The 141,127-nt window shown below is 41.5% G+C and overlaps 1 protein-coding gene and 1 pseudogene across 1 annotated transcript; one reads left to right on the forward strand and one right to left on the reverse strand.

The window, feature by feature from the left end:
- The first annotated feature begins 36,912 nt into the window (after positions 1-36,912).
- Positions 36,913-37,604, forward strand: LOC139417597 (olfactomedin-like protein 3B; annotated as a pseudogene).
- Positions 37,605-42,822: 5,218 nt separating this feature from the next.
- Positions 42,823-119,481, reverse strand: LOC139417360 (synaptotagmin-6-like). Its single transcript, XM_071166630.1, has 7 exons — positions 119,325-119,481; positions 52,771-53,224; positions 50,690-51,248; positions 48,413-48,533; positions 45,593-45,764; positions 44,589-44,739; positions 42,823-44,314 (listed from the first exon to the last, which is right to left on the reverse strand). Exons 1-7 carry the CDS (start codon positions 119,479-119,481, stop codon positions 44,243-44,245), a joined length of 1,686 nt encoding a protein of 561 aa, XP_071022731.1. The 3' UTR covers positions 42,823-44,242.
- Positions 119,482-141,127: the final 21,646 nt, after the last annotated feature.

A 141,127-nucleotide genomic window follows, 5' to 3' on the forward strand; every position in this document is an offset into this window, starting at 1 on the left:
TATAGGTACAATGCAATTACTAGATGTTAAACAGGATTTAGCTAGTTAAAATAAAGTGTATCTCGAAGGGGTACTGACTTGTAATTAATGTGTACTTATATAGTACGTTAGCCATCCTGACAACCTGGCCCTTATTTTAAAGCTTCCGGAAGCACCATTCAAGTGAGAAAATAAACACATTATTATACCACAGAGTACATTGTAATATCTGTATAAGTGCAATGTAATTACTAGGTGTTACACAGGATTTAGCTATTTAAAATTAAGTGTATCTTGAGGTGCACTTGTAATTATTGTGTACGTACAAAGTACGTTACCAATTCTGACAACTAATCGTCAGCTTCTGAAAGCACCATGCAAGTGAGAAAATAAACACAGTAACACACCGCAGAGTATATATCTTTAAAATCTCCATAAGTATATGGTTGTCGCTAGTTGTTACACACAACTTCTATATTGTAACGACCCTGAGTTTATAAGCGTGGAAATCGACTCTGCCGCTTTAGCATGCTTTTGCGGCACAGTCGATAGCGCGTCGGACCTCGGGCTAGAAGGTTGAGGTTTCGAGACCTGCTCCCTGCTGTTTCATTACAATATAAAAAGAGTTTACATTTCTTAAAAATAATACGGATTTTTATTGTTAGATTCATAATTTAATAATTAGATTAAACAAAGATATAGGCCTTCTCAATAATATAAAAATAATGATTATGGTGGTGACTCAAATCTGCAGCCTATAGTACGGTGAGTAGCCTAGATAGCTAGCTAAATTAGAAAAATGGGATTGTCTTTTTCTTCCCTTTTTATCATTATAAGTAACAATGGAAACCGACAACTCTGTCTTTGGCTATGTACTCATCTGTTTTTTTCTTGCAAGCATTTTCCCATTCTGGAGTCTGAGATCTTGTGGGAATCTGTGGTAGAGAAGCATAGACTACATTACCCCTAGTCATCATCATCAGGATTTCTATTGTTTAGAAAGCTAGGCCTAGCTAGCTGCTTACCCAGCTAGCAATGAGGAATCGGCCCAGAAGCGGCCCTCTTCCGGGGGGCCGAACTGTTTGAATCGGGCCGGAATCGGGTGTCGGACTCAGCCCGGAATCAAAATGAATGACTGCCCAGAATCAGCCCAAGTACATCGGGCTGTTTCTGTCCCCCGGAATTCAGCCGACTTTGCCGGCATTTTACCAGAATCCCCCCAGAAGCGGCCCGATGCAAATTAAAATAAATGTATACAAAATTACCAGATGTAGTCATTTTAAATATTACTATTTTATACATACAAATTATACCCATCTGCAAAAAAATATTTTGTGTCAGAGGAAACACCATACAGCTGGCCCGCCACAGCGCGATGGGACAAGGACATCCCGGCCTGCCAAACCCTCCCCTAACTCAGACGACTGTGGGCCAATTGTGCGTCACCTCACGCGTCTCCCGGTCACACACACACACACACAAAAAATGCGTCTCCCGGTCGCGGCCGGCACGGGTCTCGAACCAGCATCCGTAAGCAGTGTCTTAGACCGCTGCACCACTCGGGAGGCTCCAATTCAAAATACTACACAGGACTCTCAATTAAATAATTTCATTTAAATGTTAATTATGTTTTTTGATCACAGAAACAATGAGAAAATATGGAAAAATAAATAATGAAATGATAATTATGTAAAGCAGCCATGTAATCATCTGCCAGAGGAGCCATAATCGGCCCAAGCCCAAGTAATAGAATTGGGTAAAATAACTCGCACTGGAATCCTCCCGGGCTCAATCCCCGCATCCTAGCCATAAGTGATACTGCCGAAGGCGGCCCAGATTTGGGCCCCATTTCGTCGGCCGAGTCTGACTCGGCCCATATCCACTGTGCTAGTTGGGTAGCTAGTTGTTGTGTTATCCAGCTAGCAATAATAGTGCTTGTGTTGACACAAATAGCTAGCTATCTAGCTAGCGAGCGAGCTAGCTAATGTTTACATGCTGGGTGTGTCTCACGTAATTAGCCTGAGAACAAGGTTAATGGAAGACAAGACCATCAAGCCCAGTTAACGTTAACTGGGTAGTTAGCTAGCAAGTAGTGACCATAGCATATTTGCCAGCTTTAGGTAGCTAGCTAATCCCAAAAAACTCAACAGATTGCATGTAAAGTCTATTCTGTAGATGGTAACTAGCTAGCAAGCCTAGTTGGTAGGCCAAACAAAAACGCCAGCTAATGGTTGCTAGCTAGCTAACTACAGCTAGCTCACAGAGTTTCTAAACCCAGAGGAGCAACATTGTGAGACTTGTGAAACAGACCAAACAGACCAGGCTGGGGTTTGAGAAGTCAATGAGAGAAGTGATTTTTTTCCCCCGTTAGTTGTTAATTTTCTCGAAATCGTAAGGCACAACCTAGATTCGAGTCAATGCCTTAAGAAGTTGAAGGTGTTATTATTCCAACCTCGTGAAAGTGACAAACTGACATGTTTTAATATTTTTCGAATACAAATTTACATCAAAGGAGTGCCTTTTATTTGATGGCCTGCACATGCGCAGTTCGGCACCAGACGACTGTTTTTATTTTTATATATATTTTTTTAACCTTTATTTAACTAGGCAAGTCAGTTAAGAACAAAATCTTATTTTCAATGACGGCCTAGGAACAGTGGGTTAACTGCTTGTTCAGGGGCAGACCGACAGATTTGTACCTTGTCAGCTCGGGGGTTTGAACTTGCAACCTTCCGGTTACTAGTCCAACGCTCTAACCACTAGGCTTGTTAGACACAATCCAGCTAGCAATGTGTTTCTATGCATGTCAGTGTCAACACATGATAATTCCTGGGATAAATAAATAATTTCACCAACGCATCCCATCCAAAAGTGAGAATGTTCCTCAACAGTGAAACCCTTGCAAGGTTACATGATGGAATAAGAGTTTGCCTTATGACCATTTTAAGTGCATTTATGAACCATTACTCAACCAAGCTTAATAGGCTTACAATTTAGCAAGCACAAATTACTATCTCACAATTTTAACCATATTGTTTATTTATATGTTGATTTTTTAATTATTATTGATGGTTAAAGTAATCGACCCATTGTCAAATGGATCGTTCAATTATTTAACAATAAAAAAAGAAAAAATGTATGTGCACTGTTTGTGAACCTGCTTTTGGCATTGTGCCTGTGCTTCAGATTCCAGATCTTTATTGCAGAGTTGTGTAAATGAGGTGGTCGGTTTTCAATTGGCAAACACTTATGTGGTTTGTGCAGGCTGAAATATTGTGTGTTGGGCTGCTATCAGAAACTTTAATATTCGTAACAAGCATGGCAACAAGCATTCGTTGTTACACCGCTGTAATTACAGACTGCAATTACATGCTGTTATTAAAAGTGTTACCGCTTGCCCCTATTATGAAACTACCCAGAATAAATCTGAGGGTCAACAGACACAGTTGGCTTTGATAAGATACTGACATTGTTTTTGATTCCCAGCCATGCCAGTGGCTGTGACATACAGTACAGTAGAAACAGAGAGAGAGAGAAAGGGGGAGAGAGAGCGCTAGAGAGAGGGAGTAGGAGAGAGAGAAAGAGAGAAGTATGGCTCACAGAATGGCATGGCTCACAGCTGTGTGCTCCTGTCTCGGGACAACTGACTCTGACGGCATTTCCTTGGATATTCTCACATACTATGTCTTTATTTCCAGTGGTCAAGCTGCTGCTGCTGGATCCGTGTGCAGCGCTGGGCTCACATTGTGGATAAATGGTGCTTTGTCAGTGTTTTTCCCCTCTGTTCTGAGCAGCTGTCCACAGCCTCTTAGTCTTATTGGCCTCAACGGCTCAGCACGCCAAGCACATGTGATGGGGCACAGTAGCAGTAACACCACAACGAAGGTGAATGTTTAGACTGGTTATCTTTATACCACTTAGAATAATATACACCAAATAGACACAACAGCATGTTTCATATGTGCATAGGCTACATAACAGGCAGAGAGTAGCAGGCATGGTGCTTTCTGGTTAGTTTCACAATCTTTCATAACAATTTCATACAATTTCACAATCCTTGGATACCATGATATGAGTCCATAATCATGTAGAGATCTGGGATGACGTTCTCAGCGAATGTTTATAACCGTGGCACGGTCATGTCTTAGATTCCCCGATTCCAATGCTGACAAGACTAGAGTCGGTATGACTTCAGGATGTTGTAAAGACCTGCCTGGTCCCTATGAGCATAACTGGCTCAGACAATAATTATAAACCAGTGTTAATGAGTGGTAGGAAGAGAGAAGACAGAGGAGAGAGAAGAAGCTAAATTATGCATACAAGAAAAAGTAAAAGATTAGAGTAAGGACAGGGCTGGGAGGGAGAGAAAGAGAGAGACAGAGACACAGAGAGAAAGGGAGAGTAAGTGAAAGAGAAAGAGAGAGAAACATAGAGAGATTGTGTGTGTGTGTGTGAGAGAGAGAGAGAGAGAGAAAGAGACCAGGGATCAGAGAAGGAGCCGCCTTGCCTCTCAGTGACTGATTAAATGCACGAGTGCCCCTGAGATTGGAGCCAGAGAAAAGAAGCCCAGAGCTAGCGTGTTACTAATAAGGCCTTGACTATTACCTGGACTGACAGACACAGAATGGGAAGAGAGGGGCTGGCTCCAGAGCGCTCAGTCAGCCAGTAAGCTCCCAAACTGCGTGGCTAACGCAGGTCAAGTGATTTGGCGCCTTGGGTGTATTAAAGCTATTTACAAGAGCCCAAAGGATTTACGGCTGCTCGTCACAATTGCCTGCTATTTTATACAACCTGGCACTAGGTGGTCGTGTTTTCTGACCCACTCAATCAATGCGCAAGGCTAATAAAGAATGTCACAAAAGTCACAAAATATTTTGGCATAAAGGTTTCTAACATCTTCTGAATGAAGGTTACAGTCGAGGCTTCTAACATCTTCTGAATGAAGGTTACAGTCGAGGCTTCTAACATCTTCTGAATGAAGGTTACAGTCGAGGCTTCTAACATCTTCTGAATGAAGGTTACAGTTGAGGCTTCTAACATCTTCTGAAGGAAGGTTACAGTCGAGGCTTCTAACATCTTCTGAATGAAGGTTACAGTCGAGGCTTCTAACATCTTCTGAATGAAGGTTACAGTCGAGGCTTCTAACATCTTCTGAATGAAGGTTACAGTCGAGACTCCAAACATCTTCTGAATGAAGGTTACAGTCGAGCCTTCTAACATCTTCTGAATGAAGGTTACAGTCGAGGCTTCTAACATCTTCTGAATGAAGGTTACAGTCGAGGCTTCTAACATCTTCTGAATGAAGGTTACAGCCGAGGCTTCTAACATCTTCTGAATGAAGGTTACAGTCGAGGCTTCTAACATCTTCTGAATGAAGGTTACAGTCGAGGCTTCTAACATCTTCTGAATGAAGGTTACAGTCGAGGCTTCTAACATCTTCTGAATGAAGGTTACAGTCGAGACTCCAAACATCTTCTGAATGAAGGTTACAGTCAAGGCTCTAAACACCTTCTGAAGACATAGGTCTACGGAATCACACAAAGCACCTCTTCATCTGAATTATTAATCTCTTTATTGTCCTTCAGATTAGAACAACGATTGTTGAACAGCCAAAAGACCAGATCATTTTTACACAGAAACAAAATTAACAGCTGTTTTCATAGTTGCTACACACCATTAGGGCTCCCAAGTGGCACAGCGGTCTAAGACAATGCAACCCCCTTGGGTTGTGCCGTGGCGGAGGTCTTTGTGGGCTATACTCAGCCTTGTCTCAGGATGGTAAGTTGGTGGTTGAAGATATCCCTCTAGTGGTGTGGGGGCTGTGCTTTGGCAAAGTGGGTGGGGTTATATCCTTCCTGTTTGGCCCTGTCCGGGGGTGTCCTCGGAATGGGCCACAGTGTCTCCTGACCCCTCCTGTCTCAGCCTCCAGTATTTATGCTGCAGTAGTAGTTTATGTGTCGGGGGGCTAGGGTCAGTTTGTTATATCTGGAGTACTTCTCCTGTCCTATTCGGTGTCCTGTGTGAATCTAGGTGTGCGTTCTCTAATTCTCTCTTTCTCTCTTTCTCTCTCTCGGAGGACCTGAGCCCTAGGACCATGCCCCAGGACTACCTGACATGATGACTCCTTGCTGTCCCCAGTCCACCTGGCTGTGCTGCTGCTCCAGTTTCAACTGTTCTGCCTTAATATTATTTGACCATGCTGGTCATTTATGAACATTTGAACATCTTGGCCATGTTCTGTTATAATCTCCACCCGGCACAGCCAGAAGAGGACTGGCCATCCCACATATGCTCTCTCTAATTCTCTCTTTCTTTCTCTCTCTCGGAGGACTCACCCTAGGACCATGCCCCAGGAATACCTGACATGATGACTCCTTGCTGTCCCCAGTCCACCTGACTGTGCTGCTGCTCCAGTTTCAACTGTTCTGCCTTATTATTATTCGACCATGCTGGTCATTTATGAACATTTGAACATCTTGACCATGTTTTGTTATAATCTCCACCCGGCACAGCCAGAAGAGGACTGGCCACCCCACATAGCCTGGTTCCTCTCTAGGTTTCTTCCTAGGTTTTGGCCTTTCTAGGGAGTTTTTCCTAGCCACCGTGCTTCTACACCTGCATTGCTTGCTGTTTGGGGTTTTAGGCTGGGTTTCTGTACAGCACTTTGAGATATCAGCTGATGTACGAAGGGCTATATAAATACATTTGATTTTATTTGATTTGATTTGATCTCAGTGCAAGATGTGTCACTACAGACCCTGGTTTGATTTCATGCTGTATCACAACCAGCTGTGATTGGGAGTACCATAGGGCGGAGCACAATTGATCCGTGTTTGGCCAGGGTAGGCCGCCATTGTAAATAAGAATTTGTTCTTAACTGACTTGCCTAGTTAAATATAAAAATCAGTCAAACCTTTACTGCCATCTAGTGGAGAGCAGCAGAAGGTGCATGGATGGATATACTTCTTATTCATGCATGAAAAAATGGTTATGGTTAGGGTTGAGCCAGAGTGTGGTGTGGACATGAAGTTAGGGTTAGAACAAGTGTTATGGCTAAGGTTAGGGTTCAGCCAGAGTGTGGTGTGAACATGAAGTTAGGGTTCAGCTGAGGTGTGGACAGGAAGTTAGGGTTAGGGTTGAGCCGGTGTGTGGACATGAAGTTAGGGTTTAGGGTCAGTCATGTCCCCTTAGTAGCACCCATTCATGCAGGGAAGGAGAAAACACCCCAGATCAGAATATACTGAAGCACTCAGTATACAAACCACATCTCAGCTGGTGATACATCTCCAGCATTCACCACACATCTGCACACAGCCAGGGGGTAATGTAATATGCCAAAATAGACAAATGAATGATTAAAGTATGTTTGCCACGTCAAACCATAAATTATGCAATTATGCTGATAAAATATCAAAATAGACCCCAGACACACACACATATACAAACATAGACACTATGAAACTACGCCTGAAAATTACATCAGTGAGGGATAAAAATGATATTAGAATCTAATCATTCACGTCAATCACATGCTACACTTGAACAGAGACACACACACGTCCAGGGGAATAAACACAGTGGAGACATCCAAAATGGCACCCAGTTCCCTTGTCATGTCTACCCCCGCTCCCTGTCTCTGGTGCTCATTGCTAGCAGTTTACTTATTATTACGCACACCTGCCACCATCGTTACGCGCACCTGCGCCTCATGAGACTCACCTGGACTCCATCACTTCTATGATAACCTCATCTATATCTGTCACTCCCTTTGTTTTGTATTGTTCAATGTTTTTTTAAATTATTAAATTCACCCCCTGTACTTGCTCCCTGACTCCCAGCGTCTGTGTTATATCCCTATATAGGGCACCCCTTTTGACCAGAGCTCTATGGGCCCTATAGTGAATAGGGTGCCATTTCAGCCACAACCAGTGTATAAGCTAGCCAGACACTGGCCAGTCTGCATGCCAGACAGATGGGTGCAGATCACACATCCATATAAGGGGTTTACACACAGGCAACTGCCTAGGCTGGCACTTTGTTGCCATGGCGACACTAAACCGTCTGGTCTAACTCTCTGTGGGCATAAAAATAGGAATGTTGTGGCAAGGTTCACTTCAGGAGCAGACAATCAGAGGCTAGTCTCATTAGACCAGCGCTGTTCAATTCCGGTCCTGCAGGGCCGAAAAACTAGTTATTTTTTCTACCTGGTAGATAATTGCACTCTCCTGGTGTCCAATGTCTGAATTAGTCCATTATTAGAAGGAGAGGAAGAAAACCAGAAGTGTTTTGGCCCTCCATGACCGACATTGATAAGCCCTGCGTTAGACAGTGTGTGGGTTTGTGAATTATTATGGTGCTGAAGAGTGCAGCCAGTTGTGGCTCCTCAAATAACACTGGGCTACCCTTTTAAGGGCTTACCTTTGACTGAGTTTCACAGTTCACATCAGGTGTGGGAAAGTTAGCTAATAGAGGCTGACAATTCTCTTGGCGAGACCTCATTATTTTTTGCTTTTGGAGTCTGGACAGGCGCTTAAAACATGTCTATGGCAGATATACTGTATAACACCCTAACAGACTGCTTTGCAGCGTATACATTTGACACTTTAGCCATTTAAAAAATATATACATTACCGTTCAAAAGTTTGGGGTCATTTAGAAATGTCCTTGTTTTTGAAAGAAAAGCACATTTTTTTTGTTTATTAAAAAAACATCAAATTGATCAGAAACACAGTGTTGACATTGTTAATGCTGTAAATGACTATTGTAGCTGGAAATGGCAGATTTTTTTATGGAATATCTACATAGGCGTACAGAGGCCCATTACCAGCAACCATCACTCCTGTGTTCCAATGGCACGTTGTGTTAGCTAATCCAAGTTTATCATTTTAAAAGGCTAATTGATTATTAGAAAACCATTTTGCAATTATGTTAACACAGCTGAAAACTAATTCTGATTAAAGAAGCAATAAAACTGGCCTTCTTTAGATTAGTTCAGTATCTGGAGCATCAGCATTTGTGGGTTCGATTACAGACTCAAAATGGCCAGAAACAAAGAACTTTCTTCTGAAACTCGTCAGTCTATTCTTGTTCTGAGAAATGAATGCTATTCCATGAGAGAAATTGCCAAGTAACTGAAGATCTCGTACAACGCCGTGTACTACTCCCTTCACAGAACAGCGCAAACTGGCTCTAACAAGAATAGAAAGAGGATTGGGAGGACTCGGTGCACAACTGAGCAAGAGGACAAGTACATTTGAGTGTCTAGTTTGAGAAACAGACGGCTCACAAGTCCTCAACTGGCAGCTTCATTAAATAGTACCTGCACACCATAGTACACCAGTCTCAAGGTCAACAGTGAAGAGGCGACTCCGGGATGCTAGCCTTCTAGGCAGAGTTGGGCAAAACACAGACACTGGACAGAGGAAGATTGGAAAAAAGTGTTATGGACAGACAAATCTAAATTTGAGGTGTTCGGATCACAAAGAAGAACATTCGTGGGAGAAAAAAAAATGAAAATATGCTGGAGGAGTGCTAGACGCCATCTGTTAAGCATTGCGGAGGTGGTCTGTGTAATATTCATATGTGTAAACATACTGAATTGTAATTTTACCACCGTATCATACTGCGCTATGATTGGTTAAGACCACCCAGGTGGTGAGGTCATGGTCAGTTGATCATGGTATGAGACAAGTGAACATGCCAGTTATAGCTAGCTAATAAAGAGCAACGTTGGATTGGGTGCGCGCTGTGTTAAGAAGCAGTGCGGCTTGGTTGGGTTGTGTATCGGAGGACGCATGACTTTCAACCTTCGTCTCTCCCGTACGGGCTACGGGAGTTGTAGCGATGAGACAAGATAGTAGCTACTAAACACTTGGATACCATGAAATTGGGGAGAAAACGGGGTAAAAAAAAAAAAATCCTGTCGTACTGCATTTTATTATTTTGTACAAATCAAATCAAAGTTTATTGGTCACATACACATGGTTAGCAGATGTTAATGCGAGTGTAGCGAAATGCTTGTGCTTCTAGTTCCAACAGTGCAGTAATATCTAACAAGTAATCTAACAATTTCCCAACAACTACCTAATACACACAAATCTAAAGGGGTGAATGAGAATATGTACATATAAATATATGGATGTGCGATGGCGATGGCCGATCGCAATAGGTGCAATAGATGGTTTCAAATACAGTAGATGCATGTGATATATGAGTAATGTAAGATATGTAGACATGATTAAATTGGCATTATTTAAAGTGGCATTGTTTAAAGTGAGTAGTGATCAACTTATTAAAACTTTTTAGGGATAGGGGGCATTATTTGGATGTTTGGATGACTGAGGATGACTGAGGTGCCCAAAGTACCTGTTACTCAGGCCCAGAAGCTAGGATATGCATATAATTGGTAGATTTGGATAGAACACACTCTAAAATAATGTTTGTGAGTATAACAGAACTGATATGGCAGGCAAAATCCTGAGGAAAATCCATCCAGGAAGTGGGATATTTTTGATGTGGGTACTTTTCAATTGAATGCCTATACAGTATGTAATGGGCTAGGACCCAGATTGCAGTTCCTATGGCTTCCACTAGATGTCAACTGTCTTTAGACACTGTTTCAGGCCTGTTTTCTGAAAAATGAGGAAGAATGAGGCCATTTAGTCATTGGACTGTCGAATGAAGCAGAACTGGTTTGCGCACATGACCGATTGCGTACCCTTCGTTGTTTTTCCTTTCTATTGAATACGCTATTGTCAGGTTGAAATATTATTGATTATTTAGACAATAGACAACCTGAGGATTAATTATAAACATTGTTTGACATGTTTCGGCGAACTTTACCGGTACTATTAGGATGTATTCGTCTGGATGTTGTGACCGCCTTTGAGCCAGTGGATTACTGAACAAAACGTGTGACATCGGGTGCTGTAGGTGTCATGGAGGGCAGGTTTGCCTCTGGTGATGCTTTGTGCAGACCGCACCACCCTCTGGAGAGCATTGCGGTTGAGGGCAGTGCAGTTGCCGTACCAGGCTGTAATACAGTCCGACTGGATGCTCTTGAAAGTTTGTGAGGGTTTTGGGTGACAAGCCAAATTTCTTCAGTCTTCTGAGGTTGAACATAACATATGCTTCAAAACGATCATAGTCTGTCTTTTTTTCATTTCACCACCATTTTGGACTATTTTGTTTATGTCCATTACATGAAATCCAAATAAAAATCAATTTAAATTATAGGTTGTAATGAAACAAAATAGGAAAAATGCCAAGGGGGTGAATACTTTTGCAAGGCACTGTATCCCTGGGTTTCCTGTCTTTCTGTGTCTCAGCTCCTGCTTTAACTCCCATTTCTCATCCTCCTGGTTTTGACCCTTGCCTGTCCTGACTCTGAGCCCGCCTGACTGACCACTCTGCCTGCACCTGACCACGAGCCGGCCTATCATCTTGTACAGTTTGGACTCTGACCTGGTTTATGAACTATCACCTGTACCCGACCTGCCTTTTGCCTACCCCTTTTGCTAAAATAAATATCAGAGCTCAACCATCTGCCTCCTGTGTCTGCATTTGGGTCTCGCCTTTTGCCCTTATAAAATGTGGAAAATGGAATCACTTTGCAAAAGTGTGCATATCTTACCGTGGAAAAACAGTACACGCAGTGATTGAAGATGAAATGTCAGTCAAATGCTGAGTCAAATGCTGAGGAACTGTTTATTGATTCAGTGACACAGAAAAATCTAATATCAGAGACAGAGCACGCTTTTGCTGACATTGAGATAGGAACACAAGGCACAGAGCTAAAGTTCAAACTAGACACTGGTGCACAAGTAAACATTATTCCTTTGAATCAGTACTGCAGCTTGACATCTGAGTGTGAGCTACAGCCCACCACGAGCAGTCTGCTAACCATGTGTATGTGACCAACATTTTTTTTATTTGATTTGACTGACTGGTTATGGTGGTGAACAGCTCCCAGTAAAAGGCACATGCACTTTCAAATGCAAATACAAGGAAAGTGACATGGTGTTGGAATTTTACATTGTTGACACTCGAGCACCTGCATTGCTAGGTCTTAAAGCATGGACCTCATCGACCTAGTTTTATCAGAGACAGCACCAGGAGAGAAAGAAAATTGAATGGAGGAGTTTGCTGATGTTTTTACAGGAATAGGACTATTCCCAGGAGAATGTACCATTCTCCTTGACCCAGACGCAACCCCTGTGGTCTACTCACCGAGAAAGAGTCCCCTTGCTCTCTGCTGCACCCGTCTGAAGAAAGAGTTGTTGAGCATGGAGCAATCTGACATAGTCACCAAGGTTACAGAAGTGACAGGTTGGATATACGCGTTAGTGGTGGTGGAGAAAGCACGCACAGGCAAGTTCAGAGTATTAAACAGCCCCCATTACCCTTTACTGACGCTAGATGGCATCACACACAAGCTAGCAGGAGCACGCTACTTCAGTGTCATGGACACCAGATCAGACTACTGGGCTGTCAAGCTCATCTAAGCTCACAACTTTCAACACTCCGTTTGGACGCTACAGGTACCGTCGCCTGTCTTTTGGGATTATCTCAGCCCAAGATGAGTTTCAGCGAAACTCCTCGAAGGAGTTGTGGCAATTGTGGACGACATCCTTGTCTATGGTTGAACCAAAGAGGAACACGACAGAAACCTCCTCGCGATGCTGCAAAGGTCCCGCGAGAGAGGAGTCCGGCTCAACCCCGAGAAGAGCACAGTCGGCGCTACAGAGGTCAGCTACTTTGGACATCTTCTCACAGCGAATGGAATCAAGCCAGATCCATAGAAGATCTCAGCCATAAAAGAAATGGAGCCACCAAAGAACTGTGCAGAGCTGGAAACAGTGCTTGGCATGGTCAACTTCTTAGCCAAGTTCACACCCAGCCTCTTCAATGCTAATGCACCCCTGCATCAGCTGCTAAAGCAGTCCAGTGAGTTTCTCTGGGACAAGCAACATGACATTGCTTTCCAGAGAGTGAATGACTTGATCACGAGAGAACCAGGACCAATCCTTGCCTACTACGACCCCAACCAAGAACTCAGACTCCAAGTGGATGCGTCGAAGTATGGACTAGGTGCAGTGCTACTGCAAGAAGTAGTTAATGCCAGCAGCATACCACCTTGCATACCACTGCTGGCTTGCTTCTGAAGCTAAGCAGGGTTGGTTCTGGATGGGAGACCAGATGCTGCTGGAAGTGGTGTTGGAGGGACAGTAGGAGACACTCTTTCCTCTGGTCTAAAAAATATCCCAATGCCCCAGGACACTGCCCTGAGTAGGGTGCTGTCTTTTGGATGGGACATTAAATGGGTGTCTCTGAGGTCATTAAAGATCCCATGGCACTTATCGTAGGGGTGTTAACCCTGGTGTCCTGGCTAAATTCCCAATCTGTCCCTCAAAACCATCACGGTCACCTAATAATCCTCAGTTTACAATTGGCTCATTCATCCCCCTCTCCCCTGTAACTATTCCCCAAGTTGTTGCTGTAAATGAGAATGTGTTCTCAGTCAAATTACCTGGTAAAATAACAAATAAAAAGGAAGAAGAAGGAAAGCCCATTGGCTATGCTTCCAAATCTCTCACAGAGAGTGAAATCAACTACGCTCAAATCAAAAAGGAGCTCTACGCCATTCTGTTCGGATGTAAGCTTTACATATATAGTACGTACGTAGACGACAAGTCATTGTGGAATCCGACCACAAGCCCCTCGAGTCAATCACAAGGAAACCGCTAGCTGCAGCCCCGCCAAGGCTACAGAGAATGATCCTTCAACTACAAAAATACAGCTTCACAATCACTCACTGTCCAGGCAAAGACATCCCTGTCGCAGACACACTCTCCAGGAAGTTTCTTACTTACAAGGACAGCATCCTCAGTGAAGGCATGGACATGCAAGTGCACATGGTGTACATCAACTTACCAGTTAGTGACACAACTGAAGGAGATCTGAGCAGAAACAGAAAAGGACTCACAACTCACACAGCTGAGGAAAGTAATACTGGATAGATGGCCTGAGGAGAGGAGAAAATGCCCTCAGAGCATCTCAGAGTTCTGGAACCATCGTGATGAACTATCACAGATACACATAATTATTTTCAAAGGAGAGAAAATCTATCATTCCTACCAGTCTCAGAAAATAGATTTTGACAAAGATCCATGCTGGACACATGGGCATGGAAAAGTGGAACAGTGCAAACAGAGAGCACGGGACATTTTGTTTTGGCCCAGAATGTGCAAACAAATAGAGGACATTGTTGGTAAATGCTACACCTGTCTTGAACAATGCCCCTCAAACACCAAAGAGCCAATGTTACCTCACTGTATCCCAGACCGACCCTGCCAGATCGTGGCAACTGATCTATTCACCTGAAACAACGAGTACTACAGATGAACTGTTCCCCTGAAAGAGAACGTGATGGACTAAACACACACACAGTACAACATACACCATACTTACCTGCAACACCACAAGAACTGTTGACTGACACAGAAGCATGCTCAGAATCATATCACACAAGGTCAGGAAGAGATGTCAAGCCCAGAGCTGTGAAATGTCAAAGGGTGTAGGCAGATCGCTGCCCTAAAAGAGTTCCAGACTGCAAACTTGTTATTGAAAAGTTGACTTGAAATGCTTTAGTATTGTATTTGTTTGAAATGTTAAGATGCCATTGCTACAGTTGGTGAGAATCCTTTGTTCTAAAAGTAACAGTATGCTGAATCATTGTTTCAGAGTCTGTTATGTTGATTCAGTTGGTGCAGTTTGCAGTATAAATGGTTACTTACCTTGAGTTCAAACTACAGAGCATGCATTCAAAATAAACGCTTCGAATATGTAAAACATTTTTAGTTTGTTTTAAAAGAAGGGGATGTAATGTTCATATGTGTAAACATACTGAATTGTAATTGGATGCTTTTTACCGCCGCATCATACTGGGCTATGATTGGTTAAGACCATCCAGGTGGTGAGGTCATGGTCAGTTGATCATGGTATGAGACACGTGAACATGCCAGTTATAGCTAGCTAATAAAGAGCTACGCTAAGAAATATCCTGTCGTACTTTATTTTATTATTTTGTACAAAGTGTGCAAAACTAGACAGTCTGGGGGTGCTTTGGTGGTGGTAAAGTGGGAGATTTGTACATGGTCGAAGGGATCTTGAAGAAGGAAGGCTATCACTCCATTTTGCAACGCCATGTGATACCCTGTGGACGCCGTTTAATTGGAGCCAATATCATCCTACAACAGTACATTGACCCAAAGCACAGTTCCAAACTATGCAATAATTATTTAGGGAATAAGCAGTCAGCTGGTATTCTGTCTATAATGGAGTGGTCAGCACAGTCACCGGATCGCAACCCTATTGAGCTGTTATGGGAGAAACTTGACTTATGGTATGTAAGAAGTTCCCATCAAGCCAATCCAACTTGTGGGAGGTGCTTCAGGAAGCATGGGATGAAATCTCTTCAGATTACCTCAACAAATTGACAACTAGAATGCCAAAGGTCTGCAAGGCTGTAATTGCCCGCAAATGGAGGATTCTTTGACAAAAGCTTAGTTTGAAGGTTTTCATGGAAAACAAGGACATTTCTAAGTGACCCCAAACTTTTGAACGGTAGTGGATATATATTTAACTTTATTTAACCAGGCAAGTCAGTTAATAACAAATTCCTATTTACACTGAAGGCCTACCAAAATGCAAAAGGTCTCCTATTGTCACTAACGTCGTCAGGGAAATGACCTGATCAAGATGCAGCATGGTGAGCGTACATTTGACTTGATTATAAATGTCGCCAACAAAACAAGAAATAACAAAAACGAACGTGCAGCTTTGTAGGGCTATACAGGCCACTAACAAAGACAACTACCCACAACTAAGGTGGCAAAACAGGCTGCCTAAGTATGATTCCCAATCAGAGACAACGATAGAAAGCGGCCTCTGATTGAGAACCACACTCGGCCAAACACACAGAAATACAAAACATAGAAGGCCCACCCCACATCACACCCTGACCTAACCAAATAGGTTATGCTCTCTAAGGTGACACCTATGGGGACGGGGCCTGGGATTACAAATAAAAATATAGGACAAAACACACATCACGACAAGAGACACCACAACACTTCATAAAGAAAGACCTAAGACAACAACATAGCATGACAGCAACACATGAAAACACAGAATAGTAGCAACACAACATGGCAGAAGCACAACATGGTAGCAGCGCAAAACATGGTACAAACATTATTAGGCACAGACAACAGCACAAAGGCAAGAAGGTAGATACAACAATACATCATGAGAAGCAGCCACAACTGTCACAATTGTAAGAGTGTCCATGATTGAGTCTTTGAATGAAAAGATGGAGATAAAACTGCCCAGTTTGAGTGTTTTTGCAGCTCGCTCCCGTCGCTAGGTGCAGCGAACTGAAAAGAGGAGCGACCCAGGAATGTGTGTGCTTTGGGGACCTTTAACAGAATGTGACTGGCAGAACAGGTGTTGCATGTGGAGGATGAGGGCTGCAGTAGGTATCTCAGATAGTGGGGAGTGAGGCCTAAGAGGGTTTTATAAATAAGCATCAACCAGTGGGTCTTGCGACAGGTATACAGAGATGACCAGTTTACAGAGGAGTATAGAGTGCAGTGGAGCATTGGTGGCACATCTGATGGCCGAATGGTAAAGCACATCTAGCCGCTCGAGAGCACCCTTACCTGCCGATCTATAAATTACGTCTCCATAATCTAGCATGGGTAGGATGGTCATCTGAATCAGGGTTAGTTTGGCAGCTGGGGTAAAATAGGAGTGATTGCGATAGAGGAAACAAAGTCTAGATTTAACCTTAGCCTGCAGCTTTGGTATGTACTGAGAGAAGGACAGTGTACCATCTAGCCATACTCCCAAATACTTGTATGAGGTGACTACCTCAAGCTCTAAACCCTCAGAGGTAGTAATCACACCGGTGGGGAGAGGGGCATTTAGCAGATGCTCTTATCCAGAGCGACTTATGGTTAGTGCATTCATCATAAATATTTGCACCTACAACTGTTAACATTTATTTCTACACAATCTGTGATAAAAAAAGACAGAAAAATAATAATAGTAATAAATAAGGCTGCTGGATCAAGGAAACATAACATTATGACTATAACTACTGTTCCCTGAAGGAGGGAAACGAGGTACAACATACTATGGGGAGTTGCACTCTTGTGACTTATGTTATAGGATCTACAATCACGCCCGACAAGGCCAATGAAATCCTCACCTTGCTGGAAGCACCACCTTCCACAGGTGATACATTTAATACCACTCTTCACCGAGCCCAGGAACGGGCGGCACAAGCCCAAACAGGTGTTGTACCTCGTTTCCCTCCTTCAGGGAACAGTAGTTACAGTCATAACGTTACATTATCTTTCAGTCAGTCAACTTCGGTACAACATACTATGGGGAAATATAATCACACCCCAAGCCGACCCCAATGGATATTAACTAGAGCCGATGTCCGCTCCCCCGTGGAAATCTAATTATCATAATACAAATTCCCCATAAAAATCTGCCAGTTTAAGCTAGAGATATCCGTTTTTTTGCGCTGGATGCGTCTCAATCTACCGCATCAGCCGATGTTGCAGTTCCGTAACTGCGGTGAAAGGTGACAGAGCTAGACTGGTGTTTGTCAGACCATGAGACATCGCAAAAATTGGTCTTCTCACAAAATCGGCTGTAGTGTCCGAACGGTTTGGCCTAAAAACTATGACCCCTCTATGGAAAGATGAGACTCTCACTAACACGAGGATGTTCTCTGTTTTGCTCTATGACCCTTAAAAGCGTCTTGGGACTCGTCTGAAGTCGGTCCAGCCAATCTGCCAACTTCTGTCTATAGCATCCGAATACTTGGCCTTATCAATAACCTTTCTAGGGCAGGCGTTCCACTAGCGGAACATTCTGCTGAAAAGGCAGTGCGCGAAATTCAAAAATATTTTTTTTCAATATACAACTTTCACACATTAACAAGTCCAATACAGTAAATGAAAGATAAACTTCTTGTTAATCTACCCATCATGTCAGATTTCAAAAAGGCTTTACAGCGAAAGCACAACATATGATTATGTTAGGTCAGAGCTAAGTCAAAAAAATACACAGTCATTTTTCCAGCCAAAGATAGGAGTCACATAAAGCAGAAATATAGATCAAATGAATCACTAACCCTTGATGATCTTCGTCAGATGACACTCATAGGACATCATGTTACACACTACATGTATGTTTTGTTCGATAATGTGCATATTTATATCCAAAAATCTCAGTTTACATTGGCGCGTTACACGCAGTAATGTTTTGATTCCAAAACATCCGGTGATTTTGCAGAAATACTCATAATAAACATTAATAAAAGATACAAGTGTTATTCACAGAATTAAAGATAAACTTCTCTTTAATGCAACCGCTGTGTCAGATTTTTAAAAAACTTTACAGAAAAAACATAATCTGAGTACGGCGCTCAGAGCCCAATCCAGCCAAAGAAATATCCGCCATGTTGGAGTCAACAGAAGTTAGAAATAACATTGTAAATATTCACTTACCTTTGATGATCTTCATCAGAATGCACTCCCAGGAATCCCAGTTTGACAATACATTTATTTAACTAGGCAAGTCAGTTTTAAGAACAAATTTGCAATTTCAATGACGGCCTAGGAACAGTGGGTCAACTGCCTGTTCAGGGGCAGAACGACAGATTTGTACCTTGTCAGCTCGGGGGTTTGAACTTGCAACTTTCCAGATAATAGTCCAACGCTCTAACCACTAGGCTAGCCTGCCGCCCCATGACTGATTTGTTCCATAAAGTTCCATAAAGTCCATCATTTATGTCCAAATAGCCACTTGTTGTTAGCGTGTTCAGCCCAGTAATCGATCTTCATGAGGCGCGAGCACTACGTCCAGACAAAAACTCGAAAAGTTTTTTAACCTGTTGGATCTCTAGGGGCGCTATTTCATTTTTGGATAAAAAACGTTCCCGTTTTAAGCGCGATATTTTGTCGCGAAAAGATGCTCGACTATGCATATTCTTGACAGTTTTTTAAAGAAAACACTCTGAAGTTTCAGAATCTGCAAAGATATTGTCTGTAAGTGCCCCAGAACTCATTCTACAGGCGAAACCAAGATGATACGTCAACCAGGAAATGAGCAGAATCTCTGAAGCTCTGTTTTCCATTGTCTCCTTATATGGCTGTGATTGCGCAAGGAATGAGCCTACACTTTCTGTCGTTTTCCCAAGGTGTTTACAGCATTGTGACGTATTTGTAGGCATATCATTGGAAGATTGACCATAAGAGACTACATTTTCCAAGTGTCCGCCTGGTGTCCTGCGTGGAATTCGGTGCGCAAACGCCAGCTGCTTGTACTTTTCCATTTGATTGAGGGGAGAAACCATGCTTCCACAAACAATATATCATTGAAGAGATATGTGAAAAACACCTTGAGGATTGATTCTAAACAACGTTTGCCATGTTTTCAGTCGATATTATGGAGTTAATTTGGAAAAAAGTTCGCGTTTTGAGGACTGAATTTTCGTTTTTTTTTTGGTAGCCAAATGTGATGTGCAAAACGGAGCTATTTCTAATACACAAAGAATCTTTTTGGGAAAAACTGAGCATCTGCTATCTAACTGAGAGTCTCCTCATTGAAAACATCCGAAGTTCTTCAAAGGTAAATGATTTTATTTGAAGGCTTTTATGTTTTTGTTGAAATCTTGCGTGCTGGATGCTAACGCTAATGCTAACGCTAAATGCTATGCTAGCTAGCCACTTTTACACAAATGATTGTTTTCCTATGGTTGAGAAGCATATTTTGAAAATCTGAGATGACAGTGTTGTTTACAAAAGGCTAAGCTTGAGAGATGGCATATTTATTTCATTTCATTTGCGATTTTCATGAATAGTTAACGTTGCGTTATGGTAATGAGCTTAGGTCTGTAAATAGAATCCCGGATCCGGGTTTGGTCGACGCAACAGGTTAAGTTGTAGGTAATTGTGGATGACTTAAGTATAACATCTCTCATAACAAATCATGATAACATTGGATAGATAGATGCATGTGCACACACAACAGGGTCATAGGAAGGATAGCATCACAAATGAATATATAAATACCATTATACATCAGTAGCATCAGTAACCTCAAAGATGTAGTCAATACACATTTAATGTAAATTAATCCCATAAAGAATGTTTTCTAGTGTAGCCTATGAAACATTTTGTGTTGCAATGTTATTTGTTATTGTTCTGACCTATTCATAGATGCTATTGACTCACTCATGATATATTTATTAATCGATAATAACATGTCAGGATTCTAAAAATATTGCTAGACAATATTTACCTTTGACAAATGGCAAGACGTTCAGCTGGGCAAATAGCTCGCCGAAATGTTGTGTCTTCCCTTGCAGTGCAAGCTCCTATCCTGAACAGCAGGTCATAGAACTGGGCTTTATCAAGCCGGAAATAGCCCTGGACCATCACATCATCAAACCGCAGTTCCTGTGCCAGATGATGGTACTCTCCATACCGACTGCGGGACATCAAGAGGGGTAAACCCACATGGAGCGCCGTCGCCACAGGTTCCAACGTTGATAGATCGCCGCAATAGCTAAGAGTTTCCTCAGTTTGCAAATCATGATGGAAATACAGATATGAGGATGAAATCACTATTTATAGTGAAATATTCTCCCTCCAAAAATCTAAATATTAGCGGGAAGACATTTCATTCGGTGTCAAGGTGACAATAATGTTGTCTTTTAAAAAATGTGCCTATTATATTCAAATAAAAATTAAATAAATGTTCTGATTTTAAACAGTGTTTTAATTAACCATTTTAAAAAGCTTCAATGACTATTTATCCGTTAATAAATTCATGAAATGGAGAATGGATTACACTATTTACCCATTTCATAACCAGACCTTCACACAAACTTGCTGTGCTGAATTCTTGACGCACAATCGAACGAGCCGCTACATGCTGCCACGGCCCATGTACACTGCCAGCACGCCCACAAGCAAGTCTCAATTGGCGGCCTAAGCGGTGTTGACGAGCTGAAGGTACCAAGCTGTCTGTTTAAAATACTATCACACAGCTCGGACACCCATGCATACCCCACTAGATATGCCACCAGAGGTCTCTTCACAGTCCTCAAGTCCAGAACAGACTACATAGAGCCATGACTACATAGAACTCTATTCCACATCAGCTAACTGATGCCAACTGTAGAATCAGATTTAAAAAGCAGGAAAAAATACACCTTATCGAACAGCGGGGACTGTGAAGTAACACAGACATAGGCACAGACACATGCATACACACACATGATAGCATACGCACTATACACACACCTACACATGGATTCTGCATTGAAGATATGTGGTAGTGGAGTATGAGCCTGAGGGCACACACTTAGTGTGTTGTGAATTCTGTAATGAATGTACAGTCATTGTCACGCCCTGACCTTAGAGCTTTTTATGTCTCTATTTTGGTTTGGTCAGGGTGTGATTTGGGTGGGCATTCTATGTTCCTTTTTCTATGTTTTTGTATTTCTTTGTTTTGCCCGGGTATGGTTCTCAATCAGGGACAACTGTCTATCGTTGTCTCTGATTGGGAACCATACTTAGGTAGCTTTTTCCCACAGGGTTTTTGTGGGTAGTTCATTTCTGTTTAGTGTTTTGCACCTTTCAGGTATGTTTTGGTGATTCCCTTTGTTATTTTGTTATTAGTGTTCAGTTTTAATAAAGTAAGCATGAACACTTACCACGCTGCGCTTTGGTCCGATGATTCATCATCTTCCGACGACGAATACCGTTACAGTCGTGGCCAAAAGTTTTGAGAATGACACAAATATAAATGTTCACAAAGTTTGCTGCTTCAGTGTCTTCAGATATTTTTGTCAGATGTTACTATGGAATACTGAAGTATAATTATAAGCATTTCATAAGTGTCAAAGGCTTTTATTGACAATTACATGAAGTTGATGCAAAGAGTCAATATTTGCAGTGTTGAACCTTCTTTTTCAAGACCTCTGCAATCTTCCCTGGCATGCTGTCAATTAACTTCTGGGCCACATCCTTTCCGATGACAGCCCATTCTTGCATAATCAAGGCTTGGAGTTTGTCAGAATTTGTGGGGTTTTGTTTGTCCACCTGCCTCTTGAGGATTGACCACAAATTGTTAATGGGATTAAGGTCTGGGGAGTTTCCTGGCCATGGACCCAAAATATTGATGTTTTGTTCCCCGAGGCACTTAGTTATCACTGTTGCCTTATGGCAAGGTGCTCCATCATGCTGGAAAAGGCATTGTTCGTCACCAAACTGTTCCTGGATGGTTGGGAGAAGTTGCTCTCGGAGGATGTGTTGGTACCATTCTTTATTCGTGGCTGTGAGCCCACTCCCTTGGCTAAGAAGCAACCCCACACATGAATGGTCTCAGGATGCTTTACTGTTGGTATGACACAGGACTGATGGTGGCACTCACCTTGTCTTCTCCGGACAAGCTTTTTTCCGGATGCCCCAAACAATCAGAAAGGGGATTCATCAGAGAAAATGACTTTACCCAGTCCTCAGCAGTCCAATCCCTGTACCTTTTGCAGAATATCAGTCTGTCCCTGATGTTTTTTCTGGAGAGAAGTGGCTTCTTTGCTGCCCTTCTTCACACCAGGCCATCCTCCAAAAGTCTTCGCCTCAATGTGCGTGCAAATGCACTCACACCTGCCTGCTGCCATTCCTGAACAAGCTCTGTACTGGTGGTCTCCCGATCCCACAGCTGAATCAACGTTAGGAGACGGTCCTGGCGCTTGCTGGACTTTCTTGGGTGCCCTGCAGCCTTCTTCACAACAATTGAAACGCTCTCCTTGAAGTTCTTGATGATCGGATAAATGGTTGATTTAGGTGCAATCTTACTGGCAGCAATATCCTTGCCTGTGTAACCCTTTTTGTGCAAAGCAATGATGACGGCAGGTAACCATGTTTGACAGAGGAAGAACAATAATTCCAAGCACCACCCTCCTTTTGAAGCTTCCAGTCTGTAATTCGAACTCAATCAGCATGACAGAGTGATCTCCAGCCTTGTCCTCGTCAACACTCACACCTGTGTTAACAAGAGAATCACTGACATGGTGTCAGCTGGTCCTTTTGTGGCAGGGCTGAAATGCAGTGGAAATGTTTTTTGGGGATTCAGTTCATTTGCATGGCAAAGAGGGACTTTGCAATTAATTGCAATTCATCAGATCACTCTTCATAACATTCTGGAGTATGTGCAAATTGCCATCATACAAACTGAGGCAGCAGACTTTGTGAAAATTTATATTTGTGTCATTCTCAAAACTTTTGGCCATGACTGTTTTGTAATGTTTTTAAAATGGTGTAACTTCCTCAATTTTACCAGACCAATGCAAAACTGCTCCAGCTCCTTTAAGTTGGATGGGTTCCGCTGGTGTACAGCAATCTTTAAGTCATAACACAGATTCTCAATTGGATTGAGGTCTGGGCTTTGACTAGGCTATTTAAGACATCCAAGACATTTAAATGTTTCCCCTTAAACCACTCGAGTGTTGCTTCATCAGTATGCTTAGGGTCATTGTCCTGCTGGAAGATGAACCTTCATCCCAGTCTCAAATCTCTGGAAGACTTAAACAAGTTTCCCTCAAGAATTTCCCTGTATTTAGCGCCATCCATCATTCCTTCAATTCTGACCGGTTTCCCAGTCCCTGCCGATGAAAAACATGGCGTTCTCAGGGAGATGGAAGGTGTTGGGGTTGCGCCAGACATAGCGCTTTCCTTGATGGCCAAAAAGTTCAATTTTAGTCTCATCTGACCAGAATACCTTATTCCATATCTTTGGGGAGTCTCCCACATGCCTTTTGATGAACATCAAATGTATTTGTTTATTTTTTTCTTTAAGCAATGGCTTTTTTTCTGGCCCCTCTTTCGTAAAGCCCAGCTCTGTGGAGTGTACGGTGTAAAGTGGTCCTATGGACAGATACTCCAATCTCTGCTGTGGAGCTTTGCAGGTCCTTCAGAGTTATCTTTGGTCTCTTTGTTGCTTCTCTGATTAATGCCCTCCTTGCCTGGTCTGTGAGTTTTGGTGGGTGGCCCTCTCTTGGCAGGTTTGTTGTGGTGCCATATTCTTTCCATTTTTTAATAATGGATTTAATGGTTCTCCGTGGGATGTTCAAAGATTATGATATTTTTTTATAACCCAACACTGATCTGTACTTCTCCACAACTTTGTCCCTGACCTGTTTGGAGAGCTCCTTGGTCTTCATGGTGTCGCTTGCTTGGTGGTGCCCCTTGCTTAGTGGTGTTGCAGACTGTGGGGCCTTTCAGAACAGGTGTATATATACTGAGATCATGTGACAGATCATTTGACACTTAGATTGCACAAAGGTGGACTTTATTTAAGTAATTATGTGACTTCTGAAGGTAATTGGTTGCACCATATCTTATTTAGGGGCTTCATAGCAAAGGGGTGAATACATATTCACACACTACTTTTCCATTTTATTTTTTATTTTTTAACACGTTTTTTTTTCTTAATTTCACTTCACCAATTTGGACTATTTGTGTATGTCCATTACATGAAATCCAAATAAAACTCAATTTAAATTACAGGTTGTAGTGCACCAAAATAGGAAAAACGCCAAGGGGGATGAATACTTTTGCAAGGCACTGTATACGTGGCCTGTTAAAATCTAGGTCTTAGCTCAGTGGTGTTCGAAGCATACAGTACCTGGGATCTGTGAAGGGATTGAAGACAGAATTCCAGAGATATATGTTTATATATCACATTATACCATGCAGGGGCACTCAAAGTTGTTTCCATGTTTCCAGAAGGGGTCACTCCTGCTAGAGCCAATTACTATTATATCACAAAGTTTGTTCATGTTACACATGCATCTCTTTATCCCTCCATCCCTCCATATTTTTGCCCTTCCTTCTCTGTCTTTCCATCCCTCCATCCCTGCTTCATTGAGGCCTGAAATACCCTTACCACGCCATACATATCTATTTGATTAAATACAGCATTGTTTGCAGTAGACTTATCTTTAGACTCCCTGCTGTTTTTTAAGGAACTATAGAGATGAGCACATTATAAACAAGGGTTTGGAAAATTACTATTGAATATGATGAGGATGATAAAAATATCTTGGATATATGAAGATCCTTAAACACACACACTCCAACACACAGCTATACACAAACACTCACACTCTGTCTGAAATCAACCACAAGGAGACTAAAATGGTGGATGTGGACCAGAGGAGGAGGTGAATGAGAGGGTGATGGAGAGGGTAAAGGAGAGCAAGAAAGGGGGAGAGGAGGAGGATGGGTACTTGGGTGAGTAGAGAGAGGAGCAGTGGGAGGCAGTTGGGGGAGCTCTGACGTCTTGCACAGGATGATTGCCTTTGATCTAGAGCCTTTATTTTCCTGCCTGACAGAGACTTGGCTGAGAGAGACCTGTTGGCTTATGGAGTTGGTTTTTCAGTATTTTTAGACTCCCTGCTGTTTTTTAAGGAACTATAGAGATAAGCACGTTATAAACAAGGGTTTGGAAAATTGCTGTTGAATATGATGATAAAATACCTTGGATTTATAAAGATCCTTATATGAAGCACTTGTCTTTGCAAGTTTTTGAAATGTATTAGATTCGCTGCTAGTACTGTTCTAACCAAACAACTGTGATGATGTACACCACAGTTAAGTACTGCTTCATGACATTTGACCTGAGTGAAATTGATAGAGTTTAGCTGGATTTTCATTTACAAATAATGTTTAGAGAGAAGTTGCAGAAGTGATTGAGATTGTGAGCTAAAACATAGACAAGACAAATTACTATGAACTCTGAGAAGTCACCCAAAACTACATGACAGGGATTTGGTTGTACTCCAGCTGCAAATCCATAAACAACAGTTTATATCTTGGTCAAAAGTAATGCACGGGTGCACACACACATGCACGCACATACATACAAACACACGCACGCACGCACGCATGGCACACACACACACACACACACACACACACACACACACACACACACACACACACACACACACACACACACACACACACACACACACACACACACACATTGTCTCTCAGAGTACAGTACAACACAGTACATTCACTTTGTGTGGACAGAAAGGGGCTCCTCCCTGTAGGTTTGTGATTCCAGCAACATGAGCGAGCCTGAGAGTTTGAAACCTCAGAATCTGGCCCTTTTATTTCTTTCTGTCCTTCACCTCAAAAGGAAACCCAACCTGATCAAGGAAGGAGGGATACCGGATCTGGCAGAAGGAAGTATTTTTGCCACCTGGACTAACGGACGGGACACCCAGGTTATCCCTTGGATCTATCCACCATGACAACGGTTGTCTCCTTCCTCCTCTCCTTAGCCCTAGTCCTCACCAACGGTCAGAATTTCTACCGGGCACATGGATTATCTGGAAAACAGATTCCTTGCTATTGAGGTAAGAGACACACTTCTAACCAACCACTTTATACTGTACAACTACCCCTGAAGTACTGTAGAAAAAGTTATGGGCTAGAAACAAGAATCCGGTTTCTCTTTTGAAGGTCAGGGAGAAAAAATCTTGCTGAAACTACAGCAGAATACTGTAAAATCAAGAAATAAAATATTTGGTTGTGGTTTTGGCTCTGGTATTCTGAGAAACCTAAATACAGTGTAAGTCTGAAGTTTACATACACCTTAGCCAAATACATTTAAACTCAGTTTTTCACAATTCCTGACATTTAATCCTAGTAAAAATTCCCTGTTTTAGGTCAGTTAGGATCACCACTTTATTTTAAGAATGTGAAATGTCAGAATAATAGTAGAGAATTTTTTTTTATTTCAGCTTTTATTTCTTTCATCACATTCCCAGTGGGTCAGAAGTTTACATACACTCAATTAGTATTTGGTAGCATTGCCTTTAAATTGTTTAACTTGGGTCAAACGTTTCTGGTAGCCTTCCACAAGCTTCCCACATTAAGTTGGGTGAATTTTGGCACATTCCTCCTCACAGAGCTGGAGTAACTGAGTCAGGTTTGTAGGCCTCCTTGCTCGCACACACTTTTTCTGTTCTGCCCACAAGTTTTCTACAGGATTGAGGTCAGGGCTTTGTGATGGCGACTCCCAATACCTTGACTTTGTTGTCCTTAAGCCATTTTGACACAACTTCGAAAGTATGCTTGGGGTCATTGTCCATTTGGAAGACCCATTTGCGACCAATCTTTAACTTCCTGACTGATGTCTTGCGATGTTGCTTCAATATATCCACATATTTTTCCTATCTCATGATGCCATCTATTTTGTGAAGTGCACCAGTCCCTCCTGCAGCAAAGCACCCCCACAACATGATGCTGCCACCCCCGTGCTTCACGGTTGGGATGGTATTCTTCGGCTTGCAAGCCTCCCCCTTTTTCCTCCAAACATAATGATGGTCATTATGGCCAAACAGTTCTATTATTGTTTCATCAGACCAGAGGACATTTCTCCAAAGAGTACGATCGTGCAAACCGTAGTCTTGCTTTTTTATGTCGGTTTTGGAGCAGTGTCTTCTTCCTTGCTGAGCGGCCTTTCAGGTTATGTCGATATAGGACTAATTTTTCTGTGGATATAGATACTTTTGTACCTGTTTCCTCCAGCATCTTCACCTTTGGTGTTGTTCTGGGAATGATTTGCACTTTTTGCACCAAAGTACGTTCTTCTCTAGGAGACAGAACGCGTCTCCTTCCTGAGTGGTATGATGGCTGCGTGGTCCCATCATGTTTATACTTGCGTACTATTGTTTGTACAGATGAACGTGGTGTTCACCTTCAGGTGTTTGGAAATTGCTTCCAAGGATGAACTAGACTTGTGGAGGTCTACAATTTATTTTCTTAGGTCTTGGCTGTTTTCTTTTGATTTTCCCATGATGTCAAGCGAAGAGGCACTGAGTTTGAAGGTAGGCCTTGAAATACATTCACATGTACACCGCCAATTGACTCAAAATATGTCAGTTAGCCTATCAGAAGCTTCTGTTTAAAGGCACAGTCAACTTACTGTATGTAAACTTCTGACCCACTGGAATTGTGATCCAGTGAATTATAAGTGAAATAATCTGTCTGTGAACAATTGTTGGAAAAATTACTTGTGTCATGCACAAAGTAGATGTCCTAACCGACTTTCCAAAACTATTGTTTGTTAACAAGAAATTTGTAGAGTGGTTGAAAAATTAGTTTTAGTTACTCCAACATCAGTGATTGTAAACTTCCGACTTCAACTGTATATATATATACAGTGGAGCAAAAAAGTATTTAGTCAGCCACCAATTGTGCAAGTTCTCCCACTTAAAAAGATGAGAGAGGCCTGTAATTTTCATCATAGGTACACTTCCACAATGACAGACAAAATGAGAGAAAAAATCCACAAAATCACATTGTAGGATTTTTAATGAATTTATTTGCAAATTATGGTGGAAAATTAGTGTTTGGTCACCTACAAACAAGCAAGATTTCTGGCTCTCACAGACCTGTAACTTCTTCTTTAAGAGGCTCCTCTGTCCTCCACTCGTTACCTGTATTAATGGCACCTGTTTGAACTTGTTATCAGTATAAAAGACACCTGTTCATAACCTCAAAAAGTCACACTCCAAACTCCACTATGGCCAAGACCAAAGAGCTGTCAAAGGACACCAGAAACAAAATTGTAGACCTGCACCAGGCTGGGAAGACTGAATCTGCAATAGGTAAGCAGCTTGGTTTGAAAAAATCTACTGTGGGAGCAATTATTAGGAAATGGAAGACATACAAGACCACTGATAATCTCCCTCGATCTGGAACTCCATGCAAGATCTCACCCCGTGGGGTCAAAATGATCACAAGAACGGTGAGCAAAAATCCCAGAACCACACGGGGGGACCTAGTGAATGACCTGCAGAGAGCTGGGACCAAAGTAACAAAGGCTACCATCAGTAACACACTACGCCGCCAGGGACTCAAATCCTGCAGTGCCAGATGTGTCCCCCTGCTTAAGCCAGTACATGTCCAGGCCCGTCTGAAGTTTGCTAGAGAGCATTTGGATGATCCAGAAGAAGATTGGGAGAATGTCATATGGTCATATGAAACCAAAATATAACTTTTTGGTAAAAACTCAACTCGTCGTGTTTGGAGGACAAAGAATGCTGAGTTACATCCAAAGAACACCATACCTACTGTGAAGCATGGGGGTGGAAACATCATGCTTTGGGGCTGTTTTTCTGCAAAGGGACCAGGATGACTGATCCGTGTAAAGGAAAGAATGAATGGGGCCATGTATCGTGAGATTTTGAGTGAAAACCTCCAAGGGCATTGAAGATGAAACGTGGCTGGGTCTTTCAGCATGACACTGATCCCAAACACACCGCCCGGGCAACGAAGGAGTGGCTTCGTAAGAAGCATTTCAAGGTCCTGGAGTGGCCTAGCCAGTCTCCAGATCTCAACCCCATAGAAAATCTTTGGAGGGAGATGAAAGTCCGTGTTGCCCAGCAACAGCCCCAAAACATCACTGCTCTAGAAGAGATCTGCATGGAGGAATGGGCTAAAATACCAGCAACAGTGTGTGAAAACCGTGTGAAGACTTACAGAAAACGTTTGACCTCTGTCATTGCCAACAAAGGGTACATAACAAAGTATTGAGATAAACTTTTGTTATTGACCAAATACTTATTTTCCACCATCATTTGCAAATAAATTCATTAAAAATCCTACAATGTGATTTTCTGGATTTTTTTTCTCATTTTGTCTGTCATCGTTGAAGTGTACCTATGATGAAAATTACAGGCCTCTCTCATATTTTTAAGTGGGAGAACTTGCACAATTGGTGGCTGACTAAATACTTTTTTGCCCCACTGTATACCTTAATAATTCGAATAAGCAATCCAATTAATGCAAACTCTGTCCGACTCATCAACTTCGTTGGCTAAGACCCTTTGAGAACATCAGTGGATGTTAGCTGTCCTATATGTGCCTGAGTACTATTCTTATTCCCTTCCATCAGCATGCACACTAAACAATGCATTGATAATAAACACAAGAGGAACTGTTGCATCAACGCCTTTAACAAAAACAATGATGGCAAAATTGTTTTCTGCCCAAAATACTGTGTTGGGCAGTAATAATTAAATCAAGAGTTTGCAATGTCAAGTATTTATTTTGTGAAATATAATATGCTAGGTCTATGAAAGTATATACTGCCCTCATATATTGTAGTTATTCTATGACCTGTCTTCACTGATAATGTCAAGTTTGATTACAGTATATGTTGAGTCCAAGAAGTGGAATAAATATGCAGCCTCATCCTGTCTGCTGTAGGCCCACAGTATTATTAGCTACAGTAATCAAGGTATCAGTCATTTCTATTAAAGTTAATTGAAATAGTAATGTTTCCATGAAAAGTTCATGCTCCAATCTATCCATTCATTATGACCATAAGGTAAATCGGTTATGGTTATTTTCTTCTTTTGAGGCCATTCAGAATATAGCTCTGAAAAGATGGGAAAAACATTGTGAGAATACAAATAAGATTTGCTTGAATGAAATGAATAATTTGTTTATCATTAAACTCTTCCTGATCCCTCTGGCTCTCTTTCGCTTTCTTCAATATTCCTCCCAGGGTGCCGCTGGCTCGACTCCTGCATTAGTAATTTGAACAAGTCAATTCATTTTTTTCTCTCCCTTCGGTGAGATTCAATCCAATCCAACAAGTGACTCAAGAGAGAAGTAGAGAAAGTGAAACTGAGACAGAGAGGAAAAATAATCAGTTGTTATTATTACTTCTCATTCTCAGTATCTCTCCCTGTCAATCTCACTCTGAATCAATCACTGTTGTTCACTACCACTGAACCAGACCACCAAACAACGTTCAGATAATAAACAACACACGTCTTTCTCCTTGTGAGGCTGTGACAGTGACATTGATGTTAATAGAGTAGCTGCTGATACTTTCTGCCTCAGTAAATTATTAGACAATCTGGACCCTCCCTTTATAAAATTATCCGCCGCAATTGTTGCAATCCCTATTACGAGCCTGTTCAACCTCTCTTTCGCATCGTCTGAGATCCCTAAAGATTGGAAAGCTGCCGCGGTTATCCCCCTCTTCAAAGGGGAAGACACTCTAGACCCAAACTGTTACAGACCTATATCTATCCTACCCTGCCTTTCTAAAGTTTTCGAAAGCCAAGTTAACAAACAGATCACCGACCATTTAGAATCACACCGTACCTTCTCCGCTATACAATCTAGTTTCCGATTTGGTCATGGGTGCACCTCAGCCACGCTCAAGGTCCTAAACGATATCATAACCGCCATCGATAAAAGACAGTACTGTGCAGTAAAACTAAATGCATGCTCTTCAACTGATCGCTGCCCACACCCGCCTGCCCGTCTAGCATCACTACTCTGGACAGTTCTGACTTAGAATATGTGGAAAACTACAAATACCTAGGTGTCTGGTTAGACTGTAAACTCTCCTTCCTAGAATCGGCTTCCTATTTCGCAACAAAGCCTCCTTCACTCATGCTGCTAAACATACCCTCGTAATACTGTCTATCCTACCGATCCTTGACTTCGGAGATGTCATTTACAAAGTAGCCTCCAACACTCTACTCAGCAAATTGGATGTAGTCCATCACAGTGCCATCTGTTTTGTCACCAAACCCCATATACTACCCACCACTGCGACCTGCATGCTCTCGTTGGCTGGCCCTCACTTCATATTCGTCGCCAAACGCACTGGCTCCAGGTCATCTATAAGCTTTTCTAGGTAAAGCCCCGCCTTATCTCAGCTCACTGGTCACCATAGCAACACCCACCCGTAGCACGCGCTCCAGTAGATATATTTCACTGGTCATCCCTAAAAGACAACTCCTCCTTTGACCGCCTTTCCTTCCAGTTCTCTACTGTCAATGACTGGAATGAATTGCAACAATCACTGAAGCTGGAGACTTATATATCCCTCACTAACTTTAGGCGTCAGCTGTCAGAGCAGCTTACAGATCATTGCACCTGTACACAGCCCATCTGTAAATAGCCCACCCAAATCCCTCATCCCCATATTGTTATTTATTTTTTTTCTCCTTGCACAACAGTATCTCTACTTGCACATCATCTTCTGCACATCTATCACTCCAGTGTTAATGCTAAATTGTAATTATTTCGCCACTATGGCCTATTTATTGCCTTACCTCCCTAATCTTACTACATTTGCACACATTGTATATTGATTTTTCTATTGTGTTATTGACTGTTTGTTTGTTTATCTCATGTGTAACTCTGTGTTGTTTGTGTTGCACTGCTTTGATTTATCTTGGCCAGGTTGCAGTTGTAAATGAGAATGTGTTCTCAACTGCCCTTCCTGGTTAAATAAAGGTTAAATAAAAAATGTAATAAAAAATAAGGAAGGTTGTGTGTTTCTAACACCAAAACGTATTAGTTACCTCAGAGCTGTTTAAAGCCTAGACACTGAGACATTTGTGTTTGATTGTAATGAACGTGTCGATGCTTTAGGGAGACTACATTCAACCATTACAATTAAGTGATAATGCCAGAGAAGCCGGTGTTTGGAGGATATATTGGCACAGGTGTTGTTAGGCACAAGACAAAGTAGAATTGTTACGTCATAGATTTAGCCGTTGGTAGCTTGTGGAATAGACACCGGCTGGAATGCGGTTTAACCAATCAGCATTCAGGATTAGACCCATCCGTTGTATAATTAAGCAACAAGGCCTGAGAATGTGTGGTATATGGCCAAAATACCACGGCTAAGAGCTGTTCATAAGCACGACGCAACGCGGAGTGCCTGGATACAACCTTTAGCCGTGGTATATTGGCCATATATCACAAACCCCCGAGGTGCCTTATTGCTAATATAAACTGGTTACCAACTTAATTAGAGCAGTAAAAATAAATGTTTTGTCATACCTGTGGTATACGGTCTGATATACCATAGTGGTCAGCCAATCAGCATTCAGGGCTCAAACCACCCAGTTTATAATAATGCTTGATCTTGGGTCACACACCAAATCAACATCCTTGATAACACATGATCTTCTTCCAGGATCGTATTCTCATATGGCACCAGCAGTCTAACCGCTACAACACAGAGCTGCAGCACTTCAAGAAGCAGACTGCTGAGTTTATAAATATGACTAAACAGGGTCCATGGTACCTTGTGCCAACACCTGAAGGGGACAGGGGTCTGGGTGGACCGTGTGGAGAGAGAAATGGACTACGTCAAGACCCAGAATCCAGCTAGGACAGGGTGAAGGAGGGGTGAAGGAGAGGGTGAAGGAGTGGGTGAAAGACAGGGTGAAGGAGGGCGAAAGAGAGGGTGAAGGAGGGGGTGAAGGAGGGGGTGAAGGACAGGGTGACGGACAGGGTGAAGGAGAGGAAGAAAGGGGGAGAGGAGGAGGAGGATGGGTACTTGGGTGAGTAGAGAGAGGAGCAGTGGGAGGCAGTTGGGGGAGCTCTGACGTCTTGCACAGGATGATTGCCTTTGATCTAGAGCCTTTATTTTCCTGCCTGACAGAGACTTGGCTGAGAGAGACCTGTTGGCTTATGGAGCAAGGTTACAGATTTTTTGCCTTACACTAAGCATTATACAGCTATTGGCAGTTGGTGTCCTCCCCTGAAAATAGGCAACACACACAAATTTATTTCAAGTATTTTATTTGCAGTTGGACATGCGTTTTGAATCAATGGGTAGCTAGTAGTTAATTTTGGGCAGGTTGTACCACTCTCCTATTTGTACCACATGGACTCTTGTCGTCTGTCTTTATTACCTACAACATGACTCACAGCAGGTTGGTACAAATACTGTTGTGATTCAAAGTCCTATTTCACAGACAGTAGGTTAATTTGGTCAACTGTATAACATAGAATGTAAAACACAGAGAAAATAGTTTCCGCATCATAAAAAGTTTCAGCATCACTAGGAGTTTCAGCATCACTAAGAGTTTTAGCATCACTAAGAGTTTCAGCATCACTAAGAGTTTCAGCATCACTAAGAGTTTCATCATCATAAAGAGTTTCAGCATCACTAAGAGTTTCAGCATCACAACGAGTTTCAACATCACTAAGAGTTTCAGCATCACAACGAGTTTCAGCATCACTAAGAGTTTCAGCATCACAAAGTGTTTCAGCTTCACAAAGAGTTTCAGCATCACTAAGCATTTCAGCATCACTAAGCTTTTCAGCATCTGCATGCCCTCCTGAGCGATCAGGGGGTTCGGTAGCACATTAACATTAAATGAAGGTTCATAAAAGGTTAAGAAGTAGTTTATAAACCAGGAATTATTAGTTTATACATTAGTTTATAATAAAAAAAATAGTTATAACATTAATGTAAAGCATTTACCAAGGGCTCTTAAGGTGTCCGCAAACATAGGTTTGGTTTGCTCCTAGCAGAACTCGGCTAGGGGACGTGAACATCTGTGTTCGCATACTCCCTAAAGCTAAGCGGTGGTATTATTTGTCACTCTTGAGCCAACATTTCCTCAAAAAAGTCAGAATTAATCTAAGATAAATCAAGAAATCTGTAATTGATTTCGAAGTTTTTCCTGAGGTCTTAGTCACAGAATTTTACACCTAACTAAGATGTTGGTGCAGTATTTCTCAAGTGAAAGAATGTGCGTGAAAACTATTTGTCTCTCGTTGACTGACAACAAACACTTAATTGAAAAATCCCGTCCATAGTTCCCACTCTTACTAGGAATACTACTGTTGAACAATCACAGACGAAGGGACAAAGACTTCGGCTACCGACTTGCCTCAAGAGAAAATGGCGTGTGCACGAACAGCTCCCCCCAAAACTGCCGAAGACCAAAACGAACAAAACATCACAAAACATTGTCATAATATATGCGCAAACTGTTTTGACTGGGAAGCATAAGTTAAGCTTTACTCTATCTGAAAAGGGGAACAGGATACTAACCTTAGGTCAGTGATATTATACTTTGAAAGCCCATATTTAAGGAGTGTTCCATGCATACACAGCAGTACCCATCATTGTTAATGATTTGGAATCACTCTATCCTGATTGAGAGGAAGTTTCTTTGTTGTCTTGAGAGATCCAATTAACTGTTGACCAGCAAAAAGCTCTTTGAAGAAAATAGCACTTTACTATATTCCAGCATATCTGTATCCCACTCATCTTGCCCACACTTTCTTCCACTACGTGAGTAAGACATTTAAACATATTAACTATCGCAAGGCTGCTGGCCCAGATGGCATCCCTAGCCGCGTCCTCAGAGCATGAGCAGACCAGCTGGCTGGAGTGTTTATGGACATCCCAGTCTGCTGTCCCCACATGCTTCAAGATGCCCACCATTGTTCCTGTACCCAAGAAAGCAAAGGTAACTGAACTAAATGACTATCGCCCCTTAGCACTCACTTCTGTCATCATGAAGTGCTTTGAGAGGCTAGTTACGGTAAGGATCACATCACCTCTACCTTACCTGACACCCTAGACCCTCTTCAATTTGCTTACCGCCCCACTAGATCCACAGACGATGCAATCACCATCGCGCTGCACACTGCCCTATCCCATCTGGACAAGAGGAATACCTATGTAAGAATGTTGTTCATTGACTATAGCTCAGCATTCAACACCCTAGTACCCTCCAAGCTCATCATTAAGCTTGGGCCCTGGGTCTGAACCCCGCTCTGTGCAACTGGGTCCTGGACTTCCTGACGGGCCGCCCCAGGTGGTGAAGGTAGGAAACAACACCTCCCCTTCACTGATCCTCAACACACAAGGGTGCGTGCTCAGCTCTCTCCTGTACTCCCTGTTCACCCATGACTGCGTGGCAGTGATATTTAAAATAATGTTTACCTCCAACTCAATCATCAAGTTTGCAGATGACACAACAGTAGTAGGCCTGATTACCAATGATGACGAGACAGCCTACAGGGAGGAGGTTAGTGGTGCCATGAAAATAACCTCTCACTCAATGTCAACAAAATAAAGGAGCTGATCGTGGACTGCAGAAAACAGCAGAGGGAACATGCCCCTATCCACATCGACGGGGCCGCAGTGGAGCAGGTGGAAAGCTTCAAGTTCCTCGGCGTACACATCACTAACGGTCTGAAACGGTCCACCCACACAGACAGTGTGGTGAAGAAGGCCCAACAGCACCTCTGAGGCTGAAGAAATTTGGCTTGTCCCCTAAAACCCTGACAAACTTTTACAGATGCACAATTGAGAGCATCCTGTCGGGCTGTATCACCGCCTGGTATGGCAACTGCACCGCCCGTAACCATAGGGCTCTCCAGAGGGTGGTACGGTCTGCCCAACGCTTCACCGGGGACAAACTACCTGCCTTCCGGGACACCTACAGCACCTGATGTCACAGGGAGGCCAAAAAGATAATCAAGGACATCAGTCACCCGAGCCACGGCCTGTTCACCCCATTATCATCCAGAAAACCCCATCAGTACAGGTGCATTAAAGTTGGGACCGAGAGACTGAAAACCAGCTTCTATCTTAAGGCCATCAGACTGTTAAATAGACATCACTAGCCGGCTTCCACCCGGTTACGCAACCCTGCACCTTAGAGGCTGCTGCCCTGTATACATAGACTTGGAATCACATGCTACTTTAATAATGGAACACTAGTCACTTTAATAATATTTAAAATAATGTTTACGTACTGCTTTACTCATCACATATGTATATACTGTATCCTATTCTGACTGTATTTTAGTCAATGCCACTCCGACATTGCTTGATCTAATATTTAAATGTTTCCTTATTCCATTATTTTACTTTTAGATTTGTGTATTGTTGTGAATCATTTGTTGGAGCTAGGAACACAAGCATTTCACTACACCCGCAATAACATCTGCTAAATATGTGTATGTGACCAATAAAATGTTATTTGATTGGGTGACAGACAGTGCTGTCTTTCCAGTGGAGGTGGCGGACCATAGACCCATTTACAGCCTCAACCCAGAGACTGTTTTGGACATGGCTGCCAATGAGGAAGGCCTCTGGGTTTTGTATGCCACCACGCAGAGTGAGTCGCTTAACCTGGCTTAAGATGGTCTGAGGCAGCCTGGATATAGAGCAGATGTGTGACACACAGTGTCCTCGGGAGAATGTGGAGGCAGCCTTCGTGGTCTGTGGGACGGTCTATGTCAGGGCTGCCCAACCCTTTTCCTGGAGATCTTCTGTCCTGTAGGTTTTCAGTCCAACCCAAATTTAGCATATCTGATTCAGCTAGTTAAGGTGTTGTTGAGCAGCTATTTAGTAGAATCAGGTGTGTTAAATTAGGGTTAGACTGAAAACCCACAGGACAGATCTCCAGGAAGAGGGTTGGGCAGCCGTGGTCTATAACACCAGGGAGCAAAGTCGTTCCCAGATGCAGTGTGTGCTTGACGTGAATGATATGGTGAACAGTGAGGAGGCTCCTCTCTTGTACCAGGAGGTATGTAGCCCACACCAGTCTGAAGTACAACCCTCAGGGGAAACAGATCTATGCCTGGGACGATGGCAACCAGATCCTATAACAACTGTCCATAAAAAAAAAGTTTCACTTTTATTTAACTAGGCAAGTCAGTTAAGAACAAATTATTTTCAGTGACAGCCTAGAAACAGTGGGTTAACTGCCTTGTTCAGGAGCAGAATGACAGATTTGTACATTTGGGGATTTGATCTTGCAGCCTTTCAGTTACTAGTCCAACACTCTAACCACTAGGCTACCCTGCCACCCTGTGAAGAGGAAGCTAATGGTTTAAGTGGCTACAGTGGGTACTTTAGTACAAATACTATGAATGGATCATATTTTAATGTAAAGACAATCACTGGCATGGAGAGTTTTTTGTTGGTACCAACCAACACATTGTCCATAATGTGACACTTGTCTCTCAGAAAATTCTTACTTAACATTACTGTAGGTGCCCATTATCAAACATATTCCTACAGTTTGATATAAAGTATTTTGGAACTGTAATATTATGTCTGCAACAACTGGATTGATTAGGGGCACAGATCAGAAACTGTGTATAAGTTAAAGCCTTGATCGAGTGTATGCCTCAGCTACCCTCAGTTAACTTGACTATTCATAGTCCATGTTTTGTTTTATACTAAACAAAAATATTAACTTAACATGCAAAAATGTCAACGATTTTGCTGAGTTACAGTTTATATAAGGAAATCAGTCAAGTGAAATAAATACATTTGGCCCTAATATATGGATTTCACATGACTGGGCAGGCGAGCAGCCATGGGTGGGCCTGGAAAGGTCTGGTCTCAGACGATCCCATAGGTGAAGAAGCCGGATGTGGAGGTCCTGGGTTGGCGTGGTTACACAGGGTCTGGGGTTGTGAGGCCAGTTAAGACCTACTGCCACATTCTCTAAAACAACGTTGGAGGCGGCTTATGGCAGAGAAATTAACATTCTATTTTTTGGCAACTGCTCTGGTGAACATTCCTGCAATCAGCAGGCCAATTGCACGCTCCCTCAAAACTTGAGACATCTGTGGCATTGTGTTGTGTGACAAAACTGCACATTTTAGAGTGGCCTTTTATTGTCCCCAGCACAAGGAACATCTGTGTAATGATCATGCTGTTTAATCATCTTCTTGATACGCCACACCTCTCAGGTGGATGGATTATCTCGGCAAAGGAGAAATGCTCACTAACAGGGATGTAAACAAATTTGTGCACAACATTTTTGAGAAATAAGATTTTTGTGCGTATGAAACATTTCTGGGATCTTTTATTTCAGCCTCATGAAACATGGGACCAACACTTTACATGTTGTGTTTACATTTTATAGTTCAAACCATTTTGTCTTTCCTGCTGCTTGGTCCCTTTGTTGTACACTTTGAGATACGTAGTTGTGAAATTGTTAATCTGCACAAAGAATACAATTATTTCACTAAAAAGTTCAATCTTAGGTGAAATCTTAAAATTAGAAATAGTACTCCACGTTTTGAACCCAACGTTGCACCACCATAATTCAAAACATGTCTTCTGTTGCTGCAATACTGCTCATGAATTAAATGTTATATATACATATATAACAACAGATACAATTATAGTTTTTTGATCAGTTTATTACACATTGGACCTCATATTATGAGTCATAACGATTCAGGATTTAAAAGCAACCAAAAATAAAACCCTTATCTGAACTAACAACATTTGGCTTCAATTACAAGAACATTTGTCAAACAGTTATATTACAAGTACAAATCTTCAATACAAAAAGTCAGAGCTATCCATGAGGAATGGAAGGGATACAACATCATATTGAGGAACATAACGATAATAATAATAGCCAAAGCTATAAGGTCTTTAACAGTCCATAAACTGAGGCTAAATAGATTTAGTATGATACCTACTAAGGAAACAAACACACTAGGCTATATTATCAGAACATAAGATCATCATCATTATTAAACACACGTTACTGAAACAGGGGATGAACAAAATCTACAGTCAGTTATTTCAACCATTTTTGTCAAATAGAAACAAACTTGGGAATCAGATATCGGTACAGAAATGTCATGAATCTAATCAGGAATGTAACCAGCAAGTGTATACCTATATTCTGTATGTGAGAACAACTGAAGAATCACACTGAGCAGAAAAAAATAAGAAAAAAAGCAGTAATGCAATGTGCGGGTGCCTCCTGTCTAAAGCCTCACTATTGTTATTTTACTGCTGCTCTTTAATTATCTCTTTATTTCATTTTTTTTAAGGTATTTTTCTTAAAATTGCATTGTTGGTTAAGGTCTTGTAAGTAAGCATTTCACTGTTGTATTTGGCACATGTGAAAAATAAAATTTGGTTTGATTTTAGTGGTGTGAGGGAATCCAACAATCCAACAAACTGTAGTGAATCAGATATCAGGAGTCTGCCAGTAACGGCAGCAGGAATCTTAGCAGGATTGTAACCAGTACTGTAACTATACATACTATGTGAGGAAACCCAATGAATCACATTGTGCAGAAAGAAACAATAGTGGTGTGAGGGAATCCAACAAGTGACTCATTGAATTGCATCTCACCAACTGCCAATTAGAGAAATGTCACTGACTCACTGCAAGACATCGGCCTTTGACTATCTATTGGCTAGTTTCCCCCACACTATCCGTCTGTCTGTCTGTCTGTCTCTTAGACAGTGTAGACAAAGTAAACAAGGTTAACTCCTGCTCTCTCTAGGAGGAATAGCTAAAACAGTGTTCTATTGTGTGTCTATTTAGTTAATTCACTTTAACCATTTTCCTTGTTCACTTTTCCCATGGTTCTTCCAGATCATCTCTGTTTGATTTATACCATCTTAAAACATGCTTGTGCTCTGCAGCTGTGGTCAGGCAGAAGCCACCTTGTCATGACCATTTTAGATTTTTACTGTCATTGAGTTACAATTACCTCTTTGATTCACAAACAACTACTACCATACGATCAGTGCCACAGTTCTGTAGACAGAATGCATGGAGAAAGAAGCTTCAGTTTAGAGCCCTCAAGGGATAAATGTAGAGAAGAATGCTACTCAGAAATGCTCCTCATGTACTACAAACAACACCCATTTCCTGATACCCACATTATAGGCAGACCTGCTTTCAAACATGTGCTTGCCAATGTCAAATCAAAACACTATCACGGTCAACATAAAACAACATTGATAAAGATTCCTGATTTGTGTCACGTCTTAAATAACCCAACTGGGATAAACAAGAATCCTTCTAATCAAATTGAAGATATTACTAAAATACCTCTCTCAAATGATAGCCTACTTTCAGTTGCACATTTATTATAAAAAAAAAAACATTGGTAATCCATGATGTATTTGTTCTAATAATTGAAACAATAAGTTTACTACATAGAACAGAAAATAATCAGTCTCACTGGAAAGAAAATATTAATTTTGATGATTGACATTACTTTCCTTATTTTTGTCACAGAGCAAATTATAGTCTACCTTTGCTACAAGCACATTTGGCACCAAAAAACTATACACCAATCAGTTTGATTTCTTTTGTCTGTTTAATACATACTGTATTTGGCTATTGAGAGGACATCAAATATTAGGTTGTACTGCACTCATCATAGTACCACAATGTAGAAAGAAATATAAATATTACATAGCCGTCTTAATCAAATCAGGATTCCTTTAACCTTTGTATATATCCATCCATTAGATCCAATAGTACACATGTATGGCATACAATAGAAGTCGCTACATACATGACTGCCTACATGTAAAGGCCGACGAATTTGATTTTGTCGAAGCATTGCAAAAAGGGTTCAATAATGCAAATCATTTGTTTGGATTCAGATCAAGCTCCTCAACGATATCCAATAAACTGGTCCTTGTATGATGGGCAGATTCAAAGTCAGATCATTACAAACCACAAGTTTCCATGGTGCCTCATGATAGAAAATAAATATAAAATTAATAGTTGATTATTGGTCCCCCGAGGGTGATGTTCTCCTCTTTTGGAGGAGAGTTCTGAACACTTAAGGATAAGGAAAACTCCCACAACACAACAATACTAGATTTACAGTGCCTTGCAGAAGTATTCATCCCCTTGGCAATTTTCCTATTTTGTTGCATTACAACCTGTAATTTAAATAGATTTTTATTTGGATTTTATGTAATGGATATACACAAAATAGTCCAAAATGGTGAAGTGAAATGAAAAAAATTACTTGTTTCTAAAAATTCTACAAAATAAATAATGGAAAAGTGATGCGTGCATATGTATTCAGCCCTTTGCTATGAAGCCTCTAAATAAGATCTGGTGCAACCAATTACCTTCAGAAGTCACATAATTACTTAAATAAAGTCCACCTTTGTGCAATCTAAGTGTCTAATGATCTGTCCCATGATCTCAGTATATATACACCTGTTCTGAAAGGCCCCAGAGTCTGCAACACCACTAAGCAAGGGGCACCACCAAGCAAGCAGCACCATGAAGACCAAGGAGCTCTCCAAACAGGTCAGGGACAAAGTTGTGGAGAAGTACAGATCAAGGTTGGGTAATAAAAAAATATCATAAACTTTGAAAATCCCACGGAGCACCATTAAATCCATTATTAAAAAATGGAAAGAATATGGCACCATAACAAACCTGCCAAGAGATGGCCTCCCACCAAAACTCACGGACCAGGCAAGGAAGGCATTAATCAGAGAGGCAACAAAGAGACCAAAGATAATGACTTAAAGATTGCTGTACACAAGCGGAACCCATCCAACTGGAAGGAGCTGGAGCAGTTTTGCCTTGAAGAATGGGCAAAAATCCCAGTGGCTAGATGTGCCAAGCTTATAGAGACATATCCCAAGAGACTTGCAGCTGTAAGTGCTGCAAAAGGTGGCTCTATAAAGTACTGACTTTGGGGGGGGGGGGGGGGGGGGGGGGGGGGGGGGGTGAATAGTTATGCACGCTCAAGTTTTATGTTTTTTGTGTCTTATTTCTTGTTTGTTTCACAATAAAAAATATTTTGCATCTTCAAAGTGGTAGTCATGTTGTGTAAATCAAACGACACAAACCGCCCAAAAATCCATTTTAATTCCAGGTTGTAAGGCAACAAAATAGGAAAAATGCCAAGGGGGGTGAATACTTTCACAAGCCAATGTATATCTACTTTGTATTCTGGTGGGAAATACAAACTTTACATTAACAGAAAGAGGACTGTGCTGTACAGTTCAAACCAACCCCATTAGCAGAAAGAGGACTGTGCTGTACAGTTCAAACCAACCCCATTAACAGAAAGAGGACTGTGCTGTACTGTTCAAACCAACCCCATTAACAGAAAGAGGACTGTGCTGTACAGTTCAAACCAACCCCATTAACAGAAAGAGGACTGTGCTGTACTGTTCAAACCAACCCCATTAACAGAAAGAGGACTGTGCTGTACAGTTCAAACCAACCCCATTAACAGAAAGAGGACTGTGCTGTACAGTTCAAACCAACCCCATTAACAGAAAGAGGACTGTGCTGTACAGTTCAAACCAACCCCAGGGAACAGAAAGAGGACTGTGCTGTACTGTTCAAACCAACCCCATTAACAGAATACATTAAGAAGGTGCTGAAGATACGCTCGGCTGAGAGAGAAACCCTATGGGAGCAGGAGTAATGAGAATACACTCTCCGATGGAATAGGCAAGAGCACCAAGACTAACAAGGAAAGAAACAGGAGGGAGAGGTAAGGGTGGTTCGGAGTCTGTGTGCTTTTTAACCATTTTTTGTTCCATAGAAAGACTCTCTCAGCAGGCTATGCACCAATGGTGTTGCAATGTGCTTATATGATGTGTTACACATCTTTTTTTCTTTCTGACTCTCTATAAACTTGATGAACACTATTTGACAGGTCAAAATCATCCCTTTAAGTTCTGCTCATTACTCCTGAACATGTAATGGTTGACATTGAGAAAATATTCAACATAGGTACTATTGTGAAATATGTTTTTTTTTTTTGCCTTCTTTGGCTTGGTTAATATGACAATTAATGTTTTTTTTTAATTAACTACACATTTGTTTGTGCCTTAGTGTTTTTGTTACTTCCACACAATATTAGTAGATAGATAGTAAGGGCAGACGGCTTTAGATATTCCTTAGGTCAATCCAGTCTTTCATTTCCTATCTTAAGGAAAGCAACATATTTTGACCAAATGATCCAATATAAAGTGACAGCTTGTAATGACCACTGACTGGCTCTCTCACTATGTTTCCCTTATTCTCTCTCTCTCTCTCTCTCTCTCTCTCTCTCTGTGTGTGTGTGTTGAGCAGAAACTTCAGTGTGTTGGACCAAGTCCCTGTGAGAGAACTGTGATCACATTCATTTGGACTCAACCCATAGATAGATACACTTGGAACCGGCAGTCTGTTGTTCCACTCAGACAACAAGCTCTCCCTTTGGGGACTCACTTGATGAGAAGCTCAGGATAAAACTAATCCAAAGCACCCCAAGTACTGGGATTAACACCAGATCAGTAAACCTAAGTTCAACACTTCATGTTGATTCAAAAAAAGCATTGTTACGTCACAAACAACTGACAGCGATGCTGATCCAGGATCAGTTCTTGGGAACGGGATCACTTTGCTGCTACACTTGAGGGAGAGTGAAGACTGAGAAAGAGACTGAGTGGGGTTATGTTTCTCCTCAGGCGCAGGCAGACAGACCAGACAGGATGTAGGATTAGTAGGAGAGAGAGGAGACCATTTCACTAGGGTCACAGGTGGTTCTGCTCAGGGGCTAGAAGGAGGCCTGGGGGAGGGGCAAGAGCCCTGGCTGTCTAAACTGGCCGTCCGCGTTTTCCACTGCAGTACACAGACACAGACACACATGTACACGTACACGCACACGCACACACACACACACACACACACACACACACACACACACACACACACACACACACACACACACACACACACACTTCAGTTAGAAGATAGATATTACACTGTTACAATATCTGACATTGACTATTTATCCTACATGTGATCCTTGAAAAAAATTCTCTACATTTTTTACTATATGCAATATTCATGCCTACGAATTCTTCACACACTACAGCGTGCTGTATGAACTAACCTCTTTCTCTGATTTCTTGGCCTCCAGTAGGGGGTGCCAGTGTGCAATGGGCTTGCGTGGGTACGCCAGCATCTCGTTCCAGTGGCCCTTGCCAAGCCCCTCAGCACTGCACCCCACACGGTTCACACCAATGATCTCATTGTGACCTACCCTGCAGGGGCCAGACAACACACACAACATCAACACAACAGTACAGCTAATCCTGCTCTTCAGAGACACTACATTACAAAATGCAGGATTGATTTCATAGCTGAATTTGTTTTACAAAACAGAATAAAAAAATACATTGGGAACACACCAATGTAAGATCTTTGCATTCACATTAAAAAAGCTAATTTGGCAAAATTATTTCACCCCTCTCAAACCCTTATAACAAGTACAGTATACATTTAGTTATCAGAGGATACGGCTGCAAAATGGAAAGTTAAAAGGGAGAGGTGATAATTAGTAGTTGCAGTTCATGTGAAGATAAAGAGAATTATGGTTAAAAGGAGTCATTTCCATATCTCTTGGAGAGATAATGTCTGAAATGTAAATGGGATGAATAAACAACTACAAATGGTAATGGCACCAACAAAGTCCAGACCAGAAGGGATCTCTGTTCTTCCACATCATAATCCTGGATCTAAGGGACGGACTGGTACAAAACAAGGATGACCTGGCTGATACCCTCAAAGTAGAGTCGGTTCGCCAGTCGGCAGCTGCCACGTTAGTTGATAAAGACTACACTCAGAGCTTCCATTCAACCAGTGAAGTGAATGTTCTGACTCCTGATCTATTCTTTCTATTTGTTGTGTTTACTTTTATTTTTTAAATAGACATCATAAGCAGTGTTCAATTCTAGGGGGCGTATTGTGCAAACTACATAGATGCTGAATATTCTGAGAGAACCATCTGAGTGGAATTTTTTGACAGTGCTTGACAGACTGTTACCAAGTAGCTGGCCAAGTGCATGCCAGATTTGTCTTATGGATGCCAAGATTAAATCAAAGTGTTATACGCACAAGTCATAGTCCATGACTGAGATGTGCAGGCTGACGTGGTCCATGCTGTCTGGGGGGATGTCGAAGATGATGGCCTCGTTGTACGTGGGGTTCAGAGTGTTCTTCTTGATGGTCGTCTTCTTCTTTTTCAAACGCCTCCCGTCACAGATGAGGGACACTTTGACGTAGGGATCTGAAGTGGAAAAGAGAAAAAGCTATAAGATATAAATCAGGATGTAAATTCTATATTCTAAAGGCGCATTATCTTGAGATTAATCGTGGTGCCCAGAAATCTCCTTGTGTTTTCATCCTTGATTTGAGAAAGAGATTCTGTACATTTATCACCAGAACACTTGACATGCATGAGGTTTGATACCAACAGGCTCAGAGATAGTTTCTATCTACAAGCCATCAGACTGCTGAACACTTGAACTGGACTGACCACCTGCACTGACTCTTTGCACCTTAGCACACATGCACTCGCTCACTTACGCATACACCCACACAGATATACACTCATCCACTAATACACTAATCCACAGAAACACGCACACACACACATGCATGAACACACACACATATATACACCCATCAACACACACACACAGACACACGCACGCACACACACACACACAGATATATGCTCATCACACACACACACACACACACACACACACACACACACACACACACACACACACACACACACACACACACACACACACACACACACACACACACACACACACACACACACACACGCGCGCACGCACACACACAGATATAAACTCATCCACACACACAGACACACGCACACACGCACACACACACACACTCACTCACACACTCACGCACACACACACACGCACACACACACACACACACACACACACACACACACACACACACACACACACACACACACACACACACACACACACATGTTTGTTTTACTATTCTTGTGGGGACCAAACAATTGATTCCCATTCAAAACCCAATTTTCTCTAACCCTTAACCCTTAACCCTAAACCTAACACTAACCCTAACCCTAAACCCTAACCTCAAAACCCTAACTCCTAGCCCTAAACCTAATCTCGAACCCTAATTGCAACCCAAAACCAAACCCATAAATCTAGACTTTTTCCTTGTGGGGACTGGCAAAATGTCTGGTCCCCACAAGGGTGCTAAAACCAAAAACACACAGAGACACACATTCATGCTAGACACGCGTCCCATCTGTTGATGCCAGACTCGTATTATTATTGCTAAATAATGCACAATTTAAACACTTGCCCCCCCCAATCCCCCCTTTCCCAAAAACACGTGTAATTATTGGACTATAAATTGTGCCTTCCTGCTAAAATGTTTATTCTATTCTACTGAGCCATTTACTTCATGTTCGTATTCTTATCTTGTATTATTTCTTATTGTTGTTGCATTGTCGAGAAGGAACCTGCAAATAAGCATTTTGTTGGATGATGTATACCATGTGTATACTGTACATACGACTAATAACACTTGAAATTTGAAGCATGCAGGTATTGTTTCAGTATGTGAGAACATAACGCAATTCTTATTAAGCCTGCAGTGACCTCAACATAACTCAACACATACATTTTGATGCTGCAGCGATCAATTTCATTTCCCATAAAGTAAATTTCCCATGTGTATTATACTCCTATGCTACCTTAAACCTAAATATAACAATGACATCCTTGGAAAGGTCTGAAATAAATCTCTGTACATTTGATATTGATGAGTAAACACCTCATGTATTGAAAGAGGAGGAAGCGAAAGCTGCTGAAATAGTGTTTTAATGGAATAAAGTGAAACATATTGGCGTGGTGAATACTGATTTCAATCTTCATCCCTCAGCTCCTATAATCCATTATGCCAGTAAACTAGTCAGATGTAAGCTGCCTTAGATCCATACACAACAATATTAAAGAGTGCTTGCTTTGCAACCAAATATGCTTCAGGGTACAATTTACTAGCCATGGTTTACTGCACACAGATCCAATTCAATCCAGCAACAATTGGTAGACATTTAAATCCTCAACTGAGAAGGGATGTTAAACTTGTAAAATGTCGTTAACAATGAGCGGAAAAATAATAACAAATAATAAAATAATAGTTTGAAAAACAAATTCCACAAGATTCACAGCATTTAGGGAACAGGGAATGTCACTTGAATTCGCAAGCAAACATATTTCCTCAAATTATATTTGGTTATTGATAATATAAACTGAATATGGAACAGCAGTTTGTTATCCTACATCCCAAATGGCACCCTATTTCCTACATAGTGCACAACTTTTAGCCCTTTGTAGTGCACTATATGGGAATGGGTACCACCTGGGACACACCTAGATTAGAATAAAAACACTGACTGAAACCTCAGAGAAATGAGTAGTTGTAGGTGACATCTTCATATTGCCAGTGGTGAATATGAAAAGATTCTCACAGAAACAGAGCTCAGCACTAGAGAGGACTTCCTTTCGTTTGCTCTTTTTATTCAACATTTGATAACATCTATAATTTGATATGTTACAGCCGGGGTTTATTTTCACTTTGACTTACGAAAAACAATGACTGCACCATCACAAATGTGCACGAGAGCACATATGCACACACACACACGCACGCACGCACGCACACACACACACACACACACACACTCACACACACACACACACTCACACACACACACACACACACACACACACACACACACACACACACACACACACACACACACACACACACACACACACACACACACACACACACACACACACACACACACACACACACACACACACACACATAAAGGTTGCCTACCTGAGTATCCAGTGATATCCATGGCCTTGAGGTTCCTGCACTTGATGACGGTGAGAGTGAGTCGTCCTGCGGTTGGCAGGTAGCATAGTGAGAACATGATCTCTCCCAAGTCTACACTCTCCTGTGGGAACAAACAGAGAAACAAACTAATGTGACACACATCACTGGAAGGATGCCTTCAAGCCCTACTGGCGCAAGGGCAATAACATTACAATGGAAATGGATTGTGAAGCAGCCAATGCTTTTCCAAAATCCCTCAAGAGATATTGGTGTGAAGCCTGTCATCACAAACATAACTGAGTATCAGGCTCACACTGAGGAAGTTGTAGAGACAAATCTGCAGGACAGTGAAAAATGTCTACTTTATGGCCACCTGTGGAGTGTTAAGCATTTCAAATGTAATGTTAGTATTTCATGTGGAGTGTTAAGAGTTTAAAATGTAATGTTAATATTTAATGTGGAGTGTTAAGAGTTTAAAATGTAATGTTAGTATTTCATGTGGAGTGAAAGTTTCGTTCTCCGTCTCTCCCGGGGTGCTCTGACTAAGCTTCATCCCATGAACATGCATTAAAGTTGGTGAGGTTCTAATCACTTTAAATGGGCTATGGTGAGCCCCCCCCTCTGACAGAGAAATCCCATGACTTGGGATGTGATGTGGACTTAATGTCTCAAGCACTTAAAGCTGATTTAGCTAAAGCATTCCAATGGGAGAGGGAATTTGGTTGATGAAGACAAAGTTGGATTCCGTGCAGTAATATGAGTCCACAGCAAATGTGTCATAAAATACTTTCTAGTCCAGAGCATCTTAGAAGACTAATGTGGTACGTGAACTGTATGCAATATTGACATTTACAGTTATGAAATGGAGCTAATGAATCATTGTGAAGACTTCAGTAATGTCAGAACAGTTAGTTTACGCACGGCTCCCTAGCCTTCTCTGTCTGGAGACAGTATTACCTGTTATTAATGCCTCCTCTAGGTTAAACAGTATTGCTTTTCACGGCACCAGTGCAGGTTTGCAGTAGTTAAAGGGCCAGAACTGGGGTGTGGTGCTAAGGCAAGGGATGCAAGTGTCAGTGTTATGAGGGAAAATGCTACAGTTAGGGTTTGAGCCAGAATAAGACTTTAGATTGAAGCTGATTCTCAAGCAATACGGCCCCAACCATTCACTTCCTCTGAGTTTGTGATCAGCCACTATTATTTATCACTTTATCACCCACCACAGGATGAAACAGTGGACACAGTAGGCCTACCTAAAGACGTATAAATCATGCTTACCTAAACATTTATGCATCATGCGGCCTATGATTAGTGAGAAACCCCTCTCAAAATAGTTTGTATGGATCAGGTCTAAAACACTGCCTGAAGTCAATAAGTCTTCCACCCTGCCCTCCTCCCAGCCCTCGGCCCCCTCTACACTCTTGATGTTCCTGATCCAAGTGGGTTGGTGTTATTTATGCATCCCCCATTTGTAAACAGTACTTTCACTCAGTTCAAGGCTCATATTAAAGGTAGGCCTAGTACACGCACCTCAACCCCTTTATGCCTGCTACTACATCCTCAACGCAACAATTACATTTAGAACCGTCCTTGTCTACTATATACATTACTTTATATAAGACGGTGGTTGAGGGAGTTTTGGCTGGGAGTCCTTGTTCAATAATATGTGTTTGTTAAGCAACGAGCCAACTGCTTTCTGCCACTTTAGCAATGACTACTGGATTATTGAACTGCCCTCCAAAAGCAGCTGAAGTCTAACAATACGGGCCAAATAAAATCATCTGACAGAGGTAACCCTCAGACCAGAGAGCTGCCAGAGTGATGCCAGAGAGCTGCCAGAGTGATGTAGACTCCAATAGAATCCAAACTGATGCCAACAGCATAGTGCACTATTCATCAAGACATCCTCAGGACACCATCCAAATAGAATTACTGTCAAATATAACCACTTCAGTATCTCGTTGGAGGGCTCAATTTTTTTTGCCGAGACAGTTTTATGACCTTTGTGATGATTACAAGTACTTTTTATGCCTTTAGCTTATAATTACTGTCATTTCATATGACTTGAATAAATTCTTACTTCAACAAAATATTTGTGACATGCTGAACTCACATTTGTTCATCATTTTTTGTTCTGGTGGAAGATTTGAATGAGATTATTATAACTGGTTTCAAATATAAGTAATGTTAACTTTAGGCTGGTCAGCATGAACAGATCTGGGATCAGGCTATGTCAACTCTGCTTTGAGTCAAAGACAAACAGACAGACATTCTTACAGTTGTGGCGTACTGAATGTCCCTCCAAATGTCTGTCTCCCTGGAGAGGTCTGACGTCTCAACAAGGTTATCCACCACCACCTCCCCGATCATATCATGTCTGGAGAACCTGTCAAAGTCAAACACACTCATGTGGAGCTTCCTAACAGCCAGCTCATCATAAGGCACGGGGAACTGGAAGGACTCGTCAAACGTGGGGTTGAGCGTCTTCCGGTGGACGCGCGTCTGGAACTTCTTGCGATCTGGGAGAAGATAGATTTTGACGTAGGGGTCAGAACTGCCGCACAGGTCCTTGGCGGGCAGGTCGAAGGCCTTGAGGATGTTGACCAGGAGGGCCTCATTGTCATAGTCGTACTTCAGGGAGAAGTTGATCTTCCCACAGTTCTTGGCGTTGCTGTTCTTGGCGGACTCGTCTGTATCCAAGGTCTTCTGTCTGTAGAGTTCTGGTTTGATGCGTCCGATGCTGGTGGGCTGCTCATCCTCATCCGCATAGTCATTGCCCAGGTCCAGGCTGATGGACTGCATCTGCCTGGGCAGGTGCCTTTTGAATGAGCTGTGTCTGCAGAGACAGAAGAGAGGAGGGAGAAATATGAGAACCCTACTAAACCATTCAGCCTGTAGTAGCGACAGGCGGTGTGTAAAAAGGCAGAGAGAGAGGAGAAGAGGGAGAATATGAACAGCTTCATTGTGGCGTCTGGAAAGGTCAGTGTTTTGAAAAATTGCTTGAGTGCCCAGCAGGTGAATTCAATTCCAAGTGGTTTCTCGAATCTTAATAGTGTTTCTGCAACCTAGAACTACATGGTCCCCAATTCAATTTATCTTAGTCAGTAGTATAAATTGTCCTACTCTTAGGGGGCTGTTATTCAGGATGGGTATGGGTATTTCAAGACAACAGAGCACAGAGATTATGTTATTGAAAAATAATTTGAGGTACATCCAATAATTAGACCCCCGTTATAGTTGTGGCCATGTGGAATAATGACTGTGGGGTTGTTTTACTGGTGATTTTACGCTTTTAAGTGTATTGCATTACTCATCATGAAGTGGTCTGGAGATATTAACCTTATATTAAATGAACAGCACCAAATGGCTCACAGGCAAAAAGTAACACAAGCGCTTGGGAGGACCGAAACAAATTGAAACATAATTGTCTTTTTCACTATGATAATCATGTACAATTTGTATTTTTAAACAGCTGTGGAATAACAAATTGAATTCAGATAAAAGTTCATTCGTAACTTTGTTTGTGACGTTATTTGTGCCGTTTTTTTGTGAGGTCCCTATGAAGTTTCTTTCTAACGGACTATAGATATTTCTGCTGACTAACTGACCCATTCAGTTTTTCTGACCATGCTTCTGTCTATGTGTGTACTGTACTGTATGTGTGTGTGTGTGTGTGTGTGTGTGCGTGTGTGCGCGCGCATGTGTGTGTATGCGTGTGTGGCAGTGAAATGCTGAAGTGGTTTCAGGTAGATTAAACGTTGGCTTTTCTATCATGATTTGGAGATTTGAACTGTACTGTCCCTGTGTACATGTCAGGTTCTTTAAACTTGAATCTTTTTATTATTACCAGAGCCATTCAATTTTTCTGACCATGTGTGTGTGTGTGTGTGTGTGTGTGTTGTGTGTGTGTTTATTTGTGTGAGGGAGCATGTCTGTGTGTGTTTATTTGTGTGAGGGAGCATGTCTGTGTGTGTGTGTGTGTGTGTGTGTGTGTGTTTATTTGTGTGAGGGAGCATGTCTGTGTGTGTGTGTGTGTGTGTGTGTGTGTGTGTGTGTGTGTGTGTGTGTGTGTGTGTGTGTGTGTGTGTGTGTGTGTGTGTGTGTGTGTGTGTGTGTGTGCGTGTGTGTGTGTGTGTGTGTGTGTGTGTTTATTTGTGTGAGGGAGCATGTCTGTGTGTGTGTGTGTGTGTGTGTGTGTGTGTGAGTGAGTGTGTGTGTGTGTGTGCGTGTGTGTGTGCGTGCGTGTTGTGTGTGTGTGTGTGTGTGTGTGTGTGTGTGTGTGTGTGTGTGAGGGAGCATGTCTGTGTGTGTGTGTGTGTGTGTGTGTGTGTGCGTGCGTGCGTGCTGTGGGTGCTGACCTGGTGGAAGAAGCGGGCTCAGTGGCTTGCCGCTGCATGCGTTGCGTGCGCCTCAAAAAGTGCTCCCTCATTGAGAGCTGCACCTCGGCGGGGATGTCAGGCGATGTGTGGCTTATCTTCACAGCAGCCTCTAGGAATCCCATGGAACCCATCGGGTCTTTCACCTTATCCGTTGCCATGGTAACCGGTGACTTTTGCTGGTTGGGGCTGGGGAGGAACTTGTGCTGGTTGTGGTGGATGGGGTGGGGAGGGTGGAGGTGGAGGTGGAAGGGAGGGCAGTCGTCTGGGGGACCACAGGCCGGAGTGAGGGCTGCAGAGTTGGAGGAGAGGGCCGCTGCCTCTTTATTCCGCAAATAAGGCACCCAGCACAGCTTCCAGGAGGCGAAGGCACAAAGAGTCAGCAGGACCAAGCCACACACCACAAACACACCGAGGAGGAGGCCAAAAGTGACGTCTGGAGCAGAGCCGCAAGGACCAAATGCAGGATCACACAATATGGACAAGCAGATGGTGGTAACAGTGAGAGAGAAACAGAGAGAATCAGAGTCAATTAGATTGAAATACAAAATATGGCACAGTAGATTGGTATGGTGCAATGCTGCAACACAGTAACACAGTAGACTGATATCGCAGTATCAGTGGCAATGAAACACGGTCTGAAAGATGGACCGCCATATGTTTACTGTCAAACCTGTAAGATTGATGATCATATTATACATTTGTCTGCAGTCTTTGATGTATACATGTGGATGCTGAATACATAAAGCTCATCCTTAAAGCAGTAAAAAGATACGTAACACACGCTTTGTTAGCCTTGCAACTGAGTTAAAAAGTAATTACAGTTAACTCTGATAAATGATAAATAATCTATTTCAATAGCAACGAAGCCCATTGGGAGATGTGCTACAGTGTCAAATGCTCTCGCTGGAGATAGTTAATCTGTGGTGTATATCTGTATGTGTGTGGATATGAAATGGGTATGGGGTGTGGTGGGCGTGGAACAGCCTCTCAAACTAATTCATTTGTCAATATTATGAATGTTTTCTGGAAGAACAAATGGGATCTAAAGACCTGGAGAGCCACCAAGAATGCTAGCAGGCAGCACCAAGGACAACCATTCATTAAACATTTTTGAGAAGATGAAGAAAAAACACCACATTGTTGGCTTGGTTCGCCCGGGGGGATACTTGCCAAAGCGTTATAAATATATTATTGATGCAATTGTCACGTTCTGACCTTAGTTCCTTTGTTTTTGTCTTTCTTTTAGTATGGTCAGGGCATGAGTTGGGGTGGGCAGTCTATGTTTGTTTTTCTATGTTGGTTTTTGAGTCTCCTCAGGCCGGTGTACATGGCACCAGCCTTACGCATGGTGTCCCCGGTTTGCCAGCACAGCCCAGTGCGGGCTATTCCACCTCGCCGCACTGGCCTGGCTACGGGGAGCATTCAACCAGGTAAGGTTGGGCAGGCTCGGTGCTCAAGAGCTCCAGTGCGCCTTCACGGTCCGGTCTGTCCGGTGCCAGAGCCGTCAGTCAGCCAGGAGTGGCCAGAGCCGCCAGCCAGCCAGGAGCCGCCAGAGCCGCCAGTCAGCCAGGAGCCGCCAGAGCCGCCAGTCAGCCAGGAGCCGCCAGAGCCGTCAGTCAGCCAGGCGATGCCAGAATCGCCCTTCACTCTGGAGCTGCCGGAGTCTCCTGCCTGTCCGGCGCTGCTGGAATCTCCCGTCCATTCGGGACCCGTGGCATGGGTCCCCAGACCAAGGTCGGCGGCGAGTGTCGCCGCTCTAAAGAGGCCACGGAGGTGGGCTAAGAGGCGCAAATAAACTATGGTGAAGTGGGGTCCACGTCCCGTGCCAGAGCCGCCACAGACGCCCACCCAGACCCTCCCCTATAGGTTCAGGTTTTGCCGCAACTTTGGGGGGGGGGGGTACTCTCACGTTCTGACCTTAGTTCCTTTGTTTTTGTCTTTGTTTTAGTATGGTCAGGGTGAGTTGGGGTGGGCAGTCTATGTTTGTTTTTCTATGTTGGTTTTTGAGTTCGGCCTAGTATGGTTCTCAATCAGAGGCAGCTGTCAATTGTTGTCCCTGATTTGAGAATCATACTTAGGTAGCCTGGGTTTCACTTTTGAGTGGTGGGTGTTTGTCTTCCGTGTCAGTGTTTGTCGCCACATGGGACTGTTTCATTGATGCACATTATTTTATTTTGTTCCAGTGTTCTGTTGTTATTGTTACGTTTGTGGTGTATCGTTGTCTTTTGGGCTTTCGCTGTCCGGGTTTTGTAACAGTGGTTTTGGGTTTGTTTGCACCTGTGTTTAGGGCTTCACCCATGTTTGGACCTGTTACTTTGTAGAGGACATTAAAGCGTTTTTTTCCCATTTACTTTTGCTCTCTGCGTCTGACTCCACACCCATCACTCACCCACCGTTACAGCAATGTCATTATTTTTCTCCACCTGATACCTGCCAATGTTTCCATACTGTGGAAAATGGACTTTTATTTATTTGGGTTTCACTGCAGCGTTCATCCAATGCTGCTGCACTTGATTACCCTGATTTATCTGCAATAATTCACACTGAAGAGTTTCTGAGCATCTTGGTGCTTTCTGTTTGTATTCTGACTCCAATATCAACATACTGTCATTCCCTGCTAACCATTAGACCTGTTTTAAGGCAGGTTCAATTGGTTCCTTTTACAAATTCAGCGGGCTTAACTGTTACTCAGTTTAATGTACAAATATGAGCATATGTTCAAAAATACAAATATTTGCTCAACAGTTACGTTATAGCCTTCAATATGTACATGATATAATATTTATACAGGGAGATTTGTAAATGGTTCAAATGAAACATGGGTTGAATGTCCAGTTTTTGACAATCATCAATATGGATCATTGCTTTTTTTGTTTTATAGATTTGATCCTTTCCAAATCCTTTCACACGCTACATCAAACTCTAAGACAGTGGTATTGCAGTATTAGTAGGTATAATGAAGATCTCTTTATGCATGCCTTATGGTTTCTATAATACAGTTATAGCTTTCAAATGGCCTCAGATAGCTCCAAGTTTCAAGATGTACATTTTTACTCAAAGAACTCTCCATCAAAGCATTTTGTAAATTGGGTCCAGTTCGGAGAGCTTTGGGCTTATCCAAGATGGAGCCCGGATTTCCTAGACATGGGGATTTGTGCCTATACTCTGAGGGGATTTCAACATCATCCCCAGCCATGACTCCTCCTTGTCATCTCCCATTTCTCCCAGTTCTTCACAAAGGACAGTGTTAACTGACCTGTCACTGGCACATTTCTTGTTAACTGTGACAAAAAATGCAAAGATTGTAGATTTATGGTTTATGTAGGCTATCTGACCAGAGCATAGAATGGAAGTTTTATGTAGCTGAAATGATATATGATGGCTTTGGAATGCATAATGTTTCATGATATGTAACCACTCATGATATTTAACTCATTTACAATTTGTTGTTATTGTACAAAGTACTTAATTTTCCAATAATGACAACATAATCTCACATTTGATCATTGGAACCTGGAAGCAAATCTGAGTGTGCTGACGGTCTGTCACGAGAGACCATTGCACAGATCATTGGCATACAGTAAGCAGAGCTCTATTTGATGGGTAATGTAATGTTCACAATAGAGACAATGGAGTAGGCCAACAGATATAGACAGTGAGCAGTGAATTTCCATTTGCTCTGTGTGTGTTGTAATGTCCACACTAGAGACACTCAGCATTGTGGAGTAACGGTTTATAATTCAACTCTAACTGTAATTTGTTATATTACCAGCAAAAATATTGTAATCAGATTAAAAAGTAGATGATTACGTCTACGAATAATTTTGAATTCAGAAAGGATGTTTGAGAAAAAAATATTTGACACCTTTCTGTTTTCTCAATAACATTCAAATAAGCACTGAAAAAAGTGTAAATTGAACCTGACACAATAAATGTGTTTGATGGATCATGGGAAAAGGGCAGGAATAGCAATGACATGTACTGATGGATGACAAGGGAAGCCAGGATTCCCCAAAAAATGTACAGAGAAAAAAAGATAGCAACTAATGTATCTTTAGTTTCTCTGTTTTTCATAATTTTCCTTCAATTCGCAAGTGGCTGGATGTATCTCACCGGAGAAAGCGTCATAGGATGCCACCTTTCCAACAAGTCAGTTTGTCAAATTTCTGCCCTGCTAGAACTGCCCCAGTCAACTGTAAGTGCTGTTATTGTGAAGTGGAAACGTCTAGGAGCAACAACGGCTCTGCCGCAAAGTGGTAGGCCACACAAACACGAACAGGAACGTTGAGTGCTGAAGCGCATAGCGCGTAAAAATCATCTGTCCTTGGTTACAACACTCAACACTCAGTTCCAAATTGCCTCTGGAAGCAAAGTCAGCACAAGAACTGTTAGTTGGGAGCTTCATGAAATGGGTTTCCATGGCCGAGCAGCCACACACAAACCTAAGATTACCATGTGCAATGCCAAGCGTTGGCTGGAGTGATGTAAAGCTGGCCACCATTGGACTCTGGAGCAGTGGAAATGCGTTCTCTGGAGTGATGAATCACACGTTTCACCATCTGGCAGTCCAACGGACTAATCTGGGTTTGGCGGATGCCAGGAGAACGCTGCCTGCTCCAATGCATAGTGCCAACTGTAAAGTTTGGTAGAGGAGGAATAATGGTCTGGGGCTGTTTTTCATGGTGCGGGCTAGGCCCCTTAGTTACAGTGAAGGGAAATCTTAATGCTACAGCATACAATGACATTCTAGATGATTCTGTGCTACCAACTTTGTGACAAAAGTTTGGGGAAGGCCCTTTTCTGTTTCAGCATGACAATGGCCTCGTGCACAAAGTGAGATCCATACAGAAATGGCTTACAGAACCTGGCCCTGACCTCAACCCCATTGAACACCTTTGGAAAGAATTGGAACGCCGACAGCGACCCAGGCCTAATCGCCCAATATCTGTGCCCGACCTCATTAATGCTCTTGTGGCTGAATGGAAGTAAGTCCCCTCAGCAATGTCCCAACATCTAGTGGAAAGCCTTCCCAGAAGAGTGGAGGCTGTTAAAGCAGCAAAGGGGGATCAACTCTATATCAAGGCCCATGATTTTGGAAAGAGATGTTCAACAAGCTGTTGTCCACATACTTTTGGTTATGTAGTGTATAATGGATTTATACACTTGTTCAGTTGGCTGCAGTGATGCAACATATTGGAGGCCAATGGCCATAAAACCTAATTGAAGAAGAGAAAGGAAGGTAGAGTTAATGTTGCACAGGTGAGAGGAGAGAGTATACAGTTCTTACCATCCCACAGGGCCATGCTTATAGATTACACCTCTACACCTTTTGTATGGTAAATAATGTTTTGATCATAATATTATGCAAATGAGAGAGGTCAAAGCACAGTAAAGACTAAGGACAGCTAGTGCAGTAGTGGTACATGTAGCTGTGATTCTACCCTTACATTTACACAAAATCAAGTCATGTGTTCAAAGTCTTTATATCAAAATATCATGTGAAAGAACATGTTACTTTGTTGGATGTATATATTTTTTAAGGATTTATAATACAAATGTATTACAGTTCTTACCAACTGCTTACACTCGTTTTCAAAACTGTCTCCTTTTTTCAAAACTCTACACACAATTCCCAAAACTGTACACACAAAATGCAAAATGCCTCACATCTCCTTCAAAATGTAACACTGCATTCAAAATGCCATAAACACATGTCAGAATGAAGCATTTGCATCAAATGGCAAACACTGCTTTCATAATAGTACATTTTTGGATATACCATGTAAACACTGTTGTTCTAAATCTAAAGCTCTTTGGTCTTTCATAGGCTTATATCTACATTTCAATACAATGTTCTACAGTGAAAGTAATCTGCTGAGAGGGGTAACAAGTACACTGTAAACACCAATGCAATGTAGAAACAGAAAATATTTATTAGGCCAAACATTACTGTTGTATACAGTAGCATACAACAAAACCATAAACATATGTAAACCAAAAGTATATTCTTTAGAATACAGTAAATAACACAATTGTGTGTGTGGGGTCCCGGGGGGGTAGTCCAGGAATTGGTGGGGGGGGGGGGGGGGGCAGTCACCAGTGCTAAGTTACGCATCATCTCTTCTCCGGCCTGGGTCTGGCCACAATGCTTCGTCCACATCACAAGATACGTTTTCTCTTGCCAAACATCGAGGGAAGTATCCCCTAGCATGGCGTATCCAACCTTGGACAGAGGCAACCTCTATGTCCCCACATGCGTCCTCCATTGCCTGGAGAAGCGGCATGCGGGCATAGGGTTGACGATCACACACTTTCCAGCGCCAGGCTGAGAAGAATTCCTCTACGGGATTTAGAAAAGGTGAATATGGGGGTAGGTACAAAACTACAAATTGTGGATGGGTGGCAAACCAGTTTTGGACCAGAACAGCCCGGTGAAAACTAACATTGTCCCATAAAACCACAAATCTAGCAGGCTCCTGATCTAGATCAGGGACAAGCATTGTGTAAATTGCATCCAGAAAAGTGAGCATATGGCCGGTGTTGTACGGACCCAGTGTGGCATTGTGATGGAGGACCCGTTTTGGGTGATGGCAGCACACATAGTTATATTACCCCCACGCTGTCCAGGGACATTGGTAATTGCCCTCTGTCCTATTACATTTCTTCCGCGGTGCCTGGTTTTGGTGAGGTTGAAGCCAACCTCATCCACATAAATTAATGGCGAATTACATGGGCATCCAGCTCCAACACTCTCTGTAACAGACGAAAGCATATACAGATGAGTAAATGTGGTATGTCTGAAGTACTGGAAGTAGTGTTGCATACAAACCTCTACAAAGTCATGTCGCATATTCTTGACTCTGTCAGAGTCTCTCTCAAATGGCACCTTGTAAAGTTGTTTCATCGTCACTCGGTGCCGTTGGAGGATGCGTTGTATGATCGACAGGCTTACAGCATTGGTGTTGTTAAATATGGTGTCATTATTCAAGATATGCTCTCTTATCTTTCAAATCCCAATTGCATTGTTGGCCAAAACCATATTTATAATTGCAGTCTCTTGTACATCTGTAAACAAGCGTCCTCGTTCTCCATGATGTCTTTGCCTTTCTACTCTTTACAGAATTCAAACACAGTATGTGTTCAGCATAGGAACTGTAAACAATGTACAAAAAAAGGTAGTACCGCATGATAACCAACCTCATTCATTCAATGCAGTGCAGTAAATGGGCGGCTTAGAGTTACAAATGTTGATGCAATACTATGCAGTCATACGTATTTTACAGTACATTACTGTAATGCCAAAATAGTAATTAGATAGTTGCATACCTGTTCTCATTTCTGAAGGTTTGAATTATGGACGCCACTGTAAATCAACTCAAGTTGGGCTGGACTCTCAGTCTAGCCTCTCTCATGGTCAAACCGTGGTTGATCACATGATCAACAAGTGTTGCCCTAATCTCATCAGAGATGGCTCTCCTTCCTTCCATTCTTTGCCCTCATCCTCTTCTTCCTCTCCCTCCTACTCCTCTTGCTCTCTGTCCATTGTTGGCATCCATTGTTCAAAACAGGTAATCTGACCTTTGACCTATTTATAGGCCTATACTACAGTAAAGCAGTGATTGGTTAGTGATCAGTTAAGCTATTAGTGTTTGCACATGTGAGGAGTGTGTGTGTGACCCGGTGAATAAGTGTAGCATTTTGATTGGTTGTGTTTGGAAAAGGAAAGCAAGTCACTTCCTGTTAGGTTTTTGTGTTTTAGGTAGAGAATTGTGTGTAGTGTTTTGAAAAAAGTGTTTTATGCAATTGACAACTGAGTCAAAGGCTGAGAAATAGCTTATGGTTTTGGATATTTGGTGTGTAGTTTTGCACTTTGAGTGAGAGGTTTCAAAAATCGTGTGACATGAAAAGATTTTGTGTGTAAGCAGTTGGAAAAAACAGTAATATTGTTTTGTCTGGAAAGCTCAGAAGCTCCAACATACAATTATATCAACATCAAGCTCAACACTGGCACCAGTAGGCCCAGTAAAAGCCTATATTGTTAAGTCTTTCAATGGAAGAACGATGAAAGATGAAAAGGGCTGGCTGTGAACTGCTTCCATCCCAATAGAGAGTTCTACCAAGCTGGGCCTTGGCTGAAGCATATGTAGCCTTTCAGAACGGCCCAAAAATTGAATTCAACTTTGTTTTGAAGCGTCAGAGCAAACTCAAGCCCGGGGGTTTTTCACTTCAAGTGCCTTCAAAATCTAACCTGGTTTCCATAGAAACGGTGTCATTAGACAGATGTACGCACTCTCTACTGGCTGTTATGAATCGACTGATCTCCAGACAAAACCCAGAAGGAGGTCCACTTTTGCATAGAGCTAATGGCACGATACGAAATATACACTGCCGGCTGTGCACAGCATGAGTTGTACTGTATTGGTAATGTTGTATTACATATTGTATTACACGTGTTGCTGTCCACAATGAGAGTGTTCAATGATAAACCAAGGTTGACCTTTTGGATTTAAATCTTTCAAGAGCCTTAACGATCCACTGTCATCAATTGAATAAAAATGATTGGCGTGTACTGCTCAGCTCATTTTCTGCAAAGGGCAATCTCTGAGGAAGGCGGGGAGCAATGGTGCTATCCCTGCCCTGTATCCCTCAATTACTCACAGGCACTCCCTCCAACACATCGCCATGACAGCTGATATTTCCCTGGGAACGAGAGGGGAGCCACAGCAATGGAGAGTGGCTCAGAGTCACGCTGCTATCGAAGATGAGAGAGTTCAGAGTAAAATAGCAATTTCACTTCCAAACTTCCAAAGTAAAATTGTATTTGAAAGGCTGTCCATTGGAAACCCTCAGTAATTTCCAGTGGTGAATCTCATGTTCAGACAATTTCACTATTCAAAATGCAAATGTTCACAGTTGAACATGATTAATTAAATTGCAATACAACAGGCCCACTACAAGGAGATTAAAGGAAGGTTTCCCATCTCTCTTATTTTTTGATAGCTGCATTTTATGGCTCACTCTCTTTCTTTCTCTCTTCCTCTCTGCAATCTGAAATCCTCTAATCCCCCACATCCCCAAATCCTTAAAACTCCACAGCATGCCAGGAAGAGAAGGGTTAGACTCTAGCATTATCTGCCTGCCTGCCTGCCAGAGGGTTGTGTGTGTGTGTGTGTGTGTGTGTGTGTGTGTGTGTGTGTGTGTGTGTGTGTGTGTGTGTGTGTGTGTGTCCTGTATATCCGCTTGCCTGCCAAAGGTGTGGGAAGAAAATGGGAATGGATTATGGGAAAGACTGTTAGACACCCTCACAGTACAATTCACACACTGATCTGGGGTGAGGTGTACTATTAGAGCATGGTGTTATTTAGGGTTGGGGTTGGATGGAGTCCATAGTAGTAGTAGCCCTGATTTTCATGTGATTATGGCAAGGGAATTTAAGACATCATCCCCCACAGTAACATTCACATACTGGGTTGGGGTGAGGTGTACTATTAGAGCATGGTGTTATTTAGGGTTGGGGTTGGATGGAGTCCATAGTAGTAGTAGCCCTGATTTTCATGTGATTATGGCAAGGGAATTTAAGACATCCTCCCTCACAGTAACATTCACATACTGGGTTGGGGTGAGGTGTACTATTAGAGCATGGTGTTATTTAGGGTTGGGGTTGGATGGAGTCCATAGTAGTAGTAGCCCTGATTTCCATGTGATTATGGCAAGGGAATTTAAGACATCCTCCCTCACAGTAACATTCACATACTGGGTTGGGGTGAGGTGTACTATTAGAGCATGGTGTTATTTAGGGTTGGGGTTGGATGGAGTCCATAGTAGTAGTAGCCCTGATTTCCATGTGATTATGGCAAGGGAATTTAAGACATCCTCCCTCACAGTAACATTCACATACTGGGTTGGGGTGAGGTGTACTATTAGAGCATGGTGTTATTTAGGGTTGGGGTTGGATGGAGTCCATAGTAGTAGTAGCCCTGATTTCCATGTGATTATGGCAAGGGAATGTAAGACATCCTCCCTCACAGTAACATTCACATACTGGGTTGGGGTGAGGTCTACTATTAGAGCATGGTGTTATTTAGGGTTGGGGTGAGGTGTACTGCTGTACTGATGTACTGTGTTTCGGATATAAATTGGAGTGGGTTGGATGGAGTTCATCAAAGCAGTGTTCCTGATTTTGTGTCTTTGCTAGTCATTTTAGCCACCCTTTTCAACTAGTGGAAATAATGTTATAATTATTTAGTTCTTGTAAACAGCTTTCAAGGATGGGTCAAGCTATTGAAATGCTACAGTATTGGGTAGGGGTTGGATGGAGTGCATTCTAGCAGTATCCCTGCTTTTGCTTGCTTTCCTACTAATCGTTTTAGCCACCCTTTTTAATAAGAGTGGAGAGATGATTTTGTAATTATTAGGTATCTTGTAAACAGATTTTTCAAGGGGTGGTGTAGCTAATTAAATGCTGTGAGGATGGATGGATGGTGTATCAGGGGTTAGGGATAGTGATTCATATAGATGCTGTAGTGAAAGTATATTAAAAACTTCCAGCTTGCTACAAGGTTTAATTTTTTACTGTGATTCATTGACTTTAGCAGTCCTTCATTTACTGCAGTATCAATTTCCCAAACTGCACTCGTATATGAAATATAGGCCTATTCTCTAAGAGGAATAAACAGACAAAGTCCCTTAACATTCATCAACATTGTTGAGGGTAGTAGAACAGGTAATGAATATTGCATTTGAAGACCAAGATCTGTCCTGTTAAAGGTATTTTTATATGTTATGTAAACAGATTACTTGTACAATATAAATTGAGATCAAAGCAGTAGACTATTTAACCTTTATTTAACCAGAAAGTCCTACAAAGGATATTGATAAAGACTGTATGTCTCATTAATTATGTATATACTGTGACACTGACAGCGCTTTTCTATTGGTAAGGTCATTCAATTTAAGCCCTACTGTATTTGAAGTAAATCATTGTAATCTCTTTCTATCATTTTCTCCACTTAAAATGATCAGATGATATTTCCTATTTAAGATTATGCTCTTATTCTATTGATTAATGACGGTCTTACATGAGTTTTGAGGTTAATATGAGTTAATTATATTTTCCTTGGTCTGAGAAAACACATTTTGACTGCTGCCAAATGTTATCTGATTTATTTGATTTCCTGGTTCCCGTGTCCAATCAGAGAGCAGGAAGTAGGGCCCCTGGGGGATGTAATTGAGTGGCTTAGTGGTGCATCAACATCTTGTCCTAGCAGCCAATTAGCCTGCCTGGTGAACAGTCGTTTCTATCTATGACACACAGGCTTTAGTGTGCCAGCCAGGCCCTTACCTTACCTGGCTTCCAAGCCCCTCTAACTCAGGTTCACACAGAAAGGAAAACACTGAAGTCATTCAAAGGATGGATGTTTTGGTATTTAAAGATGCAAACTTGTTTACAGTGGACTGTGTTCTTTACATCTTACTCAGTCTACTCCGGGTGTCCTAACCCTCTCCTCGGCTCCCCCAGACACATCACTTTGTGTTTTACCCTAAACTGGTACACCTGATTTCAATTAGTCAAAGGCTTGATGATTAGTTTACCAATTTAATCAGGTGCGCCAGTTTAGGGTTCAAACGTAATTGTGAAACGTCTGGGGTGGGGGAGGGGGGAGGAGAGGGTTGGGAAACCCTGGTCTGCCCAGCCTCCAGCCATCAGAGAACACTCCCTACATGCCCAGATCAGGCCCAGCTCTGACATTAGACAAATCTTCTGACCAGCACTAGACGCAGCACTGTTGAATAGCTATGCTTAGAATCAGTGGTGGAAAAAGTTATTGAGTAAAAGTAAAGATACCTTAGTGGAAAATGACTGAAGTAAAAGTGAAAGTCACCCAGTAAAATACTACTTGAGTGAAAGTCAAAAGTATTTGGTATCAAAGTATCAAAAGTAAATGTAATTGCCATCATTGTAAATACAAATTTATTCTTAACTGACTTGCCTAGTTAAATAAAGGTTAAACAAAGAATAATATTGTAAGAGTAAAAGTATAAATAATTTCACATTCCTTATATTAAGCAAACCAGATAGCCAGGGGTACACTCCAACCCTCAGACACCATTTACAAACGAAGCACTTGTGTTTAGTGAGTCTGCCAGATCAGAGGAAGTAAGGTTGACCAGGGATGTTCTTTTGATTAGTGTGTGAATTGGAAAATGTTCCTGTCCTGGTAAGCATTCAAAATGTAATGAGTACTTTTGGCTGTCAGGGAAATGTTTGGAGTAAAATGTATGGAGTAAAATGTATGGAGTAAAATTATTATTTTCTTTAGGAATGTAGTGAAGTTAAATTAAAAGTTGTCCAAATATGAAAAGTAAAGTACAGATACCCCCTAAAAACTACCTACAGTAATTAGTACTTTAAAGTATTTTTACTTAAACACTTTAAACCACTACATATAATAATGCCTTGTAATGCTTTGTAACGTTTATGTCTTGTATAATTTTATCATTAATTTTACAAAGTAATTAAATACACATGTTCTGGGTCAATTATAATTTTCCTAAGTCCCTCTTTGTGGCACCTGACCACACGACTAGACAGTAGTCCAAGTGCGACAAAACTAGGACCTGTAGGACCTGCCTTGTTGATAGCGTTGTTAAGAAGGCTGAGCAGCGCTTTATCATGGACAGACCTCTCCCCATCTTAGCTACGGTTGCATTAATATTTTTTGACCATGACAGTTTACAATCCATGACAGTTTACTCCAAACAGTTTAGTCTCCTCAACTTGCTAAATTTCCACATAATTCATTACAAGACTTAGTTGAGGATGCTTAGTTGAGGTGCTCTTAGTTTTTGAAATATTTTGTTTTTTAAAATAACTTATTATTTATTCTGAATGTGTTGCAGTGATTTCACTTGCTGTGGTAGCTGACATAGGTAGTGTTGAGTTATCAGCTTACATAGACACACAGAGCCAGTTGCAGGTCATTAGAAAATATTGAAAAAAGCAAGGGGCCTGGACACCTGCCCTGGGGAATGCCTGAATCGACCTGGATTATGTTGGAGAGGCTTCCATTAAAGGCTACCCTCTGTGTTCTGTTAGACAGGCAACTCTTGATCCACAATATCGCAGGGGATGTAAAGCCATAACACATGTCAAAATCTGCACTGAAGTCTAACAAAACAGCTCCCACAATCTTTTTGTTTTCAATATCTCTCAACCAACGCATCAGTCATTTGTATAAGTGCCGTACATGTTGAATGCCCTTCCCTACAAGTGTGTAGAAACTGTTGTTAATTTGCTTACAGTGGAATAGCATTGTATCTGGTCAAACACAATTTTTTCCAAAAGTTTACTAGTGGTTGGTAACAGGCTGATTGGTCAGCTGTTTGAGCCAGTAAAGCGTGCTTCCTATTCTTGGGTAGTGGAATGACTTTGCTTCCCTCCAGGCCTGAGGGCACACACTTTCGTATAATCAAATTAAATTGTTTACCTTTGAGCTTCGGATGTTTTCACTCACGAGACTCCCAGTTAAATAGCAAAGGTTCCTTTTTTCCACCAATATTATTTTTGTAGGCGAAATAGCTCTGTTTGTTCTTCACGTTTGGCTGAGAAATCACCCGGAAATTGCAGTCACGAAAACGGCTAAAAAAAATCCAAATTAGCTCCATAATATCGACAGAAACATGGCAAACGTTGTTTATAATCAATCCTCAAGGTGTTTTTCAAATATCTATTTGATAATATATCCGTCGGGACAATTAGTTTTTCAGTATGCGAGAGTCACTATGGTAGCCATCAGGTGACCACTTGTGCAATGTAGCCGCTTATGGATATTCTTCAACATAAATGCGTAAAACTACGTCACAATGCTGTAGACACCTTCGGGAATACGGAGAAAGAGTAATCTGGTTGATAGCCCATTCACTGCTCAATAGGGACGCATTGGAACGCAGCGCTTTCAAAACTTCCGGATTGGATTTTTCTCAGGCTTTCGCCTGCAACATCAGTTCTGTTATACTCACAGACAATATTTTTACAGTTTTGGAAACTTTAGAGTGTTTTCTATCCTAAGCTGTCAATTATATGCATATTCTCGCATTTTGTCCTGACAAAATATCCTGTTTACTTTGGGAACGTTATTTTTCCAAAAATGAAAATACTGCCCCCTAGTCACAACAGGTTTTTAAGATCAACTAGCCCTCCTAATGTCGTTTGACCCCACATGCACGACAACAGTGTCAGCCCCCGACTGCTGTCTTAGAATGGTAGAAAGCAGCCTTGTAATGTCCTGTACTCATGCTCCAGGATAGCAGGTTTTTGCCCTGTGAACCGAGATGTTTCTCACCATAGAACTGCCGATGATGACAGCTGGTAAAATGGCTGAGGAGGTTTGGCCATTCTGTGTTTTGGAAGACCCCTCGAGGACCGATGGGAGGTGGTGCCCGATGGATCCGAGCCAGCCATAGAATCCATCGTGGCTGATGAAGGGGCCGGAGACTTAGACATCCTCACGGTCCGATGAGGGGGAGCTCTGAAGATCTGAATCCGAGGTAGAAGCCACCGGAGAGGGAGGTAGAACGGAGGAAAAAGGCGCAAGTACCTCCGGATCTGATCTCGAAGCGGAAGCCCCCAGTGATGAAGGTGCCGGAACCTCTGGATCCAGGGCGGCGAAGCTGTTTGAAGTCTGTATCTGGTCCAGGCTTCCCACCGCCAAGGAGGCCCCTATTGCCAAAGGCCGTAGTTTTCGACTTCCACGGCAAGTAACGTGCCTCCGTGGCTGGTTGGTACGGTCAAGAATAGGATCATCCACTAAGTCGTCCATAAGCATCCTACTAACTCCATTCTGCAGGGAAGAGGGACCACTTTGGGGAGGGATCCCTGCAGAGCTCCGGCCAGTCGGCTCTGGAGAGACGACACGACGGCGACACTCCCACCAGGCCAGAGCGGCGTCCAGCTACTGGAGTAGAAGAGAAAGAGAAAGTAGGTGTGTAGGCTTGTGTAAGATCACTACTTGTTTACCAAGAGTATCCATATTTGCCCCTGTAGTCGTCCGCAATCAAACAGTTGCTACATTGAAAGTCCAGACTGTCCACATTGTCCTGGAATAGAGCAAAATAAACACAGCTCCCGCAGCATTGAAAACATTCATTAGCAACCTCTATTTGAAACTATAGGCTAGGACACCCGAGTCACACACCAGTACGGCAAACAGAGAAAAGGGGAGGATTTGCTCGCTGTATGGATCCTGACTGCACATACACTATACAAGTGGGAGATGACCAACTCGCAAGTTGGTGCTGTAGAAACAAGCAGTAAATTGCGGGGCAGAGAGCCAAAACATCAGTCAACAAGTTAGGGAGAGACAGGGAGCAGGAGCATTCGCTTACCAATGAGCAGCGTGAACGAGCAGCGTGAACGCGCATTGATGGGAAAAAGCTTGCAAGTAAGCATTTCACTGTACTGTTTTACACCTGCTGTATTCTGTGCACGTGACAAATAAATGTTGAAACTTGAAACTACTACGCCAGTTTTTTATATCTCGTTGTGTGTTAGGAAAAATGCTGCTTATTCCATATATTTTCCACTTCTGAAATCAACCCACCTATTCATCCCAGTCTCCAGTTCACAGAGAACACTCCCTACCTGCCGAGCTCAGACCCAACTCTGACCTTGGACCACCCACTCATCCTCTCTGGCAGCACTAGTACAAGCCCATACAGCGCTTAACACCTGCCCAGCCCTTACACCCTTACAGCCATTACAGTCTGTTGGCTTTCCTCCTGCCTGCCTCCTGCCTCTCTGCTTCCTGTTCTGCCTCCAGCCTCCATCCCTACCCTGTCTCCAGCCCTGTCAACAAGTGGGCTGCTTTAAAAAGATGTCAGTTCAACCTTGTTGATAGCACTCTGCCATGTTGGTAGCACTCTGCCATGTTAGTAGCATGAGCTGAACTCACTCCCCCATGCTGTGGTCTACACCCCAATGCCATTCCACGCCCTGATTTTACTAGAGAACAATAGACTGGACATGACAGCCCTCTGGTCTTGTCTACTTCATATTGAATTAATAATGAATATTATTCAGAGGTGTCATGGAAGGAGTATTTTTTAAGGGGCATTAATGGCCAAATTTTTATATATATAAAAAAAATATTACATGAAAAAGCAACAGTATCTTCTGCATTTTCAGTAAATGAGAGGCCTGGGCCAATCATCATGCCAACCCTGCTATTATTCCTCCCTTTTATCTCCAGTTCTCTGTGAGGAAACATGAAATCCTGACACATTCTGCATAACTTCAACATATGAGAGGACCCCCTCTCTTATTCACTCATTTTCTATAACTCAGGGATATATGGACTCTAATTGTATGTTCCTCTAAAAAATGCCTGACATTAAAAAATACATTTCATAGGCTGAAGTGTATAGGTAAGACCAGACCAGGAGAATACAGCACCTGGATGATTTATGACATGGCGAGGGTGGTGAAGTCTTATCTATTTGGCCCACGCATTCAGCCATGACACTTTCTAGGCTGTTTTAGTTTCCAAAGGTATCACAATAAAACTGCCAAGTCTCATTCCTGCTGCTGTAAAAATAGATTAAGCCCATTTCCGTCTCAGTTCTTGTCTCAGTTGTTTTCATTGCCCGGGAGTTTAAATGGATATGCTTTACCCATCACAGATAAAAAAAAAAACTAGCTTTTGCACACAGCAATCCTTCACTCCCACAAAATGCTTTATTGACCAAAAAACAATCAATTAATCTGCAATGAATAATCGCTAGCTACCAGTTACTGTCATATACATTTATAAAGATATAAAGACATAAGTGCTTGTATGTAGAGGTGGCAGGCAGATGGGTTCTTATTGGCTTTGATTGGGTATGAACAAATGTGGATGAATATAATTGAAATGGAGATACCTTTTTGTTCCCTATTAGCAGGTTATTAACACATCTTGATTGTTTATCAGAGCTCTCAGCTAAATGGACATTTAATGGAGTTTAAGAACAAACCCCTAAGACCTGCAGGGACATCATCACAGGGGGAGGTTGCAAATGACAGCTTGAGGATGCATTAAAGACACGCTTCAGAAATTTGGAGACTACTTAGTATTTTTTTAATCTCCCGCTTAGGCTGGATGTGTCCGTGTGTAGTTCATACATGCATAATCTATGAACAGAATTACTGTTGATATTCTGTATTGATATTCAAGTTTAGGGCACCCGTAACACCCCCCTGCTTTATGTACATTGGAATGTTTTGAATGTTTTGTCCTGTGAAACGTATTAAACGATGCCCATGTCAGTTTCTACTCCCGTCTCATGTCCTTATATTAGTTGTATAAGTAATACAGTGTGTTATACAATAATTACTGTTTTACCTCAATTAGCCACGAAATCCCTAGTTTGAAATTTACTATTTTTCTGGAAGTTGTGCTACACCATTTCCCCTTCATTTACGCCACGTGGGCCAGCCCCCTAGGAATTCAATTTAAACCAATGAGCTCCAGCCCCGCACCTTTTCAGTGACAGCTAGCAAGACACAAACACAGCAGAGCAAGAGAGAGAGCAATGACGTGGTGCACATATATGGTATAGTACACATTTTTTGGGGACCACTTTTGGCTTGTGAGCGCTACTTTTCAGAACTACTGGCTAAAAAGGATAAATGTACTGGATAATCTCTTGAAGAGAGCATGTGGTGCACTAGCCTAGTTGAAAAGTTCTCAGTTTAGTCTTGCAATGACAAAACATTTCATTCAATGGTTGTGGATGAGGCTATTCAGAGTTAAGTTCATGTCATGGGCTTTCTGCCTTCTCTCTCTTTCTCTTTGGGTTTAACCTCCAACACTGCATACCAGTCCAATCTGGTGTTTAAAATAGGATGAGTAGCCTACCTACTTATTTTCATCAAGAGAGTTTCATGTTGAGTCTAAATCTATTCAACAGCACCAGTCATGGTCAGTTCTTGTTTCTAACATTTTACAGCTTTCATGTGCTTCGGCCTTGACAGCTCACATACTACTTGCTCACTTTTATTCAAGGTCACAAGAGAAGTTCACAGAACTCCTTAAGGGTTTAAAAACTCATAACGGTTGTTGAATAAGCCATGCCCAACCACTAGTCACTACTCCAATCTGCTGATAAATAATTTTTATCAGCAGAGTGGCTCAGGCATTGATGTAATCTGACCTTTGGCCTTGGCCATGAAACAGAGCGTCCAGTCAGCATACGGAGATAATGATGATGTATCATCACTATGAGTCTCTGAACCGATGCTTGAAAATGAGAGGCCACAGGGCTCCGAGTCAGAGGGCAACTATCGCTGTATTATGGGTAGTAACGAGCTGGAGGTTTGACAGCTTCAGCGCTGCATCCACACACCCAGTCACAATTCTCCTCTATGTTTCTGTTTTGTCTTAATACATAACACATTCATGAATTGTTATTGATCCAATACAATGTAGATGCAGGTCGCCTTAAAGCCCATTCATGTATGATGAGGAGGTAAATCAGAGGATTATGAAATGACTTGACACTATTTCTCTTGGTTGGTCACTTTTTATATGCACAGTGGCTATGTAGAAAATGTATGGTGAAGCAACATTAATTAGATCATACAATAGCATCACAGCTTTGTTGAAATCACGCAACTGTTCACTGTGTTTTAATCTATGTCAGTCCAATAGGGGGAATTGTCATAATGCGTTCAGTGCCACTGCAAGAATGCCCCAAAGATGTTTTCCCTTCAAATAAAATATCCATTCCAGGATGCAACCTGCATAATTGCTGTCCACATACCAACAGCTTTCTCTCATGTAAGCTCAGCCCTAAATTATGTGCTCTCTGACAACTGGAGTTCAATGGCAAATGGTCCAAGAACAAAGGACAATACCAAAGGATCAGTCAGCCCTACCCCTCTGAGGGGCTAAAATGTACTGTATCTCTGCTATAGTACCCAGAGAACTGACTATAGAATGAGTGACAGAATAATACTATATTATATTATCTATCTGAAACTTATTCAGCAAGGATAACTCTGATGCTATCTATATGTGTCAGTGCATTCGGAAAGTATTCAGACCCCTTGACCTTTTCCACAGTTTGTTACGTTACAGCCTTATTCTAAAATTGATCAAATTATTTTACACCAAATCTACACACAATACCCCATAATGACAAAGCAAAAACAGGTTTTTAGACATTTTTGCAAATGTATAAAAATAAAAAAAATAATAATACCTTATTTACATAAGTATTCGGACCCTTTGCTGTGAGACTCGAAATTCATGTGCAAGTCATGTGCATCCTGTTTCCATTGATCATCCTTGAGATGTTTCTACAACTTGTTTAGAGTCCACCTGTGGTAAATTCAATTGATTGGACAGGATTTGGAAAGGCACACACCAGTCTATATAAGGTCCCACAATTGACAGTGCATGTCAGTGCAAAAAACAAGCCATGAGGTCAAAGGAATTGTTCACAGAACTATGAGACAGGATTGTGTCGAGGAACAGATCTGGGGAAGGGTACCAACAAGTGTCTACCGCATTGAAGGCCCCCAAGAACAGTGGCCTCCATCATTCTTAAGTGGAAGAAGTTTGGAACCAGCAAGACTCTTTCTAGAGCTTGTCCCCCTGGCCAAACTGAGCAATCAGGTCAGGGCCTAGGTTAGGGAGGTGACCAAGAACCTGATGGTCACTCTGACAGAGCTCTAGAGTTCCCATGTGGAGATGGGAGAACCTTCCAGAAGGTCAAATCATGCCTTTATGGTAGAGTGGCCAGACGGAAGCCACTCCTCAGTAAAAGGCAGGTGACAACCCGCTTGGAGTTTGCCAGATTCTCTGGTCTGATGAAACCAAGATTGAACTCTTTGGCCTGAATACCAAGTGTCACGTCTGGAGGAAACCTGGCACCATCCCTACCGTGAAACATGATGGTGGCAGTATCATGCTGGGGGATGTTTTTCAGCAGCAGGGACTGGGAGACTAGTTAGGATCGAGGGAAAGATGAAAGGAGCTAAGTACAGAGAGATCCTTGATGAAAACCTGCTCCAGAGCGCATAGGACCTTTGACTGGGGTGAAGGTTCACCTTCCAACAGGACAACGACTCTGACACAGCCAAGACAACGCAGGAGTGGCTTCAGGACAAGTCTCGGAATGTCCTTAAGTGGTCCGGCCAGAGCCCGGACTTGAATCCAATCAAACACTCCCCATCCGACGCTCCCCATCCAACCTGACAGAGTTTGAGAGGATTTGCAGAGAAGAATGGGAGAAACTCCCCAAATACAGGTGTGCCTAGTTTGTAGCGTCATACCCAAGAAGACTCAAGGCTGTAATCGCTGCCAAAGGTGCTTCAACAAAGTACTGAATACTTATGTAAATGTAATATTATACATTTACGGAAAAAAAAGAAAAAAACTGTTTTTGTTTTGTCATTATGGGGTATTGTGTGTAGATTTATGAGGGAAAAAAAACAATTTAATCAATTTTAGAATAAAGCTGTAAGGTAACAAAATGTGGAAAAAGTCAAGGGGTCTGAATACTTTCCAAATGCACCATATGCATTATCTCTGTGATTACTTGTATCTGTATAGGGTGAACTCTGAATTATTATATGCAAAAAGGTTTTATGGTCATCTCAAGATTTATGTCTTATTTACATTGGTCTCATCCCCCACACAAGCCTTTAAATGCTGTGACACCCTGTGGAGATTAGGCCTGGCAGTGTTTAGGTTACTGTAAACTTGATATTTTTTTGATTTGGCAATGGTGGTTGGTTTGGGCTGAAAGGTTACACCTTCAGATGTTATAAATGGATCTAAATGCCTTTGTTCTCTCTCTTCTTCTATATCCAGTGAATGGAGGAAGGTTGTATGATCCATTTTCATTTTCTTGGCTTCTAGTGCTGGCCTAGTATGCATCCCTTTGTTCATGCTTTGTCCTGTAAATTAACCTTAGGATCTATATTCTTGGAATAATGCCTTGTAATGCTTGTTAATGCTTTGTAACTTAAGCTTTATGCCTTGTACAGTATGTGAATCCATTCATTGTACAATGTTAATTAAATATCTTCCTTTGATATAGACAACTCATGGTCAACTATTTGCCTAATGCTTGCTTGTATATTCAGTAATGGCGCCGTCTATATTCAGTAAGGGTAGGGCTGTCGTCTTATCGGCTCTAAACCAATCATGCTATGTAGTTTGTTTTTTCGCGTTGTTCGTAACTTGTTTTGTATATAATATTGCTGCTACCCTCTCTTATGACCGAAAAGAGGTTATAGACATCCGAACTGGGATTATTCAACTTAAATTGAATGAGGAGTTCTTCTTCAATTAGTCAGAGGCAAGGGATATACTGCAAACACCCAACCAGGCCCAGATCCCCGTGATATCACTGGAGAAGGAAACAGATATTTTGAGGCAAAAGATCAGGGTGCCTTGCGAGGATCAGGAGACGAGTGGCTAATCTGCCCTTGCCTTCCGTTCTGCTTACTAATGTTCAATCGCTGGAAAATAAATGGGAGGAACTGACAGCAGGTATATCCTATTAACGGGACATTAAAAACTGTAATATCTTATGTTTCACCAAGTCGTGGCTGAACGACGGCATTAAGAACATTCAACTGGCGGGACATACACTCTATTGGCAGGATAGAACAGCAGCCTTGGGTAAGACACGGGGAGGGGGCCCAGCGGGGCAGGGACCCACAAGGGGCGGGAGCCCAGCTGGTGCACGATATCTAAGGAAGTCTCAAGGTTTTCCTCACCTGAGGTAGTGTATCTCATGATAAGATGTAGACCACACTATCTACCTAGAGAGTTTCCATCTGTATTTTTCGTAGCTGTCTACATTCCACCGCAGAGCGAGGTTGGCACTAAAACCACACTAAATTAGCTGTATTCCGCCATAAGCAAACAGGAAAACACTCATCCAGAGACAGCGCTCCTAGCGGCTTGTGACTTTAATGCAGGGAAACTTAAATTAGTTTTACTGAATTTCTATCAGCATGTTAAATGTGCAACCAGAGGGAAAATAAATTCTGGACCACCTTTACTCCACACACAGAGATGCGTACAAAGTTCTCCCTCACCCTCCATTTGGCAAATCTGACCATAACTCTATCCTCCCGATTCCTGCTTACAAGCAAAAATGAAAGCAGGAAGCACCAGTGACTCAGGCTACAAAAAAGTGGTCAGATGAAGCAGATGCTAAACTACAGGATTGTTTTGCTAGGACGGACTGGAATATGTTCCGGGATTCCTCCGGTGGCATTGAGGAGCACACCACATCAGTCACTGGCTTTATCAATACGTGCATTGAGGACTTTGTCCCCACAGTGACTGTACATACATACCCCAACCAGAAGCCATGGATTACAGGCAACATTCGCACTGAGCTAAAGAGCTACCGCTTTCAAGGAGTGGGACTCTAACCCGGAAGCTTATAAGAAATCCTGCTACGTCCTCCAACGAACCATCAAACAGGCAAAGTGTCAATACAGGACTAAGACTGAATCCTACTACACTGGCTCTGACGCTCGTCGGATGTGGCAGGGCTTGCAAACTATTACAGACTACAAAGGGAAGCACAGCCGAGAGCTGCCTAGTGACACGAGCCTACCAGACAAGCTAAATAACTTCTATGCTCGCTTCGAGTTAAGTAACACTGAAACATGCATGAGAGCATCAGTTGTTCCAGATGACTGTGTGATCACGCTCTCTGCAGCCGATGTGACAAAGACCTTTAAACAGGTCAACATTCACAAGGCCGCTGGGCCAGACGGATTACCAGGAATGTGTGTACTCTGAGAATGCGCTGACCAACTGGCAAGTGTCTTCACTGACATTTTCAACCTCTCCTTGTTTGAGTCTGTAATACCAACATGTTTCAAGCAGACCACCATAGTCCCTGTGCCCAAGAACACTAAGGTATCCTGCCTAAATTACTACAGACCCGTAGCACTCACGTCTGTAGCCATGAAATGCATTGAAAGGCTGGTCATGGCTCACATCAACACCATTATCCCAGAAACCCTAGACCCACTCCAATTTGCATACTGCACCAACAGATCTACAGATGATGCAATCTCTATTGCACTCCACACTGCCCTTTCCCACCTGGACAAAAGGAACACCTATGTGAGAGTGCTATTCATTGACTACATCTCAGCGTTCAACACACATAGTGCCCTCAAAGCTCATCACTAAGCTAAGGTCCCTGGGACTAAACCCCTCCCTCTGCATCTGGATCCTAGACTTCCTAACGGGCCACCCCCAGGTGGTAAGGGTAGGTAACAACACATCCGCTACGCTGATACTCAACACGGGGGCCCCTCACGAGTGCATGCTCAGTCGCCTCCTGTACTCCCTGTTCACTCATGACTGCACAGCCAGGCACAACTCCAACACCATCATTAAGTTAGCTGATGAAACAACTGTTTTAGGCCTGATCACCGACAACGATGATACAGCCTATAGGGAGGAGGTCAGAGACCTGACGGTGTGGTGCAAGGACAACAACCTCTCCCTCAACGTGATCAAGACTAAGGATATGATTGTGAACTACAGGAAAAGGAGGACCGAGCACGCCCCCATTCTCATCGACGGGGCTGTCGTGGAGCAGGTTGAGAGCTTCAAGTTCCTTGGTGTCCACATCACCAACAAACTAACATGGTCCAAGCACACCAAGACAGTCGTGAAGAGGAAACGACAAAACCTATTCCCACTCAAGAGACTGAAAAGATTTGGCATGGGTCCTCAGATCCTCAAAAGGATTTACAGCTGCACCATCGAGAGCATCCTGACGGGTTGAATCACTGCCTGGTATGGCAGCTGCTCGGCCTCTGACTACAAGGCACTACAGAGGGTAGTGCGTGCGGCCCTGTATATCACCAGGGCCAAGCTTCCCACCATCCAGGACCTCTATTCCAGGCGGTGTCAGAGGAAGGCCCTAAAAATTGTCAAAGACTCCAGCCACCCTAGTCATAGACTGTTATCTCTGCTACCGCACTGCAAACGGTACTGGAGTGCCAAATCTATGTCCAAGAGGCTTCTAAACAGCTACTACCCCAAGCCTTAAAACTCCTGAACAGCTAATCAAATGGCTTCCCAGACTATTTGCACCCCCTGCTGGTGCTACTCTCTGCTATTATCTATGCATAGCCACTTTAACAACCCTACCTACATGTACATCATTACCTAAATTACCTCGACACCGGTGCCCCCACAAATTGACACATTGACTCTGTACCGGTATCCCCTGTATATAGCCCCGATAATGTGATTTACTGCTGGTCTGTAATTATTTAATTTTCTTATCTCTTACTTTTCTTGGGGGTATTTTCTTGAAACTGCATTGTTGGTTAAGGGCTTGTAAGTAAGCATTTCACTGTAAGGTTTACACCTGTTGTAATCGGCGCATGTTACAAATAAAATTCGATTTGATTTGATATTTGAATTATCTTTATGGAGTCATAAACATTTTAATAGGCTAATCGCTAAGTCTTATTACGAGTCGCATGTGAGGTATTTATAATATCCTATACACTGTATTTGCACGTCAATTATTACTGTCCACTACACTCACACTTGATCTCTGAACAAGAGCAATCATTTTATTTTTTTATTTCACCTTTATTTAACCAGGTAGGCTAATTGAGAACAAGTTCTCATTTGCAACTGCGACCTGGCCAAGATAAAGCAAAGCAGTTCGACACATACAACAACACAGAGTTACACATGGAATAAACAAACATACAATCAATAATACAGTAGAAAAGTCTATATACAGCATGTGCAAATGAGATACGATAAGGGAGGTAAGGCAATAAATATGGTGGCGGAGTAATTACAATAAAGCAATTAAACACTGGAATGGTAGAATGTGCAGAAGATTAATGTGCAAGTAGAGGTAGAGATACTGGGGTGCAAAGGAGCAAGATAAATACAAGATAAATACATAAATATAGCATGGGGATGAGGTAGATTGGATTGGCTATTTACAGATGGGCTATATACAGGTGCAGTGATCTGTGAGCTGCTCTGACAGCTGGTGCTTAAAGCTAGTGAGGGAGGTAAGAGTCTCCAGCTTTAGTGATTTTTGCAGTTTGTTCCATCATTGGCAGCAATTTGTTGAGTAGAGTGATAGAGGATATTTTGTAAATGACATCGCCAAAGTCGAGGATCGGTACGATGGTCAGTTTTACAAGGGTATGTTTGGCAGCATGAGTGAAGTATGCTTTATTGCGAAATAGGAAGCAGAATCTAGATTTAATTTTGGATTGGAGATGTTTATTGTGAGTCTGGAAGCAGAGTTTACAGTCTAACCAGACACCTAGGTATTTGTAGTTGTCCACATATTCTAATTCAGAACCGTCCAGAGTAGTGATGCTGGACGGGCGGGCAGGTGCAGGCATCGATCGGTTGAAGAGCATGCATTTAGTTTTACTTGCATTTAAGAGCAGTTGGAGGCCATGGAAGGCGAGTTGTATGGCATTGAAGCTCGCCTGGAGGTTAGTTAACACAGTGTCCAAAGAAGAGCCAGAGGTATACAGAATGGTGTCGTCTGCTTAGAGGTGGATCAAAGAATCACCAGCAGCAAGAGCGACATCATTGATGTATACAGAGAACAGATTGTGTATACATTGTGGATACACCATGCCTTATAAAGGACGAGAACACTATTCCACTTTCACAGACAGTCAGGTTATTGATCCTATGAGCCAAACACCTGTCAAATACTAAAACATTCTGTATCGTATGTGTGCGTCCAAGAGGCCAATGGAAACTGTGGAAAACCTTACCACAAGCATCTCACACATCCCTCACTCTCTTCCTCGCTACCCTGGCTGTGTGTTTTGTGATGTTTATCTCTCCATGGCGCATCACTTTTCACACATTGAGCTGCCTCACTGGGTTTTTTTTACAGGCAACACTTAGCGAGTGACATTTTGACAAAAAGAACAAAAAGTCTTAAATCTATTTCCAGGTATGGCGACCGTGAGGTAGTCAGGTGAAGGTGATCCGTTTGGTATTCCGTTTCTTTACCAAAAATATGCCTATTAAATTGAAAATAACTTGACTCTAAAGTCAATAAATGACTGAAATGTTATGTCGGCAACTGGATGTTGTGGCAAATACTAGATCTACAAATAGAGACAGACAAACACAGCAAAACAAAGTGACCATGGACCAAGTAGCTGATGACACGGCTAAAGTGAGTTTAGAGACACTACTGACAGAATGGCTATGTGTAGACTGAACAGACAATGTAGGACAGATGGGGCAATAAAAAAGGTACGCGTTAATGCCTTCACTCGCACACCTATTAACAAGACACAGCACCACTCAGGCCAACTGTCTAAATGAATAACACTTTAATGGCTATTGGATATGTAGCCTAAATGACAACCCATCCATTGGTAGGCCATAGCCATGACCTATTTGTTTACGTAACAAACTACAAGTGAACAAGACAACATGATTGCTATGATCTGGACAATTATTTTGAATACCCCCCAGCCGATAGGCTATAAAGGCCTGAGTGGGTGGGAAGAATTTAAGTGACCCATATATAAAAAAGAGATCAAATGTCATACAGCATAAGACGCTAAATTTGTAAGCACACTGTCATTACCCTACCGCCACCAAGGGACACTGTTCACTTATGATAGAGAATTGAACATTAAATTATGTGGGCAACAGCTCTGGTGGACATTCCTGCAATCAGCATGCCAATTGCACGCTCTCTCAAAAGTTGAGACATCTGTGGCGTTGTGTTGTGTGACAAAACTGCACATTTTAGAGTGGCCTTGTATTGTCCCCAGCACAAGGTGCCCCTGTGTAATGACCATCTCAGTTTCAAGAGGTGTCACTGCAGTCCCTGGTTCAAATCCACATCTGGCCGTGATTGGGTGTCCCATAGGGCGGCGCACAATTGGCACAGCGTTGTCCAGGTTTGGCCGGAGTGGGCCGTCTGTCACGTTCTGACCATAGTTCTTGTGTGTTTTCCTTGTTTTTAGTGTTGGTCAGGATGTGAGCTGGGTGGGCATTCTATGTTGTGTGTTTAGTTAGTCTGTTTCTGTGTTTGGCCTGATATGGTTTTCAATCAGAGGCAGGTGTTAGTCGTTGTCTCTGATTGGGAACCATATTTAGGTAGCTTGTTTTGTGTTGGGGTTGGTGGGTGATTGTTTCCTGTCTTTGTCTATGCACCAGATAGGACTGTTTTCGGTTTTCACATTTGTTGTTTTGTAATTTGAAGTGTTAAGTTGGGATTTATTATTAAATAAGATGAACCCTCACCACGCTGAGCTTTGGTCCTCTCTTTCCCAGGAAGAAAGCCGTTACACCGTCTAAATAAGAATTTGTTCTTTACAGACTTGCCTAGTTAAATAAAGGTTTGATTTATTGTGCAGCCAGCTAAAACAATTTTCTGATTTTCTGATTTTAAAAAGAATAACGACAACATCTGTTTTTTTAAGAAACTCACGTCAGCAATAGAATTTGAAAGGTTTGGGTGAGCTTGCGATGGGTACTCTACTTAGATCAAACAGGGTACATACAGAATAAGATGTCTTTTCAAACACGCCCTCCTCTCCCTTCCTATATAATGCCTTGACGACAATATAACCTCCTGTTCTGAGGACGTGAGGACGACGGTCCGATGTCAGAATGGTTCAGATAATAACTACAGAACAAGGCCAACATCAGCGTGCGCTTTGGTGGCGAATGTTATGAACTCTTATTCACTACAGAAGTGATACCTCCTAGCCGTTGCGTTAGCAACAGCCGCTGCAAACGAGGGTTAGGAAGGAACAGACAGAGTATCCCGTCTACCACACGACCACGTTACTACAACGTATTCAATTTACCAGCAAAGACATTCTTCAAAGGACAAAGCACTCGGTTGGGCAACACGGCCTTCCATCTACCACCAACCTACCGAAGCGCAGCTCAGAGTAAATGTTTATTGCATTTTCCTTTTCCAAATGGGCGGTAATTTAAAATGCATAAGATACTGTATTTACGATGGCACAGCTTCGCCCTTTGTTCCTCAGTCTTCCCGCTCTTTCACTCAAACCCAATCCCTTTTCTTTTGTGTAACCAGCTGTCATATCTGTTCCGCCCGCTAGGGACTTTTTCCTTTATGACATAATTTGTAATCAAGTTATGATTTAATTATGTGTATGTGTAATTCTGTGTGATTAGTTAGGTATTTAGTAAATAAATAATTAAACCCAATTTTGTATTGCTGATTCAAATTGTTAGCCAGTGTTCGTGCAGATAACCAAGAATTTACAACTTTCAGATGAGACTGAATTAAGATGATGATTAATATTGACTGCTATTGATGTAAAATATGACTAGGTCTTTAAGAGTTTATTCGGAAGATAACAGCTCTATAAATATTATTTTGTGGTGCCCGACTCTCTAGTTAATTACATTTACATGATTAGCTCAATCAGGTAATATTAATTACAGAGAAATTATTTTATAGAATAGCATGTCATATCACTTAATCCGGCATAGCCAAAGACACGACACAGCTATAAGAGCAAATGGACACATCTCTGATCCAGACATCCCTTTCCTGCAGTCAATGACCAAAAGCACCCTCTTGTCCTCATTGGTGGAATGTTATTCATATTTGTCCAAATGTCCAAAGAAAAAAAAAATAAACGACGTAAATCCGATATTTCTTTGTTAAACTGTTTTGTTATATTTCAGTCTTCGTTGATGTATATGAAGTTTAATATTGGGATTCAAACTCAAAATGGAATACAATTCAACTCTATATCTGACATGGTACAGGTGTCTTCTTTTTCTTAAGCCCATAAACATGTGTGTTAGGTGTATACTATTGTTTCAAAGTAGATTTGTTTAAGACTACCAAGAATCACTCCATGTGACACTGATTTAGGTTCAGTTATCAAGAGGAAGAAGACAGAGGAGGCCCTCTGTCAAGTTATTTATTTGCTTTAGCCACGTAACCCCAAGCATCAATAATCAGAACCCACGGCTCAATCCAGGGAAAGCAGCTACTCTTTCTGGGGTTCAGCAAAATTAAGGCAGTTTATACAATTTAAAAAACATTACAATACATTCACACATTTCACAACACACTGTGTGCCCTCAGGCCCTTACTCCACCACTACCACACATTACTAAATCCATGTGTATGTTATCGTGTATGTTATCGTGTGTGTGTGTGTGTGTGTGTGTGTGTGTGTGTGTGTGTGTGTGTGTGTGTGTGTGTGTGTGTGTGTGTGTGTGTGTGTGTGTGTGTGTGTGTGTGTGTGTGTGTGTGTGTGTGTGTGTGTGTGTGTGTGTGTGTGTCTGTAATAATGTGTCTGTGTTGCTTCACAGACCCTGCTCTTCCATAAGGTGTATTTTTATCTGTTTTTTAAATCTAATTTTACTGCTTGCATCAGTTACTTGATGTGGAGTAGAGTTGCATGTAGTCATGGCTCTATGTAGTACTTTGTGCCTCCCATAGTCTGTTCTGGACTTGGAGACTGTGAAGAGACCTCTTGTGGCATGTCTTGTGGGGTATGCATGGGTGTCCAAGCTGTGTGCCAGTAGTTTAGACAGACAGCTCAGTACGCTCAACATGTCAATACCTCTCATAAATAAAAGTAGTGATGAAGTCAATCTCTCCTCCACTTTGAGCCAGGAGAGATTGACGTGCATATTATTAGTATTAGCTCTCTGTGTACATCCAAGGGCCAGCCGTGCTGCCCTGTTCTGAGCCAATTGCAATTTTCCTAAGTCCTTTTTTGTGGCACCTAACCACACAACTGAACAGTAGTCAAGTTGCGACAAAACTAGGGACTATAGGACCTGCCTTGTTGATAGTGTTGTTAAGGCAGAGCATTGCTTTATTACAGACAGACTTCTCCCCACCTCAGCTACTACTGCATCAATATGTTTTAACCATGACCGTTTACAATTTAGCGTTACTCCAAGCTGTTTAGTCATCTCAACTTGCTCATTTTCCACATTTTTTATTACAAGATTTAGTTGAGGTTTAGGGTTTAGTGAGTGTTTTGTTCCAAATACAATGCTTTTAGTTTTAGAAATATTTAGGGCTAACTTATTCCTTGCCACCCACTCTGAAACTAACTGCAGCTCTTTCTTGAGTGCTGTCGCTGTAGTAGCTGATGTGTATAGTGTTGAGTCATCCGCATACATAGACACTCTGGCTTTACTCAAAGACAGTGACACGTCGTTAGTAAAAATTGAAAAAAGCAAGGGGCCTAAACAGCTACCCTGGGGAATTCCTGATTCTAACTGGATTATATTTGAGAGGCTTCCATTACAGAACACCCGCTGTGTTCTGTTAGACAATTAACTCTTTATCCATATTATATCAGGGTGTGTAAAGCCATAACACATACATTTTTCCAGCAGCAGACTATGATTGATAATGTCAAAAGCTGCACTGAAGTCTAACAAGACAGCCCCCACACTCATTTTATCATGAATTTCTCTCTGCCAATCATCAGTCATTTGTGTAAGTGTTGTGCTTATTCAGTGTCCTTCCCCATAAGCATGTTGAAATTCTGTTGTCAATTTGTTTACTGTGAAATAGTATTGTATCTGGTCAAACACCTTTTTTTCCAGAAGTTTACTAAGGGTTGGTAACAGGCTGATTGGTCAGCTATTTGAGCCAGTAAAGGAGGCTTTACTATTCTTGGGTAGCGGAATGACTTTGCTTCCCTCCAGGCCTGAGGGAACACACTTTTATGTAGACTTAGATTGAAGGGATCCTCTATCATCCTTGTTTATTTTCCATTGAAGTTGTTAGACTCAGGTGGCTTGTCATTGTTGATAGACTACAATCTTTTTTTTCACCTCTTCCACACTGACTTTACGGAATTCAAAAGAACATTTATTGTCTTTCATAATTTGGTCCGATATATTTGGATGTGTATTCTGCGTTTGTTACTGGCATGTCATCCCTAAGTTTGCATATCTTGCCAATGAAAAAGTCATTAAAGTAGTTTGCAATATCAGTGGGCATTGTGATGAATGAGCCATCTGATTCAATGAATGAAGGAGCCGAGTTGTCTTTTTTTCTCTCCAAAATGTTATTTAAGGTGCTCCAATGCTTTTTACTATCATTCTTTATATAATTTATATTTGATTCACATTGTAGTTAACTTTTATTTTTTATTTCGTTTAGTCACATGATTTCTTAATTTGCAGTATGTTTGCCAATCTGTTGGAATCACTACAAAACTTATTGTATGACCTCTTATACACTATATTAGGCCCAGCCTTTGGAACTTTGGTTTTCCTAGATATGGCTATTATATTGTGATCACTACATGCTATGGATTTGGATACTGCTTTAAAGCAAATATCTGCAGCGTTAGTAAAGATGTGATCAATACATGTTGAGGATATAATTCCTGTGCTGTTTGTAACTACCCTAGTAGGTTGACTGACAACCTGATCCAGGTTGCAGACACTGGTTACAGTTTGAAGTTTTTTCCTGAGTGAGCAGCTTCATGACAGCCAGTCAATATTTAAATGACCCAGAAAATATACTTCTCTTTTGATATCACATACTGTACATTTTCAAGCATTTCACACATATTATCCAGATACTGACTGTTAGCACTTTGTGGTCTATAGCAGCTTCCCACAAGAATGGGCTTTAGGTTAGGCAGATGAACCTGTAATCATATTACTTCAATAGTATTTAACATTAGATCGTCTCCAAGGCCTCCCGGGTGGCGCAGTGGTTAAGGTCGCTGTACTGCAGCACCAGGTAGACTTGCTCAAGTTATTTACATTGGAGCTGATGGTCTTCCTACTATTGCACACTGCCTCAGTGCTAACAGTGTAACTCTGGTTTATAGGCTCATGATTACTGCTTGCAATAGCTTTAGGATAAACGGATGTATTCGGTGCAATTAGGGGTACATAAATTAAATTACTTACATTGTGTTTGCCAATGCCCCTAAGATCATGTACATTTGATGCAGAATTATGACGACTCATTGTCACAATGGTAGGGATTAACTGAGCTGGTCTTGGATCATTTACCAGTCATTGTTTCAATGCAGCCTTGAAATGCGAGTCCAAAAGCCAAGATGATTTGGTGGAGAACTACATGCGATATCATTGTATGCAGACATTTGACTGTATTTATCTGAACCAGCACATTATTTTGCAACTGTTATGGTGCTCTATCAGGAGTCAGAGTGAATTGGGAGAAAACAGAAATAATGCCCATTTCTAATGATGAATTCTCAAGCTTGGGTGGCAGGTAACCTACTGGATAGAGTGTTGGACTAGTAACTGAAAGGTTGCAAGATCAAATCCCTGCGCTGACACGGTAAAAATCTGTTGTTCTACTGCTGAACATGGCAGTTAACCCACTGTTCCTAGGCTGCCATTGAAAATAAGAATTTGTTCTAAACTGACTTGGCTAGCTAAATAAAGGTGAAAAAAGCTTGGAAGTAGATTTAAGTGGAAATGGACAAAGATACATGGGTTTATTGATAATTTACAATTTGGAGGAGGCCTATAAAATCTACTTCAGCACCCTTGGTAAATATAAGCAAAATGGGCTGTAAAAAAAAAAATCACAAAAATTAATTAAAATTGATGTGAAATAAATGCGAGAAATATTTTTCCACAAAACATGTGTGCCACAATTATTGGCACCACTAAAAATGCTTATGAGTCAATTCTAACTGAAGTATATTCCCATTCATATTTTACTTTTTTAAGTTCACCTGAGTGATTACGAACACTTAAGTGGTAAGCCATGACTTCCTGTTTCACTGGGGTATAAATATGAGGTGACACACAGGCCAAGTTCCCATAGTCATCCATCACTATGGGAAAGACCCGAGACTACAGTAATGAAATGCAACTAAAAGTTGTTGAGCTGCACAAGTCAGGAAATGGCTATAAGACAATAGCTCAACGGTTAAAAATGGCCATTTCCTCAATCAAGTTTAAAGCAACTAGAGATGTTAACAATCAGCCTGGAAGTGGACGTGTGTCTTTATTGACCCCACACACAGTGAGGAGGATAGTTAGAGTGGCCAAAAAATCTCCAATAATCACAACTGGAGAATTGCAGACAGTAGTTGGGTCTTGTGGTCAGAAAGTCTCCAAATCTACGATCAGACATAACAGTACATAACCACAAGTTGTATAGGAGTGTTGCCGTAAAAAAAGCATTTGCTGTCATCAAACAACAAACTCAAGCACCTACAGTTTGCCAAACGTTACTGGAACTTTCAATGGGACCTGGTTCTATGGTAAGATGAGACCAAAATAGAGCTTTTGGAAACAAACACCAGAGGTGGGTTTGGCATAGACAGAAAGATAGCCATGCAGAAAAGTACCTCATCCCCACTGTGAAGTATTGTGGTGGATCTTTGATGTTGTGGGGCTGTTTATCTTCCAAAGGCCCTGGACAACTTGTTAGAATACATGGTATCATGGACTCCATCAAATACCAGCAGATATTACATCGAAACCTGACTGCCTCTATTATGAAGCTTAAACTGGGCTGTGGTTGGATCTTTGAGCAGGACAATGATCCTAAGCACACCTCAAAATCAACACAAAAATGGTTCTCTGACCACAGAATCAAGGTTTTGCCATGACCATCCCAGTCCCCTGACCTAAACCCCATAGAAAACCTGTGGGATGAGCTGAAGAGGAGAGTCCACAAGCGTGGACCTCGGAATCTGAAGTATCTGGAGAGAATCTGTGTGGAGAAATGGTCTCAGATCATTAAAATGCAAATCAATTTATAGCATTTTTGACATGCGTTTTTCTGGATTTTTGTTGTTGTTATTCTGTCTCTTACTGTTCAAATAAACCTACCATTAAAATTATAGACTGATCATTTCTTTGTCAGTGGGAAAACGTACAAAATCAGCAGGGGATCAAATGCTTTTTTCTCTCACTGTATGTGAAAATGTTCATATTTGCTTCTACAACCTTAGACATAAATTACTGTAATTCAAGATAATCCATAGGATTTACTAAACTCCTGCCAGAATGCAATTAAAGCACCCAGAAAAGTCACATCTCTGTTGGAGATGCAGAAAACAAAAAGGAACCCTATTACATATGCTGTGGTCCTGACACCATTTTGGGATGATATCTGTACTAACATGTCATTGTGCACTTTATATCCATCCATATCCACGATTATGTCTGTTGGGAAATATAAATATTGGTGACCAATATCAAACAAAGTTTTGGTGTAGGTGTAATTGCTGCAAAATAATTTATAGCTTTCAATTGGAAAGTATCATACTCACTGTCAGTAATGAACTGGAGGGCTGAACTATGTAGTTACATTCCATTAGATTCAGAGTCTAATGGAAAGTAACTAAGCAAAATAAAATGCATATTTGATCAAATCTGGAAACCTTATATTGACCATCTTGAAATGTATGACATTTCCCTACAGACAGAATCGCGTTTGAATTATCAATGTATATTTGCTACGTTCAAGGACAGGTGTGGGCATGTTGTGGTGTGTATCGGGTGTAGTGGTTCTGTTGTTTTTGTGTGATGTTGTTTCTGTTTTTTCATGTTTATATATTTTTTAAAGAAGTGAACAAATTAGTCATAAAACATGCTGCTTGAAGAAAATCATACCATCCATCCCCTGTTTTCTGCTTCAGGAGTGAGAGAGAGAGTGAGAAACAGAGAGACAGAGAAACAGAGGCAGAGAGAGAGAGAAGAGACCCCTGAGGTCATCCTAATCAACCTCAATCATGTCACGGCTGCTGCCTGCCTGCACACACGCTGCCCGCCTCCTGCTTGGCTCGTAGGGTCTAGTCTTTGGCAGAAAACTGATAAGGCTGGAAAGGATTTGTTCAGTTTAGGCTCCCTCCTACTGCTGTATACTGCTGGGGACAGAGTGACAGACAGCCTGGAACAGCACCATAGGAACAGGTGAAGGGATGCAGGGGACCCAGAGATAGAACAGCCTAATCTCTATGGGGGGACCAACATCTACCACAGAGATGCATTCAATCACCATCACTCATCACTGAATGCTCAGCCAGCCACAAACAATGTAAAGTGATTTGATGTTGGCTGAAAAATTATTTATGAACCCAATCCACTGCAACACCAGATCCTCTGCCAATACCAATACAATTCATGTAAGTTTTCAGTTATGAATACCTTACTCCTATAACTACTACTGTATATCCTAATGCACATTTAACTATTGAATGATTTTCTGTCTGATTCGTGTTGTACAGTACAGATGAAAGGAAACAAATGGTTCCCTGGTGTGTCTCACATTAGCTTGGCAGCAGACAGGGAGCGTTAATCAAAGGGACAGACAGAGCCGTGATCCATCCACTAAGGATTGATGATGAAACCCATGTGAGCTGTCCACAGAGAACATGAGGTAACTACCTACCTGATGGGACTGGGAGGTAACGCTCTGGAGACACCTGGGACTCACCTGACTCTGTGCTGCACATTTCATGCTACGCAGCTAAATGTGTGCCCCTGATACCATACTGTTGTACAGGACCACTGACTACGTTGTCATATAGATAGATATACATGATATAAAACACCAGAGACATTGACTACACAGTTATAAAGATACAAGATGCTGTAAACATAAGAGACATACACAAGTTACAAACAGAACCAGTCAATTTGACACCTACTGAGTCAAGGGTTTTTCTGTTTTCTGTATTTGTACTATTTTCTAAATTGCAGAGTAATAGTGAAGACATCAAAACTACGAAATAGCACAAATGGAATCATATAGTAACCAAAAAATCTATTTTAGATTTTAGATTCTTCAAAGTAGCCACCCTTTGCCTTGGTGACAGCTTTGCACACTCTTGGAATTCTCTCAACCAGCTTCACCTGGAATGCTTTTCCAACAGTCTTGAAGGAGTTCCCACATATGCTGAGCACTTTTTGGCTGCCTTTCCTTCACTCTGCGGTCCAATTCATCCCAAATCATCTCAATTGGGTTGAGGTCAGGTGATTGGGGTGGCCAGATCATCTGATGCAGCACTCCATTACTCTCATTCTGTGGAAGGGCTATTTGACCAAGAATGAGAGTAATGGAGTGCTGCATTAGATGATCTGGCCTACACAATCACCCGACCTCAACCCAATTGAGATGGTTTGGGATGAGTTGGACCGTATAGTGAAGGAAAAGCAAGGAACAAGTGCTCAACATATGTAGGAACTCCGTCAAGACTGTTGGAAAAACATTCCAGGTGAAGCTGGTTGAGAGAATGCCAAGAGTGTGCAAAGCTGTCACCAAGGCAAAGGGTGGCTACTTTGAAGAATCTAAAAATATATTTTGATTTGTTTGACACTTTTTTGGTTACTACATGATTCCATATGTTATTTTATAGTTTCAATGTCTACAATGTAGAAAATAGTAGAAATAAAGAAAAACCCTTGAATGAGTAGGCGTGTCCAAACTTTTGACTGGTACTGTACAGCATATACAAGAGGCATAAAACAAAGTCAAGATTTTGACAAATTGACTAGAGCTGCAAAGCTTCACATTGACTGAGGCAGAAGTGGGAAAAAAGATGCGGCCAAAAAGTGTGGCAACAGAAAATCATTCTTATCAAATATTTACACAGTGATTCATAAATGATACAGAAGAGTATGTGTAATCCAGCAACAGATACTATTAGAAAGAGAAACTCAAGACACTGATTTGACACTGGTGAGATAGAAATAGTGGCAAAACATAATCAACACTTGAGCAGAGAGGAAGGAGTCTGTCACTGCTTAAAAAGATCAGAGGATCATCCCCACTTTGATGACGCACACACACACACACACACACGCAAACACAAGCACACGCACACATGCATGCAGGCACGCACACACACACACGCTTACACACCACCACAACACACACATGCACACACTCGTGCACATACACACGCACACAGCCACACGCATACACAATTTAATTATGCAACAATAATGAACTTGAACCATTCAGCAAACAAAAGCTAGAGGTGTGCCATCCGTCTGCCTGCCTCTGAGACCAAAGCATCACACAAACAAGACAGGGCTCTCTCTCTCTTCTCATCCCCCACAAACTAACAACCTGTTTCCCACACAGCCACATCACAAGAGAAAATAACCTGGAGAAATCAATGATCAAAGGAAAGAAAGAGCTCAAAGCAACAGATTTTCACCAACTGATCCAATATAAAGTGACAGCTTGTACTCACCGGTGACTGGCTCTCTCACTATGTTTCCCTGTTCCCTCTCTCTCTCGCTCTCTCTCGCTCTCTCTCGCTCTCTCTCTCTCTTTCTTTCTTTCTTTCTCTCTTTCTTTATCTTTCGCTCTCTTCTCTCTCTCTCTCTCTCTCTCTCTCTCTCTCTTTCTTTCTTTCTTTCACTCGCTCTCTCTCTCTCTCTCTCTCTCTCTCTCTCTCTCTCTTCTTCACTTACTCCCTCTCTCTAACTCTTACTCTCGATCCTCTCCCTCGCTAGCTCTTAGACAGAATGAGCTTCCACTGCACTCAGGAACTCTGTTTCTATGGGGGCGAGGCGAGAGCAAGCCAGCCAGCAGGATACTGTACTGTAGCAAATGTTTAGGGGCAGATACGTCCTCACTCAGTTCCAGAGCAGTTACAACCGCTTCACAAATAGCCTCTCCGCTAATCCCCGTTGTGGTGAAACACCCCCAAACCACTTCACTTTGCTATCACATACAGATGTAGGATCTTAATTTGATCACCCTGTGATGCAAGAAATGTAATACTTGTAGTGTGTTTGAGGTTTAAAAATGCTTCGGAAGTTTGTAATTTCCACTTTGAAATTGCAGGCTTGATGTAACAACACATACAAAATGAACCATTAATTATAATCCACATAATAATTCACATTTCCTGTTGCTGCAGGATTATTTTCCTGCTGTAGCAAACTGGCTCAAATTAAGATCTACACCTGTAGTGGTGTGTATGTAAGTGGAGACTAGATGTGGATGTGCATGCAGCGGGGGACAGAGAGGGAGAAAACATAACATAATATACACTCTGTAAATACTGTAATACTCTAAATACTGTAAATACTATAATACTGTAATAATGTAATACCGTGATACTTTAATACTGTACTACGTAATACTGTAAATACCATAATACTGTATATACAGTAACACTGTAAATACTGTAAATACTGTAAGTATGTAAGTATGTTCTGCACAGAAAATATGCACAACAAAAGAGAGAGGAAGACATGTATAAGTTTAGAAGGCATGAATATTAATAAAGCAGACGTTCCTCATTAATATATTTTTTTAAAGGTGAGTAGATAACAGATCCACCAAAGGTTTGTTTTATTTTCAGATTGAGAATAAGCAAATTTGTTCGACGGAAGATAAAATGTATTATTTATGATGCTGCGAATACAAAACTATGGCTTTGTTTCCCTAGAGTGTTCTAAAATTTAGATGATCTACTGCAAGGAACACAATCAAAATGCATACAACATTGATGTAATATACTTGGGAGAAATTGTGCCTCAGTCTGCAGCTATAGCTATGTCTGAGGTCAGGCGATATTGCAGCACAATCTAGCACAGACAGAAATAGAGAGAAAGAGACAGAGAGAGAGAGAGAAAGAGAGAGAGAGAGGGAGAGGGAGAGAGAGAGAGAGAGAGAGAGAGAGAGAGAGAGAGAGAGAGAAAGAAAGAAAGATAGCAATACCTCCTAGCCTCCCCCTCTCTGTCTAGATTAGCATCAGTTTATATCCTCATCTGCCTTCAGCAGCCTAGATGCAGTCATCTCTGTACACAGAGAAGCACCCTGACCAGCCATCAGCCTAGATGCAGTCCTCTCTGCACACAGAGAAGCAACCTGTCCAGCCAACAGCCACAGTGAAGACGGCTTGAAATCAATTAAATACCCAACTACATAACGAAGATGTGTAAAGATTCATCTGATTTAAAGATGTATCATGTTGATATGCAAAATGATACAGTTGGCAGGTGCTCAATGGGAAATATACATGTACAGTGCCTTCAGAAAATATTCATACCCCTTGACTTTTTCCACATTTTGTTGTGTTACAGCCTGAATTCAAAATGGATTCAATATATATTTTTCTGACGTATCTGCACAGAATACTCCAGAATGACAAAGTGAAAACATGTTTTCAGACATTTTTGCATATGTACTGAAAATGAAATACAGAATTATCACATTTACGTAAGTGTTCACACCCCTGAGTGAATACTTGTTAGAAGCACCATTGACAGCAATTATAGGTTTGAGTATTTCTGGTTAAGTATCGAAGAACTTTCCACACCTGGAACATGCAACATTTGCCCATGATTCAAGGTCTGTCAAATTGATTGTTGCTCATTGCTAATCTGTACAGGCTTCCTTCTTTTCACTCTGTCAATTAGGTTGATGTTGTGGAGCAGCTACAATGTAGTTGATCCATCCTCCGTTTTCTCCTATCACAGCCATTAAACTCTGTAATTGTTTTAAAGTCACCATTGGTCTCATTGTGAAATCTGAGAGGATTCCTTCCTCTCCGGCAATTGAGTTAGGACGAACACCTGTATCTTTAGTGACTGGGTGTATTGATACACCATCCATGCTCAAAAAGTTATTCAACTTCTGTTTTTTTTTTACCCACCTACCAATAGGTTCCCTTCTTTGCGAGGTATGGATAGTGTATTAATAGAAAAAGGTGTGTACAGCAGTAGTTACAGGATGAGCCTTGACTAGAATACATTATTTACATATGAAGTAGGTAAAACAGTATATAAACATTATTAAAGTGACCAGTGTTCAATGACTATGTGCATAGGGCAGCAGTCTCAGGGTAGAGTACTGGGTGGTAGCCGGCTAATAACAGTGACTAAAGTTCATGGCAGGGTACTGGGCGGAGGCCGGCTAGTGGTGACTATTTAACAGTCTGATGGCCTGGAAGCGGGGTGAACAGGCCCTGGCTGGAGTGGCTGAGGTCCTTGATGATCTTATTGGCCTTGCTGTGTCACCAGGTGCAGTAGATGTCCTGGGGGGCAGTCAGTGTGCCCCCGGTGATGCGTTGGGTTGACAGCATCAATCTTTGTAGAGCTCTGCCGTTGCAGACGGTGCAGTTGCTGTATCAAGCTGTGATGCTCTCAATAGTGCATCTGTAGACGTTTGTGAGGGTCTTAGGGGCCAAGACAGATAAATACTACCTCAGGGCAACAATAAGTACAACCTCAGGATATGCGGTCGCGGTGTCGGCTTGAGGGGAAATATACATGGTCGTGACGATGACCAAAGAGAATTCTCTCCGGTGGTAATGCAGTCGGCATTTGATAGTGAGGTATTCCATATCAGGAGAACAAAAGGACTTAAGTTCCTGTATGTTACCACAGTCACACCATGAGTAGTTAATCATGAAACACAATGCACAATGCACCTCTAACTGAGACAGCTCAATGCAAATCGAATAAATATGTTATACTGTGTTACAAAGTAATATGTGTGTCAAATGTGCTATTGTATTACAAATGTATTGTATTACAAAAACTATTCATGACAGAGAAGTTCAAAAGAGCAGGGATCTTATGACAGCGAGCTGATAGCAGCTGGACAGACACTTGACAGGGCAGCGAGGGCACGACAGTGTGATTGAAGTGATAGGTCAACATCAAAGCTGAGTCAGTCCAAAGGTAGAATATTCTAGAATTTTGTAGGTTTGGTACACTTGTAGTGTGTTCTAAATCTATGTATATCCAAAAATGGTTATGTCGCTTGCTTCCTATATGACACCCAAATGCTTCTATATAGAGCCCTTGAAGGCTACAGTATATAGGACTTTTTCTGAAAAAGGTTTTTACATTTAAATTGAAGAACCACATTGGGTCTAAATAGCCTACAAAAGGGTTCTATATAACCTTTCAGGGTGCCGTATATGAAGCATTCATCCGATATTGAAAGAACGTTCCTAGAACACATTTAATCTGTTCTTTAAAAGTTCCCAGAATATTTAATTCGGTTGTGGGAACCTCCTGGTGAGAGCATTGTGGGGACATCACAAAAGATATGTTCCCAAACCACAAAAACTGTCATGATGTGCGGATGATTCTACAATGTTTGTTTAAGGGTGCAAAAAACATTCAACCGGTTGTTACAAGAATGTTCCTAGTCTGTTCTTTAGAGGTTGCTATAAAAATACAAATAAATGATGTTCACACAACATACATTTTACCTTGTCTGGAGGTCCTCAGAACATTTCAAGAACATTTGCAAAATGTTATACTTAAGATTTACCTAATATTACTGCAACATTCTCACCATGCATATTTGTAGCTCCTTAAAGTTAAGGAAAAATATTGGAATACATCCCCATTATGTTTCTCTCCAGATACATATGGCATTTATATTTTCTTCATAGGACATTTGAACAGCATTTAATCATACAAACACATTCATATTTTTTACACTTCATGTATTGACAATGTGCACATGGTGGGGTTAAACCTACAATGTTTGGTTCCCGAGCCAGGTCTTTAATCCTCTGCACCAGATCATGAAAATGCTGGAGGAAACAGGTAGAAAAGTATCTATATCCACAGTAAAAATGAGTCCTATATCGACATAACCTGAATGGCTGCTCAGCAAGGAAGAATCCACTGCTCCAAAACCGCCATAAAAAAGCCAGACTACGGTTTGCAACTGTACATGGGGACAAAGATAGTACTTCTTGGAGAAATCCACAAGCTTCCACAAGCTTCCCACAATATGTTGGCCGAATTTTGGCCCATTCCTCCTGACAGAGCTGGTGTAACTGAGTCAGGTTCGTGGGCCTCCTTGCTCGCACACGCTTTTTCAGTTCTGCCCACAAATGTTCTATAGGATTGAGTTTAGGGCTTTGTGATGGCCAGTCCAATACCTTGACTTCGTTGTCCTTAAGCCATTTTGCCACCACAACTTTGGAAGTATGCTTGGGGTCATTGTCCATTTGGAAGACCCATTCGCATCCAAGCTTTAACTTCCTGACTAATGTTTTGAGATGTTGCTTCAATATATCCACATAATTTTCCCTCCCTCATGATGCCCTCTATTTTGTGAGATGCACCAGTTCCTCCTGCAGCAAAGCACCCCCACAACATGATGCTGCCACACCCGTGCTTCACGGTTGGGATGGTGTTCTTTGGCTTGCAAGCCTCCCCCTTTTTCCTCCAAACATAACGATGGTCATTATGGCCAAACAGTTCTATTTATGTTTCATCAGACCAGAAGACATTTCTGCAAAAAGTATGATCTTTGTCCGCATGTGCAGTTGCAAACCATAGTCTGGCTATTTTATGGTGATTTTGGAGCAGTGGCTTCTTCCTTGCTGAGCGGCCTTTCAGGTTATGTCGATATAGGACTCGTTTTACTGTGAATATAGATACTTTTGTACCTGTTTTCTCCAGCATCTTCACAAGGTCCTTTGCTATTGTTCTGGGATTGATTTGCACTTTCGCACCAAAGTACGTTCATCTCTAGGAGACAGAACGCGTCTCCTTCCTGAGTGGTATGATGGCTGTGTGGTCCCATGGTGTTTATACTTGCATACTATTGTTTGTACAGATGAATGTGGTACCTTCAGGCGTTTGGAAATTGATCCCAAGGATGAACCAGCCTTGTGGAGGTCTACAATTGGCTGATTTCTTTTGATTTTCCCATGATGTCATGTAAAGAAGCGCTGAGTTTGAAGATAGGCCTTGAAATACATCCACAGGTACACCTCCAATTGACTCAAACTATGTCAATTAGCCTATCAGAAGCTTCTAAAGCCATGACATCATTTTCTGGAATTTTGCAAGCTGTTTAAAGGCACAGTCAACTTGGTGTATGTAAACTTTTGACCCACTGGAATTGTGATACAGTGAATTATAAGTGAAATAATCTGTCTGTAATCAATTGTTGGAAAAATTACTTGTGTCATGCACTAAGTAGACATTCTAACCGACTTGCCAAAACTATAGCTTGTTAACAAGAAATGTGTGGAGTGGTTGAAAAATGAGTTTTAATGACTCCAACCTAAGTGTATGTAAATTTCCGACTTCAACTGTTTGTGAAAACGGCAGATTTCTAAGTTTTGTAGAAACATTTATAAAGTAAAAAAATAAATAGAACAGTGATTTTCAAAGACTATGAGATTCACGGTGATGAGGGAGTAAGAAAACACCTTCCCTTTTGCTAGAAACTCGTTGCAAGTTTTTTTACTTTTAATACTACTCTGTGATGTCACAGAGAAGCATTTTTTCGGGTCCTTTCTTCTCATCCTTTTAACCACAGACCATAGAAACGCGTTGTTTTCACATATGTAGACACTGGTTTGGTGCTGGAGATGATGAATATGAGGTTGAAAAGTGGTGGAATTGCCCATGAATTCTCTCTGAGCACAAACCCCCTTAGCTGAATGCTCTAATTATGTTTTGATCAATTCATATTAGTCGTTGAATTATCCATTCTGTAAATTATAAAATGTTCCTACATGTGTGCTATGTGCATTGATTTCATACAATGACAGTATATTTGTCAGTCTTATGTCTTCCTCCAAGTCTGTGTCTTCAATTACTGCCTTGATTTACAATCAACATAATTGAGCTAACGTTACTTTTTCGATGTGAACATGATCTTACATTTATAGATTAATCCCTTTCTCTTAATTGGGATAAATAATATTTAACTCCTGTGGTGTTTAGGCTTAACCCCTTTACCCTTCTACAAGTTTGAAACCAGAATTTCACGGTAAGGAAAATAAAGCATAAAAAACAAACTCTAGGCTGAATACATCAGCCGTGTTAGGATTCCATACAAGGTCGGCGTTGTTGAGTATGTTCGTTTTTGGTAGAAAATTCCCCCCTGAATTCGTTACAATTATTAATTATAGGTTGTGCAACCTCAACTGACGAGCGTTATCCTTGGCGGAGAGGATTAAAGATCTGGCTTGGAAAACAAACATTGCAGTTTTAAACTCATGTTCAGACTGTCAACATATGACATGTAAAAAATATGGTTGTGTTTGTATGATTAAATGCTGTTCAAGAGTCCTATGAATGAAATTAAAATGACCTGTGTCTATATCGTGTCTATATCAAGATTATTCTTGCAACGTTAAGGGAATGTCCTGAGCAACCTAACTTAAACATTGTATGAATGTTATTACAACTGAGCATATTTTGTCTTTTGGGAATCTCACATCACCAAATGTTCCCATGGCCTATAGAAACATTCTGGGAACCTTTAGAACAGACAACATGTCTTCTGTGAACGTTCTTATAACATCAGGTAAAGGTTTTTTGCACCCTAATAGGAACATCATCCACACAACTGGACAGTTTTTGTGTTTTTTGTTATGACCCTATACTTGTGATGAAAGGTCAAGTTTCAGTCAAACCACTTCTGAGTTTTTAATTGTTTACAAGATGGTTGCTGCTGTCAGGGGGAGGTTATATTTATTCAAATGTTGTTGCCAGGAATTAAAGTATATATATATTTTTGTATTCATTTTCAAAAACATCTGACAAGCTGTTTTCACTTTATCATTATTGGGTATTGTATGTAGACTGCTGAGCATTTTTTTATTGAATCCATTTTAGACTGTAACGTAACAAAATGTGGAAAAAGTCAAGGGGTCTGAATACTTTCCGAAGGCACTCTAATTATGCACCATAGCAGTATTTTTGTGAATTTCCGTGCCGAGAAAGTTCAACCAATAAGGACATTGGTTGAATGAGCCTGCTATCTGATCTAAACATGAATGGAGTCATGTTTTGTAGCAATTATTGTCTTTGTGTTTCGCCCATTGCAAGATCACGCTAGCAGCGAGTAGATATTGTTATCCTTGTTCAATAGAGCCATTGGTCTCAAAAATGTTCCTGTCTGCCACGACATTGCAGGATATATAGGTTGACAAATTTTCTCTGGCTTTGTAATGACTATAGCCTGACGGAAGCCCTATTTACCGACCCTCGAAAGCAGGCTTTTCAAAATGGGCGCGTTACTAGTTTCTACAGCTAACGTTACTAGCTAGCCTCACAGCACATCTCATTAGGACTAGGAGCAAAACTGGAGACATTTTTTGATGATGATGACGAAGAGTCAATGTCTTTATGATTCGTTTTTGAGTACCTACTGTATACCTGTGCGTTGCAGTTAGCGAATGTGTGTCTTTGAGATGTGTAATATTCTGCATCGTGGTGCTACAGTAGGAATACAGACAATACACAACGATTACTCATGAAAGTCTAATTCTCTCACAGACAATACTGCTTGGTGGCCTAGAGATTGTTTGGGGAGTTTAACTTTGACATGTAACTTTCATGTGCCTTAATAACAAACTTGAATGCCATCTGTAAATACAAATACAATTGTTAAATTACAAGCCTAGTTGGTTTAGCCACAGAAAAGGGGGGCAACCTTCCCGCTAGCCATGATTTGCTGAGATAATGAGTGGGCTGGATATTCCAAGAGATGAGTTCGGATTGGTCTGCCATATAGCACGCTTTTGTCTATTTGAGCTGGTTAGTATGTGTAGGTAATACTGTCTAACACAGCTTTTTAAAAGTATATATTGCTTAGTAGAACTGGATAAGTGTTGCTCTCCACTTTCTGGAGGATTGAGTTTTGAAATCAGTGGAATTATAGCATGATAGCTAAGGTGATGGAGAAAACACCTGTCTCCTGATCCGTGACTGGGAGAAGCCTCCAACCATGATGTATTTGGGTAAGATGGTCTAGCTAGCTACATTTTCAGATATTACACGTTTCAAATTTTTACAAAGTCGCTTTCATTTCAAGTAAAAGTGTACTGTTAGCTAGCTAGCTAACATTAGCTGGCTGGCTCACTAGCTAACGATACGTGTATGATCATATTATTTGTACCTCAGAGCCATTTACTTGGCTAGTTATGGGATTATGAATCTGGTTCGCTAGCTACCTGCAGATTCATGCACGGTAGTAATTTCATGAGTGTTAGCTAGCTAACATTGAACCTGGTTCTCTAGCTCTGTCACGTTCATCGTATGGAGTAGACCAAAGCGCAGCGTGGTTAGAATACATTCTTTTTTATTGCAGGAAGAACACAAAGAACACTTAAACAAAACGACCGTGACTGCTAATGAAACAATGTGCTAACGTATAACATAGACCATAACCCACAAAATACCCAAAGAAGATGGCTGCCTAAATATGGTTCCCAATCAGAGACAACGATGAACACCTGCCTCTAATTGAGAATGAATCTAGGCAACCATAGACCTACATAAACACCTAGATGGTAAACAACCCCATAAATCTACAAAACCCCTAGACAGTACAAAAAAACAAAAAACACACATTCCACCCTCGTCACACCCTGACCTAACCAAAATATATAAAGAAAACAAAGAATACTCAGGTCAGGGCGTGACAGTTGTGATACAGCATGGAATCAAACCAGGGTCTGTAGTGACACCTTTAGCACTGAGATGCAATGCCTTAGACCACTCCACCACCCGGGAGCAGAATTACTTTCCCATTGTTCCTCAAATGCATTGTATGATACAAAAACATTTTAACTCCGTGTCTATGCTTTTATCCAATGTAAAAAACACAATTTCAAATGTTGCTACATAATCAAGGCAGTCGGTCACATTTGAGCAATTCAAGAGGAGATGTAAAAGGTCCATAATAACAATACCCTGTTGTATCAAAGGGACTCTGAACACCTCACTGCACCCCAAAAACACACCATATGCATGTATTCCTTTTGAAGAGCTGTAGTATTTATTATAGACGTGAGTAGTATATTTTTGTTCTACTGTATATATATATGTCATACATTGCCATAACCTTTCCTGCATACTGCTGTGTAAACTCACCTCTGTCTCCAGAGCAAATAAATGTTGCCTTGAATAAAAGCCATGTCTACTTATTTGCGACATTGACAGACCAATCAACTGTTATTTTGAAGCATGTTTACTTGCCAACAAATGAAAGTCGAAATGACGCACCAACTCCCTGCGTCATTTGTTTTAGCAGTAAGATTGTAGCTAGTTACTTCCAAATACATTAAATGAATATCACAATTGATCCAGAAGTTGAAGTCAATACTTTATTGTTTTCTGATGCAGCTGCAATCATTTAGTCACTTGTCAGTACTCATGTAAAACATATTATATAAAACATTTGATATGAAACTTAATTAAAAACACATGTACAAGAGCTAGCAACATCTATACTACAATGCAGCTGTGAGCATAGTAGCCATTCTATATTATACTACAACAACTGAATATGGATGTTGTGCTGGCTGAATGTTCCAGGCAGGGTCCTGACTAAGTCTACAGTATCTGAACTACTAAAGCTAGTGTCAACCTCGTCTTGTGTTGGGCAACGGCAACTGGTCTGGCAGAACTTCATGAGCTCCATGACCTTGGACATAGACTATACACTTTGGCTCTTGCCAGCGCTGTGCAGTCTATTCCTCTTCCCAGGCAGATGATGATGAGCTTGTTCTCGTCTGAAAACATTCATCCAATGGGTCTACAGGATCTGTACTACTATAGTTGGTGTCCAGGTCATCAGCAGCAGGATGAGTCTGTAGGACATACACTAGTCAGTGATTAGCCAACATTTTACTACTTTGTCCCCATCAATAGACACTCAGAAAGGTAATATACACACCCATCCCCTCACGTTTAATAGATCAAGCTGACTAACTTTCACAAACACAATACCTACTCCAATAGACACCAGTCAGTCACCCACACCATCCCCTCCTTGCTCTACAGATAATGTAACTACGATAGAAGATGAAGGCTACTTATAAACACACCAACTATGACAACAAAACACAAACCATGTTTATGCCTAGCTCCAGTATATTTATTTTTTGCAAATGTGACTTACCCTACTTCCTGGTGCTGAGCTTGATGTTGATGCCACTGCAGATGTTGATGGGATCAGACTCTGTAAATACAACACATAGGCCAGTCACATTCGCCTCTGCGTATTTAGTTAGCTAGTTAACGGTTAGATACTGTCCAGTAGGTTGTAGCTAATGTAACCTAATGTAGCTAAAGTTAGCTTGCAAAACTGCAAATCACACCGCCAGATAGCAGCTGGCTATCGCTATGAATTCTGGATATTGTGGTGGGCTTTACAATCAGGAAATGTAGATGTCTCGTTTCTACCGGTGAGATGCAGAACCTGTCATATTTGTGTGTAGTGAGGAAATTCTCGATTTTTATTACACATATTATATGATAATAACATTAATGGACATATACAGTGAAAGAGCAGCAGTGAAGTTTCCCTTTAATGGGAATCTTAGCTAATGTTCTGGGAATGTTCCCGGTTGGCTTGGAAAATAGACAAAATTCACTCCATGGCTGAATACAATCAATGACAAAGCTTTACAACAAGCCGGAATATAATCCAATTAACAATGTCTCACTCAGCAGCAGGTATTATAATTTCTTCTTCTATCGTACTTCCTATTAACTTGAAATGACTCATAGGGACCGTTATATATGTAACGTATCCCTGCCTTACATACGGGTGTGTGCCATGTGCTAGTGGTGTGCCATGTGCTAGTGCTGTGCTGCTTGACTCATGATCTGCACCTGTACATGCATTTAATTGCCTCTTTTATTTAGCCTTTGTATAGATTTGACATTGTACCTGTCATTGAACATGGAGGAAGCATGATGCCTACCAGTGGAGGGAGGGAGCTTGACATAGTAGAACTTAAGGCACATCTCATCGTCAGGCCTCACTACGGATATAGCTCCACACCGTTCATCTATCTAATGAACCAAACATCAACAGCCCTCTGTCAACTTAAGCATAAATGGCTCGTGGATTGCTCTATACCTGAAACCCCAGCGTGGCAATCTTAAGAACAGGGATCGAAGAGAAAGCTCTGCTCAGTTGAGATGTGTCCTTCAGGGAACTGATGGGGGGTCTCTGAGAATACAAATCTAAATTGAAATTACCTCAGTTTTTCAAAGACGCCTTTCGGGAGATTTAATATAGCCCCCTCAAAATCCTTCCAATCCATTGACAAGCCCAAGCCCGGACCAATGTGTTAACTTCGAAAAAAGAGAAGACGTTAGGGGACAGACCCAAGTAGGAAATGGACTGGAGAGGGCTGATGTGCCGCAGAGATTAAAGAAAGAAGGGCATGATAAGAGGAAGTTCATATAAAATGGAGGATAGTGGTGGCTTTAATGTCTAGAGTCCTTTCCTTTCAGGGGATTTAGAGCTACCCTACATAAGCCAAAAGTATGTGGACGCCTGCTTGTTAAACATCTCATTCCATAATCAAGCACATTAATATGGAGTTGGTCACCCCCTTTGGTGCTATAACAGCTTCCACTCTTCTGGGAAGGATTTCCACTAGATGTTGGAACATTGCTGCGGGGACTTGCTTCCATTCAGCCACAAGAGCATTAATGAGGTCAGGTACTGATGTTGGGCGATTAGACCTGACTCGCAGCCGGCGTTCCAATTCATCCCAAATGTGATTTATGGGGTTGAAGTCAGGGTCCTGCGCAGGTCAGTCAAGTTAATCCACACTGATCTCAACAAACCATTTATGTATGGACCTCGCTTTGTGCACGGGGGCATGCTGAAACAGGAAAGGGCCTTCCCCAAACTGTTGCCACAAAGTTGGAAGCACAGAATTGTCTAGAATGTCATTGTAGGCTGTAGCATTAAGATTTCCCTTCACTGATTACTACATGTGATGCCATATGTGTTATTTTACAGTGTTGATGTCTTCACTATTATTTTACAATGTAGAAAAAAGTAAAAAGTAAGAATTTGGAACAAACTGTGAATTTCAGAATCAAAACGATCGACAATAGACAAACAAAGTGGTTTCCAGGGGGGGTCTATTCCTTCTAAATGTATCGGGTAAACCCTTATGAAAAAAAGAAACTACAGTTTACTAGATAATACTACAGTACTTACTTTAGAATTCTGTTTTAAACAATAGTATACTGTAGAATAATATACTACCACTGTAGTACCCCTCAATCATGTGTAGCACTTACAATAGAATTGTGTATTATGCTGTAGAATACTATAGTAAATATTATAATAGTGTCCACAAAAACACTACAGTCTGCAAATACACTACCCATAAGTGAGCCTACAGGTTATAGAAATTATTAGAAGCTCTGAACTATCCGTTCAGACCCCAGGCCTACCTAGCTACAAGTAATGGAAAATGTACTCTTTTAGTATTTCTCAAGTAGGTTTCCTCAAGGAGAAAGCCTGCACTTCTATGTTAATGAGAATAAAACAAAAACACTGTAGCAAATGTTACAGTAATGTCTTCAAAAACATTACAGTAAATACTACAATAAACTGCAGTGAATACTACATTATTCTACAATCCACAAAAACACTAATTTAATTACTATAGTATATACTACAGTATTATTTTACTACAATATTTATAGTATAATTAAATGTAAATACTAAAGTATACTGCAGTAAATACTATCATATTCACTACAGGGTTTTTGCTGACTTTTTTAACATCACTACAGTGAATACTATAGTATTTATATCATAGTATTTTTTTCATGTGGGAAAGCTGTAATGGCCCTGTGATGTGTCACACCAGCCTGTATTATAGTACAAATCTGCAATGAATTCAATTTTGCTCACAGGTGAAGGTAATCTGTGATATGAATCACTAGGGAGTCCTACAAAACTACTGAAGTGAACACTAGATCAGGGATCATCAACTCTTGAGCGGATGGTCGGGGGACCAGAACATAATTACAAATCATTTGTAGACTGCAAATTGACCGCAAAAAAAACGCAAAAAAAGTATAATAATTTGAAACCTTGTTTACATTTGTATGATCACGTCTCTCTATTATGCATGGGAATACTTGGGAACATATTTCCAAAATTAAAATCACTTATAGCTGATTTCCTGGTGTTTTTACAGTCTTTTATTTCCAACAATAAAAATACAAAAATAAAACTTGGAGGGTGTAATATAAACAATCATAGTCCAAATTGGTCCCGAGAGCCACCACTTGGGGAACCCTGCTGTAGATTGTAACTACAGCAATGCTGTGGTCTCAGACATTAACCCTACTCGTCTTCTCTACCAAGAGGGCTATTTTCAGGGGATACGAAAATACACAAATCTATGTTACAGGAACATCCTAGTACTAGAAACATCCTGAGAACCAAATGTTGAACTTAAATTATTTGGTTGAGCAAAGATACTTACTATCCTCATCCTCTTCTAATGTCTCTGTCATAATCTGAAGGGTTTGAGAGAATCATTTGTTTTCCATAAGTTCAGATAGTTACAGCCTGAGCTAAAATGCACAAATTATGGAGAGTATCACCTCTGGCAAGTCATAGATGCACCATTCTTATCATGTTCTTAATTAAACATATTACCCTGTGTGGCTCAGTCGGTAGAGCATGGTGCTTGCAATGCCAGGCCTGTGGGTTCCATTCCAATTGGGGTAAAGTATGGAAAACGATGCACTCACTACTAGGAAACACTTTACATCAAATCAAATCAAAGCTTATTTGTCACGTGTGCCAAATACAACAGGTGTAATAGACCTTACAGTGAAATGCTTACTTACAGGCTCTAACCAAGAGTGCAAAAAAGGTATTAGGTGAACAATAGGTAGGTAAAGAAATAAAAACAACAGTAAAAAGACAAGCTATATACAGTAGCGAGGCTATAAAAGTAGTGAGGCTACATACAGACACCGGTTAGTCAGTCAGATTGAGGTAGTATGTACATATAGATATGGTTAAAGTGACTATGCATATATGATGAACAGAGAGTAGCAGTAGTGTAAAAGAGGAGTTGGTGGGTGGGACACAATGCAGATAGCCCGGTTAGCCAATGTGCGGGACCAGTGGTTGGTTGGCCCAATTGAGGTAGTATGTACATGAGTGTATAGTTATAGTGACTATACATGATAAACAGAGACTAGCAGCAGCGTAAAGCGGGGGGGCGGCTCACAATGCAAATAGTCTGGGTAGCCATTTGATTACCTGTTCTTATGGCTTGGGGATAAAAACTGTTGAGAAGCCTTTTTGTCCTAGACTTGGCACTCCGGTACCGTTTGCCATGCGGTAGTAGAGAGAACAGTCTATGACTGGGGTGGCTGGGGTCTGACAATTTTTAGGGCTTTCCTCTGACACTGCCTTTACCTGTTATGACACATATATTTAGACCTGTTGTGACATATATTGTGTTATTTTATGACACCAACATAAGAGTGTAAAAACCCACAAAACCTACCACTCAAGGCTAAACATTCCATTACACCATAGCCTACGTGTCAACAGTATGTTTAAGGGTTTTTCTTTATTGTTTACAATTTTCTACATTGTAAAATAATAGTGAAGACATCAAAACTATGAAATAACACATATGGAATCATGTAGTAACCAAAAAAGTGTTTGAGCCAATCAGTTGTGTTGTGACAAGGTAGGGGAGGTATACAGAAGATAGCCCTATTTGGTAAAAGACCAAGTCCATATTATGGCAAGAACAGTTCAAATAAGCAAAGAGAAACGACAGTCCATCATTACTTTAAGACATGAAGGTCAGTCAATGTGGGAACATTTCAAGAAGGCTACCAAAATAGTTGATCAACTTCCAAATATTGTTTTACAAAGTAAATGCAAAGTAAATGCACGAGCGCATTGGCCATCACCAGCGAGTGAGCTGCGCATCATGGGGTGAGTCAGTGAAACAGGAAAGCATTTTTAGGACTATCATTTCCTCCTCTACAGCAGTCTTCTCTTTTCAGCAGGATCCATTTGCTTTCCAACCTGTGTTTTCCCTTCATTGTATTTGAAATATTGCACAGGGCCTGTTTTGTCTGCATGCTGTTTTTTCTGCATGCTGTTTTTTCACTGACAGATTTGCAGCGTGTTTACTATTATAGGCTATTCCTTGTTTTGGGGCTAAAATCCACAGCTAGGCTATTTAAGAAAATTATCTATGGAGCCTTAGCTAAATTATAGGCCTCCTCATGGTGTAGTAGGCTATTCTGAATGATTTCATTTATAGTAGACTACTCTGAATGATTTCAACAGACAGCAGTAATTCTATAACTTTGGCAAATGTATTTCAATGTATTTCAATACTGCAGTTCCTTTCAGAACCCTTAGCGCGATTCTATAAGGAAATACATGATGAAGTGCTGCTGCTGGAGAGATGAGAGTTGCAGGCTCATCTCTTTCAGAGCAAAGAGGGAGAGAGTTCATTGAAAGCGAATCTCATTCTAGTTATGTGAGAGATACTGGTGCGATTTTCACACAGCCACGCTTTGGTCTCAAACATAGGTTACAATGTTGCACAAATCATAAACCCAAATCAACTCTTAGAATATTAGGTCCGGACTGAAAATCTACTTCTTCACACGACTTTTTTGTGGGGCCAGGAGAATTAACAAAGAGGCATCTCGAATAAACATTGATCACTTTTGTTCGAATTTTTACATTGCAAAAAAATGCAATGAGAGGTTCCCAATCCGGCCAAATAGGTTCCGGAACAAAACAGTCCAAAATTGAGAGGTGCAGGATCTTGTTCCGGCAAGATCTGGCTCAAATTAAGCACTGGTGGTGATACTTCACAGACCTTCAACCACACATCTGTTACACAAACCTGTATTCTGTCGGTTAGAGAGAACATTTCCCAAAGTACCCTTCCTTCAGTATGCTTGTCAACCTTGGTGTTGTTTTGTAGGTAGAACATAAGTGAAAAATGCATCATAGAGGCACGACTGTCTCTTTCCCTGTGTTTCTCAGTGTCCCACGGAGAGGTTTTCAGCAGTTGGACAAGCTGGAAGGTCATTCCATCAATTCCTGTCAGTTTGGGTAACATCACCTCAGGCTGTAGCCGGTTGGCACAGAGCTCTAATACAATCAAGGAATGAAATGTCACAACAAACCTCAAGTTGCCCCTACCCTTTGTCTTAGTGCAAGTGAGACAGAAATTTAATTTTGTCATTTTGTTATTAATGTAACACCATTCCCTTCAAACCCTCTCGCTGAATCACAGACATAAACACGCTTCTTTGCACGCACAGGCACACACGCATATATGAACATGCTCGAATGGACGCACACCCACACACAAACACAACAGCACACACACTGACTTTGGAGGCCTTCCAGTTGTATTTCATGAGGTTGTTATTCAATTTCCACTCATTCTCGTCTCCTCTGTTGTCCCTCTTTTTGGGTAACATTTCCTCAGGGGACAGTTAATTGGACTATAAGTAAAAACAAAGAATAGGAACCAAGAAATATTCCAGGGAATTGGGATAATAAAGTATGTACCAATAAAGGCCAACAGCGTCAGATACACAAGGTGGACTGAGAAACCCAGTTTCTGTTAATACAACAGAAAATACAGGGCATGAATATGATATAATTTGAGTAAGAGTAATATACGTATATATAAATTGCATTGAACTATTTATTATACATGAATGAATAAAATTATGAAAGTAAGCTTCATCTGCTGTTCAGTTCCACATAGCAATGTTAGATAACAGTCCTATATACTGTAGAAGCCCTATGTAATGATAACACATAACGGGATCTGCAGCATAGCTTAAACAATAGACAACACTCAGACCATCCAGAAAAATGTAATACAGTATACCCTTGGCTTGCCCCTGAAAAAGCTGTGGTATTTTGTAAGTAATTATGGTCTTTCATGCATGCAACACAATCACCCAATTAGTGAATAAGGTGTTGACAGGGCTCTAACGTAGTGCATGTAAATATCAACATCTCTCTCACTTCATTGTGCCCACAGCCATAACACCCTACCACTTTACTGTTAACAAACCAAGGTAAGAAGAAGGGGCTAGATTTGGCTATAGCATCTTACTCAAGTCTCACTAAAATACTAATAAGACAGGGCTAGATTTGGCTATAGCATCTTACTCAAGTCTCACTAAAATACTAATAAGAATAGGTTAGATTTGGCTATAGCAACTTACTGTAGTCTCACTAAAATACTAATAAGACAGGGTTAGATTTGGCTATAGCGTCTTACTCAAGTCTCACTAAAATACTAATAAGACAGGGTTAGATTTGGCTATAGCATCTTATTCAAGTCTCACTAAAATACTAATAAGACAGGGCTAGATTTGGCTATAGCATCTTACTGTCAGGCTATGGGTAACTGGTGCATGGAATCAGGCGCAGGAGAGCAGAGATGAGTGTACAAGGTAGTTTATTCCACGAACAGCACCAGTATAAAACAAATACTAAAGGTGCGTGAAAATACCGGTCATGAACGAACCCGGCAAACAATACCAGCCATAAAGATACAACCTGAACATAATAAACAAACACGCACACCAACATGGGGGAAACAGAGGGTACTCACGTCTCAACAAAATGTTGCCTTCTCCAGGATCAAATCCAGGTCGATTGGATACATGAGCATTTTAAGACAAAATCAAGCGTTTCTAATGTCTCACATCAGTGTGGTTGATGAAGTGTGTGGGGGCACATGTCTGGTTATAAGTGTTTCTACATCACCAACTCAGTGAGAATGGCAGTAGTTTGACCCCCAGAAGGTTCGCTGGAACTACAGAACAGCTTTCAGCATGACAGGCTGCATAGAGCAGTCCTGTTGATGGGGGAACAGAACAGAATGGCTGGGTATGTCCCAAATTGCACCCTATACCCTATATTGTGCTCTATGTTTGACCAGAGCCCCATGGGCCCTGGTCAAAAGTACTGCACTGTAATGGGAATAGGGTGCTTTTTGAGACGCAAACTCTGTCTGCATGCAGCTAAATCAACAATGCCAACCTATCTCATGGCATAGTCCATGTAGGAGTTGTCTAATCTACATCTCTGGGTAAATTAATTAGGTTCAAAGCACTGATGTGAGTGATACATTTGAGAAATGAGTGCATGATGCAATTCTTGTAGTAGAGATACAGGCAGTGGCGATTTTAGCACAAAATCTTGATGCGTAAACTCCCCCTAAAATGTTTAGCCACAACACAACACAAAACAACACTAAACAATACATTATTTGCAATATAACAGTGACAAATGGTGCCCACAAACTGTTAGCGCCAACATAAAGCTGTCCCAACAGCAGTCCCAACACCTTACCACTGCTACACCTGGCTACACAGAGCCTTGTCTGGCAGCGAAACAGTTCCTTCAGCCTCATTAACTGCCTTTGAAAAAAACATAGATGATATGGCTGACATGCTTAAACATATGTGGTTTCTACTGACAATTGATATGTACAATCTATGGCATAAGGGGACGACGAGCGGATGAGAGGCAATCCGTAATTTCGATTAATATATTAATGAGCGAGCTAGGATGGACATAGTCAATATAACTATTTGTTCAGCACTTTTGAAATGTACAGCGACATAATTCAGAACATGGGCTGTTCTTACAGTATTCTCCCTGTACACCAAGTCAGAACCGTAGGATAAATGAAGGGGGTAAATAAGCAGATAATGAAAGCTCTTACAATATTCGATGATGACATTTCTCTAAAACAAGCTATAGGCTACATGTGCACTACCAAGTCAGAACAGTAGGCCAAGTTATGAGGGGGAAAGGGACCAAATGACAGCTAACAGCTTACTACATAACATACAATTAGTATAACTTTCTTAGCTACAGTATACATATCTCTCTGGCATATTACATAATTTATGCAGGAGCATACAATACATTTTTTGACTCACCTTGTTGTGCTGTGCTCACTTGAACAGGAAGGTGGCGCGGCGGTCCTTCGTGAGCAAATTCTGTCATCAAACTTTGCCATCAAATTCTGACATTCTCTGAATTTATCGTGTTTTCGAGACAAAAAATATAAGTTTGAACCATGATGTCTGTGATCTTCAGGTCAGAACTCTAGAAAGTGGCCCGAGTTTACGACGATAATTTTTTCTGAGTTCCCAGTTCTTGAACTCACTGAAGTCTGAAATTTCCCAGTTCCGAGTTTTACAGTAGTTTAGAAACCCGCCGGCAGAAGTCATGCTGGATTGACAGCATGGCCAATGTTGAATGTTTATCCTTCTAAGCTTGGAAAAGAGACCCTTTAACCCACACTTGGACCACACACTCACTCCACTGAATTGCAGGCTTGTGATTGTTTTGCAATGGTTGCAGTTAGCCACTGATTCTTCCAAACCACAAATTGTTGAATTTGTGATTTCCAACATGTTGTATAATGTTTGTGTCCAATGGCCGATGAGCATCAATACGTTTTATCTATAATTTCTCTTCATAATTTCTCTTCATATGACAACGACTGAAAAGGATTTGCTAGTAGATTGTCGACTTGATTCACGATGATGACTGCTAGCTTGCTATCTAAGATTTTGAAAGTATGATGTTGACATGATCAGTCCAATCAAAGTTACAGTAGATATAACGTGATTTGACGTCATTTTATCTGTGGCCAATGACCTTAAGCCTTCTTGGATGTGCACTTCTAATGTAACTCTATGGCAGCACCCAAGGGGCTTGAATTTTCGAGCTCTCCTCAAAGATTCCTCAAAGTGACAGAACACTGAGCCAATCACGGCTCAACTAGAGAACATTACCAATACCCCTAGTATTTTCCGCTGGCTGCCCCACCACCACAGAAAGCACTGAGCTAGGCTGAAACACTTGCATTTTGGAGCTGCCTTACTCAAGAAAGCAAAAAAAGAGACCATGTTTGTAGAGTATGCGGCTTTATTAAGTAAATGAAAACATTTTTTTAATTGTTTGAAAAATTATATGTGACATGTATTAATGCCAAAATAACATGCAAAACAGCTATGCCCTACCTGCCCTGAATGACGGGTCGCCACTGGATACAGGCATGCATGTAATTCTATACAGGCCAGTTAATTATTCTATGTTGTGGCTGAGATATAGGCATGCATGTAATATGCTGTGATCCAGTTCTAGGGCTTCACAAAATGTCCATGTGTTTCAATGTGCATTCTGTAGCTATATTTGCAACAGGCCAGGATGAATAATATGGTCTGCTTATGGTTTGCTAGATCTCTTTCTGAGTTGTCATGGTGGCTGGATGTCCTTTGGGTGGTGGACCATGTTTGATACACACGGGAAACTGTTGAGTGTTGAAAACCCAGCAGCGATTCAGTTCTTGACACAAACCGTTGCGCCTGGCACCTACTGTACTATCAAACCCTGTTCAAAGGCATTAAATCTTTTGTCTTGCACATTCACCCTCTGAATGGTACACATACAATCCATGTCTCATCTGTCTCAAGGCTTTAAACCCCTTCTCCTTCCCTTCATCTCCACTGATTGCAGTGGATTTAACAAGTGACATCAATAAGGGATCATAGCTTTCACCTGGATTAACCTGGTCAGTATATTGAGGGAGAAAACCAACTGTGCCTCTGGTTCATGCAGGGTGGTGGGTTATTCATGCAGGGTGGTGGGTTATTCATGCAGGGTGGTGGGTTATTCATGCAGTTGTGGTGGATTTACATTGATGATACAGCACAGAGCATCACAGTGCATGGTGGGAAATAGCCCTGTACGGTTCTACTGAGAGATAGATAACACCCCAACAAGCAACACCATCAGGAATATCCCAAAAGCTAGTGATCTTCAACAAGTTAATGGTTAAAAAAAGAACAGAAGAAAATAACACAGTAGAAAAAGCTAAATAATTCCAGTTGGAGTGCTGCTCATATTCTCAGAACAGAGGTGTGATTGGTATTCTGGACTGCTCCTTTTGTCTTTAGTGCATTGTAATGAAAAATGTGTTCCACTTGGTTGGCCATTATTTCAGCCACCTCTTCACCCAACTGGGCTAACTGAGAGACGGGATCCGTTTGAATTTAACCTATGGCTTTTATCAGCCACTCTCAGGGAGGATAACCTTAGTCCTCTGCGTGTCGGTGGGTCTAAGGCAGGGAATAGAGGTAGGACTAGATGGGTTATAATGCTTGCGGTGATGTGCATACACTGTCGGAAAAAAGGTGCTATCTAGAACCTTAAAGGGTTCTTCGGGTGTAGTCATAAGATAACCCTTCAATTAACTATTTTTGGCTGCAAGTAGAACCCTTTTGGGTTCCATGTAGAACCCTTTCTACTAAGGCTTCTACATGGAACCAGAAATGGTTCGACCTTGAACCAAAAAGGTTTTTTCTATGGGGACAGCCAAAGAATCCTTTTGGATCCCTTTTTCTGTACAGTTCTCTCAAAGAACTAGAATGTCTATTATTTCCTCTTTATTCCCTCTCTAATAAGCTTGAATTTACACTGAAATGCAAAATGTAAATGTTTCATGAGCTGAAAAAACAGATCCCGGATATTTTCCATACACACAAAAATCGTATTTCTCTCAAATTTTGGGCGCAAATTAGTTTACATCCCTGTTAGTGAGCATTTCTCCTTGGCAAGATAATCCCTCCACCTGACAGGTGTGGCATATCAAGAAGCTGATTAAACAGCATGATCATTAAACAGGTGCACCTTGTGCTAGAGACAATAAAAGGCCACTCTAAAATGTGAAGTTTTGTCACACAACACAATGCCATAGAAGTCTCAAGTGATTGAGGGACGGTGCAATTGGCATGCTGACTGCAGGAATGTCCACCAGAGCTGTTGCCAAATAATTGAATGTTACTTTTTCTATCATAAGCCACCATGCTTGGGACTCTCTGGATCGACGTGTACGACAGCATGTTCCAGTTCCCGCCAATATCCAGCAACTTCACACAGCCATTGAAGAGGATTGGGACAACATTTCATAGGCCACAATCAATAGCCTGATCAACTCTATGTGAAGGAGATGTGTCGAGCTAAATTAGGCAAATGGTGGTCATACCAGATACTGACTGGTTTTCTGGTCCACGGCCCTATGTTTTTTTAAAGGTATCTGTGACCAAGAGATGCATATCTGTATTCCCAGTCGTGATATCCATAGATTAGGATCTAATTAATTCATTTCAATTGACTGATTTCCTTATATTAACTGTATTTCAGTAAAATCTTCGAAATTGTTTCATGTTGCGTTTATATTTTTGTTCAGTATACATAAAAATATTCAGTCAGTTTTCAAACCTGTTATGTGCTGTCACATATCAGACTGTATTTGTTAATCCAAGTGTGCACAGCCGGAAGCGCTACCACAACAGCCTTCATGTCGTAATAATGAGACATAGGCATCTCACAGTGAAATGGACAGCTTTCCAATGTTCTTTTGGAAATGTTTGTTCTCACTGGGAAGTGCTGTGTCTGTAGAACACAGAGTCAGTGTGACTGTGTGAATATTAATTATTAAAGGGAGGTTTGTCAGTAATCTCTACAGCCTAGTTCATTTGATGTTTTTGTCCTGTTGTTTTGGATTTCACCTGCACTGCGTCATCCTTCCTGGCCTGCAAATAGAGGACTAAGGAGCGACCAGTTCCCTGTTCTGGATGGAACTTACCTATATTTGTAATAATTTATAATTTTCTCCTTACAGAATTTGAATATTGAGGAAAGACAATCATTACATTATAGCCTGATCTAGCAGCATAGTGCTCTCTGAGAAATTCCCCTGGAGATACTGCAGTATTGTTTCTTCCCAGAACCGTATTGCTCTAGCTTAATCACAAAGGAGAACATGACTTCATTCACCAACATGAAATGCAGCAGAAAAAATGCCTAAACATTCCCCCCTCTTATCTCTCCAAAGGCATCAGCAAAAAGGTAAACACAACACAATAAGGATATTGTAAAATACATTTCCCGAGATGGATGAACAATAATGAGTTTAATTAAGACTTCCCATTAGCATTTTCCTTTCACTGAATACCTTCAAACCTTGTGTCACTGTCAAACATTTTGAAGACATTGCCACAGTGAAGAGTTCCTACACTACAATGATGGATCCAGAGGGTACGTGTCACATGTCAGGTGCCAGGCCGTGGCCGTGTACTAAGTTCTGTCCATATCTCCCATCCACATCTCTTCCAAGTCCCAACAATAAGAAAGTAAAGCGCCTTGCATTTATCCTTCATGTGGCAGAAGAGATTCACAGTGATGGGTGGATAACATACAATGGCATTTAATGCCCCCACAGCTTAGTGACGGATGCCCATGGCATGGTGAAGTACGTTTGATTCCATCGCTGAGGATAATGCGAAGTGACAGGATTTTGTCAGAAATGGTGTGACGCGTACCCTCTGACATGGGGATCCATCCTAGCAGAAACATCGCTGAATGACATTTGTTATGTACCTGCCTTCAGTCCAAATTCTCTGGCTGGCTCTTCAATCATGTCACATACTGTAGCTATATGTTTCACTGATGTATTGGTCTATGTATAAGCAGTTACAAAATCCTCCAAATGTAAAAAAAATCTTCAGTTTATATGTACACTACAGTTCAAAAGTTTAAGGTCACTTAGAAAAGCACATTTGTTGTCCTTTAAAATAACATCAAATTGATCAGAAATACAGAGTAGACATGGTTAATTTAGTAAAGGACTATTGTAGCTGGAAACGGCTGATTTTTTATAGAATATCTACATAGGCGTACAGAGGCCCATTATCAGCAACCATCACTCCTGTTTTCCAATGGCACGTTGTGTTAACTAATCCAAGTTTACAATTTTATAAGGCTAATTGATCATTGGCAGGAACTGGAACACGCTATTTTACATGTCAATCCAGAGCATTCCGAACATGCTCAATGGGTGACAAGTCTGGTGAATATGCAGGCCATGGGAGAACTAGGACATTTTCAGCTTCCAGGAATTGTGTACAGATCCTTGCGACATGGGGCCGTGCATTATCATGCTGAAAGACGAGGTGATGGTGGAGGATGAATGGCACAACAATGGTTCTCAGGAACTCATCACAGTATCTATGTGCATTCAAATGGCCATCGATAAAATACGCTTTTTGCGCTTATAGAACATTTCTGGGATCTTTTATTTCAGCTCAGACATTGGACTAACACTTTACATGTTACATTTATATTTTTGTTAAGTATATGAGTAGAACTCTTCCCAGCCATTTCAATATCCATTACTATAGACACAGCTATACTGTAGGATGAGTTGTCTTTTTCATCATGATAGGCCCTCAATTCAGACACACAATAAATGTCAATGGGAAAAAAATACATAGTGTGTACTTAACAATTGGATATATTTAACAATTGGGATGCCTCTCATAATTAATCACAGTGGGACTGTCTGCGACATTAAAGAACTTTGAAAGTACACTACAAGGCCAAAAGTATGTCAACAGTTGCTCGTCGAACATCTCATTCCAAAAGCATGAGCATTAATATGGAGCTAGTCCCTCTTTTGCTGCTATAACAGCCTCCACTATTCTGGGAAGGCTTTCCACTAGATATTGTAACATTGCTGCGGGAACTTGCTTCCATTCAGCCGCAAGCGCATTAGTGAGGGCGGGTACTGACGTTGGGCGATTAGGCCTGGCTCGCAGTCGGCGTTCCAATTAATCCCAAAGGTGTTCGATGGAGTTGAAGTCAGGGCTCTGTGCAGACCAGTCAAGTTCTTCCACACCGATCTCGACAAACAATTTCTGTATGGACCTCGCTTTGTGTACGGAGGCATTGTCATGTTGAAACAGGAAAGGGACTTCAGCAAACTGTTTCCACAAAGTTGGAAGCACAGAATCGTCTAGAATGTCATTGTATGCTGTAGCATTAAGATTTCCCTTCACTGGAACTAACGGGCCTAGCCCGAACTTTGCAGTTGGCACTATGCATTCGGGCAGGTGGCGTTCTCCTGGCATCCTCCAAACCCAGATTCTTCCGTTGGACTGCCAGATGGGGAAGCATGATTCATCACTCCAGAGGAAACGTTTCCACTGATCCAAAATTCAATGGCGGCTCGTTTTACACCACCAACAATTGGCATTGCGCATGGTGATCTTAGGCTTGTGTGTGGCGCTCGGCCATGGAAATCCACTTCATGAAGCTCCTGATGAAGCATTATTTTGCTGACATTGCTTCCAGAGGCAGTTTGGAACTACGTAGTGAGTGTTGCAGCCTAGGACAGACGATTTTTACGCACTATCCGCTTCAGCAGTTGGCGGTCCTTTTCTGTGGGCTTGTGTGAGCCGTTGTTGCTCCTTGAAGTTTCCACTTCACAATAACAGCACTTACAATTGACCGGGGAAGCTCTCATAGGGCAAAATTGTGACAAACTGACTTGTTGGAAAGGTGGCATCCTATGACGGTGCCACGTTGAAAGTCACTGAGCTCTTCAGTACGGGAAGTTCTACTGCCACTGTTTGTCTCAATGGCGATTTCATGTCTGTGTGCTTGATCTTATACACAGGTGTGGCTGAAATAGCCAAATCCACTAATTTGAAGGTGTATCCACATACTTTTGGCAATTTAATGTCCCTCTAAATAATGCATTAACTTTGGTGCAGTAAATATACCAGGATAATAGCACTGACTGAGATTCTTCACAAAAGTAAAGTGAGCCTTCTTAGACTCTCCTAAGTCCTCTCATTAATCCATGCAACAATACTATCAGTTTCAGTTGCAGGGAGCTGTGGGCTCCAATCTGCTATAATGATAATGGTAAGGTTGAGCAATCAGGACAGCATCAGCAGAAATTAAGCTAAAGGCTGATTTATTTGTTTTATAGGAGCTCTGCTTACCCAGACTAACTAAAAAGTCACTCTGAGTTTGGTTTATAGGCTATACCTATGGTTGCTCTGCCCTGCGGTCACAAAAACTAATTAGAGATGTGTCCAAGGCCCAGCCTGACCCCTAACATAGACAGTGAGGAAAACAAAAGGAGAAGAAAATAAGTAATACAGAGTGATAGTGCATGTGCGAGCATGCGTGTGAATTCTTTCTTCCAAAAAATACATTTGTTCTGGAAAAATGCACCTACTTATACAATTGTTGTTATATTAATACCATGTGGCATCCATTCATCAATAGTCCTGTCACATGTACAGATAGGGCTCTACCTGATATACAGTACCAGTCAAAAGTCTGGACACCTACTTATTCAACTGTTTTTCTTTATTTTTACTATTTTCTACATTGTAGAATAATAGTGAAGACATCACAACTTATGAAATAACACATATGGAATCATGTAGTACCCAAACATCTTAAACAAATCAAATATATATTTTATATTTGAGATTCTTCAAAGTAGCCACCCTTTGCCTTGATGACAGCTTTGCACACTCTTGACATTCTCTCAGCCAGCTGGAATGCATTTCAGATGTGAAATGATGTGCCTTGTACAAAGGTAATTTGTGAATTTCTTTCCTTCTTAATGCATTTGATCCAATCAGTTGTGTTGTGACAAGGTAGGGCTGGTACATTTGGTAAAAGACCAAGTCCATATTATGGCAAGAACAGCTTAAATAAGCAAAGAGAAATGACAGTCCATCATTACTTTAAGACATGAAGGTCAGTCAATACGGAACATTTCAAGAACTTAAGTTTCTTCAAGTGCAGTCACAAAAACCATCAAGCGCTATGATGAAACTTTATCTCATGAGGACCGCCACAGGAAAGGAAGACCCAGAGTTACCTCTTCTGCAGAGGATAAATTCACTAGAGTTACCAGCCTCAGATTGCAGCCCAAATAAATGCTTCACAGAGTTCAAGTAACAGACACATCTCAACATCAACTGTTCAGAGGAGACTCTGAATCAGGCCTTCATGGGCAAATTGCTGCAAAGAAACCACTGCTAAAGGACACCAATAATAAGAAGAGACTTGCTTGGGCCAAGAAACACGAACAATGGACATTAGACCGGTGTAAATCTATCCTTTGGTCTGATTTGAGATTTTTGGTTCCAAGCACCTTGCCTTTGTGAGACGCAGAGTAGGTGAACGGATGATCTCCGCATGCTTGGTTTCCACCGTGAAGCATGGAGGAGGTGGTGTGATGATGCGGGGGTGCTTTGCTGGTGACACTGTGATTTATTTAGAATTCAAGGCACATTTAACCAGCATGGCTACCTCAGCATTCTGCAGCAATACGCCATCCCATCTGGTTTGTGCTTAGTGGGACTCTCATTTGTTTTTCAACAGGACAATGACCCCAAACACACCTCCAGGCTGTGTAAGGGCTATTTGACCAAGAAGAAGAGTGATGGTGCTGCATCAGATGAGCTGGCCTCCACAATCACCTGACCTCAACCCACTTGAGATGGTTTTGGATGAGTTGGACTGCAGGGTGAAGGAAAAGCGGCAAACAAGTGCTCAATATATGTGGGAACCCCTTCAAAACATTCCTCATGAAGCTGGTTGAGAGAATGCCAAGAGTGTGCAAAGCTGTCATCAAGGCAAAGGGTGTCTACTTTGAAGAATCTAAAATCTTAAATCTATTTTGATTTGTTTAACACTTTTTTGGCTACTATGTGATTCCATATGTGTTATTTCATTGTTTTGATGTCTTCACTATTATTCTACAATGTAGAAAATAGTACAAATAAAGAGTAGGTGTATCCAAACTTTTGACTGATACTGTATATATATATTTTTTTCTTCACAAAAGTAGTGCACTGGGCCTTTAGTAGTCCTGGATTAGCTGATGATATTGCAGCTGACAAAACACTGTCAGCCCTCCCACCCCCCATTGTTCGGAACCCACTGCCTGCAAGTCGTGGTCAAGTTCCCCACCACCCTGTCTGTTGGCTGCGCCTGTAATTTGACGCAAGCTGTATTCTATCAAGACACAACCATGTTGATCTGTATGGAGCTTGCGCTTGCCCAGTTGTGCCTTTTTTCCAGTCTGCCCTTGCAAGGTGATTGCGCAAGCGCCCGCCGGTATCCAATCATGCATGGCTTGAGAAATGCATTTTAAATACATCAACAGTATTGCCACAGCAGCATAACATTTATTAACACTTAGCACTTGATTTAGCCCACATTATCATCAATATTCGGTATGGTTGGCAGATGCATTCCAGAAAGATAGAGAGACAAATCACAATCAGTCAAATAAATTGATCTAGCTAACGAGCAGATTTACATGAATCATCAACATCAATGATTAGCTGATAGCCCATCCTCTTTTCTCGATGTCAATCATGTCTTTAGGAGGATGTGTAGCCTATCTAACTTGCTTACAATTTCTGATGACGAGTGATTGTGTTGTGCAGAAATAAATAGGCCTTTGCTAAAAATATATATAATTTTCAGCTTCAGAGGGATTTAGTATGTTATTACTTTCAATATATTAATTATTATTATTATTATTATTATTATTCTTTCAAGCGGGGTTGCCCTTTTTTCATTTTGAGCACCTTACCCCTGAAAGGTCTGTGCATGGCCCTGGTTAAGTCCTAATATACTGTACTGTATATAAAAGTTGTTACTGCAAGAAAGGCAAATTTTGCTCAAATGTCACAAACGCTAGCTCACTGTTTGAGAAACAAAAAGCAGTGACAGCAGGGAAAACCAATTCCACAGTGCAAAAACACAGTGCCTATTCTGGAATACAGACACTGTTGTAAAACATGCTCAAGATTCTATGTACATGTTCGAAATGTTCTTACCTGGTTCCTTGTGGTCCGAGTTTTGGTTGGACAGCAGAAACAGGAAGTCCTGGCAAGTGTCCTGGTCCAATAGCTGCTTGTTCTGGAGGCAGAGGTCAACAATCAGGGTCACAGCTTTCTGACAGAACATGTCATACTCCTCTCCGTCAGGACTCATGCTCCCAGCTGCATCCTCTGTCTCTCAGCGCTGTGTCTCAGCAACGTGCTCATCCAAGGAGACTCGTAACGCCACGTAACGCATGCACTGTACAGCACCCACACAAACAGACACACAGCCGCCCAGCATAGACAGAAGACAAATGAGACTGGTCTCTGTCCGTACGGCTGATTCTTGTTATTCTGTCTTGTACTGTCTCTCAAGTGTGTGTGTGTATTTGAGTGTGTGGAGGTTAGCGTGTATGTGCATTTCTAAATGTGAGTTTGTGTCTGATCTGGGCCAAGTTTGTGTGTATGTGTGTATATGTATTAAGTTTGTGCGTATGTGTGCATGACCATGTGTAGCTTACGGTTGGGGACTGTGTGTGTACAAGTGTGTAGGCTTGATGAATCACTTATTCCCCCAGGTATTCTAGGAACAATAATTATTGCATCACATTTATTCTGAAGCTCTGGCAAATTAAAATGAGAACACTCAACAACAACTGAATATGGATGATACAGCCCCTCCCTCTCCCCTCCCCTTACTCTCCTGTTCTCCCCCCACTCTCCCATCCCTCCCCCTACTCTCCTGTTTTCCCCCCACTCCCCACTCCCTCATCCCTCCCCTTTACTCTCAAGTTCTCCCCCCACTCTCCCACCACTCCCCTTACTCTCCTGTTCTCCCCCCACTCCCTCATCCCTCCCCCTTATTTACCTGTTCTTCCCCCACTCTCCCATCCCTCCCCCAATCTAACCCCTCCACCAAGCAACAGATGAGTTCACCCTGCAACAACTGAATATAGATACTAGAGCCCGTGTCCTCAGTGCTTCCCCTATTCTCCCCCATTCTAACCCCCACCCAAACAAAACGCAACAGATTAATTCACTGGGCAATAACTGAATATGGATATTAAAGCCTATCTCCCGTCTTCCCCCACCTCCCTCCCTCCCTCTTTCTCCCCCCATCCTCCCAACCCCCACCTCCCACGCCAATACCTCTGTCTGTGTGTGTAGTAATGAAAAGCTTCTCGTTTGACCTGACCAGCCCGGTCAGGTCAGCTGATCCCTCAGCTCCGGGTCTCCCCTCTGGTATCACTCCCCTCTGGTATCACTCTCCTCTGGTATCACTCCCCATTGGTATCACTCCTCTCTGGTATCACTCTCCTCTGGTATCACTCTCCTCTGGTATCACTCTCCTCTGGTATCACTCCCCTCTGGTATCACTCCCCATTGGTATCACTCCTCTCTGGTATCACTCCACTCTGGTATCACTCTCCTCTGGTATCACTCTCCTCTGGTATCACTCCACTCTGGTATCACTCTCCTCTGGTATCACTCTCCTCTGGTATCACTCCCCTCTGGTATCACTCCCCTTTGGTATCACTCCACTCTGGTATCACTCCCCTCTGGTATCACTCCCCTCTGGTATCACTCCCCTCTGGTATCACTCTCCTCTGGTATCGCTCCCCTCCAATATCACTCCCCTCTGGTATCACTCTCCTCTGGTATCACTCCCTCCGAAATCACTCTCCTCTGGTATCCCCTCCGGTATCACTGCCTCCCTGGGCTAAGATAAACTCCCTGTGTCTGGTACCTTTCACTTCTCCTCTACCTCCTCCTCCTTTTCTCTCCCACTTCCTCTTCTCCCTCCTCCTCCTCTCCTCTCCTTCCTCCACAACGTGATTGCCTGTGCTTTGCGTGCTGAATGTTTACAACAGTCTGATTAGGAGGAGGAGGGAGGAGGAGGAGGGCGAGGAGGGAGGGACTGACTGTGTATGGGAGACATATCCTCCGACCGGACCTAATCACGGTCTGTATCGACTTTGGAGTGATTTTTGCACGTGGCTGCATCCTAATAGCCTTTTGAGTGTTCTTGGCTGCACATGTGTGTACCTGCATCTAGATGACCTTGCGAGTGTGTTTGTGTGTGCAGGTGTATATTAAAATGCTTGATAATATTTTGTTCAACTGTTGAGTGAACACAATACTGAATTTAGTTTCTGATCATAATTATTACAAGGGTTGGACTCTTTGATATTAATTCATTAATTTACTTTAATCTGCAGTCTATTCAGGACTGTTGCATGCACTGGGAAAACTGCCAGGAGAAACTAACTTAGTCTCCACACAAAACTCTGCATTAACTTCCCTGACCCTGAGCCTTAATTACATTCTTACTGACTTTAACATTATTCAACTTAATTTAATCAACCTAATAAAGATAAAGATGTAGGAATAATGACTTCTAGCCTACATACAAAATTATATTCCCGATTGATTCCCTTACTTAATTGAGCCGAGACAGAGATGACCGCGTTGAAAGAGGAGCCGTGTCCATTTTGGTGGGGGAGGAGTTTCTTCAGATGGTTGCTGAGATAATTGGTGGCTAATCTTGGTCTACGTTCGCTCCCTCGTCTTCTCCGGTCCTGGTTGGATCGCCTCTCAGGTCCTTTGGTCCTCTGTTGATCCCAGGTAATGAGGTTTGGATCTGCTCAGGCGGACAACAAATTATTTCTGGCTGCACCTCTTCAAAGGAGTCAATTACTTTCTCCATCTGCTCTAGCTGATCCGGTCCTCTTTATTTACCTGTGGGGTATCTGGCTAATACTGGAGGGTCAATCAACAGTCACCTGTTGCCCCAAGCCATAAGGTGAAAGCACTGGAAATTGCTTCATGGTGCAATACATCTAACTGTTGTTAGAAGAATGTGATGGTGCAATGCATCCAACTGTTGTTTACTCAGTGCATCAATGGGGAGACAATTGACAATTGTGTCTGTCCCTACTTAATTAAAGGATTAACAATTAGTAAATAAACATTATTACACTATGACTATGGGGACAGAGCAGCATGATCTCCGCCACTTCTGCCAACACTCAGTAGGCATGGTGATAGACCGGTGTGACGGCACTGTATTTTGCTGATGCACTTGAGAGAGAAATAGATTTGTGGACGTGACAGTTCAGCCAGCCCTACAGCCTTGCACTTCATCATAAGAGCATTTGCGTGGCAGACTGGCAGTAGGGGCAATCAGCAGTTGAAACAATAACAAAGGGTTTTCTCGCCACTGTTTCGGGAAACAGCTGAGGGATGGGACTGGAGTAATGTAACCACTCTCAAATGTAAGGACTGACCATCCATGGTATCAACATTTGTTTTAACCATTATTTGAGGCTATACAGTGTTTTTTAAAAACATTTATGGATTTAACAAATATCAGAGTAAAGCAAGCTTATATTTGGGTTCTGATGGGGTATGACAGTTGAACTAAACTGACGAGACATTTATAAGTAGAATTTTTAAAGAATATAGTCTAAAACAAGATAATAGCTGTGAGAGTTATTTAAGATACTCTTCAAAGAGGTAGGGTTTCAGACGTTTTCTGAAGATGAGGCAGGGACTCCGCTGTCCTGACTGTAGGGGGAAGCTGGTTCCACCTTTGGGGTGCAAGAACAGAGAAGAGCTTTAATTGGCCTAAGCGGGAACTGTAGTGGGGGGAGGGCCAAGAGACCAGAGGTGGTTGAACGGAGTGCTCGGGTTGAGATGTAGGGTTTGAGCGTACTATGAAGGTAAGGAGGGGTAGTTCTTTAAGTATAGTATAATTAAGCAATAACGCCTGAGGGAATGTGGTATATGGCCAATATACCACGGCTAAGGGCTGTTCCTATGCACGACGCAACGCAGAGTGCTTTTCAACCACCTAGTTTATAATTTAGCCTAAGTATAACTTACCTGCATGCATTTCATACCCTTTTCTCCCCATTTCCTTTCCATCTCCTGTGAACCACCAGCCCTGGGATGGCCATCCACCTGTTAAGCAGAATCCAACATTTATTAAACATCACAGGTTTAATTGTATAACACCAGCTTCTTCATTATTCATCCATCTTTAAGATCAAACATAGCACCAAAGTCATATAGCAGCTGACTGATACTTTACTCTAGTCTCTGAATAACTTAGAAATACTTAGCGTCAGAAGTGCATTACGGGAAATAGACAAAATATGAAAAATAAATAAAATATGAAGTATGCTTATGTAGAATTAAGGTTTTAATCAAGTTTGCACTGCTAAGAGCACTCACAGCTAATTCAGTTAGCCTTCGTATCTAACCATCCAATCTTAAGTGTGTCTTGGTCCATGAAAAGTGCTATGTAAAACCCATGTATTAGGCCTATTATTGTCATTATACCAGCTAATCTCACATACACCATATTTTACGTTAACAGCCAAGTTGCTATCTATACAGTGTAGATGCTATCTATAAATAATGAGAATGGGTGGGGGGGGTTACTAATATTGACTGTAGCAGGTGTGCATGGGCATTATTTATTCCTAGTAAATGAGGAAAGCTGTTGCACATGAGGTGGCCAAGAGAGGGGAGGATTTGTGTCAACATCATCTTTGGTGAATCTGTGTGCTCTGACAGGCCTGTGGCTGCAGGTGTTGAACTTGATTCAGAGTGGCAAATGCATGACAAAGGGACCGCTCAGTCAAAGCTATGCTAATCAACATCAGCACTCCTATGAATTTGACCTGAGGGACAGCGAAGTGATAATTTCTATATATAGAGTGAAATGTGTGTGTGTTTGTTTGTGTGTGTGCACGTGCTTGTCACTCTATGTCACAGTATGTTAATCATAGGTTTTGAACTTTATCTTTAGGGGAAGCAGAAAATACTTCAATTTTGACTCACAGTTAAGCTCATTAGTGACACCCTCAGACTGTGTGTTAAAGTTCTCTGGTTATTACCTACTCTCAAAGAGGACAAATGGGAGGGAGAAAGGATCTATGAACACATGAAGTTGAATACGGACATACTGTTTCAGCGAATTGCTCAGGGCAACTAAAATACTCATAAAGTAAAATGACATGTAGGCCTCAGACTGTATACAGTGATGTACAGTATGGGGGATGCATTACCTCCTGGTGTCCAGAGAGACATGACATTAGTCACAGTCCATGAGGCGTTCCAACCTGGACTCAGGGGTAAACATAGCATAGTAAATGTAAATCCAGGACACTCCAATTAGTATGATATGTTACGTTTTGTATGGTATGTATTAATTTGTGGATGGCCATTATCCATTTTATCCATTAGCTAGTCTAGGGGTTAGGGATAGTGGTTAAGGTTAGGGTTTAAAAGTTAAATTAAAGGGTTAAGGTTATCGTTAGGGGAAAGGTTAGCTAACATGCTTAGTATTTGCAAAGTAGCTAAAAAGTAGTAAGTAGTTGAAAAGTTGGTAATTACCTAAAATTGTCCGTGATGAGATTCAAACATGCAACCTTCGTGTTGCTAGATGTTCGCGTTACACCCATCCACCCCGACCTATCACTCTACTTTCATTGTTGTCTTAAGTAACCTTCCTTCTTATGAAACCAAACATATCATACTCATGATACTCATTTAAAAAGTAGTTTCCAGCTACAATAGTCATTTACAACATTAACAATGTCTGCACTGTATTTCTGATTAATTTGATATTATTGTTATGGACAAAAAATGTGCTTTTCTTTCAAAAACCAGGACGTTTATAAGTGACCACAAACTTTTGAACTGTAGTGCATGTTTATTTTGTTACGTCTAATCTATGAAACCAGGATGGGCATTCACAGCATTACTTCATATACGGAAATCATCAATTGAAATAAATTCAATAGGCCCTAATCTATGGATGTCACATGACTGGGCAGGGGCAAACCATGAGTGGGCCTCGGAGGGCCACCCACTTGGGAGCTAGGTCCACCCACTGGGGAACCAGGCCCACAAAAGGGCTTTATTACAGACAGAAGTACTCCTCAGATTCATCAACTGTCTGGGTGCCTGGTCTCAGATGATCCCGCATGAAGAAGCCGGATGTTGAGGTCCTGGGCTGGCGTCGTTACACGTGGTCTGCAGTTGTGAGGCCGGTTGAACGTACTGCCAAATTCTCTAAAACGACATTGGGGACAGCTTATTGTAGAGAAAATAACATTGGTCTTTTATTGCCTTTTATTGTCCCCGGCACAAGGAGCACCTGTGTAATGAACATGCTGTTTAATCAGCTTCTTGATATGCCGCACCTGTCAGGTGGATGAATTATCTTGACAAATGAGAAATGCTCACTGACAGGGATGTAAATTTGTGCAAAATATTTTTGAGAAAAAAGCTTTGTGCGTATGGAACATTTCTGGGAACTTTTATTTCAGCTCATGAAACATGGGACCAACACTTTACATATAGTGTTTATATTATTGTTCAGTATACACTAGTGCATTCATCTTAAGATAGCTAGGTGAGAAAACAACATATCACAATCGTAGCAAAACTACATGGTCTTTTTTACAAGATACTCTTTAAAGAGGTAGGGTTTCAGATGTTTTTTGAAGATTGACAGGGACTCGGCTGTCCTGACATTAGGGGGAAGCTTGTTCCACAATATGGGGGTGCCAGGACAGAGAACAGCATCATAGTGTAAGAACAACGGTAGTGGCAGTATTGTTTATGTTTTAAAATGAATCTTTCTGAACACTGATAATATCTCGCTGCAGGCAGTAAGTATATATCATCAGACTGCAGTAACAGCAGATTTGCAGTGATTAGAATTATTATGAACCTTGTTTCCGTATTGGTCGAGGACAAAGACTCATGATCTGTCTGGTATGTAGCTATTGCCTATTCCCGCTAAATGTCAACTCATTAGGAACATTAGGAGACATATTACAATACAAAGTCCCTATTAAAGGATTTAACCATCTATTTCTCATTCTAACCCTTATCGCGGATGTATTAAAAGCAGGAAGCTGAATGAACCTGAAGGTGATAACAAAAACACAAGGCAGACAGAATACCCTATATAATATTCATAAAACACTAAATACATGAATCAATTCAGTGGTTTGATGACTATCGTCCTTGAACAACTGTAAAGTGCAGATAGGCAAATACACAAAAGTTAGGCCTACAAAACATTGTACAGTATATGCCTATGCATTGTCAACAGCCATATGCACGTAAACATTACGTAATAACTATAATTAACAATGAAAGTACTCCAGTGAGCAACCCCAGTCAGCCAGCATCCTGACTCTAGCAGAGCATGGACAGGATCAACACAGGGGCTGAGGCTTAGCTCTCATATAAATTAATCTTTAGGAGAGAGCTTCCCTACCTAGTCTCCTCCCCTTTCTTGGCCACCTCGGGCGACCTACAGATGGCCTGATAGTCCTGTGTTTGCTCAGGTGATTTGAGATGTATGGGACCTAATACCAATGACTACTTCCAGCAGCCCTTCCTGGAAATGAGAGGCTAAATGAGCTTCTTTTCCATTCATCAGGATGAAATGTGTTCAAGTTGTCACCACGGCAACAGATCCAACAGGGAAGGGAGAGAGGGGGATGAGAGGTCCAAGAATTAAAAAATATATGTATAATTCACTACGATAACAGCAAAGACTAGATAATAAATATGATCACATGGAAAAATAAGATTCATACCCTCTTCATAAAAAAATAATAAATATATTTATTCTAAATGTGCTGTTTTGTTTTAATTACTCATGATATACACTACAGTTCAAAAGTTTGAGGTCAGATAGAAATGTCCTGGTTTTTTAAAGAAAAGCAAATTATTTGTCCATTAAAATAACATAAAATTGATCAGAAACACAGTGTTGACATTGTTAATGTTGTAAATTACTATTGTAGCTGGAAATGGCAGATTCTTTATGGAATATCTACATAGGCGTACCGAGGTCCATTATCAGCAACCATCACTCCTGTGTTCCAATGGCACGTTGTGTTAGCTAATCCAAGCTTATCATTTTAAAAGGCTAATTGATCATTAGAAAACCCTTTTGCAATTATGTTAGCACACATAAAAACTGTTGTGCTGATTAAAGAAGCAATAAAACTGGCCTTCATTAGACTAGTTGAGTATCTGGAGCATCAGCATTTGTGGGTTCGATTACAAGCTCAAAATGGCCAGAAACAAAGACCTTTCTTCTTAAACTCGTCAGTCTATTCTTATTCTGAGAAATGAAGGCTATTCCATGTGAGAAATTGCCAAGAAACTGAAGATCTCATACAACGCTGTGTACTACTCCCTTCACAGACAGCGCAAACTGGAAACTAGAATAGAAAGAGGAGTGGGAGGCCCCGGTGAACAACCGAGCAAGAGGACAAGTACATTAGAGAATCTAATTTGAGAAACAGATGCCTCACAAGTCCTCAACTGGCAGCTTCATTAAATAGTACCCGCAAAACACCTGTGTCAACGTTAACAGTGAAGAGGCGACACCGGGATACTGGCCTTCTAGACAGAGTTGCAAAGAATAAGCTATATCTCAGACTGGCCAATAAAAATAAAAGTTTAAGATGGGTAAAAGAACACAGACAATGGACAGAGGAAAATTGGGGGAAAAAGTGTTATGGACAGACAAATCTAAGTTTGAGGTGTTCGGATCACAAAGAAGAACATTCGTGAGATGTAGAAAAAATGAAAAGATGCTGAAGTAGTGCTTGACGCCATCTATCAAGCATGGTGGAGGCAATGTGATGGTCGGGCGGTGCTTTGGTGGTGGTAAAGTGAGTGATTTGTACAGGGTAAAAGGGATCTTGAAGAAGAAAGGCTATCACTCCATTTTGCAACGCCATGCGCCATGCGGACAGCGTTTAATTGGTACCAATTTCCTCCTACAACAGGATAATGACCCAAATCACAGCTCCAGACTATTCAATAACTTTTTAGGGAAGAAGCAGTCAGCTGGTATTCTGTCTATGAATGTAGTGGCCAGCACAGTCACCGGATCTCAACCCTACTGAGCTGTTGTGGGAGCAGCTTGACCGTATGGTACATAAGAATTGCCCATCAAGCCAATCCAACTTGTGGGAGGTGCTTCAGGAAGCATGGGGTGAAATCTCTTCAGATTACCTCAACAAATTGACAACTAGAATGCCAAAAGTCTGCATGGCTGTAATTGCTGCAAATATTACCAATAAAGAAAAACCCTTGAATGAGAAGTTGTGTCCAAACTTTGGACTGGTACTGTATATTTCCACACTATGAGGTTGGAATAATACTGTGAAATTGTGAAAATTATGATAATTTCAGCCTGAAAAAAAAACTCCAACCATGGGTTACGGCCCTGGTTCCTAACCTCTCTGCCAATAACAGATAGTTTTCAGTTTTCCTCTCTCCACGCCATGACAGTCCTAGCAAAAAAATACTTAAAAAATTGCTTCGCTAAGAAACTATTTTTGTTTATTTTTGTTTTAATTTAAAACAATCACAGTAAGGTACTTAATTTTGACCCAGTAATAATTTGTTATTGAGATAAATAATGTCTGCATTGGAACTTGAAGTAAGTGAGTCAAATAGATATTGGATTCATTCAAGTTTCCAATACGAAGTGTTATGACAACATTGTAGAAAACTAAGCAGCACTGAAATCCAGACTGTGCAAATAGTTAGGCGTTAGGCTATTTTATGAGGGTTTTACAGACACTGCAAGTTCTTCTATACATGGGAGGGAGGTGAGTACACTCTTGGGGGGGAAAAGGGTTCTTCCACAGGGACAAGGATCATACAAAAAGGTTCTAAATTCATGTCTTTGCTGGGAGAAAAGATTATACTGTACCTAGAACCATAAAGGGTTCTTCAGAGATATGCTGAATAAACTAGGAAGAACCTTTTTTTTTTTTTTAAAGTGTAGACCCTGCTTGCCCTAGCTCTACCTGATGCACCATTTGTAATCTCCGATTTTCGGTGTGTGAAATCACTCTGGCAGAATGATTTGATGGTTGGCTCTGAAGCAGAAGTGTGAGATTTGTTTCTGTGTTGATAAAAACAACCCTCACTGTTTTCTGACACTGTTGCAAACACTTTCAATTTTGGCAGGAAATAATCACATCTTCCACAGGCAGGAACACAACTCACCTAGTCATTGTGATGTTGTTTTGCAACTTTTTCACTTGAATATTAAATGATGTGTCTTTTGTGCCTAGCCAGTTGGCCTCTTAGTCATCCCTTAATATTGTTTTATTATGAATCTGCTCCACATGTACTAACAAAATATGCAATGTTTTGCCATGAGCAACATTTTACAATACTGCATCACGAAGATTTTGTAAGCACCTACCCAAAGGGTACAAAAAGGGAGAAACTATTCAATATCCTAATGTTGGCCTACTAATTATTGACTTGCTTATAAAACAAACAGTCATACATTTTTTTGACATAATAGTTGAATGTCAGTTGTAATTTTGTCATCTAGTCACATGTTTGAGACCAGTTGTAAAATATCTACATTGTAATCTCCAACAGTACACTCTTAGCAAAAAAGCTGCTATCTAGAACCTAAAAGGATTCTTTGAAGAACCCTTTTGGTTCCAGGTAGAGCACTTTTGGGTTTCATGTAGAACCCTTTCATAACCCTTTTCTACATGAAACCCAAAAGAGTTCTATCTGGATCCAAAAATGGTTATCCTATCAGGACGGCCAAAGAACCATTTTGGAACCCTTTATTCTGAGTGTATAAGAGCTCTTCTGAGAGCCCTTGAAAGCTAATTGTACCCATGCAGCACCTCATCACAAAACACACCAGTACTTAGATAAGCAGTGTTCTTTTGTTCCTCGTTAATAATGACCAGTTTAGTCTGTCTCCAGCCCACCAAGACTCAACCAGCTCCATCCACCATCCTAATAACACAGCTGCCTCGGAGCCACAATGGTAAGTGTGTTTAGGGTGTGTGTGTGTACGTCTCTGGTGATAAGAGGCGAAGCTGCAGTCTATAGACAGGGCTGTGAAGCAGAAACATATGGCTCTTGACGCCTCCCGGGGTTTAATGTCTTGGTTTTTTCCACAGACTGAACCAAAAATGAACACTTTGGCAGCAGGGCCACTGTCAGGTTGCCGTCATTTCCTTTCACATGCAGGGAGTTAATCTGTTAGGAGGAACGTAGGGAACACATTTGCCTCGTGATTATGAGCTGCTCATATGGTTGACGTAGCATAACGAGGTCCAGCAGAGTTGTGGTTTTGCATAAAAATCTGGGATATTTGTTGTGAACTAATGACTTATGATAGTTAGCCACTGAGAACACACACTACAATCCACCAACCTAGTAGCTTTCATCCAATGCCCCTTTTCCACTGTGGAGATTTACACCAGAACTTGGCTAGTGTCAGAATGACATACAGTATAATGACACCCCTCTGTCTGGTGACCTTTACTGATGCCCTGTGTTTGGCTGGGTCATTGGCCGGGTCAGAGTACGTCAGTCAGTCAGCGTCCTTTGTAGTGGACGTTCGTTATTCTGCATCAGGTGAGTCATGGCAGAGGCTGGAGCTCAGCCACATGCATCACTGCACCTTACTAAGTGGGTTTAACATGGTGAGTATTAGAAGCTCACACATCTCCCAGCGATTCCTTTCATTTTCCTTTGTTTCAGTCAACTTCCTTCTCATTATACAGTCGCTTGACTTCTTCATGGAGTTTGATGTAAAAAATTGACTTTCTTTCACCTTGACTGTTGAGTGTTCCGTGTTCTGAATTCTGTAAATTCCACATTCTGAGGCGGATCAGAGACGGAGTCTCCATTTATTAATCTCCTCAGTCATTATCTCTCATTAAAGCGTCAATCAGCCCCCGTTTCGGTAAAAAGCTGAGGGATAGGGCTGGAGAAAAGTAACCACTCTCAAATTAATAGACACAGCTATGGATGCAAGTACTGACCATCCGTGATATCAAAATGATAGTTTTAACCATGTTTTGAAGGCTATATAGTGTTTGTTTACATTTACTTTGTTTACACACATTGGAGTGAAACAAGCTTATATTTCGGGTTCTGATGGGATACAGCAGTTGAATTAAGCTCATGAGGCATTTAAAAGTTATATTCTTCAAGAATAAATGGTTACATTTCATTAATTCAGAAATCCTCAAATGTATCAATCAACTGCGATTTGCCCCTTTAAGGCAAAATGTATAAATATGAATACATTGGAAGTAATTATGAAAATTATGATAACTGACTTCATAAACTGCATACAGCTATACAAGACTGTATCAGATTGTAACTCTTAAAAGGGCAATCTGCAGTTAGAACAATAACAAACACCACCCCTCTCAAACTCACGGACAGAGCTATGGATACAAGGCCTGACCATTCATGATATCAATATTATAGATTTAACCATGTTTTGAGATTATACAAGTCTTTGATTACATTTACATTGTTTACAAACAAAGGAGTAAAACAAGCTTACATTTGGAGTTCTGATGGGGTATGACAGTTGAACCAAGCTCATGTGGCTTATAAGTTATATTCTTCCTGAATCAATGGGTACATATCATTCATTTAAATGTGTAAAAATGGATGTAGCAACTTCAGATTGCCCCTTTAAAGTCACAGTCACTAAACTAAATTCCACTTAAGGGTATAGTCACTATAGTGGTTGACCTCCCTTCACTGTGTTGTATGATGTGTCACTCTGAGCTAGGTTACCCTGGGCCATCCACTACAGTTGCATTAATTATGTGACATGGATGATTAATTGTGCAGTGTTGTGGGAGAGGAGATAGGGATAATGTAAGCGATGGATATCTGTTGAGTCTCTGTAGTGGGTGGGAGGCGGGACGGGACGGGAGCAGCAGTTACTCTTTAAGCGCCATGTATAGATGATGTCTATTATGATAAATGTGTCTTTAAAACAACAGGACATATTTTGGTGAGGTTTCAGAATAAAGGGATTGGGACTGGAGATAATGTAAAAAATATTTAGGGTACCAGTCAAAAGTGTGGACACACCTACACATTCAAGTTTATTATTATTATTATTTTACTATTCTCTACATTGTAGAATAATAGTGAAGACATCAAAACTATGAAATAACACAATCATGTAGTAACCAAGTGTTAAACAAATCAAAATATATTTTATATTTGAGAGCTATGCCTGGAATGCATTTCAATTAACAGGTGTGCCTTGTTAAAAGTTCATTTGTGAAATGTCTTTCCTTCTTAATGCATTTGAGCCAATCAGTTGTGTTGTGACAAGGCAGGGTTGGTATACAGAAGATAGTTCTATTTGGACATGAAGCACAGTCAATACGGAAAATGTCAAGAACTTTGAATGTTTCTTCAAATGCAGTCGCAAAAAACATCAATCTTTATGATGAAACTGGCTCTCAAGAGGACCGCCACAGGAAAGTAAGACCCAGAGTTACCTCTGCTGCAAAGGATAAGTTCATTAGAGTTACCAGCCTCAGAAATTGCAGCCCAAATAAATGCTTCACAAAGTTCAAATAACAGACACATCTCAACATCAATTGTTCGGAGACTGTGTGAATCAGGCATTCATGGTCGAATAGCTGCAAAGAAACCACTACTAAAGGACACCAATAAGAAGAAAATATTTGCTTGGGCCAAGAAACATGAGCAATGGACATCAGACGAGTCCTTTGGTCTGATGAGTCCAAATTTGAGATTTTTGGTTCCAACCGCCATGTCTCTGTGAGATGCAGAGTAGGTGAATCCGCATGTGTGGCTCCCACCATGAAGCATAGAGAAAGAGGTGTGATGGTGCTCTGCTGGTGACACTGTCAGTGATTTATTTAGAATTCAAGACACACTTAACATGGCTACCACAGAATTCTGCAGCGATACGCCATCCCATCTGGTTTGTGCTTAGTGGGACTATCATTTATTTTTCAACAGGACAATGACCCTAGACCCAAACTGTTACAGACCTATATCCCTCCTGCCCTGCCTTTCTAAAGTCTTTTAAAGCCAAGTGAAAAAAACAGATCACCGACCATTTTGAATCCCACCGTACCTTCTCTGCTATGCAATCTGGTTTCTGAGCATGTCACGGGTGCACCTCAGCCACGCTCAAGGTACTAAGCGATATCATAACCGCCATCGATAAGAGACAATACTGTGCAGCCGTCATCACCGACCTGGCCAAGGCTTTCGATTCAGTCTCAGTCAATCACCATATTCTTATTGGCAGACTCAACAGCTTTGGTTTCTCTAATGACTGCCTCACCTGCTTCACTAACTACTTCTCAGATAGAGTTTAGTGTGTCAAATCGGAGGGCCTTGTATCCGGACCTCTGGCAGTCTCTATGGGGGTGCCACAGGGTTCAGTTCTCGGTTTGACTCTTTTTTCTGTATATATCAGTGATGTTGCTCTTGCTGCGGGTGATTCGTTGATCCACCTCTACGCAGACGACACCATTCTGTATACATCTGCCCATTCTTTGGACACTGTGTTAGCAAACCTCCAAACGAGCTTCAATGCCATACAACACTCCTTCCGTGGCCTCCAACTGCTCTTAAATGCTATTAAAACTAAATGCATGCTCTTCAACTGATAGCTGCCCGCACCCGCCCGCCCGACTAGCATCACTACTCTGGACAGTTCTGGCTTAGAATATGTGGACAACTATAAATACTTAGGTGTCTGGCTAGACTGTGAACTCTCCTTCCAGACTCACATTAAGCATCTCCAATCCAAAGTTAAATCTGGAATCGGCTTCCTATTTCGGAACAAAGCCTCCTTCACTCATGCTGCCAAATATACCCTCGTTAAACTGACTATCCTACCGATTCTTGACTTCGGCGGTGTCATTTATAATTTAGCCTCCAACACTCTACTCAGCAAATTGGATGCAGTCTATCACAGTGCCATCCGTTTTGTCACCAAAGCCCCATATACTACCCACCACTGCGACCTTATAGGCTCTCGTTGGCTGGTCCTCGCTACATATTCATCGCCAAACCCACTGGCTCCAGGTCATCTATAAGTCTTTGCTAGGTATAGCTCCACCTTATCTCAGCTCACTGGTCACCATAGCAACACCCACCCATATCACGCGCTCCAGCAGGTATATTTTACTGGTCATCCCCAAAACCAACACCTGCTTTGGCTGCCTTTCTTTCCAGTTCTCTGCGGCCAATGACTGGAACGAATTGCAAAAATCACCGAAGTTGGAGACTTGTATCTCCCTCACTAACTTTAAGAGTTAGCTGTCAGAGTAGCTCACCGATTGCTGCAGCTGTACACAGCCTATCTGTAAGTAGCCATCCAACCAACTACCTACCTCATTCCCATATTTGTTTTTGTTTTTCTGCTCTTTTGGGCACCATTATTTCTACTTGCACATCCTCATCTGCACATACAGTGCCTTGCGAAAGTATTCTGCCCCCTTGAACTTTGCGACCTTTTGCCACATTTCAGGCTTCAAACATAAAGATATAAAACTGTATTTTTTTGTGAAGAATCAACAACAAGTGGGACACAATCATGAAGTGGAACGACATTTATTGGATATTTCAAACTTTTTTAACAAATCAAAAACTGAAAAATTGGGCGTGCAAAATTTTTCAGCCCCTTTACTTTCAGTGCAGCAAACTCTCTCCAGAAGTTCAGTGAGGATCTCTGAATGATCCAATGTTGACCTAAATGACTAATGATGATAAATACAATCCACCTGTGTGTAATCAAGTCTCTGTATAAATGCACCTGCACTGTGATAGTCTCAGAGGTCCGTTAAAAGCGCAGAGAGCATCATGAAGAACAAGGAACACACCAGGCAGGTCCGAGATACTGTTGTGAAGAAGTTTAAAGCCGGATTTGGATACAAAAAGATTTCCCAAGCTTTAAACATCCCAAGGAGCACTGTGCAAGCGATAATATGGAAATGGAAGGAGTATCAGACCACTGCAAATCTACCAAGACCTGGCCGTCCCTCTAAACTTTCAGCTCATACAAGGAGAAGACTGATCAGAGATGCAGCCAAGAGGCCCATGATCACTCTGGATGAACTGCAGAGATCTACAGCTGAGGTGGGAGACTCTGTCCATAGGACAACAATCAGTCGTATATTGCACAAATCTGGCCTTTATGGAAGAGTGGCAAGAAGAAAGCCATTTCTTAAAGATATCCATAAAAAGTGTCGTTTAAAGTTTGCCACAAGCCACCTGGGAGACACACCAAACATGTGGAAGAAGGTGCTCTGGTCAGATGAAACCAAAATTGAACTTTTTGGCAACAATGCAAAACGTTATGTTTGGCGTAAAAGCAACACAGCTCATCACTCTGAACACACCATCCCCACTGTCAAACATGGTGGTGGCAGCATCATGGTTTGGGCCTGCTTTTTTTCAGCAGGGACAGGGAAGATGGTTCAAATTGATGGGAAGATGGATGGAGCCAAATACAGGACCATTCTGGAAGAAAACCTGATGGAGTCTGCAAAAGACCTGAGACTGGGACGGAGATTTGTCTTCCAACAAGACAATGATCCAAAACATAAAGCTAATTTGACAAACACAAAACTAATTTGAATTTAAACATGTACAGTCTATTGCCTTTAGGAATAATGAGCAATAAAGGTTTATAATGACTTTAAAACCAAGGGCTGACAGTCAGCAATAGTCCACAAGGGTACAGATCTTTAGCTTATGATTGTCATCCAATGAGGCAACGGGAAACAAAAGCAGTGGCTTTGCCCTCTAAATGAAAGACATTGTTTGTAACATGCTTGACAGAAAGCTAGCAGTATGGGCTAAGGCAGCACGGATCAACAAACAACCAATTGAGCACGCACGCAGGTTGCCCACCTGACCCTAAAGTTCAACAGCACATACAGTCATCGTCTTACTCAGGTGAGGTTGCGTCACTCCGACGCAATGCTTGTCCCTCAATCAACGGTTACAAGTGAAATATTTGCGCTAAGACAATGCACATGCACACAAGGCTAGTCAATAGCACTGGCTGAGCGCTATCCTCTTATACATACATGGCAACTATGGTACTTGAAGACATTAGGACTGGTGTAAAGTATAAAGTAAGTGCCTTATTATTATTAATAATAATCATAATTTGTGGGGTGCTTATATTTGTCCCGTTACAAACAAGTCTGTAATGGAAATGTTTTATAATTTATTTTTTTGCATATCCCAACCCCCCCTGAGACCCCCGCAGGGAGTGAGGTCACGGACAGGGTCATCATCATTCAGCGCCCTTGGAGCAATTAGGGTTAAGTGCCTTTCTCAAGGGCACAGCAACAGATATATATATTTTTTACTTTGTAGTCTCCGGTATTCGATTACTGGCCCAATGATGCAGCCAACACCAATGCCTTCTCTTGAAGAGAATTACGTATTTTTTTTAAAATTTGAATGTTATACTAATAACAGGTTTGCTTAGATGACACTGTATGGACAAAAGAAGGAACCACTGGTAGGCCTAGCATTTGATGTTAAGTGTTACAATGTCAAAGACAACACAATCATCTGTTCAATCTTCCCCCCTGTGTACATTCAATCTAACCTTTTACACAGATTGTCAATGTGTTTACAGAGGCTGCCATAGCGTTGTGGTGGAAATCCACACACCGCTTATTCCTCTTCTACATTGAACTAAGACACTATGTGCATCTATGATGGCAGGTGTAGCACTTTCCTGCAGTTAATGACCAAAAGTGCCCTCTTTAACCTCATGGGTGAAATGTTATTAATGTTTTTCCTAATTTCCTAATTCATGAAGATAAAAAAAAAAATACAAATAAGTGTTTCTATGTCAAACAGTTTTGTCATATTTCAGTCTTCTGTGATGTATATAAAGTGTATTATTGGGATGCAAACTCAAAATAGAATAAATGTAAACTCTATATCTGACATGGTACAGTTGTCTTCTTTTTTTAAGCCCATAACCATGTGTGTTAGGTGTATACTTTTGCTTCAAAGTCAAATCTGTGTAAGACGTTGATTAATGTGCACTGTCCCTGTAAAAATTGTACAAATAAACCTAAACTACCAAGAATCACTCTATGTGACCCTGATTTAGCCCACTACAGTAACATTTTAACATGACCAATTGAACAAGGCATTGTTTGGGTGTTTGATGAATAGGGAAAATGGTCCGTTGATGCTCTACTTGGAATGGGAGCTCATAGAAATACGTTCTTCCTGGATGAGGCTTATGCACGCAACAATTAACCACTTCAATTCCAGTCGGAGGACATACAAATGCACCACACTTGGGATCAATCATAATAAGCATTTCTGTGGAAATTCACAGGAATTCACCCCTTTTTGTCTTCCTGGTAAAGGAAAGTCAAGGTGTGCTATTAAAGCTTCCACCCCATGGAAGAGCAATGCTATAAAACAATTAGCAGGGAATATAATTAAGAAGATGATTATTATTGTCTGAAATTAAAGTGTGCTCAGATGAAACATGCATGGCCACATTCTGTGTATACTACTAGCTAAGCAGGCTATGATTGTCTGTCCCCTGTCCCTACCCCATACTGTGTCTTCTTTAGTTCCTCTCCTCTCCCCTCCCCACCTCTCCTCTCCGCTCCCCTCCTGAGGTGTTTATTGATATTCAAAGCCACACTTGAACCATCATATCAATAATTTACACATTGAGTGTGCTGAATTCTAAAACGTCTGGACTCAGTGTAAAGTTGTCATGAGGACGGACGTCTAACAAGCCTTACATTAATCAGTCCTGCTGGACCATCCCACTACTAGCAGAGTAATGTGTGGTTTACAGATGTTTATAAAGTAGGTGGTTCGAGCCCTGAATGCTGATTGGCTGACAGCCGTGGTATATCCGACAGTATACTACAGGTATGACAAAACCTTAATTTTTACTGTCCAAATTACGCTGTTAACCAGTTTATTATAGCATAAAGGCACCTCGGTGTTTGTGATATATGACCAATATACCACTGCTAAGGGCTGTATCCAGGCACTCCACATTGCGTCGTGGAAAAGAACAGCCCTTAGCCGTGGTACTCCATCGTGGTACTCCATAATTTTACTGAATTTTAACTAAATAGGGACAAATACTTTTTCATTAAATGCTCTTTGATCCTTGTCAGGTATTCTGGTACATTTTCATCAAGCAGAGACATATTGCAGAGTGTCTGGTGATTAGTGAGGAGGACATCAGTCAAAGTTCTTAATGATGGGCTTTTTACCTCTGGTAATATCCTGCTGTCGGAATGACTTATTATTATCTACTCTATGTACAATGTGACTAATGCAAACTAAGAGAAATACATCACTTTACAGATAAAATCTATATAATTGGCAATACACTTATGAGCCATACGTTTGAAAGAAAAATGCAAAGATGTAATTTTAGGGCATGTGAGTTTTGGACACGAATCAACTGCTACAATAAATTGTGAGCCATTGGAAAATAAAATAATATAATCTACTTGGGAATTATTTTAGTTCACTGAACATAGTCTTATATATTTTCTGCTGGAAATAAATACTTCTCTTTCAACTCCTGGTTCAAACCTGACCAGTCAAGAGAGACAAAGGTGTTAAAAACCACAAAGTGAAGAATATCTCCATCTAGTGTCCGAAAGGTAACAGTTAGAAAATTCACCACGTCTACTATTATTACGTTGTTTATTACAGTTTTTACCAACTGCTTACACACGTTCTCAAAACTGTCTCCTTTTCTTCAAAACTCTACACACAATTCCCAAAACTGCACACACAAAATGCAAAATGCCTCACATCTCCTTCAAAATGTAACACTGCATTCAAAATGCCATAAACACATGTCGGAATGAAGCATTTGCATCAAATGGCAAACACTGCTTTCATAATAGTACATTTTTGGATATACCATGTAAACACTGTTGTTCTAAATCTAAAGCTCTTTGGTATTTCATAGGCTTATATCTACATTTCAATACAATGTTCTACAGTGAAAGTAATCTGCTGAGAGGGGTAACAAGTACACTGTAAACACATTAGGCCAAACATTACTGCTGTATACAGTAGCATACAACAAAACCATAAACATATGTAAACCAAAAGTATATTCTTTAGAATACAGTAAAGATCACAATTGTGTGTGTTGGGTCCCGGGGGGGCAATCACCAGTGCTAAGCTGCGCTTCATCTCTTCTCCGGGCTGGGTCTGGCCACAATACTTCGTCCACATCACAAGATACGTTTTCTCTTGCCAAACATCGAGGGAAGTATCTCCTAGCATGGCGTATCCAACCTTGGACAGAGGCAACCTCTATGTCCCCACATGCGTCCTCCATTGCCTGGAGAAGCGGCATGCGGGCATAGGGTTGACGATCACACACTTTCCAGCGCCAGGCTGAGAAAAATTCCTCTACGGGATTTAGAAAAGGTGAATATGGGGGTAGGTACAAAACTACAAATTGTGGATGGGTGGCAAACCAGTTTTGGACCAGAACAGCCTGGTGAAAACTAACATTGTCCCTTAAAAACGACAAATCTAGCAGGCCCCTGATCTGGATCAGGGACAAGCATTGTGTAAATTGCATCCAGAAAAGTGAGCATATGGCCGGCGTTGTTCATTGTGACATTGTGATGGAGGACCCCGTTTTGAGTGATGGCAGCACACAGTTCTATTATCCCCACGCTGTCCAGGGACATTGGTAATTGCCCTCTGTCCTATTACATTTCTTCCGCGGCGCCTGGTTTTGGTGAGGTTGAAGCCAACCTCATCCACATAAATAAATTCATGGCGAATTACAATGGCATCCAATACTCTCTGTAACAGACAAAAGGATATACAGATGAGTAAATATGGTATGTCTGAAGTACTGGAAGTAGTGTTGCATACATACCTTTACAAAGTCATGTCGCATATTCTTGACTCTGTCAGAGTTTCTCTCAAATGGCACCTTGTAAAGTTGTTTCATCGTCACTCGGTGCTGTTGGAGGATGCGTTGTATGGCCGACAGGCTTACAGCATGGATGTTGTTAAATATGGTGTCATTATTCAAGATATGCTCTCTTATCTCTCGAATCCTAATTGCATTGTTGGCCAAAACCATATTTATAATTGCAGTCTCTTGGACATCTGTAAACAAGCGTCCTCGTCCTCCATGATGTCTTTGCCTTTCCACTCTGTACCGAATTCAAACGCAGTATGTGTTCAGCATAGGAACTGTAAACAATGTACAAAAAAATGAAGTACAGCATGATAACCAACCTCATTCATTCACTGCAGTGCAGTAAATGGATGGCTTAGAGTTACAAATGTTTATGCAATACTATGCAGTCATACGTATTTTACAGTACATTACTGTAATGCTAAAATAGTCATTAGATAGTTGCATACTTGTTCTAATTTCTGAAGGTTCAAATTATGGACGCCACTGTAAATCAACTCAAGTTGGGCTGGACTCTCAGTCCAGCCTCTCTCATGGTCAAACCGTGGTTGATCACATGATCAACAAGTGTTGCCCTAATCTCATCAGAGATGGCTCTCCTTCCTTCTCTTCTTTGCCCTCGTCCTCTTCTTCCTCTTCCTCTCCCTCCTACTCCTCTTGCTCTCTGTCCATTGTTGGCATCCATTGTTCAAAACAGGTAATCTGACCTTTGACCTATTTATAGGACTATGCTATAGTAAAGCAGTGATTGGTTAGTGATCAGTTAAGCTATTAGTGTTTGCACATGTGAGGAGTGTGTGTGTGACCTGGTGAATAAGTGTAGCATTTTGATTGGTTGTGTTAGGTTTTTGTGTTTTAGGTAGAGAATTGTGTGTAGTGTTTTGAAAAAAGTGTTTTATGCAATTGACAACTGAGTCAAAGGCTGAGAAATAGCTTATGGTTTTGGATATTTGGTGTGTAGTTTTGCACTTTGAGTGAGAGGTTTCAAAAATCC

The sequence above is a fragment of the Oncorhynchus clarkii genome, chromosome 9 (genome assembly GCF_045791955.1).
Source record: "Oncorhynchus clarkii lewisi isolate Uvic-CL-2024 chromosome 9, UVic_Ocla_1.0, whole genome shotgun sequence".
Lineage (NCBI taxonomy): Eukaryota > Metazoa > Chordata > Actinopteri > Salmoniformes > Salmonidae > Oncorhynchus > Oncorhynchus clarkii.

What these genes read in the sequence shown, in the direction of transcription:
- LOC139417360 (XM_071166630.1), bottom strand. Translation starts at nt 119,481, where the DNA reads ATGAGTCCTGACGGAGAGGAGTATGACATGTTCTGTCAGAAAGCTGTG. An exon ending in ACATTCAGTACGCCACAACT is followed by an intron (nt 48,534 to 50,689) that starts GTAAGAATGTCT and finishes TTGTTCCCACAG; the next exon opens with GAGAGTGTAGACTTGGGAGA. An exon ending in TCAGTCATGGACTATGACTT is followed by an intron (nt 44,740 to 45,592) that starts GTGCGTATAACA and finishes TGGCCCCTGCAG; the next exon opens with GGTAGGTCACAATGAGATCA.